The following is a 138,005-nucleotide window of genomic DNA, read 5'->3' as shown; positions in this document are numbered from 1 at the left end:
CTCCAAAGTGTTATTTTAGTGATGCCATAGAATTTATGGAAGTCTTCAAATCTGGACCTGGAATCCAGTATATTCACCTATTAATCCTAATTCTAATTCAGAAACCAATTTTTTTCAAACATTAAAAAATTTAAGCCTCAGATTTAACTATTAATTTGCTAAAAAAAAAATAAAAGTTCCATAAAATTAAAAGTTTCATCAAAAACGATCGAAAAACATTATTAGACACGACTGAAGGCACAGTGACCTCTAGTAGGCATGGTATTAGCCCAGCTAATTCCTCTGCTGATTGGTAAAAATGACACAATCAGGTTGATTTAAAGGAGAACTCCAGTAAAAATCCCTTTTAGAGGTTATTCTTGCTGGACTTTTTGGAAAAACTTAAAATATACTCTACCTACTCAATCTAAACTATTCTTTTGGTTATCATCATTTTTTCCTGTAGCCTAAAATAAAACTAGCTTGGACTCAACAAGATATAGAAAACTGTTTTTTTCCTAAATAATTGACAGTGTGTGCATTTAAATTAATAGCTGAATAAAAACACTTAGGACTGGTTTCCCAAGCAAGGATTAAGCCTAGTCGAGAATTAATGCTATATATGCAGCTCTGGGAAAAAATAAAAAATAGGAGAGCACTTTAGTTTCTGAATCAGTTTCTCTGATTTTGCTATTTATAGGTTTATATTTGAGTAAAATAAACATTGTTGTTTTATTCTATAAACTACAGACAACATTTCTCCCAAATTACAAATAAAAATATTGTTATTTAGAGCATTTATTTACAGAAAATGAGAGAAGTGGCTGAAATAACAAAAAAGATGCAGAACTTTCAGATCTCAAATAATGCAAAGAATTAAAAGTTCATATTCATAAAGTTTTAAGAGTTCAGAAATAATTAATATTTGGTGTAATAACCCTGGTGGTTTTTAATCACAGTTTTTTCTTCATGCATCTTGGCATCATGTTCTCTTTCTCCACCAGTCTTACACACTGCTTTTGGATAACTTTATGCTGCTTTACTCCTGGTGTAAAAATTCAAGCAGTTCAGTTTGGTGGTTTGATGGTTTGTGATCATCCATCTTCCTCTTGATTATATTCCAGAGGTTTTCAATTTGGTAAAATCAGAGAAACTCATCATTTTAAAAGCGGCTCTTATCCATATTTTTTCTAGAGCTGTATTAGGTCTATAATAATGGAAAAAAACAACATTGCAATAGTTCATTGTTACCAAATTTCACCAGAAATCATTGACTGATGTTGTGATATTCATAATGCATAATGCATGTGTGTATCAAACATTATATAGTAAAAAAAAAGGATTTGGGGCAGATCTTTAATGAAAAATTTAATTTTGAATGTTTCCTTTTGTTTCAAGCAGCACAATGTTGCACACGTGAAAATCTGACGTTGCACAAGACAATACTCGTCCTGCGATATTAATACTCATATATACTCATATTTTGTGCAGCTCTAATTGAAATACAGTAGATAAATATAAGTCGAGTATAATTAGTCAGTAATCCTTTATGGGGTCCTTTATTGGGGTAGTTCTTATCGTTTTCATACAAATGAGCCTCTTTCGTTATAAATTTGTAAATGGTGATTAAACGAGATTAAGGGCTCGGCGTGTTATGTGCCTTCCATTTTTCTATTTATGCCTCATTTCCTCCAATTTCCAAGTAGTTTTTTAAGTAATATTAAAGTTAAACTGTCGTTAAATGAAAAAAGTTCAAGCCAAGTGTCTGTTTAAGCCCTTTTACTGGTTGGTTGATTGGTTTTCTTTTTAATTTTTTGGTCTTTTTTTTTTCTTCGTTATTCTGAGGTAGGCCTTGACTCTACGATGTGCTCTACGAAATTTTCTTAACGTACTGACTGACACACGGTACTGTAGTGCGGCTCTATACCTCACTGGCTGTGTAAATACTGTAGAATTTTGAACTGACTTTTTTAAGGATTTCTATTTTTTAAGACAAACACTACAGAGATATAAAAAAAAAAAAAAAACGAAAATCAAGGTAAAAAAAATATATATATATATTGTCTAGCCAAAGTGTATCAAATACTGTAGAGTTCCTGTTCTACTGTTGTGAGAGTAAGGGAATGGTGAAACTGCCAAAGCAGGGAAGGAACTCTGGACGTTTAACCTGGTTAAAGCCTTTCAGTACTCTGTTCTTTATTGCGTTAGGGGTCGCCTGGACCGGGTTTTGACTGTTCGTTTATTTATTTGCTCTTCTTAGACTGTAAAATGTAAAATGTTATGACTTTTGCCAGTGTAGTTTTGGTAATAAAGACTGAACAATGATCTGATCTGTTGTGAGAGTCTTTAATTATGGTGGGGAGCAGAATCTGACGGTTCTAGAGTTGGACAAACAGGCTCAACAAGTCCAGATAGTTAGCTTTAAGATCAATGGTTTGAGCCCCATCCACTAGATCTTTCAATTAAAGAAACATTTTGGTCATTTTGATTGAGAACCTCAGAGAGTACATGGCAGAATTAGCCAGAAGACTTCGTTTGAAGGAGGAATCTGTATGTACTGTCTGTGGGAAGTCAGCAAATGAGAAAGATGAAAGTACTTTCAAGCAACACCTTATTTGCATAAAAGTGTCCAAGCCCTTAAACAGCTCATTCTGAAAGGGACTGATTGGTAAGAATAGATCTGGTGAGATCTTCTATGAGCCGTTTGGATGCTCATATGGGAGGACCCTTATTGTGATGTCACAATTAGGAAATCTGCATAGAACCACCCAGCTACAATTAACAAAGCTTTTCAACAATCAGTAATTGGAAGAATTTATATTGGAAGTCTATCCAGGATTGTGTTTTTTTTTTTTTTTTGATAGCTTTTTAGTAGGAAGTTTATCTCTTATTTGAAAATTGTTTGTGTCCAATTTATTTTATGCTTATGTCTGCTTCCTCTTCCTTACCCTGTTTTTTAAAAATCTGAAAAGCAAATAAAAAGTTGATCACAAAAAAACATGTATATTTTTTACAATCTATAGAACTATTCTTTTATTCTGACTTCTAACTTATTCTAAATTCTTTTTGTTTCATGTATTTATTTAGTTGTTTTGTTTTTTAACAAGGTTTCTAATCTGAAGATGGACACAAAACTCATGTGTTTATAGCCCATAGACCTGTTCTTTTATTCTAACTTTATTTTTATTTGCTTCTCAGATTATTTTATTCTAACTTGTGTATTAAAAAAAATAAATACTTAACTTCAAAGAGGAAAACATAAAGTGTAGTATCTTCATCAGGGTGGTGTTGTGATGTTTCCTGATGATGGAGCGTCTCTCAGCAGTGCTGGAGTTCAGTAAATGGAAGACGCTCCTCGTTTCAGCTCCCGGAACAAATCACATCATGGCACGAGTTGGGGATCTCTCCAAACTAATCCGGCTCGGATAATTGGCTGAATCGGGAAGAGCTCTAGCCATTCGGAAGGGGGTTCCGCCGCTCTGTTCTCACACTGGGACTGAAGCCCTCTCTGCAGCTTGATGTAATTCATCATTTAGCAGAGCAATGCCTCGTTCTGCTCCACACACCTTCAGCCTCCATCTGTATCCATAAACAAAACCAGGAGCCTCTCTAACCCTCGCCACATCTCTCAGAGCTGTCTATCAAAAAACACAGACAGATAGAGATGCTCTACAAAAGGGAGTCATCCCTAAAATGTATCTTTCAAAATATAAGGGATTAACTTCAGTGCTCAGCGTCAGGCCCGGGTCTGTCCACTGGAGTGAAGTTTATCTCATCACGCTGAAGATTGACGTCTTTGCTTCAAAGCCCAAAACGTGCAGCAGCTTATTTCTGCTAAGCTTAAGCCTGTGCTTCAGGGTTACACCTAGAAAAGAAAGGCCAGACAATGGAAAACTGTATTTTTCTAGGTCAGGGGTGTTGCCTGGGTTAGCACCTGAACATCCCTTTTAGACAGCTTCCTCATACATCGTCCACAGTTAATCCTGTTGGATGTGGTTGGTTCTTCTTGGTGGTATGCTGACATCACCCTGGATACCGTGGCTCTTGAATCATAGGCGTAGGAACCGGGGGGGATGGGTGGGACATGTCCCACCCAATATTAGAAACAGGTGGATTTGTCCCCCCCAAAAATGATATCAGTTCGCTCAGGTCAGCTGTACTATTAATGAGGAGACAGACCGGACCAATCACGGAGCCGGTTCAGGTATTAAGTCACGCCTCTCAGTAGAAACAGCCAAACAGCTTGCTGGTTTTGCGGCGCGCGGAGCAGAGGCAGTTTGCTGTTGGGGAAGCCCCGCCCCCTCGCTGTGAGATTTAGCAGCGGGATCGGGACGCAGCAGCTTCAGCTGATTTTAAAACAGATATGGATATACGGAGATTTTTCTAAAAGAAAGGTAACGATAGGCTAACCACGTAAACTGTGATTATATGTTTCTGATAACTGGTTAAAAATACACGTCTCTGAATCAGCACACAGTTTAAACCCACTGTGATTAATAAACTCCAGCTGTGTTAGTGTGTAAGCTTATCTTTGGAATTAGCTAGATTGGGAGTCAGGGTTAAAGGAAAAAAAATAAAATATATATGTAATGTTTCCCTGTACCTGATCAGCTAATCACTTTAATTTTCAAACTGTTTATTCATTTAGGATTACAGTACTTACTGTGAGCTATAATGAACGAAAATTGATTTAACTAACTAGTTATCTAGAAGCTGGATGTAGATGATCGCCAGAATTTCGTACAGTACTTTAAGTTGGTAGTTTAAAGCAGTTACTTAAAGAGGACATGAAACATTTCAGTTTGTACAAGTTTTCTAAGGGATTAAATATAATGGAATTTATTTGGGGGGGAATTTTTATATAAAATGTTTACACACTAAATTATAATATATTTATGTTTGTTACGTTTGAGCTAGGGCGCCGCCATGTTGCCCGTGCAGCGCTGGTGACGTCACGAGGTTGGTTGGTTTAAGATCCCAGGCATATAGCTAGAGGAAAAGCGCTTATTGTATGTGGAGATTATGGATGAAGATGAAGCTGAACTAGGCTAACATGGAGCATTTACTCAGAGATCTTTCCTGTATAAACCTGAGCAGGACTTTTCAGATGCTTTTCTGAGAGCGAAGGGTTTTGGGAGTGTTTATTCTCTCTCTACGTGGAGCCGTGCAGAACCCTGCAGCGCGACCACAGCAGGTACTACCATCCAGTTAACCAGCTATTTTATATACATTTAGCTATTTAACATGTAAAGTCCAAAGTCTATTAAGACTGAATGAAACGAACATGATTTAAGTGGATATTGAAACACCAAGGCGCTGTTTGGTTGATAAACCGTTCAGTTTAGAAGTTATAAGGCTTACTGGGTAACGTTACTTAGCTTCATCTAGTTAGTGTTGGCTAGTTAGCTAGCGTTGGCTAGCTATAATAAGATAGCTAGCTAAGTAGCTAACGCTAGCTATGTTCTCTTTAAATTGTCATTTTATCTAGACTTTCGGTAACGGTACCTCTCGCTGCTCTGCTGGGTGAGCGCGTTGTTTGGCTCGTACAGCTGCTGCTCTCATAGTAACGTTACACATTCGGAAGGTCTGTACATTCCAGCTGATCAGAGGAAAAATAAAAAACGGAGGAAAAAAGCCTCGGACTGCAGCTTATTTATCCGGCGCTAATGCTCCTGACTCAAACCCCTCTCCTTCACATAGTCCTGGTCTAGAAAGTGCTCGCCACTAACCCCTAGCATTACAGCTAACTTGAGGATTCTCACGCTTCAGCGCTGCGAGCCCCCGCTGAAGGTATGAAAGTGAAAGTGAATATTTCTCATTCCTCACCCTATTAAATTTCACTACTCCCAGTATTACTACACACAGGGACAATACAAAAGTGCCCCCCCGATCTGCATTGAGTTTTGGTTTGGATTTTATGATCTATTGAGGATCTAAATTACGGTATTCTCATAGATTATAGTAGTGAGGCGTGCGAGAACCAACCTCGTGACGTCACTTTCAGCGCTGGGACAAGATGGCGCTGCCCTTACTTAAAAAAATGACATTTAGATTGCTTATTATTTTAATTCCGCTTCACTGACAACTGTTAAACTTATACAATTTGTTAGAGTGAAAATACATCTTGTGAATTATACTAAATACTTGAAGTGTTTCATGTCCCCTTTAACCCCGATCACTGCCCTAAACTAGTGTTTTCCACCTGATCAGCTAATAAACAGTCATTTACTGAGTTTACCTGTTAAAATCCTTTAGCCCCCTATGGAGCCTAAATTAATCATGTATATCCACCAGAGGAAGCTCTAGAATATGCAGAACAGTGTTAATATGCAGTAGAATATATAAGAACTGGGTTGAGAAACACTGCTGTAACGTGACTTCTGTTCATTTGTATTTCACAGTAAGACCACATGTCCTGACGTTTATAAAAGTCTCTATGAAACGTAAAGTTACATTCTTTTACATAAAAGGACACCATCTTAAAAAGAGCTCTCAGTAGAAAAAAATAAAAGTGCAGGAGAAAATGTAAATATACAACAGAATTGACATGCCAATACATAATAATAATAATAACAATAACAATAATAATAATCTGTTATATTATTTTAAATATTAGGTGATAACTCAGACATTGCTTGCATAATTTTTCTAACAACAGTAGCTGTAATGTGGAGTAATATGTTTAGGTTGTAAAATCACCTTATAATAATAATTTACTTTTAATTAAAAGTAATTTCCACAAATGTTGTTCTAGGAAACTATTGGGTGGGCTTGGGTTCATATTGGCAAATGTGTCCCCCCCCCAATATCAAGCCCGCTCCTACGCCCTTGCTCTTGATGCATCACAAAGACTTGCTGTCTTGGTCACAGATGCTCCAGCAAGACGTGCACCAACAATTTGTCCTCTTTTGAACTCTGGTATGTCTCCCATAATGTTGTGTGCATTGCAATCAATATTTAGAGCAGAACTGTTAACTGATACCCTGCTAATTGAACCTTCACACTCGGCTCTTACTGGTGCAATGTGCAATTAATAAAGATTGGCCACCAGGCTGCTCCAATTTAGCCATGAAACCTAAAATCCCACACTAAAATGATGACAGGTGTTTCAGTTTCATTGCCCAACCCCTGTATAAACACAGTGCATTGAAAATGTATTGCAATGAACTGCTGGATTTGGATACAAAAAAAAATCCCAAGCTTTAAACATCTCAAGAAGCACTGGGCAAGCCATCATATTGAAATGGAAGGAGTATCAGACCACTGCAAATCTACCAAGACCCGGCCGTCCCTCTAAACTTTCAGCTCAATCAAGGAGAAGACTGATCAGAGATGCAGCCAAGAGGCCCATGATCACTCTGGATGAACTGCAGAGATCTACAGCTAAGGTGGGAGACTCTGTCCATAGGACAACAATCAGCTGTACACTTCTTTTCTTCAGCACAGACAGATTTGGGAAGATGGTTAAAATTGATGGGAAGATGGATGGAGCCAAATACACCTGTAAGAAAACATGTTTGAATCTGTAAAAGGCCTGAGACTGGGACGGAGATTTATCTTCCAACAAGACGATGATCCAAAAAATAAAGCTAAATCTACAATTGAATGGTTTCAGACCTGAGTTCAGATCTGAATCCAAAGGAGAATCTGTTTAAAGAGCTGTGAACTGCGGCGAATACTTTTGCAATTACATGTCTAAATAGATTAAGTTGCTGCCATGTGATTGGCTGATTTAACATTTGCGTTACACAGACACAGACAGTACACAGCAGGATTCGCCAGCAGACTTCTTCTGAGGGAGGGATCTTTATCTTCTGTCCGTTGCAGGTTGCAAGTCAGCAGATGAAGACGTAATGATGTAAGTACTTCCAAATAATACGTTTAGTGCTTCTATCAAAGTTAATTATTATTATATAATTAAACTAGCTAGTTTTGGGCGTGGCCAGCAACAGCTTATTTGCATAAAAGTGACAGAGCCCTTAAACGTCTCTTTCTGAAAGGGACTGAAACTGCTAAGAATATAGCTGGTGAGATCTCTTTATCTTTATATTAGAGTTTAATTTGGTGCAAAGATTTACATTAACATGTTTTGTATAGCCCATAGACCTATTCTTCTGTTCTCACTATCCTTTTTAAATGGCAAAAATAAACTGAAAAAATGTAGTATATGATTTTTGTGCCTTTTAAGCTTCCATTTGAGCTCCCGTACATCATAACCAGGTAGCTTTTAGGAGCGCTTAGCACTTTCAGGAGAAGTAAAATATACATTTTTATGTGTTTTACAGGTTTTATGAGTTTTATTACTGTACGAATTCTCCTGTTCAGCTGTCTGTACCTCACCGGCACAGTGAAACGAGTAACACACGCTCTCAGGTTAATGATTTTGAGAGTGGAGGCCTTTTTGGCGGAGAAGTGAAGGCTATTTCAATTGAAACGGTTTCATGTCATCTCCGCGAGCCGTATTATTTCTCGGCGAATGAGCAAATTGAAATTTAAGGCAAATTAAAGTCAGCGGCGGATGTGACAGAAACTCTTCCCACACGGATTTACCGTACTGTAGAGTAGTGTAACCCTGGGCTGCTGCGACGGCGATAAGCCGGGGAGGGTGGGGGTATGGAGGGGGGGTGGATTCCTCTCCTCTATTCTGGCGAATACGAATTTCCACCTCTCCTCATAATCCCTTCATTTTACATGAAACCCTGACCGCCTCTAAGAAGCACAAAGCTGCAGCGTTCCACTGATGCACTAGTTTACAAGATCAGCCGTCTTCTAAAGCCCCCTGAAAGTGGAGATCAGGGGAAAATGGTGGGTAAAGAAAGGTAAATCACTCGCATTGGGTGGCTCCTCTTGGCCTATTTATTCTTGGGTTGCCAGTTCATTCAGAGCCCCTGCTTTTTTGATTAGCCGGCGATGTTCTAAAAACCTGGTTTTAGATTTTAACAAAGACTTATGCCAGTTCCCCTCTATACACGGCTTTAAAAAACCCAATCTGGTTCCACTGCAGTAAATAGAATTAAAGCTTAGTTATAATAGACCCGAGACTCTTGCCCCAAATCTTCCTCAACTTCTACAACTCGGCAAAGATAGAAAGAAATAAAGAAAGGAAGAAATTGGGCCACAATTCCCTCACTAGGCTATTTTCCCTAAAGTATATTCACTATATTCTATTCTATAATTTGTACTTTAAAAACGCTGTATTGTTTGGTAATTATTAGTCTACATGTAGAAGATTGGTAGAAGAAGTGATTCACTTGTAGCCAATTTCCACCAACGTTGAACCGGCACCGTTCTGGTCCGTAAACCTAATTTTGAACCACTTTGGTGCGTTTCCACCAACAAAAGTAGGTTCTAGAACAAATTTTCAATCGGTTCACCTCGCTTTCACCAGCAAAAGTAGGTTCTGAAACTTATTTTGAATCGGTTATCCTTGTTTCCACCATCAAAATAGCTTAAAGTAAATCACTCGCATTGGGTGGCTCCTCTTGGCCTATTTCTTCTTGGGTTGCCAGTTCATTCAGAGCCCCTGCTTTTTCGATTAGCCGGCGATGTTCTAAAAACCTGGTTTTAGATTTTAACAAAGACTTACGCCAGTTCTCCTCTATACACGGCTTTAAAAAACCCAATCTGGTTCCACTGCAGTAAATAGAATGAAATCTTAGCTATAATAGACCCGAGACTCTTGCCCCAAATCTTCCTCAACTTCTACAACTCGGCAAAGATAGAAAGAAATAAAGAAAGGAAGAAATTGGGCCATAAAAAGAAAGACTACAACTCCCTCACTAGGCTATTTTCCCTGCAGGTATATCGAAGTATCACTATATTCTATTCTATAATTTGTGCTTACAGTATTTTTAAAAACATTGACTTGATTGGTAATTATTAGTCTAGAAGTAAAGATTGGTGGAAGAAGTGTATAAGTTCACTTATAGTGCATTTCCACCAACGTGGAACCGGCACCGTTCTGGTTCGTAATTTTGAACCAATTGGTGCACTAACAAAAGAAGGTTCCGGAACCAGAAACACCAGTTTTAGTGGAACTGCAATGCTAAAATCTAACTATTACAAACTGTACAGCGGCAAGACTTTCATTGTTTTTTACTTTTACCAGACATGGATATACTTTAGAGTAGTCTGAGGTGAAATGAGTTTTGCTGGGAGCCATGATGCTCCTGAATGCATCCCATCCTGAAAACAAACACTTCCCACCCACAATAATAACTGATTGGATGACTCACAGACTCTTTTAGTGACTCTATTTGCTATTAGTTTTTAGCATCCAAATTTCGCCCACTAGATCCCCACTCTTCTATCCCGCTGTTATGATTGAATTAAAAGAAAATAAATTGTAAAATTTCTTCTCAGATTCTCAGAAGTTTTCGTAAAATTTGTTTAAAACAATCTTAATATACAGTCTCCTCTAAAAGTATTGAAATTTCTACTGTTAATTGAAAACATTTGGAATTTACATAAAAAAATGAACATATGAGACAAAAGATCAACATTTCAGCTTTTATTTATAGCAACTGTATATTTACACCTGGATCTGGTACACACAGTTCAGAAATCAAATTATTATATGGTTTTCATACATTTAAAGTATTAAACAAGTGTACTGGTTAATTTAACACTTTTTTGTTTATTATTCAACTTCTATATGTGGCTTCATAGTTGTGACGTGCTCAGTATTAATCTATAATTACAACATAGAAAATAATAAAATAAAGGGAAAATCGTAAAAAATAAGCAAGGATGTGCCCAAATTGGTAGGATATACTGAAAAACATATTTTATTAGTAAGTGAAATCCTCTAAAATTGACTCTACCTATCTACTATTTCTCATTTTGAGATTATTAAAGTATCATAAGAATTACTTATTTAAAGTATCAAACAAGTGTACTGGTTAATTATGTATTTTTGTTGATTCATAGCTGTGGCGTGTTTACTATTAATCTACAACATAGAAAATCATAAAATTAAAAGAAAAAAAACATTAAATAAGAGATACTAAATAAACAGTGCACTTGCTGGAAAAAAAAAATAAAATATATATATATATATATATATTAGCAGGTAAAATTCCTTTGAATTTAGTCTAAGTATAATATCTCTCTTCCAATTTGAGATAATTAAGTATTATTATAAGAATTAATGACTTATTTCACACCTATGTTTTAAGTTATTTAATTCTATTGACACATCATTTTGATTAATTGAGGAAATTATGATAACTAAAAGTTTTCTCAAGAAATAATGCTTAAAATAAGCTAGAATATTTAAAAAACGAAGGAGAAATGTTCAGTAGATCCAATTACTTAATTAAAAATCAGTCAAATGTTTTTATAAAATCCTGAGAGCAATGTATAAAAATAAATTTCAGATACTTAAACTTAATTTAAAGAGGATTTCATGTTTGCTGTTCTCACTGCAAGAATAAGCAACACTATGGAGTGAATTTTAGCAGGGCAGTGGGAGCATGGTGCCAGAAGAGTGTAATATAATACAGTCATTTCTGTGGGTGGAGTATAGAGCAGTTCTGTGGGCTGATTCCCATAAAACGAAGTCATTAACCATGCTACGCTCCAACTTTATGCTTATTAAAGTGAAAATCATACATGCGAGTCATTTTTCACACCGGCACAGACTGACAGGTCGGGTCAGATCTACAGGCGGGCGCTTCCTGACCTCATTAAGGGTCCTCCATCAGGGGCGCGGGGGTCAGAAGCCTGAAAAATAATATATATAAAATTATATATAGCTATATACACGTACAGCTTTGGAAAAAAATAAGAGAGCACTTAAAAATGATGATTTTCTTTGATTTTACCAAATTGAAAACCTCTGGAATATAATCAAGAGGAAGATGGATGATCACAAACCATCAAACCTCAAACCAAGCTAAACTGCTTGTATTTTTGCACCAGGAGTAAAACAGCATAAAGTTATCCAAAAGCAGTGTGTAAGACTGGTGGAGGAGAACATGATGCCAAGATGCATGAAAAAAACTGTGATTAAAAACCACCAGGGTTATTTCACCGAATATTGATTATTTCTGAACTCTTAAAACTTTATGAATATGAACTTGTTTTCTTTGCATTATTTGAGGTCTGAAAGCTCTGCATCTTTTTTGCCTCATTTTCTGCAGATAAATGATCTAAATGACAATATGTTTATTTAGAATTTGGGAGAAATGTTGTCTGTAGTTTATAGAATAAAACAACAATGTTCATTTTACTCAAACATAAACCTATAAATAGCAAAATCAGAGAAACTGATTCAGCAACTGAAGTGGTCTGAAGTGTAATTTTTCCAGAGCAGTCAAATACTTGAATCAAAAGAAAGAATGGCATTTATATGGCAGCTTGGTATAGTGTATGGTTATACTTATAGTAGGCCTATATGTCAACCCAGTTTGTGTAAATTGTATAAATACAAAAGAAAATTACTTTATAGTAATTTTTTGTAATTACTTACTAAAAATTAGTTTCTAGAGTTTTCTAGACTGATAGATGATCAATGACCTTGTTTTCTCATCTGATCTGTGCTTGAATATTTTTAATTAATGTGTTCCCCCTCTTTGTCACTGTGCAGAATAAAGAGGATAAACAGTGAAAGTTAAGAGGGACACACTGGTGGCTCCTCAGGGCTTCTCCGGGGTTCTCAGTGAGTCGCAGGTTTAAAAACAGATCTCCTATATTCTGATAACTCCAGCAGCACGGCTCCGGGCACTCACCCCGGCGAGCAGATAGTCGATCTGGGCCGTGTCTCTGTACGGACTCAGGCTGTTCCACACAAAAGGATGATACGCCTTCCTGCACAAACACATCCAACCACACACTGTTTAAACCCGGAGATCAGGAGCAGCACTGAGGCAGATCACACAGATATAAAACAGTGCAGAAATACGCTGCACTATTTTAATCACACGCTTTCACACCCGGCAGATCCTCGCACGAGTCAACGCTCAGCACATCAGCTGTATTGTACAATTATAATTACACAATTAGTGATAATTACCATCGTATCGTCTGATACCTGCACTTAGAATCAGAGTCATTAATGAGAACGACAGCGGGCAATTACAATAATTCAATCACACAGACATGCCAGAATATTATGACCATCTCTTCCTTATTTATACAGTCACTGTTCATTTAATCAGCTCCACTGATCAATTAGAACACCTTCAGACTGCAGTTCTGTATCTTTCACCCTGTTCTACAATACCAGAGCCTTAGCAACCGATACCCATCACCATAGCAACACATTAGCAACCAACAGCATGAAAATAACCGATCAAAATTTTTTAGAGATCACCTGTATATATATCTTAGCAACCAACAGCTAAAAGTTGAGTCATAGCAACCAGAGCCCTAGCAACCAACACCTACGTATACTATAGCAACATCTTGGCAACCAACTGCTAAAATATAGCAATGCCGTAGAAACCACCTTGCAATCAACAGCTTAAACCCCTTAATTACACTCTTGCAATACATTAGAAACCACCTATAACGCCTTAGCAACCAACAGCTAAAAGGTAGAATCATAGCACCCAAAGCCTTAGCAACCAACACCTATACCATAGCAACAGCTTGGCAACCAACAGCTAAAATATAGCAATACCATAGAAACCACCTAGCAACATAAATCTAAAATACACAGTCACAATACATTAGAAACCACCCAAAACACCTTAGCAACTGACAGCTACAATATAGCAATACCTTAGAAACCATCTAGCAACAGCTTAGCAACCAACAGCTAAGAGGTAGAACCATAGCAACCAGAGTCTTAGCAACCAATACCTATACCATAGCAACACTTAAGCAACTGACAGCTAAAATAAAGCAATACCTTAGAAACCACCAGCTGGTAGATACAGTCGCAAAACCTCCGTAACCATTTAGATACATCTTAGCAACCAACAGCTAAAATACAGTCGCAATATCTTAGTTCCCACCTAGATACACCTTAGCAACTGACAGCTAACATATAGCTGTAATATAGAAACAACTTAGCAACCTACAGCTAAAATACACGGTTGAAACATCTTAGAAACAACCTAGATACACTTTAGCAACCAACAGCTTAAAGGTAGAATCATAGCAAACAGACCCTTATTAACATTTTAGCAAGCAACACCTATACCATAGCAACATCCTGGCAACCAACAGCTAACATATAGCAATACCTTAGAAACCGTCTAGCAACACCTAAGCAACTAACACCTAAAATACACACTCGCAATACATTAGAAAACACCTAGAACAAAAACTTAGCAACTGACAGCTAAAATATAGCAATACTTTAGAAATTACCTAGGACAACTTAGAAACCTATAGCTAAAATATAGAACCATAGCAACCAGAGCCTTAGCTAACACCTATACCATAGCAACATCTTGGCATCAAACAGCCTAAAAATAGCAATAACTTTAGCAACCAACATCTAAAAGGTAGAATCATAGCAACCAGAGCCTTTGCAACCAATACCATAGCAACATGTTGGCAACCAACAGCTAAAATATAGCAATACCTTAGGAACCAACATCTAAAATACACAGTCGCAATACGTTAGCAAGCACCTAGAGCACCTTAAAAGAACAATAGCAACCAGAACCTTAGCAACCAAGACTTATAACATAGCAACATCTTGGCAACCAACTGCTTAAAGGGAGTTTTGAGTGAATATGTTTCAATAAAAATATGATATTTGAGGCCACGATACGATACAATACGATACAATATATCAGATATCAATATACTGTCCGACCTCTGGTCCTGAACGATGAAAAACAGTGTGCAGAGAAACAGATCGTGATGATTCTATATTAGAAGTTTATGGATGATGTATGATCATGCTGGCCTACCGTTCTGGACGCAGACGCAGGTGCTGCTCTGAAAGTTTCTGCAGCTCAGCTTTGATCTGGTCCAGCTTCTTCTTAATCAGCTGAGCGCTGGTCTTATATCTGACCTGAGGTCTGCATCTGACCTCCACACTGCTGCTCTCAGACCTACTGGAGCTGATCTCCTTACAGATCTTACCTACATCAGAAGATATGAGATATATAACTTTATACTTCATACAAATCATACAGCGTCTTTAAAGTGTAACTAAACCCCCTGAATTTTAGCTGACTCGACCCTCAAATTATAAAACTGCTAAAAATGGGAGGAGAAGTTTGGGAGGGGCACTGGGTGATGTATGGGTTTAGGTGCGGGGCAGAAGGGGAGAGCTGATTGGGCTGAGCTGCAGCAAAAGCAGTGTACCTCTGATAGCAGTGAGTGATACCATGGCAACACCTTACCAACCACCCAGCAAACCCTTTTTATTAATATTATAGCAATACCTTAGCAACCATCTAGCAACATCCTACCATTGAACAGCTAAGCAACCAACCCAACACCTGAGTCACCACCTAGCAAACCCTTTTTAGCAACCACCAAGCAAAACATTAGCAACCAGCAGCTAAAATATACATTAGCAATACCGAGGAAAACAACAGTTAAAAAAAAAAATATATATATATATAATGGCAACTTATCTATATCTTATAGCAAATCAACAAGCACCACCTTAACAATTAGAGCTATACTATAGAAACTATACTATAGAAATCTAGAAACCAACTTAGCAACCAACACCTATACCATAGCAACATCTAAGCCACCAACGGATAAACTATAGCAATACCCTCTAGCAGAAACCATCTAGCATTAGCAATACCTAAGAAACCAACAGTTATCCAATATATATATATATATATATATATATATATATATATATATATATATATATATATATATATATATATAGCAACTTACCTATATTTTAGCAAATCCACTAGCTCCACCTTAACAACTAATAGCTACACTATAGCAACACCTTATCAACCACATAGCAACATCTTAGCAACCAACAGCTAAAATACAATCACAATACCTTACAAACAATTTAGAAACCAACTTAGCAACCAGCACCTATACCATAGCAACATCAAAGCCACCAACACCTAGAATATAGCAATACCTTAGAAACTACCTAGCAAACGATAATCACTGAGCAACACATTAGCAACCAACACCTATGGTTTACCAACACCTTGGCAAACAAAAAAAAGTACCAAACACCTTAGCAACCAACAGCAATACCATAGTAACACCTAAAGCAGTCACACTCACAGTTTCTATTGATAATTAGGGAAATATTAGTCAGCTGACAGTAATTACAGAAGCGTTTTAAGTTCTTTATCTCTTCTACTGTAACATCTGGTCCAAAGAGGGTCAGTTTTATAGTAGATAAATAAAAAAATCTATAAAATTATAGTGGACCTTTACCTGAAGCATATCCATCCCCAGTTCCCACTCCAGCTGGGAGAGACTCTGAGTCTTTGATAGAAGGAGAGCTTGATCTAGAAGAGTCTAAAAATAGAAGGTAGTTAAAAGTTCATGGCATCAATTTCTCCCAAACATCTATCATTTGAACCCAAAACACTGATACCTTTATCTAAAATATATACATCTCCAGTTCCCTCTCCAGAACATCCTGCTGGGAGAGACTCTGAGTCTTTGTTAGTGGGAGAGCTCGACCTAGAAAAGTCTAAAAACAGAAGATAGAAAGATGAAGTTTTGCTTTGTGTCTTGCCGATATACTGGTGGTTGATACGGTGTTTCTGTTTTACAGGTATAGGTTAGGCCTAAATCTTTAAGGACTAGCCTGCACCTATAAAAGAGCAACACCTTAGCAACTAACAGCTAACATATAGCAACACCCCAGCAACCACCTCGCAACACCTTTAGCAGCTTACCCTGTGGCATAGTATCCAGCAAACGACTGATCCAGTAGCATGGTAACCACCTAGCAACCTCTTAGCAACTGACCTAGTAGCATAGAAACCATCTAGCAACACCTTTACCTGAAGCGTATATGTCTCCAGAACATCCTGCTGGGAGAGACTCTGAGTCTTTGTTAAAGGGAGAGCTCGACCTAGAAGAGTCTAAAAACAGAAGATAGAAAAGATCAAGTTTTAATCCATTTGACAAAACCACCAAGCAACCCCATAGCAACTTTCCCAGTTGCATAGTAACCACCTAGCAACATCATAGCAACTGACAACTACATCTAGCAACATCTTAGCAATTATTAGCTAACATATAGCAATACCTTAGAAAACACCCAGTAACTATACCTTAGCAACTTACCCAGTAGCATAATAACCCCTAGCAACACTTTAGCTACTGACCCAGTAGTATAGTAACCTACTAGGTCCCCGTTAGCAACTGACCCAGAAGCCTAGTAACCACCTAGAAACCCCTTAGCAAATGATCCAGTAGCATAGTAACCACCAAGCAACACATCAGCAACTGACCCAGTAGCATAGTAACCACCTTGTAACCCCTTAGCAAAAATATCTGTACCAAAGAAAAACCTTAGCAACCAACAAATACACTTTAGCAACACCTTAGCAACCACCACCAACACCAGAGATATGTCTACAGTACATCCTGCTGGGAGAGACTCTGAGTCTTTGTTAGTGGGAGAGCTCGACCTAGAGGAGTCTAAAAACAGAAGATAGAAAAGATAAAGTTTGAATCCATTTGACAAAACCACCAAGCGACCCCATAGCAACATTCCCAGTAGCATAGTAACCACCTAGCAACATCTTAGCAACTGACAACTACATCTAGCAACATCTTAGCAATTATTAGCTAAAATATAGCAATACCTTAGAAAACACCCAGTAGCTGTACCATAGCAACATCCCTGGTACAATAGAAACCACCGAGCAACCCATTTGCAACTTACCCAATGGCATAGTAATCACCTAGCAACATCCTTAGCAACAGACCCAGAAGCATAGAAACCACATAACAACTTCTTAGCAACTTTTCCAGCAGCAGAGTAAACACCTAGAAACACAAAAGCAAATGACCCAGTAGCATAGTAACCACCTAGCAACACCTAAGCAACTGACCCAGTAGCACAGTAACCACAGCAAAACCTTAGCAACTGACACAGTAGCACAGTGACCCCTAGCAACGCCGTAGGAACTTCCCAATAACATAGTAACCACCTAGCAACCCCTTTGCAAAAGCAACTTACCATGTTGCATTGAAACCACATAGCAATACATTAACTATAATATCTGTAAGCGAACAAGCTTAGCAACCAACAGCTACACTTTTGCAACGGCTTAGCAACCACCACCAACAAGACAGAGCTCTTCAAAGAGCACTTACTCTCTTAACACCTCTAACACACTAACTACTTCTAACCTCATTTCCTTCTTCCCCTCCTTCACTCCTCTATCCTATTATTTCCCTTTGACCTCCTTTAAGCCCTATCTAAAATGTTTTACCTTTAACTTCTATTACTTTTGTACTTGACTATTGTAAGTCGCTTTGGACAAAAGCGTTTGCCAAATGTAATGTAACACCCGAGAAACCCCTTAGCAACCACCTAGCAAGTCTTTAGCAACAACAAATATCTATAATCACCGCTGCTGAGTTATAATCAATCTCTCCGATTTCTATTAATAACTATAACAATATTAGTTAAGAGCTAGTATATAATATATTCATATATATACACATATATACAAAACCCTTACATGAAGCGTATACGTCTCCAGTTCTCTTTCCAGGACATCCTGCTGGGAGAGACTCTGAGTCTTTGTTAGTGGGAGAGCTCGACCTAGAAGAGTCTAAAAACAGAAGATAGAAAAGATCAAGTTTTAATCCATTTGACAAAACTAGCAAGCGACCACATAGCAACTTACCCAATAGCATAGTAACCACCTAGCCACACCTTAGCAACCGACAACTACATCTAGATTATCAGCTAATATATAGCAATGCCTTAGAAAACACCCAGTAGCTGTACCAAAGGAACTTACCCTGTAGCATAGAAACCACCTAGCAAACTCTTAGCAACTTACTCAGTAACATAGTAACCACCTAGCAACCCCTTAACTTACCCAGTAGCATGGTAACCACCTAGCAACCACTTAGCAACTTACTCAGTAGTATAGTAACCACCTAGCAACCCCTTGGCAACTGACCCAGTAGTATTGTAACCACCAAGCAACACATTACCAACCTACTCAGTAGCATAGTAATCACCAAGCAATACATTAACAATTATATCTAATATCTAAAGATAAAGAAAAAGCTTAGCAACCAACAATTACACTTTAGCAACACCTTAGCAACCACCACCAACACAAGAGAAACCCCTTAGCAACCACCTAGCAACTTTTTAGCAACAACAAACACCTATAATCACAGCACCACTGCTGAGTTATAATCAATCTCTCCGATTCCTATGATAATTATAACACATATTAGTAATGAGCCAGTATACAGTATATTCATATATATACACATATATAAACAACACCTTTACCTGAAGCATATATGTCTCCAGTTCTCTCTTCAGAACATCCTGCTGGGAGAGACTCAGAGTCTTTGTTAGTGGGAGAGCTCGACCTAGAAGAGTCTAAAAACAGAAGATAGAAAAGATAAAGTTTGGATTAAAGAAGCTCCCATGAGCAACACAGGCTCTGTATAGCCGACAGCTCTTCTGCTGTCCTTAAGGGTTTTTTTTATCTGCTGTTTCACTAATAAACAAAGCCCAGCCTGCTTTAATTATTAACATTTTCATATTAGACAATCCACCAACTCTGAGACCCACACGCCCAGCATCAAACAGCACCAGCAGTTACCCCTCGACTCTGCTGCCCAGCGCTGAACTCAAACACGCTTAAGGCCAAATACATGTTTTTTTTTTGCTTTGTTTTATTCTTCTAAAAAAAATCACTTGCTTTTTAAATCCCTTCTTCTCTCCGTCTCCTCAGAACAGCAGCCGCTATGGCTGGAAGTGTTTCTTTCACCCGCTGATGAGGACGAGTCGCACATGCCTTCAGTAGACGGCTTTAATTAAAAGACTCGGAGTGTGCTTTTATTTTGCATGCCAGGTAAAAATGCTCCTGCACTAATGGTGTATTGCTGAGTTGTTTGCCATGGTGACAGTTGGCATGGAGCAGAGTATGAGTGCGTACGTCTAAAGTACTTCTGGAATTACAAATGGCACTGTGCTTCCAGCTGAAGCACTCAAATCCTATTACTGAGATGCATTTAAAACAGATTCAAATCCAATCGCACAAACTGTTCACTTTAGAAGATGGTCTGAGACGCATTTAAAACAGATTCAAATCCAATCGCACAAACTGTTCACTTTAGGAAATGGTCTGAGATGCATTTAAAACAGATTCAAATCCAATCGCACAAACTGTTCACTTTAGGAAATGGTCTGAGATGCATTTAAAACAGATTCAAATCCAATAGCACAAACTGTTCACTTTAGGAGATGGTCTGAGACACACTTAGAACAGATACAAACCTGATAGCACAAACTGTTCACTTTAGGAAATGGTCTGAGATGCATTTAAAACAGATTCAAATCCAATCGCACAAACTGTTCACTTTAGGAAATGGTCTGAGATGCATTTAAAACAGATTCAAATCCAATAGCACAAACTGTTCACTTTAGGAGATGGTCTGAGACGCATTTAAAACTGATTCAAATCCGATCGCACAAACTGTTCACTTTAGGAGATGGTCTGAGACGCATTTAAAACAGATTCAAATCCGATTGCACAAACTGTTCACTTCAGAAGATGGTCTGAGACACACTTAGAACAGATACAAATCTGATTACTCAAACTGTTCACTTCAGAAGATGCAAACCTGATCATTCAAATCACTTCAGGAGGTTCTAAACAAGATGATTGTTTAGTATGATTCAGAAAATGTCTGAAACAAACAAAAAACAAGCAGTGCGAATATTTCATTACTAACTCCATTCAAAATTATTCTATCAATATTTAGTGCAATGCTGTTCCTTACGTCTAACAGGTAATAATGGTTCAATTAGGATAATTCATTTGTTTTTCATAAACAAATACATGTTCAAACTTTTTAAATGTTTCACTACTTTATCACTTTTGAAACAACAATGTATACAACACAATAGCTTTCCCCTACAGTGTAAATGAATACGAAGTAAACAAACCGAAATATGTGAAGCATTTAGGTGCTCTTATCAGGAGTACTGATAACGTGCGGTTTCAGAGGCTGATTTAAAAAAAAAAAAAGAATTTATTCTGAACATTCTGAATTCTTTCCTGAGGCAGTCCTGATGAGAGCCAATTTCATCATATCATTTTTTGACAGTCTTTGCAAGTCCACATAAGGATTCTTCCAAGGTTCTTGAGGCCTAATTCCTGGTGACCCCCTCATAAATCTGAGGTACAGCTCTGAAACAAAATTAAGACCACTTCAGTTTCTGAATCAGTTTCTCTGATTTTTCTATTTATAGGTTTATGTTTGAGTAAAATGAAAATTGCTGTTTTATTCTATAAACTACAGACAACATTTCTCCCAAATTCCAAATAAAAATATTGTCAATTAGAGCATTTATTTGCAGAAAATGAGAAATGGCTGAAATAACAAAAAAGATGCGCAGCTTTCAGACTTCAAATAATACAAAGAAAACAAGTTCATATTCATAAAGTCTTAAGAGACCAGAAATCAATATTTGGTGGAATAACCCTAAGGTTTTTAATCACAGCATCTTGGCATCATGATCTCCACCAGTCTTACACACTGCTTTTGGATAACTTTATGCTGCTTTACTCCTGGTGCAAAAGTTCAAGCAGTTCAGTTTGGTTTGATGGCTTGTGATCATCCATCTTCCTCTTGATTATATTCCAGTATATATATAAATATATATCATATTTCTTTATAGTTTGTATGACTTTTTTGAGATGCACCTGTGTAGTAGCACCTGTTATTTGCCTTGGGGGTTTTGTGTTCAACAGGTAGCATGAAAAGACCAAAGTGTGTAACTATCTATTTAGCTATTCCCTATCTCAGCACCTCCACCACCACAGCCGCGGCTCGCCCTCTTTCACTCCCCCCCAGAAAAGGCTGCGTTCGCCGGGGGGTCGTTGGTCCCTTTCCCCGGTCCTCTTTCTACGTGGCAGCCCGCTATTGTACTGCCAATTCATCCGAGTGAGGGGGGAGAAAAGCGGGGCAGAGCTCTAGCACCGCTCGCTGTCCTTCGCTTTCTCTGTTTTTTTTTTCGCTAGCTACGGCTTTTTAGTGTTTTATTTAGCTGATTTTGCAGGGAACCGGTCTGCTGGGGAAGCCCGTGTGGAGCGGCTGCTTGTGCCGGTGCGTGGAGGAGCCGGAGCCGCAGCCGGAGCGGGTGGTGGTGGTGGTGGTGGTGGTGGGGTTGGAGCTGCTGGAGGAGGTGCTGGAGGTGTTGGAGGAGGTGGAGGGGGGCTCCTGGACATCCGATACCCAACTCCCCGCTCTGCTGAAGAGGGTGAGATCCGGCACCAGCCGCTAGACCGGTTATTTCAGCGAATTTGAGGGATTTAGGTTGATTTAAGAGCCAGAGAAGGGAGCGGCACGAGCGAGCGATGCGATCAGAGATTGGCTGCCACTCCGGCCGCGGCGTGGAGTAGGAAACACCGCTGCATGACAGGCCTGCGGAGCCGCGGACAACATAACACAAATAACAAAAGCTACAGTCTCGATACGCGGCGTTTTTTTACCCTCAAAACGGGCTGGAAATGTGTGGTTTTGTCCGGTTTATGTTATAATAAATGTAGGATATACTTCTAGTCTTTGTTTTAGATTAAAAACAATGGGAATATGTGTTTTAAATCAGCTGGAATTGACAGAAAGGCAGAGGCTGATATCTCTGACTGCTATTGTCTGTCAGAGATAACAGTAAAAACAATGGATATTTTGGGGTTGTTGATATAGATATGGATCTAATAAAACGTCCAGAGGAAAAGAAAAGTTAATTTTCTTGTACGATTTAGAGTTTAAAAGAGATTTACCTAAAAGTTTCTTAGCTATTTTATCAATTCACATCTACTCAGTCCCAGTCTGGGTTGAGTTTCATGCCAATTCATATGGTGGAATTGATTTTATTTTGATTTTGTCCCCATTATTATTAAAAACAAGGATTAAAGATTATTAGGATGAGGATCAGGCAGGATTAAGCCTGAAAGTGAATAACATCAGGTGCCTCCTGGTGCTGATGTTTCCTATTAATGTCCCTTTAGTCTAGGTTCAATCCCTGTTTTGGAAGACAAGGGTTTGTTTTTAAGATAAAAATAGGAAACTGTGTTTAAATCAGCTGGAATTGGCAGAAAGGCAGAGGCTGATATCTCTGACTGCTATTGTCTCTCAGAGATAACAGTAAAAACAATGGATTTTTGGGTTTTAGACATGGATATGATTTGTTTTCTACGATTTCTTGTTTAAAAGAGATTTCTTAGCTATTTTATCAATTTACATCTACTCAGTGCCAGTCTGGGTTGAGTTTCATGCCCATTCATGTGATAGAGTCTGATTAAACTGTTTTTATTTTCATTTTATGCCCATTATTATTTAAAATTAAGTTTAAAGATGATTAGTTTGAATATCAGGCAGGATTTAGCCTTAAAGTGGAGAACATCAGGTGCATCCTGGTGCTGATGTTTCCTATTAATATACCTCTAGTCTAGGCTTAATTCCTGTTTGGGAAAGACAAGGATTAAGACAAGGTTCAATATGAATATGGCTCTTTTTTTTCCAAAAAGCGATCGGCTGATATCCCCCCTTGTGAAAAAAATAATTAAATTATGTAATTAATTTGGTATTTTGGAACTACTAATTTGTACTTAATTACTACTTGTTTGTAATTAAAATGATATGAATTTGCACTAAATTTTTATTGAGTATACTAATCATATGTTATTTTCGCCACTGTTTAATACAATTTAAGTATATTTGTGTGAGCTGTCCAACTGAAAATTAAAAACATTAAAAAGTGGTTAAAGTATAGATTTAACATCACATTCTTTTTTACTAATGGGAACTTTTTTAAGTAGGTATAATTTTAACACGTAAAAGGTTCATCAGCACAGTTTTAATTGTATGAGAAAAAAACCCCCACAACATTTCACAGAAGTACACTAAGAAGAAATATAGGCTCATAAGACACATTTAGTAATATAAAGTATAGTTTTATTATAATAAGAAAAGTTAAAAAATATATACTAATTATATGTTATTAAGCATATCACCAGTATAAAATTAGCACAAAAAATAAAGTATACTTTTTCTTTTTTTTTTTCAAAAAATACAGATTAAGTTGATAAAAATGTAAGTATAGGGAGAAACAGTGTACTTTAATTATTCTGCATATAGTTTAAGTGCACTATTATTATATTTGAACATACAACTATACATATAGTTGTGCTTCTAATATATACGATCCAATTTTGGATCTAGCTGATGTTCATCATCCAGCCTCTAGATGGAGCTACAAGCTGAAGCACACCTTTAGACTCAAGCTGAGTAGCTCCACCTGCCTACAGGTGCTACTCATTAGCAAGCACTCAGCTTAGCTTGATCGGTTTGGAGCTCCTGTTTTCAGCATTTCTTCAGTTCATTTGTGTTGGATTAATGCTCTTCATGGAGGAAAAACTATGTAGATTTGAACCTTACTAACTGGATAAAACAATGCAGCTTCCAGCCCAGCTCGTACAGTGAGTAGCAGAGCTAACAAACACCACTAACCACACGCACACACACACAACACCAAACACTGCAGAGCACATTTAATACAAACCAACTGTACAGCAGCAGCAGGAGTCAGAAAGCTAAAGCAATCATGTTAAAACTGTTATTAGTGCTAAATAAGCGCTAAAATAAATTTTTTTTAGTTTCCACTTTTATTGTTGCGATTAAGGACCAATGGTGAGGTATGTGCATCACATACCTTTTAAAAGCTGTGTAAAGTTCTTTACAGCACACTGTTTTTGCTTTTGCTTTCAGCTAACACTGAACATCCTGAGAGCATCATTACAAGAAAGTGTTTGTGTTTATCTGACCTTATTTCTACAGATTATAGGAGTGCTTAGCTCCTTTTAAAAGTGCATTTTTGTTTTTTACAGCTCTTCTCCAACCATTCTAACAATTTACGCTCTTTAATTAAATGTTTTCATTCCATATAACTAGTTCTAACCTGATTTATGGAACAACATGTTAGACTACAGGTTTTAAAATTGTGATATTTGTTACATCAGGATTTTAAATGTTAAAATATTTACAGTCTTGTTCACACAATAGAAACACAAACATAAATGGTTGCTTACTGAATTTGTCATATTTATTTAATTGTTTGTTTGTTTAACATCAATATTGAGAAATTGATTTTTATTTTTTTGTTTATATTTATTTTTTAAGGGTGTGTTACTTTCATTTTATGTCTTTTCAGGAGATTAGTCTAATAAATTTAAAGAGTAGCTTCTCCAGGTTTAGCTTTAGCTTTCTAGGATTAGCTTTAGCTCTCCAGGTTTGGCTTTAATTCTCCAGGTTTAACTTTAGTTCTATAGGTTTAGCTTTAGCTCTCCAGGATTAGCTTTAGCTCTCCAGGTTTAGCTTTAGCTCTACAGGTTTAGCTTTAGCTCTCTGTTTTTAGCTTTAGCTATCCAGGTTTACCTTAGTTCTTTCTCCAGGTTTAATTTTAGTGTTAGGATTTGCTCTCCAAATTTAACTGTAGCTCACTAGTTTTAGCTTTAACTATCCAGGTTTAGCTTTAGCTCAACAACTTTTTAGTTCTCCAGTTTTTGCTTTAGATCTTTAAGTTTAGATTTAGTGTTAGATTTTGCTCTACAGGTTTATCTTTAATTCTAAAGGTTTAGCTTTAACTCTCCAGGTTTAGCTTTACCTCTGCAGGTTAAGCTTTACCTCTGCAGGTTAAGCTTTACCTCTGCAGGTTAAGCTTTACCTCTGCAGGTTAAGCTTTACCTCTGCAGGTTAAGCTTTACCTCTGCAGGTTAAGCTTTAGCTCTCCAGGTGTAACTTTAGTTTCCCAGGTTTACTTAAACAGTACCAGCCAGCAGTTTGGCTTCAGATTAATTTAGGATTTAACCAGGAAAAACTGATTATAGATAAATAGTTATAATTTGACCAGTGGTGTGTCAACTTTTACTTTCGCATATACATAGGAAACACACAAGGACAATACATACGAAACACACGAAACACACAAGGACAATTACTGCACAAACACGGTCACTTTACCCGCACTGAGACACTTTATTTTCTACTGCTCTAATTCATTTCATGCTGCTATAGCACATTTGCACTCTGGACTTGTTGTTGCAACCTGTCTACTCTTTCTATTTATTTCATTTGGGGTATTTATCTTTAACTATTTTGTATATTCTATTTTTATTGTATTCCTTTATTGTACTTTTATCTATATATCTATTTAATAACAGCTCCTGGGTGTAAACTGGATCGTGAGATCACAATTTCGTTCCACCTCATGTACCACATAAGATGCGAATGACAATAAAATCTCCTTGAATCCTTGAATCCTTGAATACATACTTAAGCTGTACAGTATATGTTTTATATATATTAAATATGTCTTTCTGTCTTCGTGTTGCAGTACCTGTGATCCAGAATGACGGCTCTGCGGCAAAGGAAGGGCAGTAAGGGTAAAGACCCCGGTCCAGACGCTCAGAGTCCGCGGTGTGACCATGCGGCCGAGGGTCCGGTGAAGACAGCTTCTGGTCAGTACCCTGTCCCCCTGTCTCTCTGTCCCCCTGTCTCCTCTGGTGTCCTGCATTAGGAGTGATTGAGGGTTATTGACTGTGTGAATTAATAACAGGCTGTAAATGCTGTGTAAAAGTGTTTAAAGTTAATACTCTGCTCTGATGATTATCATCGATCTGCTCTGCAGGGACTCTGTGGTGGACTGTACTCTGTGTGGTCACTGGGTGTACAGTGGGGGTCAGTCTGGGTCTGCTGTGCTGCATCTACGTCGCTACGCTACATGAGAATGATCTGTGGTTCTCCAATATAAAGGTACGATTTAAACACCTGATTTTTGTTTTTGCTTAATATTAAACATTGCTTTCTGGAAAGCAAAGTGTAGCAAAGTTAAAACAGAAAGCTACAGCCTGCAGATGAAACGATGCACAGCTCCCAAGGGTTTAGCTTTTGATTTCCAGGTTTAGTTGTAGTTTTTCAGGTTTAACTTTAGCTGTCCCGGTTTAGCTTTAGTTTTCCATATTTAGCTGTATATCTCTTCAGGTTTAGCTTAAATTCTGCAGGTTTAACTTTAGCTATCCAGGTTTAATTTTAGCTCACCAGGTTTAGCTGTAGTTTTTCAGGTTTAGCTGTAGCTCTTTAGGTTTAGCTGTAGCTCACTTCAGGTTTAGCTTCAGTTCTCCACGTTTAGCTTCAGTTTTCCAGGTTTAACTTTAGCTTTCCAGGTTTAATTTTAGCTCACCAGGTTTAGCTCTAGTTTTTCAGGTTTAGCTGTATCTCTCTTCAGGTTTAGCTTTAGCTCTTCAGGTTTAGTTGTAGCTCTACATGTTTAGCTTAAGCTTTTCAGTTTTAGCTTAAGCTTTTCAGTTTTAGCTTTAGCTCTCCAGGTTTAGTTATAGCTTTCCAGGTAGAATTTTAGCTAGGTTTAGCTGTAGTTTTTCAGGTTTAGCTGTAGCTCTCTTCAGGTTTAGCTTTAGCTCTTCAGGTTTAGCTGTAGCTCTACATCTTTAGCTTAAGCTTTTCAGTTTTAGCCTTATCTTTCCAGGTTTAACTTTAGCTTTCCAGGTTAAATTTTAGCTACCCAGGTTTAGCTTTAGCTCTTCAGATTTACTTTAGCTTTAGTGTTAGATTAAGCTCTCCAGGTATTTTCTTTATCTCTCCAGGATTAGCTTTAGCTCTTTAGGTTTAGCTGTAGCTCTACATCTTTAGCTTTCCTGGTTTAGCTGTAGCTCCCCAGGTTTAGCTGTAGCTCTCTTTAGGTTTAGCATTAGCTCTCCAGGTTTAGCTTTAACTCTTCAGGTTTAACATTAAAGTGCTACTTATATATTATTATATATACATATATTCTGGTTTGTTTAACACAATTTTTCTTTACTAAATAATTCTGTATGTGTTCCTGAAGAGAGCTTTAAACATTATAAATCTTTAAACATTAAAAGAAAGAAAACACTGAATGAGAAGAGGTGTATGCAAACTTTTGACTGGTACGATAAATACAAAAATAAATGTAAAAGCACTTTATTGCATTTCATTTGTCTGGAGCAGAATATCGAGGCTGTGTGAATTGGTTAATAAAAGGAGAAAGAGGTTTTAATATGTTAAGCAGCCCAGAAGATTTTAAGTAGCTGCTGTATTATGAACCATTTGCATGATTTAGTCCATTCAAACCTCGTTTTGCTAAAGTTGTACAGAATAAAATCTGAGGAAAAGTCTGTTAAAATGAGTCAGAATTCAGTGAAGGTGGCTGAGGGACATTGTTTCATTATATTTTTTACGAGAACATCCGTCGTTCTTATCTTATATTTACTTGTATACATTACTTACAAGAACTTGGTGCTACATATCATGTATTGTAATACACACCTTACAATTAAATATTTTGCATTTTTTTTTTACTGTTACAATGTAAGGTCCAAATTAATGGCCTGGAAAGAACACAATTGATGGTTTTATTATTATTTTTTTTTTCTCCCTACATAGTGAATGAATAGTGAAGTGATTCAGACTATGAAGAAACACACAGGGAATCATGTAGTAACTTAAAAGTATTCTCTGTGTAGCATTTAGGTGCTCTTTCCATCTGTAAAGCTTGCGGTTTCTAAGGCTGATATCTCCGATTAACTCTTGCGCTTCCTTTCCCTGGGTGGTCCTGATGAGTGCCAGTTTCATCATAAAGTGTTTGATGGTCTTTGTGATGACTGAGACCACTTGAGAAGTTCTTTTTGGATTAATTGACCCCTTTTTTTTTATATCTTATTGCATACAATATGATATGGCACACCCCTAATAACTTATACATTTAAAAAAAACACAAGAATTTGATCAAATTTGTAACAGAAGTCAATGATCCAGAATAGTATGATACTAATAATAATAATACTGCACTCCAAATATCTCCATATATCCATGATTAAAGTAAAATTAATGATACTGGACTGATATAATCTGTCTCTAGTAGATATATAATGGGAAATGAGAACGGTGTGATAATTAGGGGTGGGTGATATGGCACAATGTATTTCAGGGTATAATGTCGGTCAAGAAATTAAGAAATGTTGACAGTACTATTGTATATATGTACATATTCTGTATGTTTGTCTTTATATTTTGGGTGACTTTAGTATTAATCTACAATTTAAGATGCGTCCAAGCTTTTCACTGGTGCTGAACACACTCTCAAACACACTCTCAAACACACTCTCAAACACACACGCACACACTAGGGGTGTCACAATTTTGATATTTTATTTTTCTCTCAGATTAAGTTAATAATATATCTTTATTAAAAAAAAAAAAAAACTTGTCATTCTCAGGGGCCGAGTCTTATTGTTCATGTTTGACTGTTATAGTAGGATAGAGTTCAGTTTGTTAAGGTTCTAATTGTTCTATTATTTTGTGCATGACTGTTCCTGTATTTTTTTTTTATTTATTTTATGCTGCTACCAAAAAAGCCACTAGATGGCATTACATAAATATCTTAATTAAATTATTTAAATTTGACCATTAGTGCCTAATGTGGTGTATTACAGATCACATGTATCACTTTGCATCACTTATATCAAGCCCACCTTTTGAAATAAGATATTTTAAATTTGATGAATCCAACCAATGACTGACCATAGACTAATCTAAAACTGGCATAGGCCACTCTGCTGTAAAAAAAAAAAAAGAAGAAGAAAAAAGCAAATCGAGAATCGAATCGTGACTCTAAAATCGGAAATAAAATCGAATCGAGGATTTAGAGAATCGTGACTCCCCTAGCACACACACATGCACACACACTTCCTGCTGGGAAAGAATGATTCATTCTCCATATGTGGTGAAAGATTGGTTTTCTTGCGCTGTTCTGAATAATCCACATGATTATAAACAGTCAGGCAGAGTTTGGGCAGTGGATTATTCCGCCGCGTCCAAACCCGTAACCGAACAGAGCCAGAAACGCTATGTCATGTTCGGATCTCGGCGTCTCGCCTTGCCAGTGTTCTCCGGCGGTGATTAAATTAAAATCAGATCAGTGTGGAGGGGGATGAACTGGGATCTGAACTCAGGCAGGATGAAGGTTTGATAGTTTACAGTTGTTTTTTCTGGCGTGATGTATTATATTCTGTAATCTGGTTCATTCGGAAGCGTTGGTCAGTTTTTGTGTTTTATTTGAACACCTGAACGCTGAATGTCTCAGGTGTGGCTGCTTTCAGATCAGTATTATGGCGTGTTACTGGGTGATGGAGAAAGCAGAGTCATGTTCTGGATCTGATCCAGGTTCTGCTTTTCTTCTCCTGCTGTTACTAGAAGTAAATGTGATCTGTGAGGCCACGTCTAGTCGATGTTCTCATGCGTTGTAAGTAGTGCAGTCGAGTTTAAAGCAGACATGTTGTGCAAAAACTCACTTTTTGCATGCTTTTGTATTTCCACCTGGGTCTCGACTGCCCATATAAAATCTATAAACTCTATAAACCCTCCAAACACCAAAAAACAAATCCATCCATCTGTTTTCTATGAATCAGCTGAAAGAGTTTGCTGTCTGGAATCATATGAGCTTCTATGAGCCGTTTGGGTGGCTCCTCCCTTATTGTGATGTCACCCTGGCTAGTCTGGATCACTTTACCTGTCTCAAATACTTGTCCTACTAAATGCCATCTCTACTATTGTCTGAAGTAGCTGAAGCTCAGTGCTGACCTGTTCAGGAGACAATTAGCAGCTTGCACCTCATCTTGTAGTCCTTCTGGGATCCATGTATTAAATGCAATGCCGGTACACAGTAGGATTAGCCAGCAGACTTCGTCTGAGGGAGGGATCTGTACCCACTGTCTGTGGAGAGTCAGCAGATAAGGGAGATGCGAGATGAGCCAGCAACAGCTTATTTGCATAAAAGTGACGTGCCTTTAAACCTTAAAGAATAGAGCTGATAAGATCTCGTTATATAAGAGTGATTTGTGTTGTATTTAACAAGTAGATATCTTCTAAAATGTGTAAAAAAGATGTATATGTCCCTTTTTACACAGTAACTTTTAAAATAATGAAAAAAAAAAAAAACACTGAATTTAGGGTGTCCAAACTTTTGACTGGTTTCAGTGTGGATGGCTCTCTTCCATTCCGTGTCATATTACTGTACAGTATTATTTTTATTGTCTCCATTAAAAACTCAATGCACTGTTTGGAGGCACAGCCAGTGGCGAGTTATATTGTATCCATAAATATAGTCCAATAAAAATGACTTAGAATTTATTGCCGCCATATTAAAGTATATTAGAAGTTAAGAGTGTGTGTTTACTGTGTATGTACACTCCTGGGACGAATGTATTGGAACACCTGCTCATTTTTATTGTGTTTTCCAAATTCAGGGGTATTAAGTGTGCTTATCATGCTTTTGTTGAAGTAAATGTCTCTATTGTCTGGTAAAGGCTCTCTACTAGATTTTAAGGAGTATTGCAGTGAGGATTTGATTGTATTCAGCGAGGAAAAAGTAAGTTAGTGTCTCAATAGTGGCGTTAGACATGGTGCACTAGACAAGCTTTGTGTGTGCGTTTGCACATCAGTAGGAGCAATGGGTGCAGAATGACTTCATTATCCAGCGCTATTCTGGATCACTTTACCTGTCTCAAATACCCGCTCTACTCAATACCATCTCTACTAGTGGTTGTACTAAATTACCAAGCAAAGAGGTTGGGTAACCTTAGCTGAAGCTCAGTGCTGACCTGTTCAGGAGATAATTAGCAGCTTGCACCTTGTCTTGTAGTAAAATGGTAAGACTATAAAAACACAGTAAAACATGGAAAGCATTTTAAAATGAATAAAAACATGGTAAAAACATCGTACACATGGTAAAACTATAGAAACATGGTAAAAACGCAGTAAACATGTTAAAAGTGAGGAAAACTTGGAAAACATGGTAAAACTATAAAAACATGGTAAAAACACGGTAAACATGGTAAAAGTGCGGAAAATGTGGAAAACATGGTAAAACTATAGAAACATGGTAAAAACGCAGTAAATATGGTAAAAGTGTGGAAAACGTGGAAAACATGGTAAAACTATAAACATGGTAAAACTATAAAAACGTGGTAAAAACACGGTAAATATGGTAAAACTACAAACATGATAAAAACACAGTGACCCTTGTCTTGTAGTCCTTCTGGGATCCATGTATCAAGATTTTGATAGTGTTGTTGTTTTCCATACTTATCAACCTTAACCTTAAACATGTTTCCCTAATATCTGATCACATATCCGCATCATTTATATTGTTTATTACAGTAAATATACAGTAATATGTATCTGGTGCTTTAAGAGTCTGAAGCTGTGTCTGGTAGGGGTGGTAGGCGCTCTGTAATCAGTGATTACGCTGCAGGAAGAACAGCTGTGCTGGTAGGTGGAGGAGCACATGGTGGTGCACTCAGGCACTGCTGGACACGCTGGGGATCAAATCAGATCCAGGAGAAATTGTAATGGAAAGAACGACAGCAGTGTTTTAAAACTTATGATTCATCCTCTGCTTTCATCCTTTCATCCGTCCTCTCTCTCTCTCTCTCTCTCTCTCTCTCTCTCTCTCTCTCTCTCTCTCTGTAAACACGACCCTGAGCTGCTCTCTCTGCTCACAGGGATTAACTGACCACAGCTTTTTATTCTTCCTCCTGTTCTTCTGCTTCTTCCTCTCGTTCTCCAGTGGAATTATACCTCCAGGACGATGTCAGGGTTCGAGAGAGAGAGCGCCGTGTTCTTACTGTGAAATCCAGCATGCTGAAAATTCATTTCCCTCCTCTGATCCGGAGAAGAGTAGAGCAGCAGATACAGTCGGTCTAGTGTGATTCAGAAGATGATCAGAATCAACATGGTTAAACTACAAACATGGTAAAAACCTATAAAAACACGGCAAAACTGTAAAAACATAGTTAAAACACAGTAAACTGGTAAAATTATAAAAATGTGATAAAAACACAGTGAACATGGTAAAACATGATAAAACACGGTAAACATAAAAAATGGTGAAAGCACAGTAAAAACTCAGTAAACATGGTAAAACTATAAAAACATGGTACAAATGAGGTAAACATGGTAAAACTATAAAAACATGGTAAAAATGCGGTTAACATGGTAAAACTATAAAAACATGGTAAAAATGCGGTAAACATGGTAAAACTATAAAACATGGTAAATTCGGTAGTAAACATGGTACAAATGCGGTAAACATGGTAAAACTATAAAAACGTGGTAAAAATGCGGTAAACATTGTAAAACTATAAAACATGGTAAATTCGGTAGTAAACATGGTAAAACTATAAAAACATGGTACAAATGCGGTAAACATGGTAAAACTATAAAAACGTGGTAAAAATGCAGTAAACGTTGTAAAACTATAAAAACGTGGTAAATTCGGTAGTAAACATGGTAAAAATGCGGTAAACATGGTAAAACTATAAAAACATGGTAAAAATTCGGTAGTAAACATGGTAAAACTATAAAAAAAAACATGGTAAAAATGTGGTAACATGGTAAAATGCAGTAAACATGGTAAAACTATAAAAATGTGGTAAACGTGGTAAAATGTGGTAAAAGTATAAACACATGATAAAAATGTGGTAAACATGGTGAAACCACAAAAACATGGTGAAAATGTGGTTTAACATGATAAAACTAAAACATGGTAAAAATATGGTAAACATGGCCAAAACTATAAAATGCAAAAACATGGTAAAACTTTAAAAACATGGTAAAAACACAGAAAACATGATAATAACGTGGTAAACATGGTATAAGTACTGAGATGAAGCGCTATGAGAAGAGTATTTTGTATATATTTGAGTCAGTGGTCGGGCTCCTGATTAATAACAGTCTCTGGCTCTGTGTTTAGCGCGGTACCCGCGCCGCCGCTGCTGCTGCTGGATGCCAGCCGGTAATGATGTAGTGCTGATGCTATTCAGATCCAGTCAGGAGGTCTGGTTGATATCTCTCCAGGAACTCTGGAACTCTGGAACACGGTCATTGTGTGACTGCAGACAGCTGTCCAGGACAGTTATAGCGCCTAGTGGAGTTCAGAGTTCTGTAGTTTTAGTTCATATAAACGCTTTAACAAATGCTTTTCAGTATTTTCCAAACGTCCAGATGACCTTTCAGCTGTCCTTCATCTCACCAGTGAGTTTACCAAGGGGTCACCAGTGCTTCTGGACCAGGACCAGGCTCTGCTGTTCTAACTCAGTTTCTTTCATTTTTGGCTTTTTGTGTTTTTAGTTCGCCTTAGAAACTTTTAAAAACTTTAAGACTTTATAAAAAGCTCTTACGAAATTCTGATTCCGGATTGTTCTTGTTGGCCTAGCGCTTTCTCAACAAGCTCCTCCTGATCTGAAGGGCTGGATCTTCTCACGGTTGGTAAACTGGGCGGAAAAACTGAATTCTGAAGGCTGAAGTCTGAAAGCAGAAGCAGAGAGTTACTAGAACTTCTTGTGGAAATGGAGACGCGACAGAGGAGGCAGTGCGCGAGAGCGTGCGAGCGAGAGAGTGATTCACGGATCTCTGAGGACGGGGAGCTTTCAGAAAGCTTGGGAAGAAAAGAACATGTGGAGCTCTGGAGGAGGAGGAGGGGGCGGGCTGGCGACTCCCGGAACTCTCCACAGAAGGGGCTTCCTGCTTGGCACGGTTGGCAGGCTGTTGGCATGGCGGCGGGTTTGGTGGTAGCGGGGGTGACGGGGCTCTCGCACGCCTGGTATGTTTACTCCATTCACGAGAACCTGCTGTGGTTTTCACAGTTGGAGGTAAGCAGGAGAAGGTTAATTTTAATTGGGTCTGCAGTGGGAGAGGGCTGTGTGTTGCAGCAATATGCAAGAATTTGGCGATATGTATCACGATGCAGGGATCATGATTCAATATATTGCGTTCATATATCAAGCAGGGATCAAAGCAGGTATAAATATATATTGCAATTGAAAAATCTAATTTTATGGTCTGAGTGCATGTAGTCCTGTGTTGTGCAGCCGTCTGCCAATGGTGCTGGCATTATTAAAAAAATAAACAACACACACTATCATGTTTATAAACTGTATAAAGTGTAGAAAATAACACTGCTATCTAGTAGTTTACATGTAAACTATCAATACACTTTTGAAAATCCATAATTGTGGATGTGAGAGGCAACTGTAACATAACTAAAACTAGGCAGTGTGATGGGTATTTCGCCTAGTTTTATGGCGATATAGTGATATGAAGGATTTATTGCCAAGTTTTATGCCTATATCATGAGTATATTGTCTTTTTTTTGGCGATAATGAGTGTATCGCCTAGTTTTATGGCGATTTGATTGGTACATTGCCTAGTTTTATGATGATATGGCAATATAATGGGTATATCACCTAGTTTTGTGGTGATATGATTGGTGTATCGCTTAGTTTTATGGTGATATGATGGGTATATTCCAATGAACGTTGCCTCGCTTTGCCAAACATTCACACAAAGCAATCCAGACTGTTCTCATACAGAGTTCCCCAATGGTGGAACAAACTACCTTCCACTACCAGATCAGGAGAATCTCTCGCTATCTTTAATAAACTCCTGAAGACAGAGCTCTTCAAAGAGCTCTTACTCTCCTAACACCTCTAACTAACTACCTTCTACTACCAGATCAGGAGAATCTCTCACTATCTTTAATAAACTCCTGAAGACTGAGCTCTTCAAAGAGCACTTACTCTCCTAACACCTCTAACTACCTTCTACTACCAGATCAGGAGAATCTCTCGCTATCTTTAATAAACTCCTGAAGACAGAGCTCTTCAAAGAGCACTTACTCTCCTAACACCTCTAACACACTCACTACTTCTAACCTCATTTCCTTCTTCCCCTCCTTCACTCCTCTATCCTATTATTCCCCTTTGACCTCCTTTTATCCCTATCCAAAGATGTTTTACCTTTAAACTTATTTTACATTGTACTTGACTATTGTAAGTCGCTTTGGACAAAAGCGTCTGCCAAATGTAATGTAATGTAATGTAATGTATATTGCCAATTTTTATGACGATATGGCAATATTATGTGTGTTGCCTAGTTTTAAGCTAAGATTATGGGTTTATCACCTAGTTATATGACTAAATCATGGGTACATGGTTGATATAGTGATATGATGGCTGTATCACCTAGTTTTATATAATTTTTTGGTGGATTGGAAGTTGGAAGCTGAGGATGAGCTAGTGCTGGACAGGATGACCTTTTGTGTCAATTATAATGAATAAACGATTATTAAATTTAAATTCACACCAGTACAGTCAGGTCCTGTTTTAAATTCACTTTAAATGTTAAATGAGATTTATTAAAAGAGAATCAAAGTTTTTTTTTTTCTCTGAAAGTTGAAAGGAACTTTATGGGTTCTGTTTCCTCTAGAGCTCGGCCTTTTCATTTATTACTTTCCTTCATTATTTCTCAGGTGGACCCGTAATGCATTACTCTGTGTTCTGAAATGATATATATGATTTGTGCTTCATTGCATTTTAATGGAACTTGAAACTTTAAGAAGTTTGTGAAGTTTGAGACAGAAGTTGGGTTAACTCTTAGAAGCTGTATCTGGCATGCCAGATGTCATGGGACATGGGAATTCCTGGTTTCAATTAATTTGCCCCCAAAACTATGAACTTTGGTCTCATTTTGCATAATGTTTTAATGCTCCTATACATCATTTTGGTGGTATGGCTGATCTCAGCTGGAGATTTATTTCAGTATTCTGAGCTTCTGAAAGAGTTTATATGGTCAGAGTGAAAGGAGAGAGAGGTCGTCTTATAGACTCCTTTAATAAGTCAACAAAGTTACTGCGCCCATTTATCTCTGGACTTTTATTACTGCGTCTCCGGCGAGACTTTCCCATTGAAAGATTTATGCTGACTCGTGTTTGAAAATAATGCATGGCTTTATAAGTATCTCTCTCTCTCTCTCTCTCTCTCTCTCTCTCTCTTGAGTGTGTGGAGCAGATGCTGTGTGAGAAGCAGATCCAGAGTTTGGGCTGAGAGCTATGACGTAAAACAACTCGGATCTTCATAAGCTTAAGAAAAATTAGGATATATAATAATAAAAACAGGGCTGTGTGATAACTCATATTTTTATTTTTTATAGTGGTATTAGTTTTCATGATGAACATGAGCTGTTATAAAATGCAACAGAGTGAGCTGTTCAGACGGCATACTGTGATAATTTGACAGAACGAAGCTGGAGATGGAGCGAGGTTGAGTAGAGGTAGAGTGAGATAGAATGAGACAGTGAGTGTAGTAGAGTGTGGTTGAGTGATTTTGGAGTGAGGCAGAGCAATCTAGAGTGAGTTAAGGAGAGTCAGAGTGAGGCAGAATAAGGTAGAATGCGGCAAAGCAAGGTAGTGTGAGGCAGAAATGGGTAGATTGGGGCAACATATGGAGGTTTTTATGTGGCAAACTGATCATGTGACAACAAGGCTCGAGGCAGAGTGAGTGTGTAGCAGGGGTAGAGTAAGGCAAAGTTAAGTAGTGTGAGACAGATGTAGAGTGTGGTAGAGTGTGGTAGAGTGTGGTAGAGTGTGGTAGAGTGTGGTAGAGTGTGGTAGAGTGTGGTAGAGTGTGGTAGAGTGTGGTAGAGTGTGGTAGAAACGTATAGATTGGGGCAACAGATGGAGCTCATGTGACAACAAGGCTGGAGGCAGAGCGAGGAAGAGTGAGACATGGAGGTAAAGTTAGGTAGTGTGAGGCAGTGTGTGGTTGAGTGAGACAGAGTGTCGTAAAGTGAGGTAGTGGGGGCAGAAACTTATAGATTGAGGCAACAGATGCAGCTCGTGACAACAAGGCTGGAGGCAGAGCGAGGAAGAGTGAGACATGGAGGTAAAGTTAGGTAGTGTGAGGCAGAAATGGGTAGATTGGGGCAACAGATGGAGGTTTTTATGTGGCAAACTGATCATGTGACAACAAGGCTCGAGGCAGAGTAAGTGTGTAGTAGGGGTAGAGTGAGGCGAAGTTAAGTAGTGTGAGACATATTGAGAGTGTGGTAGAGTGTGGTACAGTGAGTTAATGTAAGGGTGTGTGAGGCAGAAACTGGTAAGATTGAGGCAACAGATCATGTGACAACAGGGCTGGAGGCAGAGCGAGGAAGAGTGAGACATGGAGGTAAAGTTAGGTAGTGTGAGGCAGAGTGTGGTTGAGTGAGGCAGAGTGAGTTAACATGAGGTAGTGTGAGGCAGAAACGTATAGATTGAGGCAACAGATAGAGCTTATGTGACAACAAGGCTTGAGGCAGAGCGAGGAAGAGTGAAGCAAAGTTAGGCAGTGTGAGTGTGGTTGTGTGAGGCAGAGTGAGTTAATGTGAGGTAGTGTGAGGCAGAAACTGGTAGATTGAGGCAACAGATGGAGCTCTTTGTGGCAAACTGATTATGTGACGACACGACTGGAGGCAGAGCGAGGCAGAGTCTATGGTTAAGTGAGACTGTGTAAAACAAAGTGAGGTAGTGTGAGGCAGAAAATGTGTAGATTGAGGCAACGGATGGAGCTCTTTATGTGGCAAGGCTGAAGCCAGAGCAAGGTAGAGTGAGATAGTGTGAGGCAGTGTGAGGCAGAAACGGGTAGTTTGAGGCAACATATGGCGCTCTGTGTGTGATCATGTGACAACAAGGCTGGAGGCAGAGTGAGGTAGAGTGAGAGTGCAATAGAGGTTGAGTGAGGCAAAGTGAGGTAGGATGCGGTAGAGTGTTACACTGGTAGTAGATATATACATTATGAGATGTTTTGTATTTTCTGTATTCATTTTTTAATAAATCCTAATTTCTGATATATTTCCCAGTTCTATCCAGGTGCTGGATTATTTCTCTGTTGATGACACTGTTCTTATCTTGTCCTGCAGGAAGTGGAGCGGGAGATCTCGTTTCGGACCGAGTGCGGACTCTACTACTCCTACTACAAACAGATGCTCAGAGCTCCATCTATACAGGAAGGTAGGGAAACTAAAAACAAACACTAAAAAAAGCTCTATATTCTGGCAGTGAAGTTATTTTATTACTCAGTCTGCTTAACATAGATTTTTTAAAAATTAAACTCTGGTCCAGTTATTGTAAAAAAACACGGCAGATATGATTTTTCACATTTATTATACAGCATTCATATTTTTTTTTTTTTTATACTTTTTTAAAATATTACCAAAAAAAAAAAAAATAGTACCCTATTCCCATTCAAACTTATAATATGTCCCTGTTACTGCACAAATTAGTAACCACCTGGGATACCATGGCAACAGGCTAGCAACAGCTCAGCACCATGGCTACCACCTAGCAATACCTTAGAAACCACCTTATCTGACTGTCTGTCTTTGTCTGCTTTTTTGTCAGTATATTGTATCTTTCTATTTCTCTGTCTGTCTACCTTTTTATTTTATCAATATTTCTGTCTATTTGTTGTCTTCGTCTACTTTTATACCTATATATCTTTCTGTTTTCTGTCTGTCTGCCTTTCTGTCTGTCTCTGTCTAAATTTGTCTATTTTTCTATATACTTTCTATCTGCCTGTCTGACGGTCTCTTTCTATTATTGTCAATCTCTCTATCTATTTTTTTGTCTGTCTACCTTTCTGTGTGTGTCTGTCTGTCATTCCATCGATCTTTATATTTTCTGTCTGTCTACTTTCTTTCTCTTACTTGGTCTATCTTTCTATTTATTTTCTATCTGTCTGGCTGTATGTCTACTTTATGTCTACATTGTCTGCCTGCCTTCCTAACTATCTGTCTTTCTATTTTCTGTCTCTCTGTCTACATTTGTCTACATCTGCCTTTCTGTCACTTCATATCTTTGTCAATCTGTCTATCTGTTTTCAGTTTGTCTACTTTCTCCTTTGTCTTTTTATATCGTTCTATTAATCTTTCTATCTGTCTGTCTGCCTTTCTGTTTTCTGTTTTATTTTCTATATATCTTTCTATCAATCTTTCTATTTTCTGTCTTACAACCTTTCTACATCTTTCTAATTTGTCTGTCTACCTACCTAACTTTCTAACTGTCTCTCCCCCTTTCTACATATTTCTGTCTCTCTCTGTCTGTCTCCCACCTTTCTACATCTGTCTGTCTCTCTGTCTGTCTGTCTGCCCATCTTTCTACATCTTTCTAATTTGTCTGTCTACCTACCTAACTTTCTAACTGTCTCTCCCCCTTTCTACATATTTCTGTCTCTCTCTGTCTGTCTCCCACCTTTCTACATCTGTCTGTCTCTCTGTCTGTCTGTCTGCCCATCTTTCTACATCTTTGTAATTTCTGTCTGTCTACCTACCTACCGTTCTGTCTGTCTCTCACCCTTTCTACATCTTTCTGTCTGTCTGCCCACCTTTCTAGATCTTTCTAATTTGTCTGTCTACTTACCTACCTTTCTGTCGGTCTCACCCTTTCTACATCTTTCTGTCTGTCTGCCCACCTTTCTAGATCTTTCTATTTTCTGTCTGTCTACCTACCTACCGTTCTATGTTTTTCTCACCCTTTCTACATCTTTCTGTCTCTCTGTCTGTCTGTCTGTCTGCCCACCTTTCTCTCTCTCACTTTGCACTTTAGTTGAAGATGTAGATTTCATCCATTCTGTACATCTCTAAACTCTGGTGATAAATACACTATTAAATAAGCCGATAGAAACGTCTTGACTGTTGTGATGCTGACGTATTCGTGACCTTTATATTATTAACGATGTTTCCTGTTTTTAATAATGTTTTAATCAGTGTCTGGGTTTGTGCGGCGCGTCTCAGAAGCTTCCTGTGTTAATTGTGTTCAGTCTTTGTTGTTTCTGTTGCTCTGAGTTCAGTGAACGAATGAGTGAATGGAGAAATGAATGGAGAAATGAATGAAATATGAATGGAGAAACGAGGCGAGCAGCTCTGGTCTGTGTCCACTCTTCTCTTTTCCGTTATCATTTATGTAATACGAGGGATGAGGAGGAGGAGGGGGGGGTGTGTTTATTATGTAACTGTGGGGAGTGTGTTGGTTCTATTAAACTGAAGGGAAAGGAAAGGCAGATGGAGGAATAGGATCTGAACGGTCGTATTGGGAACGACGGGGAATATGTGTGGGAATAATGTGTTTCCATTGAGTTTCTACTAGTCTCGTCTGAGTGTGTGTGTGTGTTGTGTGACAGGGTAGTGGTATTGAGCTTAACGGACCAAAAATAATATAAAATAAAATAAACAAAATAAAACCATCTTAACTTCTCTTATTTTGATTCCCAGCTGCTCTGGAGGCTTGTTGTACTGTTTTTTTTAATTATTTTTTTTATTTTTTAATTTATATAGGCTGTGTCTCAGTTGAGTACCACACACTTTTATATGTAATATATAAGGTGACATAATAACAGTATCGATATACAGTGCTGTCCACATTATTAACACATTGCAGAGCTTGGTGATGTATTATTTGATGAGATAAAAACACAGTATTGCTGTTGTAGAATTTTAAGAGGTTAATAGGCTATTTTTTCATTTACGCTGAAATATGGATTACATCTAGGCCTGTCACGATAAGAATCTTTTGTGGACGATATATTGTCCCAGAAATTATTGCGATACACGATACTTTTGTAATTTTAAGACTATTAAATGCCACTGACCTAATAATAACAGAATAGCATTAAAAAGTAAATATACACTTTTTAAAGACAGCTAAATTATAGTTAGTTTGAGAATTGTCCACATCTGGCTAAAAATACTGTTCACTATTATATATGTGAATAAACATACAAATAAACACAATAGACCATATTAGGATTATCAAAAAGGATTGAGGTCCTGTTCATTTATCGAACGATACATCGATATTGCAATTATTGTGACAGGCCTATTTACAATTACATAAAGGAGAATACGCACTTAAAGTGAGTCCAACATGAACTAGTTCATATGAAGCAACTGAGCAAACTCAGAGTTTATAAATATCTGATCAGTTTTATACTGAAATATGTAGTTTTGTCCTCAATACACAGAACTATATCAAATGTTTCAGCACTGCAGACATCATTTCTTATTGTTTTTTTAACCAACCAATCGGCTCCGAGCAGCAGTAATGCTATTGCTTTAGAGTGTAAATCCTTTTTTTTTTTTTTTTTGTAGATAAACTACTATATATAGGCACACTTTTTTTTGTTTAATTAATTAATTAATTTATTTATTGTTATATTAAGTATTGTACTTTCTACAATTACTTTTGTAGAAAAAACTCAGAACAAGTAGTTCATTATTATTTTTAATTTAAAGTTTTTATCTTTTAGATATGTTCACCCCATTCGTAGAGGACTCACTCGCTGGCTCCCTCTAGAGTTTAACAGTCATTTACTGGTGTAACAGGGGCACAGAAAGTGGTCAAATGCACGGGGTGCGTTTTGAACCCATGGTTCTCTCTCTTCTCTGTAATTCAGTTGGCAGTATGTAGCTGCTACTTCTGACTCCCGGTCACTGACTGGGTCAGATATCTAGCATGCTAATACTATTTGCCAGTCGTCTGGGACTAGTTGGCGATCCACTAGAAAAAATTGGGCTAAAATCGTGTAGTGTGAATTAGGGGTGGGCAATATTATATCGTATACAATATATTGTGACAGAAATATTGTGATATTAAAAATCCATATCGTGATACTAGGGCTGTTCTGTCTTAAAAGTAGTCTATTATTTACTATGAAGCTTTAGGTGTATTTATTGTATAATTGTTTTAGTTTGCAGTTTATATGCCTGCACTAAATATTCTGCAATATTTTTTGCTGCATTATATTATTTTATGCCATATTATTTATTTTGCCACATTATGATTATACTGTTATACTATTATACTATATTCCTGAAATTAATTAATTATTTTAGTTTTCCTATATCGCCAAGTATATCGTTATCGCGAAAATACCCTGAAATATCGTGATATTATTTTAGAGCCATATCGCCCACCCCTAGTGTAAATCTTGCATTAAATCTAGTCATTAAATCAGTCCTACAAAAACAGTACTTGACGATTTGAAGCTATAGCTGAAGGAGATCTGTATAGCTCACTGGGTTTGTGTGTGTTTCTTGTTTCGTTGTAGGTCTGTATGAGCTGGTAAATGACAACACTACAGAGTCTAAAAGGACCATTAATATTCTGCAGAGGATGAACATCTACCAGGAGGTGTTGCTTAGCATCCTCTACAGGATCCTGCCCATTCAGGTATGCTGGTATTTTACTATATGATCAAATGCAAGATTCTCATAAAATAAATACTGTAGTTGCTCCTAGAAAGAAGTGTGGGACTGCAGTACTGTTGGAAATCTAGGAGAAATAATAAACCATGATACATTTAGACTGATATGGGTGATATTTATTGATCTACACATACAGAAGGAGTGTGTAATGCATGTTTAACGCTTCAACATGCCAGATAACTTAGCATTTAGAGAGTTGTAGAGGTTCCTAATGTTTCCCCCTGTGATAAAACATCCCATAATAACTATTATTCAATATTCTCCATACACAGTTCCTGCAGATTGTGCGGTAGAGGTATAGGAGTGTTGTTGATAAGCGTCCAATAGAAATACATCCCACACATTTTTTATAATCAGGGATTATAGATCTGGAGATACAGCAGCTTTTTTTCCTGCATACAGCTGTTAGCTTCTTTTTTTGTTTCTGAGGCTGGTAACTCATGCTCTTTCTTTCCTGGCGTGGTCCTGATGAGTGCCAGTTCCATCATTATACCGTTTTTGATGCGATTTTTTTGCAACTGCACTTAAGGATACTTTCAAAAATCTCCAAATTCTTCTTTTTAGATTGACTGACCATTATTTTTTCTTTATTTAGTTGAGTAGTTCTTGCTTCTCATAATCTGTATTAGAACATTACTCAAATATTCACTATTCACTGTATACCTGTAACTCTACCTCTTCACTACTTTACTTTAACTGATGCTCTCAAACACTTTATTAAGAGACAAGAAATTCAAGTAATTAACTCTTGATGAGTTCAGCACAGCTGTTAACTGAAAGCCTGAATTCCAGGTGACTCTACCTCATAAAGCTGACAACTAGGGTTGTGAATCTTTGGGAATCCCATAATTCGATTCAGAATCGATTCTTGGGGTCACGATTAGATTTTTTTTAGATTCTTTCAAATCGGTTGGATTTCTCTTTCTTCATCCTCCATACTTTAGCGGCGCGACAACAAACACCGGAACACGACACTACACACCCCTCTTTAGCCTAATAGTGAGAGGCAGTAAGAGCAAAAACTTTCCCTTTTCTTTTGCTGCTGTCTCGCGACACTCGCCTACTGTTGCGCAGAGCTCTTTAAACTGTCGTGCGGAGCTCTTTAAACGCAGGACAGTAGCTAAGCGCCGCGCGACAGCTAAAAAGCAGCGGCGCGCGACAGCTAAAAAGCAGCGGCGCGCGACAGCTAAAAAGCAGCGGCGCGCGACAGCTAAAAAGCAGCGGCGCGCGACAGCTAAAAAGCAGCGGCGCGCGACAGCTAAAAAGCAGCGGCGCGCGACAGCTAAAAAGCAGCGGCGCGCGACAGCTAAAAAGCAGCGGCGCGCGACAGCTAAAAAGCAGCGGCGCGCGACAGCTAAAAAGCAGCGGCGCGCGACAGCTAAAAAGCAGCGGCGCGCGACAGCTAAAAAGCAGCGGCGCGCGACAGCTAAAAAGCAGCGGCGCGCGACAGCTAAAAAGCAGCGGCGCGCGACAGCTAAAAAGCAGCGGCGCGCGACAGCTAAAAAGCAGCGGCGCGCGACAGCTAAAAAGCAGCGGCGCGCGACAGCTAAAAAGCAGCGCCCACAAAAAAAAGGTTCTGAATCGTTCAATGTTAGAATTGTGATTCGAGCTCGAATAAATTATTTTCATGCACCTCTACTGAGACGCAAAGCAAGATATACTAAAAATCACTAAATTCCATGTTTTCTTTAATAGTTTGGATGAATTTAGTATTAATCTACAATGTAGAACATTTTAAAATAATAGTCACTGAATTTAATGTGAATTAAATATATTGTTTCTGTTTCTCTGTGTGTGTATTTGCAGAACTACCTGGAGCCGGTTTATTTCTACATTTACACCGTATTTGCTCTGCAAGTTGTTTATGTTCTCGGGCTCTTCTTCACCAGCTGGATGCTGAGCGACTCATGGCTGGCTGGTGCGCTCACTGGAGTCTGGTACATCCTCAACAGGTAACACACACACACACACACACACGCAGGCAATTAAAATTCCTTTAGTAACCGGTGCGCTCATTGTTATTCTGAGGGGATTTGAAGACGGCGCTCTGAGCTTTGTGAAGAATTCCTCTGTGCTGAACAGTAAGACTGACACCAGACTGCAAATCAAACGCTTATGTCATGAATTAATCATTTATTCTGCTCAGTTTATCCACCTTCTTCTGAGTGATGACAAGGAGCGAGCCGCGTTTGTATACTTTGTGTTAGATCTTAGAAACACAGTGATTATAAACATACAGAATGAGTAATAAAATATACTCAGGAATTCCATTTAGCTTACTGTATATCCACAACCTTCCACAGAAGGGGAGCTGAAGTTGCATCTGTGGTTGAAAAATCTAAATATAACACTCAATTCAACCAATCACTCGTACATCTGCACTTACCCTTTTATAGATTTATAGGTTTATTTATACAAAAAAAAAAAAAAAAAAAAAGCTGTTTTGGAAAATTAAGTGTAATGGGATGGAGTGCTACAGCAGACTAGTAGTTCTCCAGCCCAGAGGGTTGTTGAACCCAATTGCAGAACAGCTGATCTCAAAGCAGGTAAACCCAAGAAGAAAGAAAGAAAAAAACAAAAAAAAAAACACACCACTCCTCACGCGGGATTGAACCCATGTTGTCAGGGTCGCGTCCCAATACACTACCGCTCCCCCAGCTAGTGAATAGGGACACAGCCAAAAAAAAAACGGCCTTGTATGGATATAGGGAGCCCAAGATCGGGTGGAAAAACTAGTAGATCAGGGGAGGAATGTAAACAAAAGCCCGCCAGAGAAACCGTTTATTTATTCATTTATTTTCATTATCTTTCACTATAGTTTATAGTCCAATTATTATTCATAACTTGTTGACTGTGTGTGTGTGTGTGTGTAGGATAGACACTACGCGGGTGGAGTTCACAATCTCTCTGAGAGAGAACTGGTCTCTGCCGTTCTTCGCCCTGCAGGTCGCTGCCATCACCTGTTACCTGAGACCCCACCTCAGACCCGCCCACCAGGTAAGAGCAGTTCTTTAGTGATGCTGTAGAAGAACATATTTTACTTCTTATGGTCTGGAGAGGTGTCGAGCAATGGAAAAATAAGACCTTTTTACACTAAAAAGTCTTTGCAATGTCGTGTGCTGCTTTACATGTGTAATAATGCGCTGCCAAGTGCAGTTCAGCCACTGATCTAGTCTTAGAGTCTCTGTAAAACATCAAATCCACTGGAGATCCTATTTAAACCTATAGTTTCTTACACACAGACGTGGGTAGTCCAGGTCCAGAAAGTAAAAGTCCCAGCAAAGCCGCCCCAGGCAGTTGGAACAATAGACAAATTCTAACCTTTCGTTTCTTTGCACAAATAACACTGGAATGAACTGCCATGCTGTTACTAGCGCTGTTAGCTCCTATTTGACGAGACAAATATCGCTGCCTGGCTTCAGCTCTGCCTGTGGGCGGTCCTGAGCCGAAGTGGGCGGGGCCATGAATACTAATTGAAGAATTTCTGAATATTTTCTTTTACTAGCTACTAGCTGCTGCAGTAGTCGTTGAAGCCCTATTATGAGCCTGAACCCAATTTAAACCCCACATTTTTTTGTTAAAAACGAAATCTTTTAAGAATGATGCTATTTAAGAACAATGTATATTAAGAACAGCTACACACAGCGCTGCAAGTCAAGTGCGTAATGCGAACAATGCACGTTAGAAAATAACTTGTGCTTTTTAAAAGACAGTTTGATTTGTTACTTTGCTATATTTTGATTATAAGGTCATAGCTTTCTATAAAATAAAATTAGCATTAAAAAACAGACTCCTACCTCACAGATAATGTTCTTGAGCCCGACCTGAAGAAAGTGTCTCGGGCTCAGGGAGAGAATCTAAACAGTGGGAGTAAAGAATGCAGAGTTTCTGTAGTTTGATCTGGAGGGTGTTGAGTGTTTATACTCTGGTGGACGGGTTGGTTCTGGTTGTGGAGGTGATCGCAGGCTGTTCGGACCTGCGGACAGATGGAGCTTCTGTGGATGGAAACACCTGCTCATCTGGGCTCGAGACAGGAAGCTGCTGTGTATGTTTGGGTGTCTACTGGACTGTTGGAGTGTAATATATTGTAATAGTGTGTGTGTGTGTGTGTTCGTTCTCTGCGCAGAGGGTGGTGCTGTGGCTGGTGTTTGTCTGCACGCTGTGCTTCTGTCTGACGTGGCAGTTTAATCAGTTCATCCTGCTGGTGCAGGCCCTCCTCATCTTCACCCTCGATGCCCTGGACTTCCTGACAGCCAAACAGGTAACACACAGATATACACACACATACAAATATATACACACATACCCACACATACAGGATTGGACAACGAAACTGAAACACCTGGTTTTAGAGCACAATAATTGATTGTGGTGACGGACAGTTCTGGTGGAAACAGGAGAGTTGAGGTGCACATTGAATTCTGCGTGATTTGATCAGCCGTGGTTTTATGTTTTTTTTTTTTATACAATCTGTGTTAGCACCCGAACATCCCTTTCAGACAGCTTCCTCTTACAGCGTCCACAGTTAATCCTGTTGGATGTGGTTGGTTCTTCTTGGTGGTATGCTGACATTACCCTGGATACCGTGGCTCTTGATGCATCACAAAGACTTGCTGTCTTGGTCACAGATGCTCCAGCAAGACGTGCACCAACAATTTGTCCTCTTTTGAACTCTGGTATGTCCCCCATAATGTTGTGTGCATTGCAATATTTAGAGCAGAACTGTGCTCTTACCCTGCTAATTGAACCTTCACACTCTGCTCTTACTGGTGCAATGTGCAATTAATGAAGATTGGACACCAGGCTGCTCCAATTTAACCATGAAACCTAAAATCCCACACTAAAATGATGACAGGTGTTTCAGTTTCATTGTCCAACTCCTGTATATACACAAATACAACTCTGGAAAAAAAAGAGAGCACTTCAGTTTCTGAATCAGTTTCTCTGATTTTGCTATTTATAGGTTTATGTTTGAGTAAAATGAACATTGTTGTTTTATTCTATAAACTACAGACAACATTTCTCCCAAATTCCACCTAAAAATATTGTCTTTTTTTTGCAGAAAATGAGAAATGTCTAAAATAAAAAAAAGATGCAGAGCTTTCAGACCTCAAATAATGCAAAGAAAACAAGTTCATATTCATAAAGTTTTAAGAGTTCAGAAATAATCAATATTTGGTGGAATAAACCTGGTTGTTTTTTAATGTTTTTTATGCATCTTGGCATCTTGTTCTTCTCCTCCACCAGTCTTACACACTGCTTTTGGATAACTTTATGCTGCTTTATTCCTGGTGTAAAAATTCAAGCAGTTCAGTTTGGTGGTTTGATGGTTTGTGATCATCCATCTTCCTCTTGATTATATTCCAGAGGTTTTCAATTTAGTGCAACCTCATGGCAAATAACTCTCTGAGGGTGTGAGAAACTAAATTTCCTTTGTGATCAATAAAGCATCCATCCCTTCCGCTGTCCGTCCGTTCGTCCATCCGTCCCTCCCACCCTCAGTCCCTCCCTCTGTCTATCCATCCTGATCATTGAAGAACTAAGTAGTTAAGTAGGAGGATAATTAATAAATTATGGGGATTAAAGTTAATAGTGTGGGAATCAACCAAAAGCATGTCAGTAAGGCTGTTTTTCTATGTGTTTTTTTTTGTCTGCAGGTGACGTCTCTGTACCTGGTTCAGGTGGTGAGTCTGCTGAGTGTGTGGCTTCTTCAGTTCTGTAACTCTATGATTCTGGGATCTCTGGTGCTCAGCTTCATCGTGTCCGTGCTCTTCATCAAACACTTCCAGGTACGAGACTGACCTTCGCCCACCCCTTCACACCATTACCTGAGAAAGTCAGTGTTGGGAGTGTTAGAGTAGTTATTTAGCAAATTACAAGTTGTTTAATATAATGCATATTTTGTATCATTCTACTTGATTAGTCTGCTATTTTTTTTTTTTATTATTTTTGTTCCTGAGTACCTCAGGAATAGCCTGCAGATTTTGTTTGAAGGAGGGATCTGTATCTATATCTGTACTACTGTCTGTGACAAGCCATTTTGGACAAGAAAACACTATCGTGTGATAATATATATATATATATATATATATATATATATATATATATATATATATATATATATATATATATATATATATATATATATATATATATGTGTCACTATCCAATGAAGATCAAGTATCTCAATTTTTGTTTGAGCAGACAAACTGTCTCTTAAACTGTGCCAAAAACATTTGACGAATGGACCGATAGATATACGTAAAAATTACCTGAAATAAACTATGTTTACATTGACTTCCATTGAAGGTTTAGAAGGTTTTTTTCTCTCTCCTATAAAGTTGCTGTTTTGGAGATTTACACTGCGAAAAAGTAAATTTTAACAAGTGAAATATTATAATTTTTAGCCAGTAAATCTTATTGTAAGTAGTGTCTTACTAAGCATTGTGTAAGTGTAAGATTATTTTAGGAATCTAATTTCGAAAAAAATTATATTTTGAAATTATATTTAAGTTTGTCCAAATTTTTATTTATTTATTTTTTTTCCATTGGACAGACAAACAGATAGACCTATAGACAGACAGACAGTCAGGGATAAATAGACTGGGATCTATAGGCTGGGACAGACAGACAGAGATAGTAAAGATGGGTAGTATATTACAGATAGTATAGTATAAATAGTATATATAGTGCTGGTCAACGAATTAGAATAATTTGAAATAGTGCAATCATGAAATTCTTTGAATGCATTTTTTGTGCAGAAAGCAAATCAGGTGTTCACCGCACCTGTCCTACTGGTTAGACTAATCACAGAACTCGTTACCTGGAAAAAATTTGCTCAGCTGAGCTTTCCAAAAGGCCCATTTAGGCCATTTAACTGTGCCACTGTTGTTTTATTGAATTAGGATAATGGAGAAAACCGTTTCATTGAATTAGAATAATTTTTATTATAATTACAATCATCACTTTCTCAGTATTTTGTGGCTGCCCCCTTGGCTTGTATGACTGCCTGAAGTCTCCGCGGCATCGATTTGACCAGCTTGTCGCAAGTTTCCGCACTCACAGCTTCCCAGGCAGTGGCGATGTTCTGCTTCAGTTGGTCCAGCGTAGTAGGCTTTCTGTCGCGAATTTTCCGCTTGACGATGGCCCAAAGGTTTTCAATGACATTGAGGTCAGGCGAGTTGGCCGGCCATGCCAAAACTTCAAGCTGTTTTTTAGTGAACCAATCTTTGGTCGACTTTGCCGCATGAGCCGGTGCAAGATCCTGTTGAAATATGAAGTCTTCTTCGCCGAACTGTTCCTCAACAGTCGGAATCAGGAACGTTTCCAGAACATCTTGATATACGGCAGCATTGACAGTCTTCTTGAGGAAGCAGAGTTTCCCTACACCTCGAGCGGACATGCATCCCCAGACCATAACGCTCTGGGGAAACTTGACGGATCTTTTCACGCACTCGTGGTTGTAGGTTTCGCCACCACGACGCCAGACACGAGGACCTTGGTCACCGAAGGAGATGCAGAAGCGTGATTCATCACTGAAGACCACTTTCTGCCAGTCTTCAGCAGTCCACTCGCCGTGTTCTTTGGCCCACTTCAGCCGTTTCTCCATTTGTTTCTTGTTCAGCATCGGTTTTACTGCTGGAACGCGAGATTTGAAGCCGAGTTCGCGCAGACGACGGTAAGTGGTTGATCTGGAGACGTCAGCGCCGGTCTGCTTGTTCCACAAGTCGGTGAGCTCGGAAATGGACTTGAACCGGTTGCTGACTGCGATCTTTCTCAGCTGCTTGTTGTCGCGAGCAGAAGTTTTTCGGACGCCGGAACAGTTGGTGCGCTTGCTGCAGTTTTTCTTGAGAGCTTTGCAGACGGAAGACTGGCTGATGCCGAGCTGCTCAGCAATTTTAGTTTGGGTCAAGCCTTGTTGGCGAAGGGCTTGAATTTGAGCCACTATTCCGGTTGAGAGGTCGCGCTGCTTACCCATGATTGATTTTACAACTTAGAAATTCTACTCAACCCTGACTTTATACTGCACAGTGAACACTCTTCACAGAAAACAAAAATTCGAGCATTTATTCTAATTCAATGAAACGGTTTCTCCATTATTCTAATTCAATAAAACAACAGTGTCACAGTTAAATGGCCTAAATGGGCCTTTTGGAAAGCTCAGCTGAGCAATTTTTTTTCCAGGTAACGAGTTGTTGACAGTGATTAGTCTAACAAGTAGGACAGGTGCAGTGATCACCTGATTTGCTTTCTGCACAAAAAATGCATTCAAAGAATTTCATGATTGCACTATTTCAAATTATTCTAATTCGTTGACCAGCACCTGTATACAACCCCTGGCAAAAAGTATGGAATCACCAGTCTTGGATGAGCACTCCTTCAGACATTTCATTCTGTAAAACAAACTCTGATCAAAAACATGATACAATAATAAGGTCATTCCAAAGTGCAACTTGTTGGCTTTCAGGAACACTCAAAGAAATGAAGAAAAAACATTGTGGAAGTCAGTGAATGTTACTTTTATTGACCAACCACGGGGAAAAAAATATGGAATCACTCAATTCTGAGGAAAAAAAGTATGGAATCATGAAAAACAGATAAACAAAAGATGATTCAAAATACATCACTAGTATTTAGTTGCACCACCTTTGGCTTTTATAACGGCTTTCAGTCTCTGAGGCATGGACTTGATGAGTGACAAACAGTATTCTGCATCAATTTGGTGCCAACTCTCTTTGATAGCAGTTGCCAGATCAGCTTTGCAGGTCGGAGCCTTCTTGTGGACCATTTTTTTCAATTTCCACCACAGGTTTTCAATTGGGTTGAGATCTGGACTATTTGCAGGCCATGACATCGACTGAATGTGTCTTTCTCCAAGGAATGCCTTCACTGTTTTTGCCCTATGGCACAATGCATTGTCATCTTGGAAAGTTATTTCATTATCTCCAAACATCTGATCAATTGAAGGGATGAGAAAACTGTCCAAAATGTCAATGTAAACTTGTGCATTGATAGAAGAATTAACCACAGTCATCTCCCCAGTGCCTTTGCCTGACATGCAGCCCCATATCATCAAGGACTGTGGAAATTTGGTTGTTTTCTTCAGGCAGGCCTCTTCATAAATCTCACTGGAACGGCACCAAACAAAAGTTCCAGCATCATCACCTTGTCCAATGCAGATTCTTGACTCATCACTGAAGATAACTTTCATCCAGTCATCCACAGTCCATGATTGCCTCTCCTTAGCCCACTGCAGTCTTGTTCTTTTATGTTTAGGTGTCAATGATGGTTTTCTTTTAGCTTTCCTGTATTGAAATCCCATTTCCTTTAGGCGATTTCTTACGGTTCGGTCACATACATTGGCTCCAGCTTCTTCCCATTTATGCTTCATCTGTTTATTTGTACTTTTTCGGTTTTCAAGACAAATGGCCTTAAGTTGCTTGTCTTGACGCTTTGATGTCTTTCTCAGTCTACCAGTACGCTTGGCTTTAACAACCATTCCATGCTGTTTGTATTTGGTCCATATCTTGGATACAGCTGACTGTGAACAGCCCACATCTTTAGCAACCATGCGTGAAGAGTTACCTTCTTCAAGAAGTTTCACAATCCTCTCTTTTGTTTCAAGAGACATTTCTCTTGTTGGAGCCATGGTTCTTGCCACTCTAATTCGTCCAGCAGCCCTCCAAGGTGTCATGACTGCAGGTGTTTTTAACTGCAGACTAACGAGCAGATCTAATCTGAGGCAGGTGTCCATTTAGGGAAAGGAAATTGACTGGGTGTGTCCTTATTTTCTACCTTCAATTTGAGTGATTCCATACTTTTTTCCTCAGAATTGAGTGATTCCATATTTTTTTCCCTGTGGTTGGTCAATAAAAGTAACATTCACTGACTTCCACAATGTTTTTTCTTCATTTCTTTGAGTGTTCCTGAAAGCCAACAAGTTGCACTTTGGAATGACCTTATTATTGTATCATGTTTTTGATCAGAGTTTGTTTTACAGAATGAAATGTCTGAAGGAGTGCTCATCCAAGACTGGTGGTTCCATACTTTTTGCCAGGGGTTGTATATGTGTGTATATATATATATATATATATATATATATATATATATATATATATATATATATATATATATATATATATATATATATATAATAGATAGATAGATAGATAGATAGATAGATAGTATAATGTATAATGAAATGTTTGTTCTAGCCAAGGCTGCGTGTCATTCACTTCATTTATAAGTTTAGCTCCGCCTCATTACTTTATAGCAAAATGAAGTTATAAACTGATTTCTGGGGAAAGTAAAACAGAATGTGGAGATATTATCTCAGCCTGGATTTAAACACTGGTGATGGAAAGACGTTTTACGTTTTTCACTTCTGAGGGACGTTGTGATGTCCCTGCTTTTCTACATTCATTACTTTCATCCCGGATATTTGGACAGTTGGTTAGAAGTGTGCATATTTGATGAGTGTTGGCGCACAGATTGAAGAGTCAGAGAATTTATTAAGTTTGAGGAAATTGATTCAGCTGACAGTTCCTAATTATAATTGGTGAAATTCCTCTGAGCTGATCTGCTCAGACTTTACAGGTGTCTGAAAAGCAAATACACTCATCATCAGAAGAAAATAGCTGCATGAAGGAATTAAACCTGGTGGGTAGGTTTGATATTGTAAAGCATGCACATGATTCGACGATGGATCGTCTGACATGCAATAAGTTATGGGTCCTGCTGTTCTGATTGAATAAGAATTTATAAAGATGAGTGTTGTTTTTATAATGCCAGCACCATTGGCAGACGGCTGCACAACACAGAACTACAGGACAATAACTGTCCTTAACACCATTCAGCATCACTAAGACCACAATAGTGTTATGTTGAATAGTGATTAAGTGATTAAGAAGAAGAGATTGATTATTGATTGATTGATTTGCTGTTGCTATGTTGGATAAGGACACGTTAAATGTATCACAGTGGTTCTGAATGAGCTGTATTTTTAGTTTTTTATTGAACAGAATGAAAATGTTGTAGAAGGATTGACTGAAATCTCTATTTCCTGTCTCTCTCTCTCTCTCTCTCTCTCAGACAGGGCTAAAGACGGGAGGGTTCGTTGTTCGGGTGGGGAAGTTGGTTCTCCACGTGTTTCTGGTCCTCACATTAACTTTCATCATCAATTATTCAGCCAAGGTGAGCGCTGGGACATGTTCTACATCCTCCACCCTGTAACCTGCAGGGGAACAGCATTCCTACCCACTTATAACTGCCACCCAGGGACTACTGCAGCTCTTCTGTCATTTCTCTCTCTCTCTCCCTCTCTCTTTCTCAGTTTTTCTCCCCATTTTTCTTTCTCTGCTTTCTGCATCATCTCTTTCTTTAGAGCTCAGTGCCTTACGTTGTGCAGTGATTATTATATTCATTTTGGGGCAAACACTAAAGGGTCACTTTCCCAGTCAGACATTAAGCCAATTAATAGGCTGTATTTTCCTTTAAATGCAAAATACTACGCTCAACCCCTTTGTGTTCAAACCTCCCATCCATGTCAAAATATTTAACAGAAAATGACTGCCTATACCTTGTGAAAAGGAAATATACTTTAAATCATTTAAATGTATGTTCAAATTGGGTAAAGCTGCTGAATACATTACAGATGCTATTTTCCTGATCATAGTGCATAGTGATCGGCGCTTTCAATACTAAAAGTGCATTTTCTATTTCATATACCTTATTAAAAAAAAAACATTATATATACTTTCTCTGTATTTCCATAAAATGTACTTTTATGAAATATGTTTTTTTTTATATTGTATTATATTAATATGCAACTTTGCAAGTTCTTCCACTTAGAAATCATGGAGGGGTCTGAAATTTTCATCTTAGGTGCATGTCCACTGTGAGAGACATAATCTGAGTAAAAGCACAATGTATGATTTTTTTTATTTTTATATATATATATATATATATATATATATATATATATATATATATATATATATATATATATATATATATATATAATTTATTTGTGTTCCACCTCCACTCCACTTATTATTCTAAATTTGAAGCACCTGTTTGAGGTTATTACCTGCATAAAGACACCTGTCCTCCCCACTCAACTACTAACATGGCTGAGACCGAAGAGCCGTCCAAAGACACTTATTTTCCTCACTCTACGTTTAATCATTTAAAGAGAAAGTGCAGCAGCAAATTTCCACAGAAATCTCCACAGAATCTTCTCACTATATTTACTTTCTTGCTCTCGTGCCAGACAGTTCTGACCAATCAGAGGAAACGATGTGCTTGTGTGGTTTATTGTTGCGCATTTTGGTGCGTTTAGGTTTATGCCTGTGTGAAAACAAACCAGACAGAGGGAGAAACACTCCAAGTAAACAAACTCAGCTGATCTGGATCATAGAAACTTTAACAATTACAGGTGGTTAAAATGCCCTAACTTTTAATAAAAAGCCTTTGTGGGACATTAGAGACTGTTTGAGTAGAGTTATTCTAACAGAAGCATTCTAAATTCTTTTTTTTATTATTTTATTGAGTGTCCCAATGCTTTTAAGCCACTTCTATCACTTACTCCCTTACTGCTGTGTGAATATTATTAATCCTCCTTCTTTTATTATCGATGTTTGTTAGAAAATCCTGCAGCTGAGGTCGGACGAGCACATCTTCAAGTTCATAAAGGCGAAGTTTGGCTTGGGGGCGACGAGGTGAGTTCCACCCTGGAGTTCCCCTCCTCTATAGACTTACACCTTTATCATTAATCAGAGCCATTAGTGTGATATCTTATTCAGGATCCTGCTCTACAACGGGACCAGACTGAGACATTAATCCCCTGTGATTTAAAAAGGTCTCGCTCCTGTGAAAAATGGCATCTGGAACGCAGTGTAATCTTCTCTTTCACTCAGTATTACAGCTATTTCAGATTACAGTGTGCCCTCAGGAACACAGCACTGTACCAACTGTTTCACACCTCTACAGCGTGATATATGGAGCTTTTTTATTCCTCCTACTCTCGCTCTCTCTCTCTTTTAGAGATTTCGATGCCAGCCTGTATCTCTGTGAGGAGGCCTTTGGCTTGTTGCCTATGGATACGTTTGAGCGCTTGGCCGGCACTCTGCTGATTTACCCGTACCTCTGCACCCTCTCAGTCCTGCTCATCGTGCTGGCACTCGCCGCCATGTTCAATCTCAGGTATTTGTTTAAAAACACACATATAAACATACAAACAATCCAACATAGCAAACAACACTCTTTCAATTAAAACTAATGAGGCAATTATGGCTTAATCATCGCAAAATACATTTTCACCATACATTAACACGTCGAAAGAGCTGCAGTAACGCTCTGGATAACAGCAAACTATACTGCAGTACCTGTGTTCAGCAACAGAGGGAGCTCTTCACACTGCAGACTTTGCTCATGTGATATAAGCTGCTGGTAGAGGAAGAAAGACTGAGGTAGTGGTAGGGAGGGCGAGGCACAGTGAGGTAGAAGGAGGGTAGAACAAGGTAGAATGTCAGGTAGACTGTGAGGTAGAGCGAGGCAGAGGAATGCAGGGTGAGGCACGATGAGATAGAATGAGGTAGAAGAAGGGTAGAGAAAGAGAGACTGTGAGGTAGAGATGAGGGAGGACGAGGCACAGTGAGGTAGAAGGAGGGTAGAACAAGGTAGAATGTCAGGTAGACTGAAATAGAGCGAGGCAGAGCAAGGCAGGGTGGGGCACGATGAGAGAATGAGGTAGAGTATGAGGTACAAGGGTAGAGCAAGGTAGAGGCAGGAAGACTGAGTAAGAACGAGGTAGAGTTTCAAACAGACCGAGGTAGACTTTGAGGTAGAGCATGGTAGAGGAAGGGAGAGTGAGGCACAGTGAGGAGGAGTGAGGTAGAATGATGTAGTGTGTGAGGTATAACAAGGTAAGAAGTAAAAAGAGGTAGATTGAGGTAGAGTGAGGCATTGCGAGGAAGAGTTAGTTAGATTGAGGTGGTGTGAGGTACAAGAAGGTAGGAAGTAAAAAGAGGTAGAGTATGAGGTAGAAGGAGGGTAAAGCATGGTGGCGGGAGGAAGACTGACAATAACAAGGTAGATTGTCCGGTAGACTGTGAGGTAGAGTGAGGCAAAGGAAGGCAGGGTGAGGCACTATGAGATAGAATGAAGTAGAAGAAGGAAAGAGCAAGAGAGACTGTGAGGTAGAGTGAGGCAAATGAAGGGAGAGCAAGGCAAAGTGAGGTACAATGAGGTAAAAGAAGGTAGAGTGTGAGGTAGAACAAGGTAGAGGGAGGAAGACTGAGTAAGAACTAGGTAAAGGGTCAGGTAGAGTGAGGTAGATTCTGAGGTATAGAGTGGTAGAGAAAGACAGGGAGAAGTAGAGGTAGGGAGGGAGGTTGAGTGAGGTACAACAAGGTAGAGTGTAAGGTAGAAGGAGGTAGAGCGAGGCACATTGAGGAAGAGTTGCGTATAATGAGATGAGTGTGAGGTAGAACAAGGTAGAAAGTAAAGAGTTAAGAGTATGAGGTAGAGTGTAAGGTAGAATGAGGTAGGGAAAGGTAGAGTGAGTAGAATGTCAAGTAGAGTCCGAGGTAAAGTGAGGCACAGTAAGGAGACGTTGGGTAGAATGAGGTAGTATGAGGTAGAACAGGGTAGGAAGTTATTAGAGGTAGAGTTTGAGGTAGAGTGGTGTAGAACAGGGTAGAAAGAGGAACATCCAAACCTGTATAATTTGTGATGAAATTGGCTCTCATCAGGACCGCCCCAGAAACGGTGTTACCAGCCTCCCCAGATAAAAGCACCTAAATGCTTCACAGAGTATTTTGTTAAGAGTATTTTTAAGTTACTACATAATTCCTTGTGTTCCTTCATAGTCTGAATTACTTCACTAACCTCTGTATATATCAGTAGCAAGTCAGTGTATATCACATTGTATTGTTGTATTATAACACGTGCATTGTGGTGTGACAGATCATATCGCCAGGTTCTTACCAACACAAGGCCTTTATTAATAGTCATGATTTCTGCTGGGGTGGTTGATCAGGTATACATCATGAAAAATAACCAATATCTGCTTTTTCCAGCCTGCAGTATAAATCGCTGCACTGTAGGCCTGTCCTTTCTCGACAATCTCTCCTCTGTTCTCGCCCTGTTTCTCATTTCCGTGTGTCTGTACCCTACACAGACACTCGCACACTCTCTCTCTCTCTCTCTCTCTCTCTCTCGCTCTCTCTCGCGCACACAGCTTCATTTCAGATAAGCAGGTTAACCTTTCTCCACTTCTAAAAAGACGACTGAGGAATAATCAGCTTTCTAATGCCACTGAATTCGTTCTTTTTCTTCTGGTCATGTTTAATTCATCCACCTTTCCTTCCTCACCTGGTTACAGAGAGGACGGTGCTGTCCGAGCGTCTGGAGACGGAGACGGATTTAGGGACTATGACGGAGACGAGTCGACTTTCAGCATGAGGCCAGACATCGCCTACAATCTCCTACACACAGTCTTCTTCGGCCTGCTGGCTTTCTCCACCATGAGGTTAGTGGAAGCAGATACACTGAACTTTCCTTCTCTCGATTCTTGTTGGGCTGGAGGGGTAGGTTAGGGGACGGGATGGGGCTTATTAGGTCTTTATACAGAGATTTTTAGAGGCACACTTCAAACTGAGGGCTGTGAGAATCACTGGTAAGATGGCTCTGGCACAAGCGACCAAAGAAACCCACTAATGTATGTATTTTCCTTGTTAAAAGTTCAGGATTCGTACGGGTGTTTGAAATCCTAGAAAATGCTTGAATTTTAACGTTCTGTTTTCCAGGCCTGGAAAGTGCTGAAATTTTGGAGAAAGTGCTTGAAAATGCTTGAAATTATAACTACATTTACTTTAAATAAATAAACTAAATGACTAAATACATTTGCTTAAAGAAAAAATTGCAGAGCTTAAAATATCAAAAACCCTTTAGTTTCTTTATCTTCTACTATTCCCAAACACAATTCTGGTTATTTTGAGTATATTTAAAAAGTTTTGCGATATATTGATTATCGCTGAATGGCCACAGCTGAAAGGTGCTGGAAAAACTTGAAAATGGGTCTTGAAAGTGCTTAAATATTGCTTAAATTTTACCTTATAAAGGGTGTATGAACCCTGAAAGTTACGATTATCTCTATATTACCATACTACATGTGTAGTTTCAATGTTTTATGGCCAAATTCTTCACAACAAGCATAAAGATCGCTAGTAGTCTCAGTAGCCTAGCTAGCTAGCTAGCGAATTTTCCCGTTCCACCTTAAGTGGTGCAAGATATACAGCTGGGACTGCAGCATTTAATGTGGAACGGAAAAATAAAATAAAGTAAAAGCAAATCAAAGCTAATTTGAGCTCCACAGCTCCCCATCATAGAGGAATTAAGGAATGCACAATAATAATTAATTTCTGCACCATCTCCCCCTGATCTGACGACAAATGATTGCGTAAAGGTAACTAGTTTTTAATAACCAGCAGCTAGGTTATTGAAATTTAGCGCTTATGACGTATCGGGTGCTTGTTTCAAGGGATATCCCAATGTCCCAAGGTTACACTCGAAAACAAGGGGGAGGGGTAAGGCCATGAGGTGAAATGGTATTGGGCCAATATATCATATATATCGAAAGTATATACTTTGATACTTGCAGTTGTGTAACTGAAGAGGCTCATAAATAATACTCATAAATAAGCAAATACCAGGATTTATGAATTTATTGGTGTCTGTTTCACATAATTTCACAACCAGTGTTCCTCACCGCAGGATCAGCCTATTCATTTGAATGTAGCACCACTACCTGGACTAAAAAGTCCATAAGTGTAAACTGCAAAATCAAACTTATGGAGTCTTATGGAGTGTTTCACTATAAATAATCCATGTTTGACGCCACATATCGATACAATATGTCATGATATCAGCATCTTTTTCATCCCTATACATTACTGTAATAATTCATAGGCTATCCTTCATATATTTTACTTCAAATAAGAAAAAGTATGTGAACCCTTTGGGATTATACTTGGATTTCTGCATAAATTGGTCATTAAATGTGTTCTGATCTTCATCTAAGGAACAACAATAGACAAACACAGTTTGCTTAAACTAATACCACACAAAAATATATATGTTTGCATGGTTTTATTGAACACAACATGTTAACATTCACAGTGAGGGTATGTGAATCTTTGGATTTAATAACTGGTTGATACTTTTTTGGCAGCAAAAACTTCAACCAATGGTTTCCTGTAGCTGCAGATCAGACCTGCAGAACGGTCAGGAGGAATTCTGGATCATTCCTCTTCACTAAACTGTTTCAGTTCAGCTGTAATATTCTTGGGATATCTGGTGTGAATCGCTCTCTTGAGGTCATGATGTCACAGCATTCGGTTGTTGATATACTTCTGTTTTGGGTCGTTGTCCTGTTGCATCATCCATCCTCTGTTGAGCTTCAGTTTGAGGACAGATGGTCTTTAGTTTTCCTGCAAAATGTCTTTGGTAAACTTGGGAATTCATTTTTCCGTTGATGACTGCAATCCGTCCAGGCCCTGAGGCGGCAAAGCAGCCCCAAACCATGATGCCCCTCCACCATGTTTCACAGTTGGGATGAGGTTTTGATGATGGTGTGCTGTGCCTTTTTTCTCCACACATAGCTTAGTTGTGTGTTCCTTCCAAACATGTTATGCTTTGTGTTTTGCAGTATTCTGCACTCCTCATGTTCATTTTGGTTCAGCAGCAGCAAAGTTCACACACAGTAAACTTCTAATAATAAAGTTTTGAATATTTTAATATTTTTTTCTTTCGCTTTCAATTCCCTCATGTTAACATCCCTTCCTTTCTTCAGTTATTATTATTATTATTATTATTATGATTTCCCAGGCCCTGCCTACCCTCTTCTTTCTCTTTCTCATGCTGAAATTCGATCTTTTTTATCTTATCAGTTTTTCTTGCCGTCGCTCAGACCAGTTCTAATCTTTAATCTCCATCTTATTAGAGAAAGCCCCGAGCTGCAGGCCTTTTCTGCGTCTTCTGAAGGAACGATAATGCTGAGTGAATTATTTTTCTGGGAAAGAGTGCAATATATCACTGATTTTTATTTTTTTTTTTTTTTTTAGGAATTGTGTCTTCTGAATACTAACTGGGTGTGCAGTGGAGTCTCATCAATAGATAATGTGTTCTGTGTGTCTATAAAATCAGTTTTAGTTTTGTTTTTTCTTCAGTATCACACTAGATTTTTTTTTAGGTTTTTAACAGTTATTTATTTATTTTTTTTAACTTATTTTTGTATTTTTTCCAATTTATCTAGTCCAATTCAACCACCCTTTCTGCTGCTACTCAGCTGTATGCCCTTCATCATTAGTGATGCTCCAACACCAGCAGGGTAAAGACTAGCTGAGTAGCATCACAGTGCTAACACTCGGAGCAAAGCGCAGCGACTCGGTTCTGATACATCAGCTCACAGATGCAGCCTCATGCTGATCCACATCACCCTAGGAGTGATAAGAGGAAAGAGAGAGCACCATCTACTATTGTACTGTACCCACCCAGAGAGAGAGCAAGACCAACTGTGCTCTTTCAGGGCTCTGGCAGCTGATGGCAAGCTGCATGACCGGGATTCTAATTAACAGTTCCTTTTAAGAAAATTACATTTAATTAAGCAGAAATTGGAGCAAATGCAATTGAACAATACCAGTCAAAAGTTTTATTTTCCGTATTATAGATTAATATTAAAGATATAAAAAACAGTTAAGGGACACAAATATAATTACGTAATGAACAGTAAAACAAAAAGTGTTCGTCCTTAACAATCCCTTTAACCTAAACCTGATTAACTGAGATGCTATACAAGCTGTTGTACATTAACTACTTTACATTATATTAAAGTGTCATATCTTCAGTTTGGTCCAAAATAAACTATAAAATAAAATATTGTCAAAAATGTGAGGAGTGAACTCACTTTTAGGAGATACTGTACATCTAAATTTTACTTTTATTCCTCAATTCTGTGCTTCTCGGCGTTCTAGAAATCATAAGGTCCTACTGTCGCTGTTATTTTATGGTGAAGAAGCTGCAAAAAAAAAAAAACAGCAAGGTTGTTTTTTTTTTTTTTTTTTTTTTTTTTCTGTTTCCTCAGGATGAAGTACCTGTGGACCGGTCATATGTGCGCTTTCGCCGCCTTCGGGGTTTGTGGCAAGGAGGTGTGGGCACTGTGTCTCCGAGTGATCCACTGCAACACTAAGGCTAAGGTTAGAACACACACTGACACACACACACACACACACTGATGTAGTATTTGCTGTGGACTGTATCAAAACTACCAACAACCAATAGATTCATCAATAACTATACTGTTTGTTGAGCTGTCTGGGTTAAATTTAGGTTTTATAGGCCAATTAACCCTTTCACAAAAGAAAAATCAGTAAAAAGATCAAATAATTTACACCAAACAGTGTCCCGTTTATTTATAATTAATTATATTCAAGTGTTTTCTCTTAGAAACATAAGGATTTTTAAGCAGTGTTGGCAGCGGGCCAAGAAACTGCAAGTTTAAGTTCATTTTTACACTCTACTCCCACAACTTAAACAAAATAAATCATTTTGCGTTACTTACCATGTCTGGTATCATTTTTACATGGGGTAGCTGATCTAACTTAGCCTTAGCAGTTTTTGCTTTTTTAATAAAAAATAAATAAATAAATAAATAAAAATACTGCTGCCTTTTTTATGTGAATTTTGCTTGGTAGATTTTAGGCCAAACTTCTTTTGTAGCCAAAACTGTGGAATAATTTTACCCATTTGCCGCAAAAAAACCCCAAAAAAAACATATACAAATATGTTTCAAAAAATCATTTGATTAATGTATTTAGATTTTTTTTGTATACACATTTGCTGTTTTTTTTTTTTTTGTCTTATAAAGTTGGAATTCTAAAAATTAAAACATATACCAACTCTACCTCTTCAAAACAGAACTGATGCTCTCCAACACTTTATTAAGAGGCAAGAAATTTTAAGTAATTAACTCTTGACTAGTTTTAGCACAGCTGTTAACTGAAAGCCTCACAAAGTTGATTAAGAAAATGCAGAGAATATAAAACATGTTTTGGTTTGTTAAATACTTTTTTTTTTTTTCTGTTCACTAATTAATTCCATATGTTTTTCTCTTCACAGATTGGATGATTTAACATTAATATACAATTCAAAACTTTTTAAAATAATGAAAAACTCTAAATTTAATGTGTATCCAAACTTTTGACAGTATAAATATATTGTTATTCGCTCACATTTGCATGAAAGAACCCAGTTCTGGTCTGACCCGTTACACGCCACGACCGGTGGTGTTGCCAGATATGATCAAATCACAACACAAGCATGTAAAATGAACAGTAGTGGCCGTGTAATAGTGGATGTTTACAGAATAAGTGTACAGATATTATCTCAGGCTGAGGGTGGAGATCTATCTCAGCTCCTGAGATACGAGAACTGCAGTGAATTCCTCAGATCAGCGTGCACTTACCCTTCCCTCCACTGGGTGGCAGTGTAGTAATGATCTAAAGCTGAGAAGCTGAAAATAATCCTGAAATAAATAAATAAATCTAGATATAAATGTGTGTGTGTGTGTGTGTTTAGCTGTGTGTTAACGTGATGTTCCTGTGTGTTCTCTCAGCTCAGGCTGGTCAGGTACTCTGTTCCTGTGGTGGTTCTGGTGTTCCTCTATTATAAGGTGAGATTTTTATAACAGGATGATCATTTTATCATTTTACTGATAGAAAACTGAGATAACCTGAGCAATGCGCAAAGTTTAGATACTAAAAACAACATCTCTACCTCTCACACACTCTCTCTCTTTCTACCTCTTACTTTCTCTCTACATTCCTCTTTCTCTTTTTCCATATTTTTCTTGCTACTGCTCTCACTCTTTCTCTTTACATCTCTCTCTCATCTCTCTAAATCTCTCTCATCTGTTTCTCTCTACATCTCTCTCCTTTCTCTACATCTTTCTTTCTCTCTACTCCCTCTCTCGCATTCTCTCACTCTAACATGCTTATCTATCTATCTATCTATCTATCTATCTATCTATCTATCTATCTATCTATCTATCTATCTATACCCCATCTCTCTACCTCTCTCACTCTCCACATCTTTTTCTTTCTCTCTACATCTCTCTCACTCTCTACATCTCTCTACATTTCTCTCTCTCTCTCACTACGTCTCTCTCTCTCTCTCTCTCTCTCTCTCTCTCTCTCTCTCTCTCTCTCTCTCTCTCTCTCTCTCTCTCTACATCTCTCATCTATCCACTGTCTCACACACACACACTTTCTCTCACTCGCATTCTCTCACTCTCTCTCTCTCTCTCTACATCTCTCTCTACATTTCTCTCTCTCTCTCACTACGTCTCTCTCTCTCTCTCTCTCTCTCTCTCTACATCTCTCTCTACATCTCTCTCTACATTTCTCTCTCTCTCTCTCTCTCTCTCTCTCTCTCTCTACATCTCTCTCTACATCTCTCTCTACATTTCTCTCTCTCTCTCACTACGTCTCTCTCTCTCTCTCTCTCTCTCTACATCTCTCATCTATCCACTGTCTCACACACACACACTTTCTCTCACTCGCATTCTCTCACTCTCACACGCTTATCTATCTCTATCTATCTATCTATCTATCTATCTATCTATCTATCTATCTATCTATACCCCCTCCCTCACTTTCCACATCTTTCTTTCTCTCTACATCTCTCGCTCGCTCTCTACATCTCTCTCTACATTTCTCTCTCTCTCGCTCTCTCTCTACATCTCTCTCTACTGCTCACTCTCTCTATCTGTAGATCTATCTATCCACTCTCTCACTCACACACACTTTCTCTCACTCACTCTCACTATCTCTATCCCCTCTCGCGTTCTATCTCTCCTTTACTGTACCTCTGTCTCTATCTCACTCTCACACACTTTCTCATGCTCTCATTCTTTCTTTCACTCTCAGTCTTTTGCTCTGTCTTTCCTTCCCTCTGCCCTTCTCTTTCACGGACTCACGCTCTCTATCTATCTGTCTGTCTATCTCTTTTTCTCTCTATCTGTAGATCTTTTTCTATCCACTGTCTCACACATTTTTTCTCACACTCTTTCTCTCACCCACACTATATCTATCTCGCCCTTTCTGTGTCTCTCTCCCCTCTCTCTCTGTACCTCACTCCCATCTCCCTTTCTCTTTCACTCTACCTTTATCTCTGTCTGTCACACTCTCTCATTCAGTCTCACACACTTTCTGTCTCTCTCTCTCTCTCTCTCACTCTCTCTCACAGTTCCTCAGGTCGTTATATACGTTCAGTTCTACTGATATAATAACTGTTATTTTACTGTAGGTTTAACTCTCTGCATTTGATCTATAACTCTCACTCTTATTTTCTCTCTCTCTCTCTCTCCCTCTCTCTCTCTCTCTCTCTCTCTTTCTGTTTCTGTGTGTGTGTGTGTCTGTCTGTGTGCGGTGCTGCAGTTTTGGCCCAGGTTATCAGAGGAAGTGTCTGAGCTGAGGGAGTTTTATGATCCGGATACGGTGGAGCTGATGAACTGGATCAGGTAAGATATAAAATACACTGTATAAATGTGTAATATATTTATCACACTTTATTACAACACAATCATTTTAGATAATAAAGAACACTGAGCAGCTTCTTCTACCGTTACTGCACCTCTCTAGTGCTACAGTGTGCAAGTCTTCCAAACTATGAAGGACAATATATGGAATTATTTAGTTTTGAACATCTCTGCTGTATTTTCTCAGTCAACTTTATAAGGTAGGATTTCAGTTAACAGCTGTGCTGAACTCAAGAGTTAATTACTTGAATTTCTTGTCTCTTAATAAAGTGTTTGAGAGTATCAGTTAAAGAAAAGTAGTGAAGAGGTAGAGTTACAGGTATACAGTGAATAGTGAATATTTGAGTAATGTTCGAATCCAGATTATGAGAAGAAACAACTACTCAAAAAAGTAAAGAAAAAAAATGACTGTACCACTTTAAAATACTTTAAAATACTACTTTTATAAAGGGTTTTTAAATGGTTTACAATTAGTTTATTAACGGTTACTAATTAGGTTGTAACTGCCTTAAAAATCCTTAATAATCAGTTATAACACATACCTAGAAAGGGCAACAATGACCTGTTGTTTGCCAAATAGTGAACCCACAGCCATCTATACTGTTGCCCTTTCTACGTATGTGTTATAACTGATTATTAATGATTTATAAGGCATTTACAACCTAATTAGTAACCAATAATAAACTAGTTGTAAACCATTCATAAAACCCGACTAAGAGGAAATAAAGGTGAGTTAATCCAAAAAGAAGCATTTCCAGTCATCACAAAGACGGTCAGAAACATTATCACTTCATTTACAATAAAAAAAAAAAAAAAAAAAAGTGATTTGTTTTTAGGCCAGGTTTTGTGTTTCAGAGACACACACACGCAACACACACACACACACACGCTCGCTCATGCACACACTCATGGACCCGTTCTTAAACACCCAGCCAGTTTGGACCTGTGCCTCCACAGAACAAAAGCAGAGATGATTGGCTGTTTCCGGCGGTTTCCGGCGGTACCTGTGTTTTGTATGGGCTGTTTTTAGACGCTCTGCATGAATAAGACATTAAGTCCTGGGGAGAGCCCAGCGGCGGGCAGCCTGCCGGACTGTGTTTCATCACCGCCATCAGAAAAAACATATATTTACCCCCACTGTCCTGCTCACACTGTACTCACAAATATATTCACTCCCCCACCCAAATCACTGAACTCCGCTTCTTAATAAAATCAGCAGCTAGGCATGCTGGGATTGCTTCTACAAACATTAGTAGTGAAAGAATGGGTCTCAGGCTCTCAGGAGCTCAGTGAACTCCAGCACTGTGGTACCGTGATTGGATGCAGCACCTGTCCAGCAACAAGAACACTACTAAGCAATATTCCACAGCCAACTGTCAGTGATATTATAACACAGTGGGAGAGACTGGGAACGACAGCGACTCTGTGCTCCGTCAGTGTAAAATAACAGAGCGGGGTCAGCGGATGGCATTTATTTACAGTAAGCTTATATTTTCAGATAGTAGCTAGCGGTTCGTCCCACTTAGCTTGTTTTAACACGTTAAACAGGAAGGCCACAGTTCAATAATACTCTCCTCTAAGTGGCGAAAGAACCAATTAGCGATTAGCGGGTAATGCTAATGCTGCTCCAGCAGTGCTAGCCTGGGTTAGAATCAGTCCAGTATACTCACCTCTGAACAGCAAAAGTGCTAGCGTGCTTAGAGTGGTTAGCAGCTAATGCTAATACTGCTCCAGTCTTGAGTTTCGGCGCTGGAGAGCTAAACTGAAACTGAAAGAGCAGCTTTACTGCTCCTTAATACCTGACTGGTAGAATTCATACATAAGGAACACCAGATTATAAGACGCACCGACCGTTTTTGGGATTATTAAAGGATTTTAAGTGCACCTAATAGTGCAAAAAATACAGTATTAATTTAGAATCATTATTGCAATGAGCACATGCGTCAGGAATTGCTTTCTTTGCTGCTTCTTTTAAAGAGATATCATGCAGTACCAGTCAAACGTTTTGGCACACCTCTTCTCATTTAATGTGTTTTCTCTCTTTTTATGATTTTTTTACATTGTAAATATCTAATTAATAACTATATATAAGACATACAGGAACACTTACTGAATTATTCTGTAAATAAAGTGTTAAACAAACCAGAATCTATTTTCTACTTTAGATTCTTCTAAATAAGTATCAGATTTATATTTGAGGACAGATCTGCAGACTCTCGATGAAATTTTAATCTGTGTCTTCATGAGGGAGAGTCACCTGGAATAGTTTTCTCAGCGCATTGAAGGAAGGAGTTCCTGGAGGTGCTGAACAATAGCTGCTGCTTTTCTTTCCTTCACGCTGTGAAGCTCCAGCTCATCTCAATTAAATCACCTCAAATCACCATCTCAGTTCTCAGGTTTAGATCAGGGGATTAATGTGGAGGAAAAACACTTTTTTTATATACTGTTTACTACATAATTCTATATGTGTCCCTTAATCGTTTGCATGTCTTTAATATTAATCTACAATGTAGAAAATACAATCAATGAAGAAATAAAGAGGAAAAACATTGAATGAAGAGATGCGGCCAAACTTTTTTTTGACTGGCAAAATCTGGTGACAGTCCCTGTATTGTTGTTTTTTTTTTCCCTCACATTAAAAGTGGTTGCTGTGGTACCTTCATGAGTTTGGTAGATTTGACATTTGAAGGGTGCTAGAACTTCATTGTACCCCATTCATTCCTATCGAAAATCACTAAAACAGTCTAAAAAGCTGTATTAAAACCTGACTAACAAAATCTGTCTTGGCCATCTGGAAATGGAATTGTGTTATCTTGAAAATGATGAGAATGTTATTACATTTAGACAGTAAATCATAATAGGCATAAAAACAAGGAATGGATTATAATGTTATTTTCGATTGGCGTCAGATTGGGAGGTGTTGAGAGTCTCTGTGTTGTAGGTTTAACATCATTCAGCACAGGTTCTCTCTCTCCTAAGTAAATCTAATTTGAGTTGGAGATTAGAGCGTGAGTTGGGCCGGGCGCTGCAGCCGCTGTAGCATTAAGCCTCTTCTCCACGCTAATTACCCCACCAATGAAAGAGTCAAGCATTCATCTCCTTCTCCAGATCTCAGCACTGCCAGAACACACCCCAACACACACTCCTCCTCCACCCCAACACACACTCCTCCACCCAGGCTCAGTGGAGCGCTGAAAACACCGGACCGGACTGGACTGGGTGGGTGGGCTGATGAACGGGTTGTAGAACGTCTGGCAGAAGAGTTCAGAGGGAGCGCTCATGAAACAGAATACACTGCGTATAATGAACCATTCATGGAGTTCCCGGCAGGTCTTTGACTCCTGTTCTCCACAGCCTTAACTCTTTCTCCTGCAGCCGGTCGGAGGTGAACGTACTCCTGTGCTTTGGCTCATTATCTTGCTGCGTAACCCGGCACTGCGCTTGAGTGTCAGATCACGGGCGGACGGCCCGACATTCTCCTGTAGGATTTTTATTTTATTTTATTTTATTTTTTTACTGTTAAAGAGCAAGAATTCATGCTTCTCTGGTCTCTGAGTGGTTCAGTGAGGCTAAGAGAGCGTGTTCACGCCAGCCTTTGAGAGAAGTGTTTGATAGGTGTGCTGTTTTATATGTTAGGGGTGTTTTGAAATTCATAATTCAGTGCTTTTTTCGTCATTTTTCCCTTTTTAAAGTTCAGTAAATGTGTACCTGGGCATGGTTAGCTTTCACACCTGGCGTGGTCCTCACCCAAAAAACCACTTAGAGCGTTTTCATCTGATAAAATCTGATAAAAATAAAAAGTTAAAAAATCTTGTATATTTTTAATATCTCAGTGTATGCAATAATATAATTTAATTTTAATTTTGTTGCAGTAGTATATTCTTGAAATATATTTATTCCAATTTTTGTTTAATGTTTTTTCATATGGCCATGAGCATCGTTTTCGCAAAAATACCATAAAAAAAAATCAGTGTGTCACTTGCTCATTATTTCCTTAAGAGTGTTTTCAAATCTGATGATAAAAAATAATTAAAAAAAAAAATCTAGTATTTTTGAAAATATCTCAGTTAGGGCTGTGCAATATCATCAGAATGTATGCAATAATATAGTATAGTAGTGTATTCTTAAATGTTTTTTCATATCGCCAAAAGCATCGTTTTCGCAAAAACACTATGAAAAAAATATGATATTACTTAAAAAACCTTTCGCCCACACCTTCTACAGGCGAGCTGTCAACTGTGCAGCTTGAATTAGGGCGTCAGCGTGTCTTTGCTATCGTAATGATGGGAAAAGTACACATTGCATGACTTAAATGTAGGCATGTACTAAATCTCTTAATTTCTTATGGGTGTATTTTGGACAAAAAAACAAAACAAAAACAAACTTGAAATAATGTCACTTGCTCATCATTTCCTTTAGTAGCCAGGTGAGCTCTCTCAGTTAGGGCTGTGCAATATCATCATAATGTATGCAATAATATAATTTAATTTTAATTTTGTTGCAGTAGTGTATTCTTGAAATATATTTATTCCATTTTTTTAAATGGAATAAATTTTTTTCATATGGCCAAGAGCATCATTTTTGCAAAAATACCTTTAAAAAAATCTTGGTATTAGGGTGTCTTTGCTATCGTAATGATGGGAAAAGTACACCTTGCTCGACTTTAATGTACGCATTAATTTTGGACAAAAAAAAAATGCGAAAGAAACCAATGAGAGTGTCACTTACTCATCATTTCCTTTAAGAGCCAGGTGAGCTCTGACTTTGGCAGATTGCTGTTTTAACGGTGCAACTTCCTGGACGTGCCCACCGCAGCTCAGAGTCTGTATTTTTTACATTTATTATTTTATTTACATTTAAATATTCACTATAAAAAGTTTTTTCATTATTTTACCCTCTTTAAAGTTCAGTGGATGTGTGTTCCCGGGCATGGTTAGCTTCCATACCTGGCGTGGACACCACCAGAATCCACTTAAAGCATTTTCACACCTGTAGTAGTAAAATTTCTATGATCTGGATCAGTTGATGAGTGGATCAAAGTCAAAGTCAAAGTGGTTTTTATTGTCATTTCAGCTATATACAGAGTACACAGTGAAACGAAACAACGTTCCTCCAGGGACCATGGTGCACATAAACACAGTGTAGACACAACAATAGTGCAGACAGACAATACAACACAATACAGACAAAGAATAAAAAATAACAAGACAGTGTGCAAATTTTGCGGTGTGCAAAAAAGACCAGGTGAGGTAGTAATTACCTCTATTACACAGTGTGCAATAGAGTCCAGTGAGGTAGTAGGGTTTTTAGTGCTTTCCATTTTCTGGGGTAAGTGGGGTAAGAGTGTGTGTGCATGTACAGAAAAACCATCAGTTCAGTCTCTGCAGTTGAGGAGTCTGATGGCTTGGGGGTAGAAGCTGTTGCAGAATCTGGTCGTGCTGGACCGGATGCTGCGGTACCTTCTTCCCGAAGGCAGGAGGGAGAACAGTTCGTGTGAGGGTTGGGTGGGGTCATTCACAATGCTGGTTGCTTTGCGGATGCTGCGGGTGGTGTAAATGTCCGTGATGGAGGGGAGAGAGACGCCGATGATCCTCTCAGCTGTCCTCACAATACGCTGGAGGGTCTTGCGGTCAGAGACGGTGCAGGTCCCAAACCAGGCAGTGATGCAGCTGCTCAGGATGCTCTCAATGGTCCCTCTATAGAAGAGTGTGAGGATGGGTGGAGGGAGACGGGCCTTTCTCAGCTTCCGGAGGAAGTAGAGACGCTGCTGGGCTTTCTTGGCTGTAGAGCTGGTGTTCAGGGTCCAGGTGAGGTTATCTGCTAAGTGGACACCAAGGAACTTGGTGCTCTTAACAATCTCCACAGAGGACCCGTCGATGTTGAGTGGAGAGTGGGTGTGTTGTGCTCTCCTGAAGTCAACAACCATTTCCTTTGTCTTGTCCACATTCAGGTGAAGGTTGTTGACTGTACACCAGTCTGTCAGCCGCTGCACCTCCTCTCTGTATGCTGACTCATCGCCTTTGGTGATGAGACCCAGCACGGTTGTATCATCGGCGAACTTTATAAAGCTGTTAGAACTGTGTTTTGCAGCACAGTCATGAGTCAGCAGGGTGAACAGCAGAGGACTCAGGACACTGCCCTGGGGGGCCCCAGTGTTCAGTGTGATGGTGCTGGAGGTGCTGCCCCCGAACCGGACTGACTGGGGTCTCCCCGTCAGAAAGTCCAGGATCCAGTTGCAGAGGGGGGTGTTGAGGCCGAGCGAGCTTAGCTTCCTGATGAGGTTCTGTGGGATGATTGTGTTGAATGCTGAACTGAAGTCTATAAACAGCATTCTGACGTAAGTGTCCTTCTTCTCCAGGTGGGTGAGGGAGAGATGAAGGGTGGTGGTGATGGCATCGTCCGTGGAGCGATTGGGACGATACGCAAACTGCAGGGGGTCCAGTGAAGAGGGCAGTTGTGTCTTGATGTTCCTCATGAATAGCCTCTCGAAGCACTTCATGATGATGGGTGTAAGTGCAACGGGACGGTAGTCATTGAGGCAGGACACTGTGGACTTCTTCGGCACGGGAACGATGGTGGTGGACTTGAGGCACGTTGGGACAGTGGCGCTGCACAGGGAGATGTTGAAGATGTCCGTGAGAACATCTGTCAGCTGGTCTGCGCACTCCCTGAGCACTCTGCCGGGGATGTGGTCTGGGCCTGCAGCTTTTCATGGGTTGACTCTGTGCAGAGTGTTCATAAACCATGCATAAAAGTTGTTCAGGGCATCAGGGAGGGAGGCATCACGTTCACAGGACGGTGGCATTGTCCTGTAGTTGGTGATTGCCTGGATGCCCTGCCACTTGCGCCACGCGTCACCCGTGTCCTTGAAGTGGCTGTGGATTCTCTGGGCGTGTGCGCGCTTTGCCACTCTGATAGCTCTTGACAGGTCGGCTCTCGCTTTCCTCAGGGCCACCTTGTCACCCACTCTGAAGGCGGAGTCGCGGGTCCTCAGCAGCGCACGTACCTCAGCAGTCATCCAAGGCTTCTGGTTTGGGCGTGTAGTGATGGTCTTGGAGACAGTGACATCATCAATACACTTGCTGATGTAGCCAGTGACTGATGCTGCATACTCCTCCAAATCAACAGAATCAGTACGCGCTGGGGATGTTTGTGTAAACAAGATCCAGCGCGCTCGCTCCTCTCGTTGCACAGTCCACATGTTGATGGAATTTAGGGAGCACTGACTTGAGATTTGCGTGGTTGAAATCTCCGGCGATAATAAACAGTCCGTCTGGGTGTTTGTTCTGCAGATCGATGATAGTCCGATAGAGTTCACACAGAGCCTCTTTAGCATTAGCACCAATGCTAGCGCTGGGTGGGATGTAGACAGCAGCTATTAGAACGGCGAAGAACTCCCGTACTAAATAAAAAGGTCTGCACTTGACTATCAGGAACTCCACCAGCGGAGAGCAGTGTTTGGCGACAGTCACAGCGTTGTTACACCATTCCGTGTTGATGTAAACACACACGCCTCCACCGCGGGTCTTCCCGGATAGAGCCGCGCTCCTATCCGCTCTGAACGCGGTTAGCCCGGCTAGCTGAATGGCGCTGTCCGGAATGTTGTCGTTCAGCCACGATTCCACAAAAACCAAAGCACAGCAGTCTCTGAACTCACGCTGGGTTGTTCGCTGGAGTCGGATGTAGTCCAGTTTATTGTCAAGGGAACAGACGTTTGCCAGAAAGAGCGATGGTATAGCCGGCCGGCTAGGACTAGCCTTTAGCCTCGCGCGGATCCCGGCTCTCTTTCCGCGCTTCCGCTTACGCTCGCATCGCTTGCGATGGCACTTCCGCTGGGCTCCGGCGTCAGGAAACACCGCGGGCTGGCGGCCTGGGTCTCTTAGCAGGCTAAGCTCAAGTAGCGTCTGCAGAACCTCGTCCGGTAGCGTGTTTTCTGGCTGATTTCTCCACTGTAGCAGGGTCTGGCGGTGGTAGAACATGTGCACGGGTGTTCCGATGCACATATTTGCAGGAAATAAACGGAAAAAACGACAAATGGTAACACAAAAGCACCGTTTAACGGACCCGGAGCGGCCGCTGTGTGTTAACGCGCCGCCATCTTGGGTGGGTACCAATCGTTTATTTGGAGCGTTTCTCTGGAGCCTCCGTTTGATTTAGTTTGGTTTCACACAGGCATAAAAGCCTAAACACACCAAAAAACCACGCAGGCACATCACCCAGACTTGATTCTGAATCGAATTGTGGGATTCCCAAAGATTCACAGCCCTAGTTGCCATTTACTTGTGGTGTAGTGTTGTATGAAATGCTTTGTTGGCTTTACTCCAGATGCATTATAGAATAATATATAAACAAGACCCCTGTAAAATCATCACAGAGTGCATGAGAACATGTTGTTTTAATTGGTGAGGTCTGGATTGGTTCATTAGATGTTGACTGTTTGAGGCCAGCAGTTTGCTCTCAGGCTTCATTAAGCATTATCAGTATCTGGAGCTGCTCTCGCTGGAGCTCAGAGCAGGGCTGAAACAGGATTGGATGGTTCCCCTTTCTGGCACAAGTGGAGCAGCAGGGTCTGTGTGCAGAGAGCTGAGTCAGGGTTCGACTCCAGGAGATTACTCATTGTCATGCAACTAGGCCCCGAGCTTTTTCATTCCTAATAAACGAGTAGAAACGGCATTATAGAACTTCCTTCTCCAACTCTTTTCCATTACTGGAGCTGCAACACTGGCCATCTATAGTCATATCCGAGCATTATGACCACCTCTTCCCTGTTTCTACGTTTATTGTTTATTATTAGAAATGGGACCGATCCGATAAAATATTGATATCGGGCCGATATTGACAAAATTTAACATATCAGATATCAGGGTGACCACGGCCGATACACTTACCGATCCATATTCCAGTCCACAGCTTGAGCTGGACAATAAATCCGCTGTAACGTAACAAGAAGCTCATCACTGATCCGGATTCCAGTTCCACGGTTTACCCTGAACCCCCAGCAGCTTCAGTCTGAGGCTGACTGAGTAAAATGTAGCTGTTTAGCTACAAAGAAAAAGTAGATAAACAGCTACAGACTGGAGTAAACTATAGTCGTAATCCACATATCCTATAAAACAACAGCATCTACAAACACTAACCAGCACAAACACACCCATCTGTTGGTAAAAACAGTGATTAACTTGGTTGGGAAATACAGTTAGCATCGCCAGTTAGCCGTTAGCATCTTCATTGAGATCTGCAGTCTGTTAGCCTAGCTAGCATTGGGCCAACAGCTGCATTCTGGCATTGTGAATGTAATAAGTAAAGGGCTGTGTGGTCAATTTCAGCCTCATTATGTAACCTTAATCATAGTACTAATAATAAACTAAAAGTATCGCAATTTGTATTTGTATCGGTATCGGCAATTTTATATCAGTTTTATATCGAAAAAAGTGGATCGTCCCATCACTAATTTCAAACTAATTAATAACTTAATGCTTCCAAACTTTCATTTTTCAGCAGGATTTGGCACACTGCCCACACTGCCATAAGTACCCTTATATAATATTCTAATTTTATAAAACACTGATTGCTTGGCCATAATAAACAATAAAATCTATGAGTTTCACATTTTAAACTGAAATAAAGTAACTTTTCAATGATATTCTAATTTTATAAAAGATGCACTAGTACAGTATATTACGTATTTGCATTGTTTGGGAAAGAATCTGTTAGTTTAAGCCGTCCTCTGACTTGGAAACGCCCATATGTAAAATATTTAACTCCTGTTAATAGTGTTAGGTAATACATGGAGCAACGTTACACTTCTAACACTCTCCTCACTCTTGTTTACCACAGTGTGCAGCAGCTGAGGAATGCAGATGAGCGCGAGTGCTGGGAGCACTGCTGTCTACTGCTTTGTCCACTCGCTGTAGATTAAGTGTAATTTGAATTAAGTCGTGTGAATAGAGAGCTCTGCAGGAGCATTAAGACGTGTCGGTCTGCAGAGCTCTCCCTCGAGCTTACCCAATGTGGTGCTGAACCTTCAGTAACTGCTGGAGTGTGTGTGTGTGTGTGTGTGTGTGTGTGTGTGTGTGTGTGTGTGTGTGTGTGTGTGTGTGTGTGTGTGTGTGTTTGTGTGTGTGTGTGTGTGTTTGTGTGTGTGTGTGTGTTTGTGTGTGTGTGTGTGTGTGTGTGTGTGTGTGTGTGTGTGTGTGTGTGTGTACTATAAACTCATTTGATCATATATATATGACATTTTATAGTTGTATAATAATTACAGACTGTATTCCTGTATCTGTTTCTCTAGATACTTTTCATTATTCTTCTTTCACCCTTTTCCTTAAAGTACCGGTACTAAATAAATGTGGTATTGTACTCTTTTTAATGACGCGTGGCTCTACCTTTTCTGAATACACCTCCGATGCGCTATTTCAACAGGACAATGTTTCTCCACACACTGCTGGATGATCAGCATCTCCTCTATGTTTAGTGGAGCTGAGAATTTGGGATTATTGGTGTGAATCGGTTCACAAATAGAATCAATGATTCAAAACTAGGCCTGTCCCGATGAGAATATTTTGTGGACGATATATCGTCCCAGAGATTATTGCGATATACAATATTTTTGTAATTTTAAGACTATTAAATCCCACTGATGTAATGATGACAGAATAGCATAAAAAAGCAATTAAACACTTTTTAAAGACAACTAAATTTTAGTTATTAATTTTTTTTTTTTATAAATTGTTCAGGATTTATATACTTATTTCTTCATCTACTTTAGTGCACACTGTGTGTGTGTTATGGGCTGGTGTACATTTTTTGAGTTATTAAGCTAAGGCTTGGTGCTGATTGGGTTAAAGTACCCTTCTCTTAAATACCTAAAAACTACGTAAGACAAATCGCTGGCGAAGCCACTGTCGCGTGGAGCTCAGCTACTGTCCGGTGAAACTTTTTAACTGTTAAAAAGCTCTGCAGGACAGTATGAGAATAGATGCTCCGCGGTACAGTTAAAAAGCTCAGCGCGACAGTAGATGAGCTAAAGAGCTAAAAGTACAGTAGGTGAGCTCCGCGCGACAGTAGGTGAGCTCCGCGCGACAGTAGGTGAGCTCCGCGCGACAGTAGGTGAGCTCCGCGCGACAGTAGTAATTTGTTTAAATTATCCTTCCATCTTTTTATCTTCTCACATAATTTAAACAAAATTTATAGGCCATTTAAATTGAAAAATCGCTTCTGAATCAAATCGAATCGTGACCCCAAAAATCGGAATCGAATCAAATCACCAGACACTGAGAGATTTGCACCCCTAATCTGGTGAGCCTTATAGTGTGAAAAATATGATAAATGGTGTTCTGTACTGTTTTTAATGACTGAATACACAATCCGATGCACTATTCCAGGGCTGTCGCGAGGTATTTTAGAAATAGAATGAAAGTTGGCCCGCTGTTAAGCAGGTTTTTATAATGTGAGATTCAAAGTTTGAACGCTAGGTGTCAGAAACGGGCCAAAAAGTCTAAAAGCGGAGAGAGTGCGCATTTGTAGCGCAGAAAAACGGGACAAAGAGTCTAAAAGTGGAGAGAGTGCACATTTCTAGCGCAGAAAAATGGGACAAAGAGTCTAAAAGTTGCCGTAATTAAGGAGTTTAATATTAAGAGACATCATGAAATTAAACATCTTAAAAACATCTGAAAAATCTTAGTTTACACAACACTGTCAAAGATAGATAAAGAGAGTAAGTCAAGTAAAATGGTGTGTAAATGAAAGTAATCAGGAAAATGTATTATTTAAAGTGGTATATTTCTTTATTTGTTTTATGACAGAGTCTGTGGCCCCTGACTTCAAATATATTTCTCCTTTTAGCCCCCAACAAAAAAAGTTTGGACACCCCTGATCTATTCCAGCAGGACAATATTGGTCCACACACTGCTGAGATTTGTGAATAATTGGTGTAAAATCACCATTACTTTATTGGTGAATGTATTTGTCCCTCCTCAGTGTGACTGATCCTTGGCATTTCCCGCCGCCTCTCTCCGTCCCACAGATCCCGACTCGCTCTTTGTCGTCGTTGTGACACTCTGTCATCATCGTCAGTCTTATCACTCGGCTCGTCTGCCTGCCGTATAATTAATTTCCTCTCTATTGTTTTGCGATTTTTATACCGCACATCCTCTTTGTTAGAGGGGAGAGAAACGGTTATTTCCGTTATTCCGTTTTCGGTTATTTCCGAATGCTGCCTTGTTTTGGAATAATGAAGACAAATTAGCCTTTTGTTTTCTCCGGAGGAAGAAACTTTCGCGGCCCCTCGGAGCATGGGTAATTTATGTTCCTCGAATGAACAAAGATGCTTTTCATTTTTTTTTTCCCTTTTTTTTTTTGCTGCTGCAGATTCTCTGTTTTCTTTTTACTTTTCTCCCCCGGATTCCGCGTTTCCTCCCTCCTCGCATCCCTTCGATTTTCACTCCCGCACTGATTGTTGCTCTCGCACTTTATTTTCTCCTTTTTTTTTTTTTTTTTTTTTTTTGCTTTTTAATTTGCGCAAATTAACACATTTTTTTCTGAAGCTGCCTTGGGAGAACCTTCACTAACACAACAAAAAGCTTAAGCGACTGGCTGTGGCCTGACTTCTTACCTCTAACATCACTTTTACACCTTTTACTCCCACTAACACCCATGCAGTTACTTGTATATTAATTACAGACTGTAGTTCTGTATCTGTTTTTCTCCATACATTATTATCCTCCTTTCCCCTTGTTCTGTAAAGTAACTGTACTAAATAAATGGGGTATTGTTCTGTTTTTAATGATGAAGTATTGATATTATATCAATACATCCCTACTAGTGGCTCTATGTTTTTTGAGTACACACTTCAGTGCGTTATTCAAAAGGACAATGTTCTTCCACACACTTTTGGATGAACAACATCTCCTATATGATCACAATCTGAGAGGGATTTTTGGTGTGAATCGGTTCACAAATCAAGTGCAGATTGGAATCAATGATTCAAAACTTAGTTTTTCGAGCACATGCATTGATATCAGGTTCTGAGCTACTGTAAATTCTTGAGTTATGAAGCTAAGGCTTATTGCTCATTGGGTTGAGTTGGTTATTGTACTGTCTTTAATGGCCTGTCCCTCTCTTTTGTGAAAACACACTCTAATGTGCTATTTCAGCAAGACAATGTTCGTCCACATACTGCTGGGCTGTACGAATACAGTGTCCTTTATGATCAGTGAAGCTCTGATTTTTGGAATATTGGTGTGATTCGGTTCACAAATGGAATGCAGATTGGAATCAATGATTCAATACTTTGTTTTATGAGCCTATGCATTGATATCAGGCTCAGGACTATTGTACATTCGTTGAGTTATTAAGCTGTGGCTTGGTGCTGATTGGGTTAAAGTACCCCAGTCCCAAGTACCACTGGCTGTGGCCTGACTTTTTACCTCTTAACATCATTTTTAACACCTTTTACTCTCACTCACGCCCATGCAGTTATTTCCCCCTCGTTTTGCTGTGACTAATGAGCTCATATCCTGCATTTTTGTGTTAAACTTTTTTGTTCTGGATCTCCAAAACATCTCCCACAATCAGCCTGGTATACGCATGCTTCTCATGTCAAAACTTTACTAAAGTTCAGTCACACCTTCTCATTCAGTGTTTTTTTACTTAATTTATTTTCTACATTGTACATTTAATATTAAATACATTAAAACAGAAATCCCATAATCCAAACCCAGCCGTAGCTCTCCAGGTTTAGTTTTAATTCTCCAGGTTTAGTTTTAATTCTCCAGGTTTAGTTTTAGTTCTAGGTTTAGCTTAAATGTTTTAGGTTTAGCTTAAATGTTTTAGGTTTAGCTTTAGTTCTCCAGATTCAATTTTAGCTTTACAAGTTTATCTTTTAGTTTTCCAGATTTAGCTTTATCTCTCCAGGTTTAACTTTAGCTCTCCAGGTTAAGTTTAGGTCTCCAGGTTTTGCTTTAACTCTCCAGGTTTAGCTTTAACTCTCCAGGTTTAGCTTTAACTCTTTAGGTTTAACTTTATCTCTCCAGGTTTTGCTTTAGTTCTCCAGGTTTAGCTTTAGTTCTCCAGGTTTAGCTTTAACTCTTTAGGTTTAGCTTTAGCTCTCCAGGTTTAGCTTTAGTTCTCCAGGTTTAACTTTAGCTCTCCAGGCCAAAAGTTTGGACACATCTTCTCATTCAATGTTTTTCTTTATTTAATGTATTTTATACATTGTAGATTACTATTACTAGATTACTTTAGGTTTAGCTTTAGGTCTCCAGGTTTAGCTTTAACTCTCCAGGTTTAGCTTTAGCTCTCCAGGTTAAGCTTTATCTCTACAGGTTTACCCTTAGCTCTGCAGCTTTGTGGAAGAGACTCAAAATTAAACAACATTTCAGAAAACAAGTGTTTCTGGAGAAGTTTGAGAAGTTCTACCGTTTCGTCTTTGTTTTTTCACATCCAGGACACGTCCCCTATAATATACCCTCCTGGTTTGTAATGCTGTGAGCGTAAGTGCAATAAGATTGGGTGTTGATTGTGAGTTTGAGTTAATTGCAGTGGGATTGAGTGTTGATTGTGCGTTTGAGTTAATTGCAGTGTGACGGAACCCATTTCCTGCGAGAGACTCGGCCGCTCTCTCGCGCTCGACGCTCTATTTGCAGCTTCCAAATTGCTCACTTTAGCCTGTAGCTGCCTCTCCAGAAACACTCGGATTGAAATTTCATTTAACTCCGAGTCACTTCCTCTCATCTGCAGATCAATCACATGGCATTTCGGTGGCTGCTCTCGCCGGATCAATCGGATCATGACTCTATCTGAACTCTTAATCGATATCCGCCTCTCCGCCTGTCTTGTCCTGTCCATCTCCTCGGCTTTCTCCTCTTCCCTGTCCGTCACTATTCTGGTCTGACTGCCAACCCATCTATCTCTCTATCTCTTTCTCTCTATCACTTTGTCTTGGGCGTCTGCCAGCTCACATACTCAGTATTGAGTGATCAGCACTCTCCTCCAAGCGTGTTGAGCTGCCCTTTAACGTTACATCAGCTGCATTCAGAATAGACACAATACCTGGCTTTCAACCTGCCAGATAAAGGTTAGGGCTCACTTTTCTCTGCTAGAGTTTCCACTAAGGGATGATGTTGATGGTGCAAAATGTTAATTTGAGGCCACTAGATAAAGCACTAAGGCCAGGAGGTGATACATTTATGCCACAAGATACTGTAGTGACACTAAGCGATAATATGCTGAGAGCACATGGTGATAAACTAACTTATTAACGCCAGATGATAATATCTAGGTCCAAATCTAATTTTTGAGGTGACAAAGTAAATAAATACATAAATAATGCATTTATGTATTATGTATATGTACTGCGATCATGAGGTAATTTCCTGTGGCCACAAGTTAATAAATTAAGGTCTCAAAATACTATTCTAAAGCCACTATTTTTTTTTATATAAAGGATTAAGATAATACTTTGAGGTGACAAGAAAGTAAATAAATACATATATAATGCATTGACACATTATGTATATGTACTGCAACCATGAGGTAATTTCCTGAGGCCACAAGTTAATTAATTAAGGTCTGAAGATAGTATCCTAAAGACACTATTTTATATATAAAGGCCATAAGATAATATTTTTGAGGTCACAAGATAATACACTGAGACTTTAAGGAAATATGCTGTAGCTATGGTATAATGCATTGAGACATGAGACAAATTGCTACTTTTGGCAGTGTGCCAAGTCCTGCTGGAAAAAGAAATCCACATCTCAGTAAAAGTTGATAGCAGAGAGAAGCGTTCTGCTGACAACTTATGGAGATGCTGATTTCATTTTCCAGCAGGACTTGGCACACTGCCAAAAGTAACAACAGGTCTTAATATTTAAATTTTCTGAATTTTCTGGGTTTTCATTGGCTGTAATCAACATGAAAGAAATAAATGCTAAAATAGATCACTCTGTGTGCGCTTTCTTGGGGCTCCAGCAGCTGATGACAAGCTACATGACCGGGATTCGAACCAGTTGCTTCTACATTACCCATGATGATACGCTGCTTACAGGGGGCCAAGCGCTGTTTAACAAGGTGGATGAGTTCATATAGCAAACCAGCTCTCAGTGCTCTTTATTCATTTTTTTTTTTTTTATAAATTTGCCTTGCATTATATTTCATTATGAATGTATCAATTTCATGTAGCTTGCCATCAGCTACCGGAGCCCTGAGAGAGCACAGTTGAGCACAGATTAGAATATCATTTATCATTTAATGATTATAACTGAATCATTTATTTCAGTTATTAAGATGTATTACACATGGAGTGATCTTTTTATTTATTTTTTTAGGAGCTCGATCTGTCTCTCTTACTGTCTCTTTCTCTCTCTCTTTGTCTCTCTCTTTCTCCTGGCATATTAAACAATTAGTAAAAAGGATATAGTCTGCCAGAGCTAAGCCACACTACTCTATTATTACTGTCCTTCCTCAATAATACTGAAAGAAAAAGGTTAATTTCATAGTTATTATAATATTATGTTATAATTTCGTTAGTGCCAAATTAGTGGTCTAAAAATGCCCATAATATTGTTCATCATATTAATATTTTGCAAACAATATTTTGTCCCAGAAATTATTGTGACGGGTAGTTTTGGGCGATATGGGGATAATCCTATATATATATATATATATATCAAATGAAAACAGATGAGGTGGATGCAGGAGCTAATTTTTTTTAATTATACAGGTGTTTAAATTGAGTTATCAAAATAAACTCAATTAACATTTTTTTAAAGTGTCCGTCAAATAATGTAAAGCAGCGTCATTATATGCTTTTTTCGTGAAGACTACTTTATCACTTATATAAACCGACTTTATGCAAAGTGGCTATACACTTTTCTATCGTCCCCACGATATTTATAGTCATATCGCACAGCACTAGTGACGGGCCTACCAATAGCATCAGGTCTGTGGGCGACAGCACCTTGCTAATGCTAACGGGGTCAGTAGAAAGAAGTCTAGAAGTCTCTAGCTTTGTTCTAATTCACAGAAGGATCAAAAATTCACAAATAACAGATGTTTACAATAGCCGCGTGTTACAGGGCATCTCTGAACGGCCGACTCCGAGCAACCCTGCGGCAGATTTTCATCAGCAGTGAGAGAAAAAAGCCCTGTGGTCTGGAAAATGAGATCATAGTGGGCATGTGAACTCCAGACCGGCCGATTGAAGCCGAGACCAGCGTTGCCTGGTCTGTCGGATCTGGATTTCTGCTCCTGTGTGCAGATGGTTGGGTCAGAATTTGGCATAAACAGCAGGAGCTCATGGATCCATCCAGCCTGGTATGAATGGAACAGGCTGGGGGGTTGGTTAGGGTTGACGTGGCCCATATTTAAGCCTTTCTGATAAAGCAGAGACTGTATTAATGAGCGTTTTATTGAGAGTTTTAAACGGTGCATTGCACAAACCAAGCTGTGATGTTGGCCGGGTCTGCTGTGAAGTTGGTTGCCCGTTTTTCCTCTTGGTGTGAAAAACTGTGTTAAAAATATTTAGTAAAAAGTCTACTCCAGTAGAGTTGCGTCAGCAGATCTTCTTTAATAATTAATTACAATAGAACTACTATTTTTTTTTAGGCAGTAGTGCTGCAGCACATACCAAACAAAATCCAATTAAATACTGTATGTCCAAAAAAAAAGTCTCCTCAGATTAATAAAAGAAACAAAACGTAAAAGAGCTCTTCAAGGTTGCAAATGTCTAATTCCATTGCCCAGGCAAGATTACTATGCATTCAGTTGAGTCTGGGATTTGAACCTACAAACTATTGATTGTTGGCATCTCTTGCCAAAAGCCTAAGCTCTCCATTACAGTCATTTCTGGCATTTGAACCCACAATCTCCTGGTTGTTAGCATTTAATACCGGTAGGCTGGTAACCACTCCATTATGAGTTCTTTAGCTCCGTTTCTGGGATTTGAACCAACAATCCATTGGTGGTTGGCTTGTTTCCATATATTTATAGGTCTTCATTACAGACAGCAGTCCACCTCATCCCAAAAATGTTGGTTGGAACCCTAGAGAAAAAAGTTTGCAGTCAGTTCTGGGATTTTAACCCCACAATTTCCTGGTTGTTGGCATCTTTTATCAATAAACTGGCAACGACTTCATTATGGGTTCTCTGTCACAGACAACTCTTTACTGTCTCCCAAAAATGTTGGATGGAACTCCAGAGAATTAGGTTTGCAATTTGCAGTTTAGGGATTGGAACCCACAATCTATTAGTTGTTGGCATCTCTTACTAGTAGGTTGCTAGACCATTCATTATAAATGCTGATGTCTCTACAACAGACAACACTCTAAAGAATTGGATGGAACCCCAGAGAATGTATTTTACTGTTATTTCTGGGATATAAACAAACTATATCCTGGTTTGTTATGATTTCTGAGTTTAAGTCACATATGACACTTTAACTCATTCCATTGTAGCTGGGTGGAACTCAAAGAATGATTTTCACAGTTTACAGTCAGTTTGTGGGATTTGAACCAACAATCTCCGGATCGTTGCTTTTTATTTTTGTTGGTTGTTTTTAGTTTTTATTCACAAACAACACTCCAACTCATCCCATATATTTTGTACAGAGCTCCAAAAATACATTTAACAGTTTGCAGTTAATTTTTTGGGGGGGATTTTAACACACAATCTATTGGTTGTTGCGTCACTTACCAGTAGGCTGTAAGACCATTTAGTATGAATGCTGATTTCTCTACTACAGACGACACTACAACTCATCCCTAAGTTGCAGTGTGGAACTCTAGAGAATGAATTTCACAGTTAGCATTCAGTTTGTGGGATTTGAACCAACAATCTCCTTATTTTTGTTGGTTGTTATGAATTATGAGTTCTTAGTGACATAAAAACACTACAACTTATCCCTAAGTTGCTGGATGGAACTCCAGAGAATGAAATTTGCAGTTATTTCTGGGATATGATCCAACAAAATCCTGGATGGTTGTTTCTGTGATTTCTGATTCTTTCTGAGTTTTCAGTCACATATGACACTTCAACTCATTTCATAGTTGCAGGGTGGAACTCCTTAAAATGAATTACACAGTTTACAGTCTGTTTGTGGGATTTGAACCAACAATCTCCTGGTTGTTGCTTGTTATTTTTGTTGGTTGTTTTGAATTCTGAGTTTTCAGTCACAAACAGCACTCCAACTCATTTTATAGTAGGTGGGTGTAACTCAGTGAAGAATTCATTTTACAGTTTACGGTCAGTTTGTGGGATTTGAACCAACAATCCTTTGGTTGTTGGCATCTCTTACCAGTAGGCTGCGAGACCTTTCATTATGAATGCTGATTTCTCTACAACAGACAACACTACAACTAACCCCAGAGGTGTTGGATGGAACTCCAGAGAATGAAGTTTGCCATTATTTCTGGGATATAAACCAACTATATTCTGGTTGTTTGTTCTCTGATTTCTGATGATTTTTGAGTTTTCAGTCTTGTATGACACCTCAACTCATTCCATAGTAGCTGCTGGAACTCCTAAGAATGAATTTCACAGTTTACAGTCAGTTTGTGGGATTTGAACCAATAATTTCCTAAATTCTGAGTTCTTAGTCACAGAAAACACTTCAAATCATCCCAGAGGTGTTGAACGGAGCTCCAGAGAATGGAGTTTGACTGCTCCACAGTGTAGAGCCAATCTACTATCTAATAAATAGGCTGAGTGTTTATTGTATTAAACATGATTAATCTTCGCCACTTTTCTACTGAAGTGGTCTCGCTGGATCCCGCCTGAGCTGGGAGTGTTATTTGCGCCCGCTGTGCATGTCTGGCTGTGGGGTTCATTTTCTTTCTACTTCAGTGAAAGAGAGTGTGTGTGTGTGTGTGTGTGTGTGTGTGTGTGTGTGTGTTCTGAACTCAAATAGTACAGCTCTATTTCAGACATGTTTCCAGACAGAAACTAACAGAACAGCCGGATAAACCTGTCCACATGTCCGATGCCTTCTCTGGGATCACTCCCCGGAATAAACAGCTTCTACTGTGAATTTTTCGGAACAGACTTCGTACAGCTTAGTTCTAATTAGGTTTCAATACTGAAGGTTTTATTTTCTTCCTGTTCTGCTGCTCTGTATTTCTTTTGCATGCAAAAATATGTTTTAATGTTATGTTTAAAGTCACCATTATGAGTTCTCTATAAGTTCTGTATCACAGACAACACTCAAACTCATCCCAAAAGTTTTAGCCAAAACTTCAAGAATGAAATGTGCAGCCATTTATGGGATTTGAACCCACAATGTCCATTTTGAGTTCTCTATCACCGGTGACACTTCAACTCAGCCCAAATATTTTGGATGGAACTCCAGATAATAAAGCTTGTTTAGCTCGTCCCAAAGATGTTGAGTTTGCAGTCTGTTTTTGGGGATTTGATCCAACAGTCTTCTGGTTGTTACTGTTGTTGGTTATAATGAATTCTGAGTTCTTGGTTACAGGAGACACTCCAACTCATCCCACAAGAAACACTCCAAAAAAAAATATTTTACACAAGTTACAGTGAGTATTTTTGGGGGATTTTAACCCACAACCCATTGGTGGTTGGCTTGTTCCCATATCTTTCCAGTAGGCTTTCAGCCACTATATTATATATTTGTAGGTCTTCATCACAGACAACAGTCCACCTCATCCCAAAGATGTTGGGTGGAACCCCCAGAGAAAAAAAAAATAATTGCAGTCAGTTGTGGGATTTAAACCTACAATCTTCTGGTTGTTATTTTCTGACTTCTCAGTAATAGATCCTCAACCCATCATCCCTTATGATGTTGGACAGAACCTCTCCAGAGAATGAAGTTTGTAGTTTAGATTTAACTCTGGGATTCGAGCCTACAGTCTCCAGCGTTCTGTTAACTGTTTTTCTGAACAGTTCTCACAGTTTAGCCTTAATTAAGTTTGAATTCTTATCCTTCTTTTTCTTTAAATTTCTTCTGTTTCAGCTGATTTCTCTCTCCGTTGCTTGCACTTCTTTTAGCGTAAATTCTTCTGGCCTGCCTCCTCCACCTAACTCACAGCCCGATGGATTTTCTGCTCGCTTTCTGCTGACTAACTAGCAGAGTGATTGACCGATGATGGGCGTTCGGTCCGGTCTGCCCCGACTCCGCTCATCCGTTTGGCCTGAATCGACAGCGCGTTCTGACGGCGGACGTTTTTTCCGGGGCTCTGCGTCGTCAGGTTGACGCGGCGTTGATGTTCAACTTTGATCCTGTCTTTCTTTGACGCTGTACTCGGTTCGTTTATGAAGGATCGCTTTGCTGATCGAAGCTTTTCAGCGCTTGAACATCTGCTGATATGTCAGGAGAAGATGGAGCGAGCTACACTTAGCTGACTTGCTGAAAGTTGAGCCGTCCCAATCGCCCACCGCTGAAGAGGATTGGATAGCCGGGCCCAGATCGCGAGCTTGGCGGCTGGCTGGTTGTTAGCGTTTGCTGATGAACCGACTGTCGTTTGGAGGTCGTTAATTTAGTTTCGGCAGGTGCTGCGGGCAGTGTATCATCCAAAAGCTAACACACCTGCATCGCCCTGCGTGACCGCGACCGTAGGACGAGCCACCGGCGCCGCGACCGTCCCGCTAGCTTCAATATTAATGTTGTTAATCAATTTTTATAATGTCAAAGGGGTGCGAGGCTAATGCGAGCTGACATTTACGCAAGAGAATATAATTCGGAAATGAAATGCAAATCAGCCCGGGGGCCGGAGGAATCCCTCGTCAATATGGAGTAATTAAACTGGAACAACCCCCCCACCACCCGTAACCAGTACTACCACCACCACTAATACCATATACCTCACCTTTCCTGGAACTGGAAGTCTGGAAGTGAGCCTTAAGAGGAGAGAATGGTCTTTTTTTATATGGCTCTTATTGGCTATTAGCTCCTTTTCAGACGATTCAGAGTGATGAATTCTTTTTTAAATTTCCAAATCTTAACTTAATTTCAAAAGATTTAACATGGGAGCAAGTGCATATCGTCGCTGTCCGATTAAAAACGATTTTTAGTTTACTACATAATTTGAACAGACAAACTGTCCCTTACACTGTGCCAAACCAATAGAAACTCTTCAAAATGATCTGAAATAGACTTCCATTGAAAGCTTGAAAGGTTTTTTTCTCTCTCCTGTAAAGTTGCTGTTTTGGAGATAAGTGTTTTTCATTGGACAGCGACGATATACAGCTCTGGACAAAGTTAAGAGACCAAAAAAAAATAAATAAATAATAAAAGAGTTTCTTAGATTTTGCTGAAGAGGAGCTGAGATGATCACAAGCCATCAAACCAAATTGAGCTGCTTAAATTTTTGTACCAGGAGTAAAGCAGCATAAAGTTATCCAAAAGCAGTGTGTAAGACTGGTGGAGGAGAACATGATGCCAGGATGCATGAAAACTAATTAAAAACCACCAGGGTTATTCCACCAAATATTGGATTTCTAAACTCTTAAAAAAAGCTTTCTTGATGATGATTGAACTGGCACTCATCAGGACCACCCCAGGAAAGGAAGATCACCAGTTCATCAGCCTTAGCTTCCCAGATAATGATTCTTCACAGAGTATTTTGGTTTGTTTAACACTTTTAATTTACTACATGATTCCTTATGTGTACTTTCACAGTCTGATAGATCACTATACTATTCATTTACTATGTAGGAAAAAAAAAACTAAATAAAATATAAAACATTGAATGAAAAGATATTTCAAATGTTTGGCGGCTTACTGTATAATTCGTTTATAGGCACAGGATGCTGTTGATGGACTATACGGTGTTTAAGAACTCCAGCAGCACTGCTGTGTCTAATCTATTCATTACCATCTTTGGTTGTTCTGGTTGGATTATGGGCGTAGAAACCAAAAATAGGTCGTAATGTTTTGCTGGATCTGTGTGTAACGGCTCTCTCTGGCTAATGGCTCCTCCTCCTCCTGAGGCGAAAGAGTGATGGATCCTTCCAGATCTCCGATTCCACTTCATTTCGGGAAGATTTGGCATGGGAACAGGCGCGAGTTGTCGGAAGCGAGAGAGCAGAATGGCTGTTGTGAAAGAGGCTGACGGCTGCTGTCTGGAAACGTCGCTGCATAATCAGATTGTGTTCCTTTTTAATATCGATAATACGATGACTGGGCCAGGAGGGAGCACTCAGGCTGGAGCAGGGGTTTGTGGGACTTAATCTGCCTGGTTCAGGGTGTGTGTGTGTGTGCGCGCGCGAGAGAGAGAGACACGAGAGTGTATTGGTGTGAAAGCATGTGTGCATTTGTACGGGACATAAAAGATGAATTTGTGTGTGTGTGTGTGTGTGTACTCATGAGGATGCACATTTGCTATCTTGCAGCTTAATCTCGCCTCCCAAAGGCCTCAAAAGTGTGTGTGTGTGTGTGTTTGTGAGTGTTTTTGTGTGTGTGTGTGTGTGTGTGTGTGTGTGTGTGTGTGTGTACAAGATTGTGTTGTGATGCAAATCTTCTATGCTAAATCCCACCCCTTACAGGCACAACTGTAGAGATGAGTGTTGATTTGCTTACTTTTGTACTTTTGCAGGGCAACATATCAATATTATAAATAAAAAAAAAAAAAAAAATATATATATATATATATATATATATATATATATATATATATATATATATATATATATATGTATATGTAAATTAAACCACTTAAAAATAAGTTTCTTTGATTTTACCAAATTAAAAACCTCTGGAATATAATCAAGAGGAAACTGAACTGCTTGAATTTTTGCACCAGGAGTAAAGCAGCATAAAGTTATCCAAAAGCAGTGTGTAAGACTGGTGGAGGAGAACATGATGCCAAGATACATGAAACAAAAATGTGATTAAAAACCAACCAGGGTATTCCACCAACTATTGATTATTTCTAAACTCTTAAAAATTAAGAATATGAACTTGTTTTCTTTAGATAATTTGAGGTTTAAAAGCCCTTTTCTCTCTCGTTATCTTTCGCTCTCTCAATTCCCATTTTATCTTTCTCTTTACTTTCTTTCCATTCTTCCCTTTCTGCAGAAATGCTTTTTAAAAGTGGAAACATGATCAATAAGAGTTTAATCGCTAATTAAGCTCTAATCCAGTATACTACACTAATGTTTGCACACTACACTCTCAAGTGCACAGTTTCTCACCAGGAGGAACACACCACTGACGTCTGGCGGCTCTCCTCTATTCCTCTTTTCTTTATTCTTTTGTCTCTTTCTCTCTCTCTCATTCTCTCTCTTTCTCCCACACTTTTTGGCTTTATCCCTCTCTCCACTCTCTCTTTCTGTCTCTCTCTCTCTCTCTCTCTCTCTCTCTCTTTCTTTCTTTCTTCCTCAATATTTCCCTCTATCCCTCTTTCCTCCTTATTCTCTCTCTCTATCCTTCTCTCCTGCCATTCCCTCTCTCTCTCTCTCTCTTTCTCTCTCTCTCACACTTTCTCGTTTTATCTTGTCATCAGGTTCTTTCATATGATCGTTTAATTACTTGCGCATTTTTACAATTTTTCCGTTTGTTTTATGTCTATTTTTTGTGTTATTTTAAATTGGGTTAAATTAGGTAAATTAGGTATTTTAAAAGTGCTTTATGAATTTAAATGACTTGACTAAACGAATCTTTAAGTGATAAACGAGTGATACAGATTTTTTTATGCACTAAATTCAGGGGTCTTACAGTCATGAAAACCTGGAAAAATCATGGAATTTGAAAATGGCCATTTTCATGCCTGAATAAGTTTTGGGAAAATAAAAATACCCAGAATGTTTTGGAAAAGTCCTGGAAATTTGGTTGGAGAAATCTGTTTTAAGCTAATAAATAAATTAAATTAGAGTTAATTCAGTAATTTAGCCCTATACAATGTGTAAACATGTTTCCCGATTTATTTTAGTCCTACTGTAATCAATTTTGATTATAGTTTTAGTTGATTTTTGGTTTCATTTTTCATGTCTGCACTGATGTTTTAAAAATTGTGTTGTCAAGAAAATATGTCTTAAAGGCCAGAATAAGTCATAAAAAAATCATGGAAATGTATTGGTTAAAACGTGCATGAATCCTGTAAGTAGCAATAAAGAAAACACAGAAGAAAAAGAAAAGAATATGGATGAGAAACTGGATAAAGACTAGTGTGTATAACTCCACCCTCGGCTGGAGGGGGTGTATGTAGTGGATGTGGCTTTCTGTAACTGTACATTGTGGGTCTCTCTCTTTTTCTCTTTCTCTCTCTCTCTCTTTTCAAAGTCTTCCCTCAGGACTCTGATACCACCTCATTTTCTTCTCACATTAGCCGCTGCCAGCGGACACTCCGCCATGCCACCCGCTGACAAATGGCAACCCCTCTAGTCTATTACAGCTCCAACGTTCACCCTCATCCCTCTCTTTCTCTCTTTCCCTCTCTCTCTCTCTTTATTCTTCTATAATTACTCTTTCCCCTCTCTCTCTCTCTGTTTTCTTCCCTACTCTTTCTTTCATTCTGTTTCATTCTTTGACTCCTTCTTTGTTTCAAACGTCATCCCTCTTATTTGTTCCTTTATTTTCCTCTATATTTCCTTTTTCTTCACTTTTTCCTCTTCTTCTCCATCTTCATCTCTCCTCTATCATTCTACTGTTTCCTGAAAATGAAAAGAAGCCTATGATGAAAAGAACACCTACAGAACCTACAGTCAAATATGTTAATCTGAAGATTTCCAAAGGATTTTGGGTCGCAATGTCAGAAAGCTGGCTTTGTGCTCTAGGTCATGGGCCTTGCAACAGGACAATGACCCCAAACATACTTCAAAATGCATTCACAGAGATGGATGGAGTTAAAGGTTCCTATAATTTTGTGTTTTTTTGCAATGAATGACCAATACCCAAACAAAGTTGATCCTTCCATCTCATTTCTTCTGTAATCACTCTTCTCCTTCTCTCTCTCTCTTTCTCTCATTCATTCTTTCTTGCTCTCTCTCTAAAACCTTTTCTCTATCACATGATTTCTCTCTCTCCTTCTCTCCCTCCCATTTTCCTCTATCTCTCTCTCCCTCCTATCCTCTTTTTATCCTTCTTTCTCTCTCTCCCTTCTTCTCTCCCTTTTTCTCTATTCATCCCACTCTTCCTCAATTCTCTATATCCCTCTCTTTCTATTATCCTTTTTTATATCTCTCTTTTTCTCTCTACCTCTTCCCCTCTCTTCCTTTCTCCATGTTTTTCTCTCTTTTTCTCTCTACCTCTGTCCCTCCCTTTTTTTTTCTTCCATCCTCTTTCTCTCTGTTATTCTTCTGTTTCTCTCTCTCCCTCTCTTTTTCTATCTACCTCTATTACTCTCTACCCTTTATTCCTCTCTTCCTCCCATCCTCTCCATCTCCCTCCCTCTCTATCCCTCTCTTCATCCTATCCTTTCTCTCTACCTCTCTCTTTTCCTTTATCCCTCTCTCCCTCCTATCCTCTTTTTATCCTTCTTTCTCTCTCTCTCCCTTCTTCTCTCCCTTTTTCTCTATTCATCCCACTCTTCCTCCAATTCTCTATATCCCTCTCTTTCTATTATCCTTTTTTTATATCCCTCTCTTTTTCTTTTTACCTCTTACCCTCTTCCTTTCTCCATGTTTTTCTCTTTGTTCCTCTCTCTACACCTCCCATCCTTCCACCCTCTTTCTCTGTCCCACTCCTCCCTTTCCTCTCTCTCTCAATCCCTCTCTCCCCATCCTCTTTTTCTTTATCCCTCTCTTTCTTTCCTCCTATCTCTCTCAATCCCACTCTTCCTCCGATCCTTTCTGCCTGTTACACTTCTTTTTCTCTCTACCTCTGTCCCTCCCTTTTTTTCTTCCATCCTCTTTCTCTCTGTTATTCTTCTGTTTCTCTCTCTCTCTCTCTCTCCCTCTCTTTTTCAATCTACCTCTATTCCTCTTTATCCTTCTTTCTCTCTCTCTCTCCCTTCTTCTCTCCCTTTTTCTCTATTCATCCCACTCTTCCTCCAATTCTCTATATCCCTCTCTTTCTCTATTATCCTCTTTATATCCCTCTCTTTTTCTCTCTGCCTCTTCCCCTCTCTTCCTTTCTCCATGTTTTTCTCTTCGTTCCTCTCTCTATACCTCCTTTCCTTCCACCCTCTTTCTCTCTATCCCACTCCTCCCTTTCCTCTCTCTCTCAATCCTTCTCTCCCTCCCATCCTCTTTTTCTCTATCCCTCTCTTCTTTTCCTCCTATCTCTCTCAATCCCACTCTTCCTCCCATCCTTTCTCGCTCTGTTACACTTCTTTTTCTCTCTACCTCTGTCCCTCCCTTTTTTTCTTCCATCCTCTTTCTCTCTGTTATTCTTCTGTTTCTCTCTCTCCCTCTCTCTTTCAATCTACCTCTATTCCTCTCTACCCTTTATCCCTCTCTTCCTACCTTCCTCTCCATCTCCCTCCCTCTCTATCCCTCTCTTCATCCTATCCTTTCTCTCTACTTCTCTATGTTCCTCTATCCCTCTCTCCCACCTATTCTCTTTTAATTCCTCTTTCTCTCTCTTCCTTCTTCTCTCCCTCTTTCTCTATTCATCCCACTATTCCTCATATCCTCTATATCCCTCTCTTTCTCCTATTATCTTCTTTATATCCCTTTCTTTCTCTCTACCTCTTTCTCTATTCATCCCACTCTTCCTCCAATCCTCTATATCCCTCTCCTCCTCCCATTATCCTCTTTATACTCCCCTCTCTTTACCTCTTTCTCTCGTCCTTTCTCCGTCTTTTTCTCTTTGTTCTTCTCTCCTTTCACCCTCTTTCTCTCTATCCCTCTCCTCCCTTCTTCCTATCTCTCTCTCATGCCCTCTTTTCCTCCCATCCTTTTTCTTTCTACCTCTGTCCCTCTGTCCCTTTTTTCTTCCATCCTCTCCCTCTGTTATTCTTCTGTTTCTCTCTCCATCTCTTTTCTATCTACCTCTATTCTTCTCTACCCTTTATCCCTCTTTTCCTCCTATCCTCTGTGTTCTTTTCTTTCTCTGTCCCTCTCTCTATCAATCCCTTTGCATCCTGATATCCCCTCTCTCTCTCTCTCTCTCTCTCTCTCTCTCTCTCTCCCCGTGTGTGTGTGTGTGTGTGTGTGGAGGGCAGGCTGGGTGCTGAGAGACAGCCCTCTGTAATTGTGGCCATTTTTCTCCCTGTTCAACTTTGCCAGTGTGTTAGACACTCTCAAATTGAATGCTCCTGTAGTTACCGCGCATGTGTGTGTGTGTGTGTGTGTGTGCGCGTGTGTGTGGAAGATCTGGTCTTAGAGGAATAAGGTGTGTGGGGTGCAGAGGGAGAGTAAGTGTGAGAGACAGAGCGAGAGTGTGTGTGTGGGGTGTATGTGTGTTTGACTCTCACATCCTGGTACTGTGGGTTATTGACCTGTCTCCCATTGGGGGCGGAGTCGTCCTCTGGAGCCGGGTGAGGGGCGGGGCTCTCGGTGAGCAATATTCCTCCACTGTAATGAAACATTCCTCCGGACCGAGCCGGTCCTAATGAAACATTCCTGCTGCAAACACTCGCCGTAATGAAACCGGACCACCGCACTCGTGGTCCGCTCCATCCTCCGCCTCACCTCCGAGACAGACACCACCAAACACCTCCACTTTACTGCTGTCCCGTGAGATACGGCCGTCTGTCGTCAAGGAAACGCTGTCTGTAGGACGATTCTTTGAGATTGGCCTTGAAGTGGTTTGGACACATTGTTGACTGTCTTCTTGTCTCTCCTTATTTCTACACCTGTTCCACCCATTATACGTAGCTCCTCCACCTTGTAGATACAGGAAAGTAAACTCTGAGACATTGCCGGCTATGGTGATGATATCACAATACTGTGATTCTGCGATACTCAACATATGTCAATATATGTTAATTTTCTACGATTCTTTTAGTGCACCTTTCTGTTCCAACATCCTGATAGATAACTCCCTCGTTTCATATTTTGCAGACTGCAGGAATCACTAACCTGCCTGCTTTGGCTACTACAGGGTTCGTGCAGTCATGAAAAAGCTGGAAAAGTCATGTAATTTCAAAATATCACAAATTTCCAGGCCTGGATACGTTTTGGAAAAGTCATGGAATCTTTTTTAAGGTAACAAATACATCAATATAGCCCTACACAATGGAGCTCTCAAGATCTGACACATTTTAATATTGGAGATTGTGCGTCAACATTGCTTGAATAAACCTTTTTTTTTATTTTATCAAATTAATTTTAGGCCTACTGTAATCAGTTTTGATTTTAGTTTTAGGTGATTTTTAGTTTTGTTGTCAGTGTCTATACTAATGTTTGATCATGACTTTATGGTCATTAAAATTTGCCTTGAAGACATGGAAAAGTCATAAAAAAGCCATGAAAATTTCTTTGTTAAAAACTGTATGAACCCTGCTGAATCAGCACCTAGTGGGAGGAGCCTCTTTAAAAGGGATTCTTATACCAGTGGTGTTGACCAAACACAGTTTGTCTTTGCCTTATTGTTGTCTGGGAGCCCCAAGTCAGTTCTGGGCCCTAGACAATTGATTGGTTTGCTTGCCTTGTTGCAATGGGCCCTTACACAACTATTAATGTCCAAACCGCTGGCAAAAAATATGAATACACCTCTAAGAGCAAATGGACAAAAATCTGTGATGGCATCTCAGAGCTGGGGGATTTTAGAGACTTTACGCTTCTTCACCATCCATTTGAGGATGCCCCACAGATGCCCAATTGAGTTTAGATGGGTTTAGGGTTTAGACCTGCTTGGCCAGTCCATCACCTTTACCTTCAGCTTCCTCTACAAGACCGTTGTCCTCTTGGCCTTCTTGGAAAATTGCTACATGACCTTGACCATCATGCTAATATCTTATGTATCTCAAAAGAATTTAGCCAGGAGCTCTGAGTGGTTCAGAAGTCTATAGCTCTACCACTATGTTTGGGCGATCACTGGTTTGAATCCCAGTCATGCAGCTTGCCATCAGCTGCCGGAGACCTGAGAGAGCACAATTGGTCTTGCTCTCTCTCTCTCTCTGGGTGGGTACAGTAAATGGTGCTCTTTCCCCTCATCACTCCAAGGGTGATGTGGAGCAGCACAAGGCTGCATCTGTGAGCTGATGTATCAGAACCGAGTCGCTGGGCTTTTCTCCGAGCGTTAGCGCTGTGATGCTACTAAGCAATGAAAAAAGAGGCGGTGATGACGGATATAGATAATATGTATAATGTATAGCAAAGTAACCAAATATATTTAAAATTCTGTATTTGATTATATTTGTTTCTGTTTAAAATTTGCAAGTTACACTTTTTCCTTTTGATTCTTAAGAATTTGATTGCGGATTCACTCTAGATTGAACATGGTGAGACTGGTGAAATGCTGTTTGGCCTCCTTATAAATATATTTAGAAAAATCCTAGAGTATTGTATCGTAACGCCTGTATTGTGATTGTGATCTGTGTGTAAACTCTCTCGTTTTGATCTCCATCGAGACAGACTGAGAGTCCCTGATGCCCAATTACCAGCTAATCGGATTCTTGGAGAGTTACATTTCAGATTAAAGCGTAAATGAGAATTTGTCTTTTTTTTTTTTTGGCTTTATGTTTAAAAAATGACTTTTTTTAAATCCAGTGTTCAGCACTCAGATGGCACTTATCATAATGGCTCTGTAAGTCTCTAAAGCAGCAGAATGAGCCTTAAAAGTGATGATCGCGTTCCAAATGTCTCCCATTCCGGCGTTTTGCTCTTGAGTAATGGAAGTGTACACATGGCTGCGTGCACTCCTGCCGAGCCAGTTAACATTCCTCCCTCTGTTCCAAATTAATGTCAGCAGCTCTCGCGCTGTTACAGTGCGCCTACACACTCGCAACACACACACATACACTCGCGTATATTCACACAAACACTTCTAAACCTCCTTACTCGCTCGTATACACACACACACACAAATACACACTTAAACACACTTTAATGACACATGGAAAGTGACAAGTAAGAAAAAACTGAGTGCTACTATTTCCCTTTTTTCCTGTTTTTTAATGTAATTAAATGTTATTTTTGCTTTTTTCCTCACAGCTCCAAGACTTCTAAGCGGGCGGTGTTCGCCGGGAGCATGCAGCTGCTGGCCGGGATCAAGCTGTGCACGGGTCGGGTCCTGACCAACCACCCCCACTACGAGGATCAGGCACTGCGCGAGAGGACCCGGCAGGTAAGAAAGGGCTTTTTTTTATTTTATTTTATTTTTTTTTTTGGCTTCACACTTACAAATTCAGTATCAAATAAGAAAAAGTGTTCTGTCACAAATAATAAAAGTTTTTTGTAAGATTTATTGTCCCAGCAACAACGGTATTAATGTCAATTTTAGACCATTTAATAAATCATCATAATCATTAATCATAAATTTGAGATGCTTCAATACTAATATACCCAAGATGGTGTGATGGTCAGTCAAAAACATAGCGTGAGAGTGAGTCAGAGAGATGGTGAGAGGGGGAGAGTGAGTCAGAGATGCTGTGAGAGGGAGAGTGAGTGAGTCAAAGAGAGTCAGAGACAGTGAGTGAATGAGTCAGAGAGATGGTGTGAGAGCGAGAGTGAGTCAGAGGGAGAGTCAGAGAGATGGTGGTGTGAGTGCGAGAGTGATTCAGAGGGAGAGTCAGAGAGATGGTGTGAGAGCGAGAGTGAGTCAGAGAGATGGTGTGAGAGCGAGAGTGAGTCAGAGGGAGAGTCAGAGAGATGGTGTGAGAGCGAGAGTGAGTCAGAGAGATGGTGTGAGAGTGAGAGTGAGTCAGAGGGAGAGTCAGAGAGATGGTGTGAGAGCGAGAGTGAGTCAGAGAGATGGTGTGAGAGCGAGAGTGATTCAGAGGGAGAGTCAGAGAGATGGTGTGAGAGCGAGAGTGAGTCAGAGGGAGAGTCAGAGAGATGGTGTGAGAGCGAGAGTGATTCAGAGGGAGAGTCAGAGAGATGGTGTGAGAGCGAGAGTAAGTCAGAGGGAGAGTCAGAGAGATGGTGTCAGAGGGAGAGTGAGTCAGAGAGATGGTGTGAGAGCGAGAGTGATTCAGAGGGAGAGTCAGAGAGATGGTGTGAGAGCGAGAGTGAGTCAGAGGGAGAGTCAGAGAGATGGTGTGAGAGCGAGAGTGATTCAGAGGGAGAGTCAGAGAGATGGTGTGAGAGCGAGAGTGAGTCAGAGGGAGAGTCAGAGAGATGGTGTGAGAGCGAGAGTGAGTCAGAGGGAGAGTCAGAGAGATGGTGTGAGAGCGAGAGTGATTCAGAGGGAGAGTCAGAGAGATGGTGTGAGAGCGAGAGTGAGTCAGAGGGAGAGTCAGAGAGATGGTGGTGTGAGGTGCGAGAGTGATTCAGAGGGAGAGTCAGAGAGATGGTGTCAGAGGGAGAGTCAGAGAGATGGTGTGAGAGCGAGAGTGAGTCAGAGGGAGAGTCAGAGAGATGGTGTGAGAGGAAAAGTGAGAGTGAATGTATGAGTAAGTTAGAGTGAATCAGGGAGATGGTGTGAGTCAGAGAGAGTCAGAGATGGTGTGAGAGGAAAAGTGAGAGTGAGTGGATTTGTGAGTTAGAGAGAGTCAGAGAGATGACAGCGTGAGTCAATAAGGGAGTCAGAGATGGTGTGAGAGTGATTCAGAAGGAGAGTCAGAGAGATGGCATGTGAGAGGAAGAGTGAGAGTGAGAGAGAAATGCTGTTCTTTCAATCGGTGCCTTTTATAAAATAAAACCTATAAAAATGGAAAACTATTAATGTCAGGATTTAAAGTCACTTCAGTGAGTCGACTCTTCTCTCTTCTTCCTCTGAACATTCAGAAATCACACAGATCTGTTACAGAAGTTGTACTGATGCATCCCTATTTATAATAATTAGTTATAAAATAGTTATAATAAATAACTATTTACAGGATAAATTAGAGCGTGATGAAGTATATTATATTATTGTCATTTTAAAAGCGTTTAATACCAACTGACACATAAACGATGATCTAATCGGCTACTAATATTTCTTTTTATTTTAGCTTTAATTTATTTAATTTCTATATTTTGTTGGCTCCTCGCTCGCTCACTCCAGCCCATTCAGACATTCAGTACAAAGAGGCTGAGAGAGGACCGGAGATACGACGGCTTTTTAATTAAGGATATAATGAGCTGGCTCATTTTGGCTGATGCTGCTGGGTGAAGTGAAGCATTCACACGCTCTCGCGCAGCCCACGGAGGTCATGATAGCGAATGCTTAATGAGCCAGAGACCAGATCCTGCCGAGATGCACTCCGACGCGAGAGCTCGGAAACCCCGGCCGGCCGCGGCGGCCTGTCGAACGGCAGAGCGCCGGTGTTTTGATGGATGGTCAGATCAGATCAGTTGAACGGTCAAGAACGGTCATTAGTGAGAGTTAAAACACACCAAACACACCAGTGCATCGTAATTCACCGCTATAACCGCAGCACTTTAAATACATCGATTTCGGGATGTTTGAAACTGTTATAATCACTGTTGTGCGATCAGTTATTATAACTAGGGCTGTCACGATAACTGCTTTTGGTAGAAAGGCACAAAATAAAACTCATAAATAGCATATGCTTTTTATTAAAACAGAAACTTTCAGTTGGGCATTTTTAGTTTAGCAGAACAGAACATTTTTGTAGTGATGGAATTGGCACTAATTTGTAATCTTGATTAGCATAGTGTGCCATTTAAGCCATCGAAGAAGACTAATCGTTACTTTGTAACAGTAAAGTATTACACAAAGTGCTGGGGACAAAGGCGTGGGAGATGGGTAATCAATTTAGTTTGTGTCTCTGATTGCAGAAATAATTTTTGACTAAGCGACTGATCGAAAAAATAATCGTCGGATTAGTCGACTACCAAAAAAATCATTAGTTGCGGCCCTACCCTAAATCACACTAAATTAATTGCGGTGGAAAAAGTACTGAAAAATTGTAATTAAGTAAAAGTACTTTTATTTTTAAAATTTAAATTCTTCTCAAGTAAAAGTAAAAGTACCCATCTAAAAATCTACTCGAGTAAAAGTAAAAAAGTACTTTGAGTAAAAGTTACATAGTTACTTTTATTTATTTGATGTAAAAAAAAGTACAAATCATAAATTAAATAATTATTAAATTAAATAATTTGGACCTTTCAGGCAGTATTTGTTCAGACCACCCCATAAAACATTTTCAAGAACAAGAGGCATAGGTTTCTATGTTTAAATTTTTTTCTTTACTGTTAAAAAGTTAAAAGGTTATGGTCATATAGGCGACTATAAACTGTATTTTTATAGTTTTACAGTTCATTATTATTTTTTTTAACTTGCCATTGCTATGCTTTAACTGCTATTTACATGTTTTTTTAACATTCAAGCAGATTGTTTAATGTTCCCAATAAAAAGCTTAAGGAATTATTATTAAAAACATTAAAACATACAAAAAAACTGTTGGTGGGCGCATGCGCAGTGCCGTAAAGAAGCACATATTGATGGGTAGCATAACTGGACAGAACACCGGTTCCCCCGAGCCGCACACACAGACCCCAGGCTACACAGCTGATTTACACAGCGTCTTTCTCGCTAACCGTAATAATAAACACTGCTGGGAAAAGTTCAGCTGCGCTGCCATGGAGAACAAAACTTTTTTTTTTTTTTTTTAATTCAAACAATTAGTTTTTTTTTCCCCAGCATTTTATTACTTTTACTTTTTATTACTTTATTTTGTTACTCAGTAACAGGAAGTTTTCCAAAGTAGTGAAGTAAATTACGATACCACTTTAAAATAAGACTACCTTTATGAAGGGTTTATAAATGGTTTACAATTAGTTTATTAATGGTTACTAATTAAGTTGTAAATGCCTTAAAAATGATTAGTAATCAGTTATAACACATATGTTTGCCAAACAGTGAACCCACAGGCATTTATATTGTTGTCCTTTCTAATTGTGTTATAACTGATTATTAATGATTTTTAAGGCATTTACAACCTAATTAGTAACCATTAATAAACTTATTGTAAAGCATTTATAAACCCTTTATAAAGGTAGTCTTATTTTAAAGTGGTACCTAAATTACTTGTGTTAAAATGAACTTGAGTAAAAGTAAAATTACCCAATTTAAAAACTACTTTAAAAATGACAAATTAAAATCATAAAATCTACTCAATTACAGTAACGTGAGTAAATGTAATTAGTTACTTTCCACCTCTGACTAATTAGCCTAACTCTTTTTTTTTTTTTTTTTTTTTTTTTTTTTTTTTTTTTTTTTTTTTTTAATATGCTCACTCTCTTTATCTTTATCGTTACCTGAGAAGCTGGGGATGTTGTTCATCAGGCTGAGGGGGAAGGCTCCAGAAAGGTTTTGGGTTGTTGGTGGGTGGTGGTGCTACATCACACCGGGAGGCGAGCATGGTGTGGAGGCATGGCTAATGAGCGCAGTGTGTGTTATAGAGGAAGAGCAGATGAAGACCTCCACGGCGGCAGCGGTGGAGCCTGACCTTCACCTGGCTGAAATACCAGCGCTGATAAATTAACACCTGCAGCACAGGAAGGTCTCGACTGATCAGTTGACACCTGCGCTGGAGACACAGCCAATGGGGGGCTGCTGTGATTACCATCATTATTTATGATCAGTGTGTCAGATATAAGAGCGCATATCACATAATTTGGGCATGAAGCTGCATGAAGCTGTGCATCTACGCTCTTATGTTAAAGCTAGGAACGATTCAGCCAATAGATCACATTTACACACTTTAACTCTTAAGCCCTATCTGGAAGGGATTAGTTTCTCAGGGAGTTCTGGGGTAATTTTTTTTCTGTTATTTTATTCCCGTCCAGAATGTCCTCTGAGAAAATTACAGGCTGAGTTATATACTGTTTTTCTCTGAACTCTGTGGTCCTCCAGTGATTTTAGTCTCGTCCGGACGCTCATCACTGAGTTTTGTCTCCTCGCGTTTAATAAAATAGCAATTTGTTCACTGCCGCACACCGTAATTACACTTTGGGCGCTTTTCCACGGAGATCCATGTTAAAAACACAACAGTGAGTGGAAATGGAGGAGCTACTGAACTCTATTGATGCAATGTGATCGAGAAAAAAACTAAAAACTCACTGGTCCTTCTGTTTTTTCATTTGCAGTCCAGATTTAAACAGAGTTAAAACTGAGCTTTTTAAAATCATTTTGAGGCCTGTTTGAATAAGCGAAATCTTTTCAGAATGACGTTTATTAACATTGCAACACTGAAGAAGCACAGACCTGTTATTTAAGAAAAATGTCTTAAGAAAAACCTAAGAATATCAGACTCTATGTTTAAAGCATATAGCCTTAGTGCAAAAACACACTTTTTTTTTTTTTTTTAAACAGTTTTATTTGTTACTTTGCTATGTTGAGATTATCACGCCATACCTTTTAAATAAAATAAAAATAGCATTAAAAACAACAACTAAATTACCAGAGAATTAAAAGGCCAGATAATCTAAACTCTACTCTCACTCTCTTCTAGGTGTATCAGGTCTACGCCCGTCAGTCGGCGGAGGAGGTCCACAGGTTGCTGCGGTCTGTCGGGGCGGACTACGTGGTGTTGGAGGACAGTATCTGTTTCGAGCGTCGACACAGTCGCGGCTGCAGGCTGAGGGACCTCCTCGACCTCGCCAACGGTCACGTAAGTCTTTACCACTTTCACAGTGTGCTTTATTACACTACTAGTGCATCTCAAAGAATTAGATCATCATTAAAAAAAATATTTATATTAGTACCGTATTTTTCGGACTATAAGGCGCACTTAAAAACTTTTAATTTTCACAAAAATTGACAGTGCGTCTTATAATACGGTGCGCCTTTTGTATGGATTTTACTCGTCAGGTTGTAAGGAGCAGTAAACACACACTCCGTGCAGCGTTATAGAGAGTTTCAGTGCTATACAGAGTCCAGAGCCGTGCAGCTCCGAGGCTGAGCAGCAATAGCATTAGCTAGATGCTAACCGCTAAGCTAGCTAGCTTATTCACTGAGATCAGTATTATCTAAATTTTACTCGTCAGGTTGTAAGGAGCAGTAAACACACACTCCGTGCAGCGTTATACAGAGTTTCAGTGCTATACAGAGTCCAGAGCCGTGCAGCTCCGAGGCTGGAGCAGCAAATAGCATTAGCTAGCTTATTCACTGTTCAGAGATCAGTATTATCTAAATTTTACCCGTCAGGTTGTAAGGAGCAGTAAACACACACTCTGTGCAGAGCAGCAATAGCATTAACTAGATGCTAACCGCTTAGCTAGCTAGCTTTTTCACTGTTCAGAGATCAGTATTTTCTAAATTTAGCACTTTTAATACTGCTGGAGCAGTATTATTAGAGTTAGATGCTAATCGCTAAGCGTTCACCGTTCAGAGGTGAGTTATCGGCCTGTAAGTCTGTGCTGCTTTGCCTGGCTAGCATTAGCTAGATGCTAAGCGCTAACTCTCTCAGAGGTGAGTTTTATCAGCCTGTAATCTGCTTGTTTACCGTGTTAAAACAAGCTACGGGGGACGAATCGCTAGCTAATATCTCACTGTCTTACCAGAACACGCAGGATTACTCAGTGTAACGCTGTCGTTTAAGTTTGGGTTAACTTTACTAGTTTAGGTGACTAGCTAGCGTGCTAGCGGATAGCTATGCTAACGCTGGTGCAGCAAGCCTTAGTGGACATCTGGAAATCTAAGCTTACTGTAAATAAACTGAAGCACGTTACTCACCCAAATAAACAGTTTTCAGGAGAGGAATCTGTGTAGATTAATATCCAGCACTCGTTTGACTTTGAAAGAGCTAGATTTATATATACTGAGACGCTCCACCGGCAAGCGACCACCCCCGGTGGGGGAAGGGAAACATGGCGCCACCCCTGTTCACTTTGATATAGGCACCCTTTCTAGTGTCACTTAACGCGCCTTATAATGCGATGCGCCCTATGTATGGAAAAATAGCAGAAAATAGGCGTTCTTTGATAGTGCGTCTTATAATACGGTGCGCCTTATAGTCCGAAAAATACGGTAATTGAGTTAAAAATGTGAAAAAATATATATATTATATTATATTATATTATATTATATTTTTATTTATTTTTTTGTTGATGATTATGAAGCTTACAGCCGATGAAAAACAGACAAAAATCAGCGTCTCAGAATATTATAATATTACATAAAGAGCAATTGGTGCTTTTGGCAGTGTGGGCAGTGTGCCAAGTCCTGCTGGAAAATGAAATCCGCATCTCCAAACCATCACTGATTGGTGGAATCTTCACACTAGACCTCAAGCAGTTTGGACTGTGTGTCTTTACTGATGATCAGTGATGGTTTGGAGAGTCATGTCTGTCATCTGCTGGTGTTGATCCACTGTGTTTTATTATCAAGTCTAAAGTCAGTGCAGTTTTGTTTTCCCACAAAATCTTACAGCGCTTCATATCTTACAGCTTCCCTCTGCTGAAAACAACTTTTATGGAGATGTGGATTTCATTTTCCAGCAGGACTTGGCGCACTGCCCACACTGCCAAAAGTACCAACTGGTTTTATATTATTTTATAATTTTCTGAGACACTAATTTGTAGGGCTGGCCCGAATAGCGTTTTTTGAGCTCCGGATATTCGGCACTGATTCGAAGCGAATATTCGAATATTTGTTTTTAAAAAAAGAGGTAAAAAAAATAAATAAAAAAAAAGCAAATCACGGCCCCTTTAATCCACTGAAAAATGTTCAATTTGCTCTGACCGACGAGACATATTCACCCCGGATTTTTGGTGTTTTTATCCCCCATATTTTTTCTGTGTTTTTAGCTCAGATTTCTTTGTGTTTTCATCCCGGAATTTCTGCTGCCCTACACCGCGGCTTATCCGCTGCGTAAGCAGGCTAGGAGGCTGCTGCACGGTTTCTCCGCTGCGCAAGCCAGCCCAGTAAATTGCTGTTTGTGTTTTCACACTTAGGCTATTTGCTTAAAAAAACAAACAAAAAAAAACGTTTGTTCAGGAAGTATTTTATATTCTTAAACATTGGTAATTATATTAGAGGACAGTCATTGTAAACTGTACTTGGTCTATTTCGGTTAAAGGATTGTGCAGGGCATATTACTGATTTTGTATTTTTGCACTTGGGCTATAAGCTCAATATTAAATATTTCGTTTGTTTAGAAATTATTTTATATTTTAAACCATGTTAAATTATATTAGAGTAGAGGAAAGTCATTGTTAATGACGTTATTGTACTTGGTCTATTTCGGTTTAAGCATTGTGCAGGGCATAGCCGTATTACTGATTTTGTATTTTTGCACTTGGGCTATAAGCTCAATATTAAATATTTTGTTTGCTTAGAAATTATTTTATATTTTTAAACCATTTTAAATTATATTAGATAAGAGGAAATTCGTTCAGACATCATTTTTGTAGGCCAGGCTTTTGTAACCGATTTAGCCCCTACTGTTGCCACATTACCCCTTACGTTTTATTATATAAATCAGTTTCGAAGAGCCTGCATTTTTTTTATCATGTATAATAGAGGTCTGCGCGAGACTGATTTTTAAACCCACTCTTCCACGCTCCCGCGTTTCTGTCTCGTTACCGCTCCGCAAAAAACTTGCTTCTTTTAATCCCGCGCCCGCCCGCCACATAGTGCGGTCCCGTTCCTTACCCCAGTCCAAACACCATCGGTGTGTGCGTGTGTGTGTCGGTCCATCCTGCGCGTTGAGAGTTTTCTTTAGGTTTTTTTTTTTTTACAATTATTACAGTTTTCTTAACTATTTATTAATTTGCTCCCGCATCGTCTGGATTAAACTCCCGCTCCAGCCAATAACAGTTCAGTTCTGTCCCGCGCGCAAGATATTCTGACGGGACCCGCGAGAACAGAAGTGGTTAGAGTGAGGTGGAACTCTGGAAAGGAGAAAAAAAACGAATATCCGAATACCAAAATTAAAAACCGAATACCTACTCAACGAACGAATATCCGAATACCCGAATATTCGGGTCCAGCCCTACTAATTTGTGGGTTTTTTCATTGACTATAAGCCAAAATCATCAACGATAAAATAAATAAACGCTTTTAATAGATCACTCTGTGTTTAATACATCTATATTATATTATGTGTGTCACATTTTGAACTGAATTACTAAAATAAAGTAACTTTTCAATGATATACTAATTTTGAGATGCAGTAGAACTCTCACTCCAGTCCTATCACAGTGTGCTTTATTAGGATATACTGATGTTGTACGGGGTGTGACGTACGGCGAATCATTATAACACAAAATGAACCAGTCACGCGACCGCTCTAGCAGCACCTGGATCGGATAGCTTCCACACCTGCTGCTTCTCTGGACTAAAAGCACTTTTTTTTCCATTTGAACAAACTATACCATACTTAATACAACACACCATGCCTGTTCTGCTTCAGAAAAGTTAAAAGTTCTATAATATGTAAACAATGGATTAAAACAATGCTTTAAAAAAAGTGTATCATCTTCACACGTCTTGCGGTTTCTGGCCCCGTGTTGATTATTACGAGCTTCCAGACGTGTTATTTCCTGCGTATCGAGAAATCGCACAAGCAGAAGCATCCGTTTGCTTTAATTAAGACACGTTTTGCATGTTTTTTCATTATTATTTTTTTTAATGTCCTCATCGTTAGCGATCTGGTGAAGAACAGTCATAGAGCAGTACTGCAGCTCTGCACACTGTGCATGACGGTGTAAATATAAAACTAAATGGGGTGAGAGCAAATTAACGCAAGAAAAAAACCTCTGAAACTCTCGCTCACATGGTGCAAACAGCGTTTGTTTGTGTCTGTGTAAAATTGCACATTAGCAGCCGTCGCTACTCCAGCATGCGCCGTAATCGATTTCCTGGTAACATTTATTTTTTTTATTTTATTTCTTTATTTTTATTTTTTTATTTCCCTCCGGGATCTGTTGCTGTTTTTCTTCACTTTTTTTTTTTTTTTTTTTTTTTTTTTTTGCTAAATACTTCTAGTTAGCTGGGGATGTTTCACACAGAATAATAATATAATGTACTCAGTTACTGTAGTTACAGGGTGTTACATTAATTAAAATAAAAGTCTATTTTAGGGGTTTTGAGGAGTTCAGTTTAATTTATATCCACCACCATCTATAGAAAATTAGCTATATCTAAGCTTTTTGAAGTTTACAACCCTTAAAGTTTGAATTCCATCATTTTTTCATTCATTTTAAAATGTCTAGTTGTGTCTCTAGTATGAATGAATGCCATGTAAGCTGTTTTTTGTGAAAAAAAAAAAAAAAACATTGCTTTAGAGGAGTTGCTCTCCATTGTAGAGGAGTGGAGTGGACGGGGAGAAATGATAGGATTTTGACTCTTGCTCATGAATATTCATACACACAAACATATCACCTCTGATTGGCTAACAGCAATGCGACACCAGGAGGCTACGAGATGACAACAGTTAGAAACGTTTTAAAAAATTAAAGACGTTTTTACACTAATAACAGTCTTTGCAATGTCATATGTTACTTTACATGTGTAATACAACATGCCCTGCTAAGTGCAGTTCAGCCACTGACCTAGTCTTAGAGTCTCTGTAAAACACCAAATCCACCGGAGATCCTATTTAAACCTATAGTTACTTACACACAGAGGTGTGTAGTCCAGATCCAGAAAGTAAAAATCCACCCTAAACTAACGTAAAAAAAGAACTGTTCTAAGCGTACACTTATCTATCAATCTCAATTGTACTTGGCTGATGGTGTTTTTCCTCCATAGACTAATTCTAACCATTTGTTTCTTAGCTCTGAATTACTGGGTAAAGTATATAAACACTGATGTGTTATTCGCACAAATAACACAGGAATGAACTGCATGCTGTTCCTAGCGCTGTTAGCTCCTCCTATCTAACGAGACGGCGTCACTGCCCAGGTTCCGCTCTGCTGTTTGTGGACAGTCCCGAACCGAGGTGGGCGGGGCCATGAATACTAATTCATGGGTTGATGTAGACACGGTGCTTTTCCTGATCGACTCGTTTGTTTTTCTAATTATTTTCTTTTACTAACTGCTGCAGAACAATGGAGGTTGAATAGTTTTATCAGTAGTGCAGCATCATATACAACTCAGAGACCTACTGTATTTTACAAACAACAAGAAAAAAAGTGGATTTTAGCAGAAGGAGAGCTTTAAATACAAGTTTGCAGAAGAAGAGTGGTCTAAAATTCCAGTTGTAAGAGTTGTAAGAAGCTTGTCGATGGATGATGGTTATAGGAAGTGATTGATTTCAGTGCAAACTTTTATTAAGTTGATCCAGACTTCCCAAAAATGACTGAAATAAAGATGTTAAGAAGTGGTAAACATCTCTCCAGCCGGACGCGTCTCGCCAAACATCCTGCAGATGCCTCCCGCAGCCGAGACTGCTTTGAAAACGCTGGATTACGGACGTGACGGAGGCTCTGATGGAGGCTCTGCCACTCCTCACCACCCCTCATGATCACGGCCTGCAGTCCTCCACCGTCTGATCCAGACAGGAGATCAATCACGCCCACTTCAGATCCCTCCAGGCTGTCTTCAGAAACCCTGTCTGATCCCATGCCCCGGTGATGCTTGCTTATGTTCCTCTGTGTGTGCGTTGTTTCTAATTCAGCTCCATCTCAGACTACGCAGAAAAGGGAGGGGGGGAAATAAGGAAAGAAATGACAAAAAAAGTCAAAAATTAAGAGTATTAAGAGTCTTTGTTAGGGGTGTGATGAGATCTCGTGAGATTAAAACGTGACAATATTTCTCGTCAAGCTTAAACCTGTCTCACGGGGAAAAAAAACAGTTTAGTGTGGACTTTTTAAGAGGGATCTGGCAACCCAGTAGCGACAACAGTGAGTGTGGTGGCTGAGCAGTGAGAGCAGCTCTCAGCAGAAGAGGAAAATTCAGGTATTTGTATAGAAGATGCTTCTGCTACTTTTAAGTTGTACGTGTAGGATTTACTTACAGTATTTATATATGTGGGAACAATAAACGGAACAGAGTGACCAACAAGACACAAACCATATATAAATACTGTAAGTAAATCCTACACCTGACTGTTTCATAGACAGCTGTACTAATCCCTTAGCTCTGTACTGTATTTAAAAACATGTTCTGTCTCTGTTTGCACTTTAAGCATAGTCTTAATATGATAGATAGATAGATAGATAGATAGATAGATAGATAGATAGATAGATAGATAGATAGATAGATAGATAGATAGATAGATAGATACTCACTCACTTACTTACTCACTTACTTACTTACTTACTCACTTTATTGATCCCCGACATTTTGGAAATTTGTTTGTGGTTATGCATAATTAAATTACAAAAGATTTGGGAGAAATAAACACGATAGATTACTTACTCACTCACTCACTTACTCACTTTCTTACTCACTCACTCACTTACTTTCTTACTCACTCACTCACTTACTTACTTACTCACTTACTCACTTACTTTCTTACTTACTCACTCACTTACTCACTTACTTGCTTACTCACTTACTTTCTTACTTACTCACTCACTTACTTACTCACTCACTTACTTACTCACTCACTTACTCCGTTACTTACTCACTCACTTACTTACTTACTCACTTACTCACTTTCTTACTCACTCACTCACTTACCTTCTTACTCACTCACTCACTTACTTACTTACTCACTTACTCACTTACTTTCTTACTTACTCACTCACTTACTCACTTACTTGCTTACTCACTTACTTTCTTACTTACTCACTCACTTACTTACTCACTCACTTACTCACTTACTCACTCACTTACTCACTTACTCACTCACTTACTCACTTACTCCGTTACTTACTCACTTACTTACTCACTCACTTACTTACTCACTCACTTACTTACTCACTCACTTACTTACTCACTCACTCTGTTACTTACTCACTCACTCACTTACTTACTCACTTACTTTCTTACTTACTCACTTACTCACTCACTTACTCACTCACTTACTCCGTCACTCACTCACTCACTCACTCACTCACTTACTCACTCACTTACTCACTCACTCACTCACTCACTCACTCACTTACTCACTCACTCACTCACTCACTCACTTACTCACTTACTTACTCACTTTATTGATCCCCAAGGGGGAATTTTGGAAATTTGGTTGTGGTTATGCATAGTTAAATTACAAGAGATTTAGGAGAAAAAACACAATAGATAGATTACTTACTCACTCACTCACTTCCTCATTTATTTACTTACTCACTTATTTACTCACTCACTTATTTTGTCAAATAAAACATTTTCAAAACAAAAGTTTTCAAACCATTTTTCATTTTTACATTTTCTTTAAAATGTAATTTTTAAATCTCGTCTCGTTCTCGTAAACCCAGTATCGTGTCTCGTCTCGTTCTCGTGATATTAGTGTCTCGTCACAGCCCTAGTCTTGAAGGATCTCCAGCATGCTGGAGTCTGAACTGGAAACCTGTTGGATGCAGAGAGCGTTCAGAATTCAAAGCGGCGCCTCCGGTGTTTCCGATACCGGTGGGCGGTTTGGGATCCGGCTTCTTTGATAATTCTTCTCAAAGCTCCATTCCAAAGACTCAAATTAATTTGGGAATATTTACAAAGTGAATGTTTAAACACTTCAGGGCAGACGTCTTTGATTCCGTTCAAAGATCTTTAATTCTGGGATTTTACCTCTGTTTGATGAAATGGATCGAGACAGGACGTATTTAAGACGATATCATTATTCAGAGGAAGATACAGGGCTGTGTTTTAGGATGATCTGGGTGATATGATGTGTATCTGCTTCAGTGGAGCAGCTGCTATTATTATTAATACTATTTGATTGGTGGGTAATTCTCAGCGTATCAGAAGCTCTGGATCTGTTGCTGCACAGTTTGTTTTGTGTTGTGTTGGAGATCTGAGGTCTTTTCATTTGTGCTGTATATAATAATCACTACTTTAAATACCTAAAATACTCATTTATAATGTTACTCTAGATCAGTTTATTGTGATACTGTATGCAAGAAGATGTGTTGCGTTATGATGTTTGAAGGATATAGGCTACCAGGATAAGGAGTAGCATTTTAATAAGTTGATTCTGGAGATTTAACTCCACCTGAATTTAGCAAAAACTTATTAACTATTTTAGTAATTCAGTTGAAAAATTATATATATAGATGTATTACACACAGTGATCTATTTTAAGTGTTTATTTCTTTTATTGTTGATGATTATGAAGCTTACAGCCAATGAAAACCCAAAAATCTGTGTCTCAGAAAATTAGAATATTCTATAAGACCAGTTGGTACTTTTGGCAGTGTGCCAAGTCCTGCTGGAAAATGAAATCAGCATCTCCATAAAAGTTGTCAGTAGCAGAGGTTCAGCATTAAGTGCTGTAAGATTTTGTGGGAAAACACTGTCAATGTTAATGCATTAGCGCATGTATATAATAATCACGGTTAATCTCTATACTGTTGTTTTAATCCAATTTATTTTTTTATCAATATACACCAACTTTAAAGAGTTTAATTTTTTTATCTTCCTTCCAATTTAGCTAGGCCAATCATCCCACCCATTTAGCTTCTCACTGACCCCCTATGCAAGGTGTGTCGTGATGCTCACTGCTATCTTACACCCTGCCAACTGTCTACTTTTACTCCTTCTTCCTGCATTGTTTATACAGCAACAGGGCTTCTGAATATATGTACACTGATAAGCATGGTGGTTTTAATTTTTTTGGGTGCATTGCTATCTTGGCAAGCGACACACTGATTGATTTATTTCACATTATGCCCAAAACACACCACGCATGAATTAAGATAATTAGTACATGCTTTTGCTCGTTTTAAGCAACGCAAAGTGTACTTTTCCTGTTACGATAGCAAAGACCCACTGACACTCCCTAAATCAAGCTGCATGGTGCACAGTTAATGGCACAGTTAATAACCTTGGTTTTTAATCACAGTTTTCATGCATCTTGGCATCATGTTCTCCTCCACCAGTCTTACACACTGCTTTTGGATAACGTTATGCTGCTTTACTCCTGGTGCAAAAATTTAAGCAGTTCAATTTGGTGGTTTTATGGCTTGTGATCATCCATCTTCCTCTTGATTTTATTCCAGAGGTTTTTAATTTGCTAAAATCAAAGAAACTCATCATTTTTATAAGTGGTCTCTTTTTTTTTTCTAGAGCTGTATATAATTTTATTTTTGCACTTTTTAGGATTCACTAAAAATTGTTTTGATAGATTACATTACATTACATTTGGCAGACGCTTTTGTCCAAAGCGACTTACAAGAGTAAAGTACAAAAATATAGAAGGTCAAAGGGAATAATAAGTAAAGGAGGGGAAGAAGGAAATGAGGTTAGTAGTAGTTAGTTAGAGGTGTTAGGAGAGTAAGTGCTCTTTGAAGAGCTCTGTCTTCAGGAGTTTATTAAAGATAGTGAGAGATTCTCCTGATCTGGTAGTAGAAGGTAGTTAGTTAGAGGTGTTAGGAGAGTAAGAGCTCTTTGAAGAGCTCTGTCTTCAGGAGTTTATTAAAGATAGTGAGAGATTCTCCTGATCTGGTAGTAGAAGGTAGTTAGTTAGAGGTGTTAGGAGAGTAAGAGCTCTTTGAAGAGCTCTGTCTTCAGGAGTTTATTAAAGATAGTGAGAGATTCTCCTGATCTGGTAGTAGAAGGTAGTTAGTTGGAGGTGTTAGGAGAGTAAGTGCTCTTTGAAGAGCTCTGTCTTCAGGAGTTTATTAAAGATAGTGAGAGATTCTCCTGATCTGGTAGTAGAAGGTAGTTAGTTAGAGGTGTTAGGAGAGTAAGTGCTCTTTGAAGAGCTCTATCTTCAGGAGTTTCATACTAGATAGTATCATACTTACTGCATGATTATTACGCATGTTTGTCCTAATTTTATAGTATTATTAAGTAAATTAACAGTACAATATTGGCTCTGTATTTAAAATGCTGAGTTTCTGATCACAGAGTTGTTGGTTCGATTCCAACTTTTGCTTCCTTCTATGAACCCTCTCTACTCTAAAGGAACTGTATCTGACCCCCTGTCCCTAATCCCATCTTATAAAGCTTGCATATTCAGAATAGACACCTTTACTGTACTGTGTCTAAATATGATGACTGTAGAAGTGTTTAACTAGGTTCAAATCAGATGTTCTTCCAAAGATGTCTTTTTAACGGTCGAGCGAGCATCACACTGAACACACTCTTTCTTTCTCTTAACCAGTGAAGATGATTTTAACACTGAAATGCTTTTGGGAAAGTATTAAAAAGCTTTCTTTCTTTGTTCAGTTCTGAATAATTCACTGTCAAGGAAATATAAGAAGGACAGGCCTGGCGATAACGACCTGGACCTGGTGCCGGCGTCTCACCTGCCGTTCTGCCAGGCCATCAAAACCCAAAAATCAGTCTCTCCGAAAATTAGAATATTATATAAGACCAATTATGGAGCACAAACACTCCAGACAGTTCTGAGACAACAGTGCGGAGCAGCTTTGAATTCAGCATTTTCAAATGTGTAGTGACAGCACTATTATAAAAACCTAAAAAAAAAAATTAAACAAGACTAAAACAGAGACTGTAAAAAAAGATGGACGCCGTGTCTCCGTTCCCATTCATTCAGTGAAAATGAAGCCAAAATCTTCCTCCATGCTGGCGATCCTGACACCCGAGTCTGTAGAGCGCAGTAGAGACCAGAGGAGGGAGAAAGACTGTGGAGAGACAGCCTACTCATTTAAATAACCCCGCCCCTGAGGGCTGCCTCGAGGTCACAGGCTGCAGAGCGGGGTGGAGCGGAGCTGACGGTCTGTTATTGGTCCCGCCCATAAGCAGCCCTTTTACAATAACCACACCTATTTTGAATAGAGCTGAATAACGTTTTAAAAACCGAATTCTGTGGGGATATAAAAATTTGACAATATAAGCTTACACTATAAGGTTACACTATCTGTTACATTTAAATAATGGAGGTAGAGTTACAGTTTATTAGAAAAAAACGTGATTGAGAGTTGCCTGTTTTGCCATTGAAACCTATGGGGATGGGTGGAGTTACACAGCTTTCTGAAACCGAACAGCAGGGGGCGCCCGACCTGTGGTGACTTCACTTTTGAGAGACGATGCTCTGTCCAGCTATACACAGTCTATGGACTAAAACATTATAAAAACAGAAAAAAAAATTATAATTTTAACACCAAAATGCTTTTGGGAACGTATTTTAAAGCTTTCTTTCTTTGCCCAGTTCTAAATAATTCACACAAAGATAGATAAGAAGTGTCTCTCTCTCTCTCTGTGTGTGTTTTTATTCTTTAGATCATGGACGGGCCCGGAGATAACGACCCGGACCTGGTGCCGGCGTCTCACCCGCGGTTCTGCCAGGCCATCAAAACCGGAGAGCCGCCGTACTCCACGCTCTTCACCCGCGTCTTCCAGAACAAGACCTTCCACCTGTACAAGCTGAAGAAGACCAAGAAGAAAAGCAAAGCGGAGAGTGGGGTGTAGTGGAGGGCTAGTGATGGCCTACAAAGTCTCAAACCACGCCCACGAACTCATAAACCACGCCCACGAACTCATAAACTCCCAAACTCCGCCCACAGAACCACATGAAAACCTTAAAACCTCCTCGTCCACATCAACCCATTAAAAAAAAAACCCAGGCCTGAACCTGCCTGCTCAAAAAAAGGAATGTACCGTGATTTTCTGAGCGCACTAAACAAGGCGGAGTCTGCCTATACTTCACACTGATTGGTTGGTAGAATGTTGTCAGTTTAGCGAGATGCTACGGTGGCTGAGAAGGAAAACGACTTAACATTTCGAGAGATTTGAGAATTGAGCGAAGCATCTTTCACAGTGAACGTGGAGAAAAAAAAAAAAAAAAAATATATATATATATATATATATATATATATATATATATATATATATATATAATGTTTTTTAGTGGGATGCACAGCAGACGCGTAGAGTCATACAATATAAAATTTAAATTATTTCAACTTTTGTGTTCTTTTTTTTAAAACTCATCAAAAACCTCTCGCAGGAAAACCAAAAGCGTGCCTACTGGTTCTGATTTTTTGTTTTATTTTATTTATTTTTTTGTCTGAAATGTTAATTAGTTTGGCCTTCTCTGCCTTTCAAGGTGTTGCGCCAAATTCTGCATCCAGTAAGAATGCCAGAATTTGGCTTCCTTCGAGTGCAGAACACCACCTCTCTTTGCTTTTCTGTTGTTTAATGGGTGATTATAGCTTGACTCTGAACCTTCTAGAGTGTTTTTCATGGTCCTGTAGATCCAGACCAAGACCACCTCTCTTACCTGGACCAAATTTTAGTCCTTTAGGTCCAGACAGAGATTTTTTCAGCACTTTTAACACTTGCTATTTTGGGTTTGAACAGAAACGTCCAAAGCAAAGTAGTTGTGAAAGTACTCTATTTAGAAAGTCTATTTGCCCCCCTACAGTTTTTTTGTTTTTGCTGTTTATTCATACTTATATTTTTCAGATTAACAAACACATTAATATATCAGACAAATAAAACCTGACTAAATATAAAAAGTTTTTTAAGGGAAAAAAATACAGCTCTGGAAAAAAAAATAAGCGACCACTTAAAAATGATGAGTTTCTTTGATTTTTTCAAATTGAAATCCTCTGGAATATAATCAAGAGGAAGATGGATGATCACAAGTCACAAGCCATTCGAGCTGAACTGCTTGAACTTTTGACAAAGTTATCCAAAAGCAGTGTGTAAGACTGGTGGAGGACAACATGATGCCAAGATGCGTCACTGATCTTAACTGAGGCGAGTGAGACCTGCAGTTGTTTTCTGACCTCCTGGATGAGTTGTCCATGCCCTTTTGGGCAACTCATAATTTCAGTAGGACGGTCACTCCTTTGATTTCTTTTGATCTGGATTTAAAGTGTTGCTTTTGAGATCTTTTATCTGCTTAATGTTGTTAGACAGGTTCTATTTAAGTGATATGTTAATTCTACAGATCTGGCAGTAATAAGGCCTGGTTGTGTTTAGTATAAGCTTAAACAGCTTTTTCTAATATATATATATATATATAATCTGAAAGATTTATTTGACAAAAATCAAAAACAAAAGATATCTGCATGTGTGAGTGTGTGTGTGTGTGTGTGTGTGTGTGTGTGTGTGTGTGTGTGTGTGTGTGTGTGTGTGTAATTTAGACAGATGCCTGATTAGGCCAGCATGGTATGGGCAGATGATGGTGGTGATGGTGATGTTGGATGTGCTGGGTTGAGCCTCCAGCTTCAAGCGAGCCAGGTGGCCTAAAGCAACAGGAGATCCGGTTTAAACGAGGAACAGATGTGTGAAGCGCGAGAGCGCTGGTGCACAAGAGAATGAAAGGAAGGAAGCGCGGGAAGCGAGAGCACGAGAGCAAGGGTGGGTGAGATGAAAAGTTGTTTGAAGTCCTGTTTGGATTTCTGTATCTTTTGTACTCTCTCTTTCTTTCTCTTGCTCACTTTCGCTCTTGCTCTCTCTTTTTTTTTTTTTTTTTTTTTTTGCTCTCGCGCTTGATATGCGCTGGACCATGTGGAACTGTGATGTTTACACAAACGCTCGTCGTATACATTTATATATATATGTATATATTTAAGCAGGCTCTCTCTTTCTCGTTTCTCGCTTTATATCTTTTGTCTCGCTCTCAGCTTTCTTGCGCTTTTTTTTATATCCCTTCCTTTCGCGCCCCCTCGCCCCTCCTCTCGCGCACATGACTAGAGATAGGGATATGTGGAAAACTAATGCGCCAAGAAAAACAAGGAATCCAAACAAATGCCTTTGATAGTCAGAGATGGGATTGTGTTTGAACTCTCGGGATGATTATTGCCGAGGCTGGTGTTGTCTTTACATCAGCCGACCCCGGCGAGCTGCCGGCCCGCGCCGCGATTCTCTCTCGTCTCCGGTGTTCAGTCCCAGAATCACAGCTCTCTGTCAGGCTTTTAAATTTAATGAGCGCTCCATTTTTTTATTCATATGCACATCCGCGAGCAAAGGTCCGGCGCTCTCTCTACGTCTCTATAATGGTGACTAATAAGAGCCGGTCTTGGTCGCACCTAATGGTTACGGTGTGCTGAATTCAGCACCCCCGCCAGGAAAAGCACCCTCTCTCAGGAGCACATATGTCAATCTTCTAGTCTTGAACTTTTTCAGGGTACTTGTGGGCCCTTAAATAAAGTCTTTAAATGTCTTAAAATAAAATCCTAGTAATTAAAGGAGAATTCCAGTGTAAAATAGACTTTTGGTGTAGTAAAACGTGATAAATCTGACTTTAAGCGTGAAGATCAGCCTAAAATTATTTATTTATTATAGTCTTAGTCAAGGTTTATTTAGACCTTCCAGTTAGCTAGCTAGCCCCGTAACATTTATATGTTAGCTAGTTCTCCCCTAACTTTAGTTCTCTCCCTGGTTGAGTTAGCTAGCTCGCCGCTAATGTTAGTTTTTCCCCCGGATTAGATGTTCACGGTGAGCCACTGTGTTCTCCCACTGAGCTAGCGGTGGCAAGTTAGCCAACATACTAACTTTAGCTGCAAGTTAGGTAACACACTAACCAGTTTTAAAGATGTGGTCAAATTTTAGGGTCTTAATTATATTTATCAAGGTCTTAAAAAGGTCTTTAAAAAAAAAGCATTAAATTCGACTTTTAAAATGGTGCAAGAACCATTTATTTATTTATTTATTTTTTAAAGAAAATTTAAATACCCAAGACACTCTACTAAGCTACACTGACTTCAAAGAAATAATGAAAAATAGTCAAATAGTCAATGTCACTTGCAGCCTCTACTGAGAGGTGGTGCTTTTCCTGGTGGGGTTGCTGAATTCAGCACCATAGTAGTGCCGAAATCTGCACCCCCGCCAGGAAAAGCACCACCTCTCAGCAGCCCGTACGCACCGTCTTCTTGATAAAAGTGCTTTAACTTTATTTAGAAATGCTGCACTCCGAGAGGGGGTGCTTCACACCAGCACTGTGAATATCATTGCGTATTTTTCTGTTTTAATTAGTGCTACAGTGTAATTCAGCGCTTGGCACGTAGCCTTGAGTGACAAAGGGAATGGCGATGAATGTGCTTTTTTCGCTCTGCAAAATCAATTGCAAACTTTTAATTTTTTTTTTTATACATTTCCATCGTTTACAAGGACACTGCTCCCGTATTTAACCCTAATAAGAACATGTTTAGTACAGTCGATTGTGTAAAAAAAAAAAAAAAAAAAAAAAAAGGACTTCTCACCTTATCTCTTTTCGTCTCTACTCTCGGGCTGATGTAATATATATTCAGTATTCTCTAGGGAAAGTTTCCGTCGTTGTTAAGAAGTGTTATTTCTCTCTTTTTCTCTCAGTCCTCTGCGTTCTGTTAAGAAGATCTGTATGAATGAAATGTGTGCAAGTGCCTTCTTGCCATTTTCCTAATCGCCCAGTTCAGTTTAGCTTGATTTTTGTTTTTATTTCACCTTTAGGACGATGAACATGGCTTGTAACGGTGCAATAGTGATGCTTATTCCACAGTTTGCATCGAGTTTAACATTTACAAGTGTTCAGATGATGATGAAGAATCCTGGTGAACATCGCTTGTTGAGACTAACACAGGTGTAGTGATGCTGGGAGAGGTGCAGTTGCGATGCTAACACATTGCTAATATTGCGGTAATGATGTTAAGTGGAACAAGGGATGGCGGTTAGTGCGCTTTTCAGCAGGGAAGCAGTGCTAACAGAGTGGTATTGATGCTAGGGACAGTGACGTGGTTCAATATTTATCTCTAATAATAATATAATAATGCAGTCGATGTAGATGACTGCTGGAAAAAGAATTCTCGACTAAATGCTAACAGCATGGCAGTTAGGTTCAGGATGTTGTAGTGATGCTAACAGCACAGTAGGGAGGTAGTTAGGACAGTAGTGATGCAGACGGCATGGTAGTGATGCTATTAGCCTGGTAGTGATGCAGAGGGCATGGCAGTGATGCTAACAGCACAGTAGGGATGCTAGTGGTTCAGAAATGATGCTAATGATGTGGTAGTTAGCCCAGAAGTGATGCAAACGGCATGGTAGTGATGCTATTAGCCCGGTAGTGATGCTAACAGCATGATAGGGATGCTAGTGTTGCAGAAATAATACTATTAATGCGGTAGTGATGCTATCAGCTCGGAAGTGATGCTAACGGTTTGATGATAAAGCTAGTACCCTAGTTATGATGCTAACAGCATGGTCATGATGCTAACAGTGCAGAAGTGATGCGGTAGTGATGCTAAAGGCATAATAGTAAGGTCAACGGTTTGATGATGATGCTAGTACCCGAATTAGTGATGCTAACAGCGCAGAAGTGATGCTAAGAGCACAGTAGTGATGCCAACAATTTGATAATAATTCTACTACCCTAGGTCATGCAGAGGTGATGCGGTAGTGATGCTAAGGGAATAATAGTGAGGTAAACGGTTTGATGATGATGCTTGTACCCTAGTTAAAGATGCTAGGAGCATGGTCGTAATGCTAGTGGTGCAGAGATGATGCAGTAGTGATGCTAAGGGCATAATAGTGATGCCAACAGTTTAATGATAATGTTAGTACACTAGTTAGTGATGCTAACAGCACGGTCGTGATGACAACGGTTTAATGATAGTTTTAATACCCAATTTAGTGATGCTAATGGTGCAGAGATGATGAGTTGGTGATGCCAAGGGGTTGATTATAATCCTATTACCCTAGGTAGTGCAGAGGTGATGCGGTAGTGATGCTAAGGGCACAATAGTGATGTCAAAGGTTTGTTGATAATGCTAGTACCATAGTTAGTGATGCTAACAGCACAGTCATGATGCTAATGGTGCAGAGATGATGGTAGTGATGTTAACAGCACAATAGTGATGCCAATGGTTTGATGAAGATGCTAGTACACCAGTTAGTGTTTTAATTGCACGGTAGTGATGCTAACAGTACAGTACTGATGCTAGTGGTGCAGAGATGATGCAGTAGTGATGCTAACAGCACAGTAGTGAGGCCAGTGGTTTGATGATAATGTTAGTACCCTAGTTAGTGATGCTAACAGCACGGTCATGATGCTAACGGTGCAGAGATGATGGTAGTGATGTTTACAGCATAATAGTGATGCCAATGGTTTGATGAAGCTATTGATGCTAGTACACCAGTTAGTGTTTTAATTGCACGGTAGTGATGCTAAAAGCTCGGTATTGATGCTAACAGTACAGTAGTGATGCTAGTGGTGCCAATAGTTTGATGATAGTGCTTATACCCTTATGCTAATGGCACGATAGTGATGCTAGTGGTGCAGAAATTATGTGATAATGATGATAAGGGCGTGGTAGTGATGCTGCCAAAGGTTTGATGATGATGATGATGATAGCATCACTAAATAGGGTACTAGCGTTATGATACCAACGCTAATGGAAAGATGCAAGGACAGTGTTTAGAAGGAACGTGACCTGCTCCGATAATTAACCCAAATAAATATATGTATTAATGCAGTCGATTAGAAGTAGAAGAGGGAAAATGAAACTAATTTTTTTTTTTTTTTTTTTTTTAACTCATCTTGTCTCGTTTCCACTTGGCTTTACTCTTACTGGGCTGATGTAATATATATTCAGTATTCTGTGGGGAAAGCGTCTATCTTCGTTGTTAAGAAGTGTTATTTCTCTATTTCTCTTTTTCTCTGTTAAGAAGATCTGTATGAATGAAATGTGTGCAAGTGCCTTCTTGCCATTTTCCTAATCGCCCAGTTGAGTTATTATTATTATTTATCTTTTATTTTTTTTTCTGAAACTCAGAGCAACACCTTTGGGATAATCTGATTTTTATATTACTTCTCACTCAGGCTGCTTCAGGCCCACAGCACTACTGAAATGTATTTTTTATGGATTGAACTTATCATGCCCTAAATCCATTCTTTGATGTTCTCCACAGTGTCTGCAACAATAATCCTTAAAAGACTTCCAGTGGGAAATGTGTGTATATAAGTCTTCTCGGTCATTTTGAAAAAGGGAACCTCACTTTGAGCTTTACTGAACGTGTCGGTGTTCGTTAAATGTTGTAAATATCAGTACGGTACACTTGAAATGCACTTCAGGCCAGTTTCATTTGCAGTACGAGGGACCTGTATGATGTACGGTTTGTTTTTTATTTTTATTTTTAGTGGTGTATGTAAGGTTGGTCGGTATTACATAAATACCAAGATAACTGGGTTATAAACCCTTTGATGTGCAACATATGCACAACCCTAAAATGCGCGTTTATTGAGTGTTTCAATGATATATCTTAGCAATAAATTAATTCAGTCATTCAGTATTGAAGGTATTCCTCATTGAACTTGATTTTTATTATAATACATCCTTAACCTGCTTTTTGAATAAAAGCCCTTTTTGTATCACTAACCCTCTAAATGTGCAACATGGGTCAAAAATGACCTGCATTAATTTTCTGTTGCACAAATCTTCATTTTTATTTTACTTTATTACTTGATTTTATATTTCTACACTTATAATTTCAACATATGCAAGTAGTGATACAAAACGGGCTTTTATTCAAAAAGTAGGTAAGGTAAACATTAAATAAGGATATGTGATATTATGCATAAATTAATTCAGCCATTCAGTATTGAAGATATTCCTCATTGAACTTGTTTTTTATTATTATTAAAGCCCTTTTTGTATCACTACCCCTCTAATGTGCAACATGGGTCATATGGTTGCATATGTTAAAATGGTAAATGTGGGTCGTGTCTGACCCGTGTGTGAAAACCTAATGTAGAAATATAAAATCTACTTCTTTATAAAGTATTAAATAAGAATAAAAATGAAGATTTGTGCTGAAGAAACCCTCAGCCATACATGACTTAACATAGAAAATTAATGCAGGTCTTTTTTGACCCATGTTGCACATTAGAGGGGTAATGATACAAACTGATACAAAAAGGGCTTTTATTCAAAAAGTAGATATGGTAAAAATTAAATAAGGATGTATTATAATTAAAAAATAAGTTCAGTGAGGAATACCTTAATTAGTGAATGGCTGAATTAATTTATTTCTAAGATGTGTCATAGAAACACTCAGCCATACATGACGTTACATAGAAAAACATACAAAAAAAATGACCCTTGTTGCGCATTAGAGGGTTAGTGATACAAAAAGGGCTTTTTATTTAAAAAAATAATAAAATAAGGATATACTATAATCAAAAACAAGTTGAGAAATTGATGAATACCTTAAATACTGAATGATTAAATCAAATTATTGCAAAGATATAGAAAAATAAAAAATAAATAAAATCCGGGTTACTTTTGATTTAAACCATGTTGTGCATCAAAGGTATTAAACAAACTCGAGCCTTGTTCTTCTAAGAGGGTTTAAGATAAGGTAGACCATGATATGCATAATTTCTAGTGTTCAGATGTGAAGGACCCTGATGAAGAATATTGCTATGGCTGGAATATGTCTTGTGAGTAATGTTGAATTAACTATTCACATTTATACTAATTATATTCTAATCCTAATGTTTTTTTTTTTGTTTTTTTACATGTGTAATATACTGTACAATATATTGCCAAAAGTAATCGCTCGATTTTTTTCTTTTTTTTTTTTTCTTTGCAGGCTTAGGAAGTTTACATAATGAATCTCATCCTATTCTTATTCCATAGGGTTTTGTTATGATGTTGATCCACCCTTTGCAGCTTTAAGAGCTCCAAATCTTCCGGGAAGGCTTTCCACAAGGTTTAGGAGTGTGTTTATGCCCATTCTTGACCATTCTTCCGAAGGTTGAGGTTAGTGAAGTACATCCACACCAAACTCACTCTCTCAATTATCCTTAATTATGTCTTTATGGAGCTTGGGAATATGAAATTGCTAAAGCATTAAGGCTTATTTTTACTGGAGCTAATGATCCCCCCTCGTCCAAACTTTACGCTCAACCCGCTTTCAGTCTTTTGACTTGATTTGTTGCTTCAATTTTGTTAAAATATCATTATAGACAGTTAGCTGTGAATTCTCTGTGTATTTAGTAGTGATTTAAGGAGAAATTTCACAACTGGACTTGGTTGCCATGGTTGCACAGGTGGCATTGCATTATGGTTTGCATGCCTAGATGCTTGGAAGTGATTATAACTTGAGTTCAGTGACTTGAATCAATAGAGAGCGAATACTTTTGGCAATATATAGTGAACACACTGTCCAATTCTAGGTACATGTGGATTGTTATCACTATTATTGATTGTTGTGAACTTTCTTATGCTTGTTTTACATTATTTCCATTGAAAAGAAAGTTAAAAGGTGTGTAAGTGAATTGTACGAATCCTCAGGCGGTGTTAATAATGTGGTCTACGGGGAGAAAAGTGTGCCAAATTGCACTGGATTGCGGTTGTACTATATCATTATCACCTGAAAAGCTTCTTTTCAGTTTTGCGACTGCCTGTGTCGTCGTCTGTGTTTGGTGTTTTGCAGTTTTGTAATAAAAGCAGGATTCGTACAGTGCATATTTATTTTTTATTATTTCGCGATCTGTATTCACGACACAGCGGCAACTCCTCGGATGCATAGATCAAAGATTCGCTAATACAAAAAAGTGAATTTTGCTAGCGTCTCATTCGCCCGCAAGCTAAATGCTATTCTTTTCAGCCGGTTCTCTATTACAGACTAATTACTGCTCAGATTCAGCATCACAATACGTTCTCGTTATCGCCCAAGTGCCACTCGAATTTAGAAAGCAAGCTTTTAAACGTAAAAGTGTTTCGTTCTTCCGTGCGAGCGAATGCACCAATCAACAAAAGGCGAAACACCAACAACAGTAGTAGTAAATAACTTTTATTCATTGAGAAAGAAAATAAGCAAACATGTCAAATGATGCAAATACAAAACAGCAAGATATTTTCACCTAGCGAAAGAAAGATGTGACAAACGAAAAAAATTAAAATAAAGGAAAGAAAGAAAGAAAAAGGGGGTGGGGGTTAAAAGCTCACGTTCAACAGTGGAAGCAGACGAGTCTTTTTGCTCTTCGCTCTTTTTTGCGATATCTCTCACTCATATCGTAGTTATGAGTTCTCAAAAAAAAAAAAGGAAAAAAATTAAATAAAAACAGGAACGGATATTTCTTTAAAAAGCAATAATTATTATAATAACTCCTGTCCGGTATGTACAAATGAGGTAAAAACAATATATATCACAATATGCAGTTACTATATACTCTTTTTTTCACACAAATCAAAAGTGAACTTTTGAATTTTTTTATTTTATTAAATTTTTTATTTTGATTCTTTAAATCACCAGGCTGCACTGGTCTCAGATCAATCCTGGCAATTCATCACAGACCCTTTGTTGTCCTTCATTGACCATTATTATTATTTTCCCCTCAGAAGCTCTTATTTCTAAGAGTTCATCCTCTTCAATCGCGTTACCGGAGATGAATCGGTAAAAAAAAAATCACAATCCTTTATCCTGTGGGTTCCTTTATCTTGTGCATGAAATAGTGAGCACAGCGAGCACAGCGCTAGCAGTACCGATTCCTAGCCTCGACTTTGAAAAAGCTTATTTTTTGTACTCGTGTCGCTGCCTTTGGAAAAATTGGCACTTTTGAGATCGGTAATAAGAGTGACGACTCTTCTGTCGACTTCTCCAACTCCCATGATCCTTTGGTTCACAGCATGACAGCGAGCAATCAGTTCACATTAGGATTAGCTCTCTGATGTCTTTTAGCTCACTCCTACTCTCCACAGCTGGACTGTCACGCTCCACAAACAGCGCCGTGCTACAGAAAAAAAAAACTGAAGCGATGAAGAAGAACGAGGAAGGTGCACAAACAAAACACTACCTCTGAATGGAATACTAAATGGGAGGACGCATGACTGTTTTTTCTGATTTTCATTTGAGGCATTGGAGAAGAGGGAATGAACTTAAGGAAAAAGATGCGAGAACCACATCTTTATTGGCCATGTGTTAGACATGGACATATTGGGAAGCTTTAGCATCAAGGGCAATGCAACAGGGACCTGGGCGTTCACTTCTACTTCTGGAGGAAGTAGACTGACTTCTTCCGCAAGTTCTGGCCTGGATTCAACTCACCGCCGAGGTTCATCAGGTTTCTCGGCAGGGGCATGTAATACGATTGTAGGGGGAAATGCTTGCTTTCAAATTCCTGCTTCCCTCTTTTTTTGGCAGGAGAAGAGATGCCGTGACGCTCTGCGGTAGGGTAAGCGGGTTTTGTTAAGGACATAATGCTCTCTAAAGGGAGCCAAATAGAGTGGAACCTCTTCACTAAAGCTCCTACTGCAGAGTTCAGCTCCTAGACCGAAGCCACCGCTTACCACTGCTCAATAACCTGGTGATAGGATCTCTATGGGAACCTGATGGGATGTCGACGGGATCCCGCATGCACAGACAAAGGTGTTCTTTCTTATTTGTGACGCTGATTTCAATGGGTACCGAACCCATAACTTTGTTTGGCCACCACTGGCCTACAACTGCAGTACTCAAGTCTGAGACTCTTCGTAAACTTTCTGACCTTAGTTTAAGGGTGTTTTAAGGGTCTTGAACTCATGCCGTCATTCAACGTCGATTTCAGAAGCTCAAAAGTTCTGCGACGAGCCTCTCCACGATGCTCCGTTGCAGAAAGCAAACCTCTATATAGCATTAGAGTCCTTCAAATTGCTCCACCTTGGCCTTCTGCCTCGTGTGTCCCAGACACATTTGTATTCCAACAGGTCTGTCTCCTTTTTTTGGCTGGAAAGTGTGGGGGGAGAAAGGGACACGATTTGTATTCCCAAGGAAGGTCTCAGAAAGGGCTGAACAATAAGGCCGCTCTCTGCCTCGTTTTCTTTTAGTGCTTCTTACACGTCCTCCTTCTTTTTTCACCGTCTCTCCTTCGTCCGTGTGAAGGGAGGGGAGAATTTATGAGGGAATTGGTGTGAATAAAAAAGAAAGAAAATCAGCTGATGATGAACACACTGGGCCACTGGGAACAGAACAGGTATAGCAAAGGTAAGAGACTAAGAAAAGCAAACCAGCGAAGGGCAACGAATAATCCTGCCCTTTCCATAAAAAAAAAAAAAAACACATCCAGAGGTTCTACCTCCTCTTACAGACAGAATACAGACATACCAGAAAAGCATATCATCAGGAAAGGTCCTCCCGCAATGTTGTAATTCAACAAGCTAATAAAAGTAGTCTTCCATTCCCATCACTGCCATCCATAATAAGTGCTGCGAATCACTGCTGTGAATCTGCTTCTGCTTTTTTATTCCCCCCCCTCACAGGATCCAGAACAAGTGTCGTCGTCGTGTACATATGCTCTCGTTTCCTTTTGACCGCCACGTCAAAATGTACCATTTGCAGCTCATTTGATAGTCGCCGGTCATGCCAGCTCGTCTCTGTATCCTTCAGTCCTTGAGGAAAAACATTTTGTAAAGATTCACAATCCCAGACAAGGACAAGAAAGCAAAGCAAAGCAGACCTCGTTCAGTTTCTTTAAAAGTCCCTTTAGACTCCAGGTCCATCCTTGACATTGAAGTTTTTGAAGTATTCCTTCAAGGATTCGTCCATCTGTTCTGCTGTGGAGAGGCAGCTGCCCCTCCCTTCCTTTAGAGGTCGCTAGCCTCGGCCCTCTCGTAAAGTGCTTTTAGCTTCTCGAAACGTGGCCCCCACTCTTTCAGGCAGTCATGGCTGCTTGTGGTGGTGCTGTCCTCGAGGCCGGACGAGCTGAAGGAGCTCAGCGAGCCGGCGAGCGACCCTCCACCTTCCGTGGAGAAAACCTGCAAGGAATCGAAGGGCGCCGTCTCCGGGTGCTGGTCGGCGTCTCGGATGATCTCGCACAGGTACCGTGCGAGATCTTGGCTGGAGAAGGACAGGCTCTTGCGGGAAAGCTGGGAAGCCCGACCTGCAGTACCAGTACTACCGGCGCACTGACCCTGTGCTGGGGTCCGTGTCGGGGGGACGTCTCGGCGAAGGGTAGTGGTAGTCGTAGTGTTCGAGGACATGGAAGAAGTGCTGGTGGCAGTCAGAGCCCGAGACGGAGGGTCGGACTGGTGTAGATGATGATGGTGGTGCTGCTGTTGCTGCTGCTGGGTTGGAGGGTGGTGGTGGAGGGCTCGCGATCGGCCGTACTGCACGGACTGTGCTGGGCTGGGCTGAAGGGACTTCTGGAGTTCTGCCATGTCGTAAGCGTTCTGGATAAGAAATTGGGGGGAAAAAAAGAGAGAGATTTATGACTCAAGACAGGAGTAAAGATTAAATCTGAATTTGAGTTACTTAAAAAGCTCATTCATATTAAATGTGATAGTTTTAAAGGTAATACAGCCAAGAAAAGGAACAGATAGAAAGTGTACAGTCTATAAATTGTAATCCAGATGAAGACAACCACAGTTACTATTCGTGTTGGATGCAAAATAGGACACAAAAAAGGTTAAAGCCTTGCTCAAGGGTCCAGCAGTGAGTGGCACCATGGCAAAATGGGTATCAAACTCACAACCCTGTCATCAGTAACCCACTGTTCTAATTACTGGGTCAACTCCGACACATCATTTTCACATTTTCCAGGTGAGTAGTTGTGTTATTGGAGAGTCTTTTGTGACCTGGTTTCAGCACCCAGTACTCAATCCTGACCAGTTTCTCAGATGTGTCTGGGTTTGTATATCTTTTAGATAAGAGTTTATAGATTCACAGCATGCCGCAAAATGTCAGATCAACATAAAAGACACTGTTTTGGGATTATAAAAGACCTTGACATGGTTTCAGGTCGGCATTTGATGACTTACAAAAGCAGCATCTATAAAGCTAGTCTACACAGTATATGCATCTATGACTATGACTAGTTAATAGTGCAAAGAGTCACAAAGGCAAACTTCAGGCATACCATGTCTAGGAAGATCAACTACTACATATGGGGTAAGTCCTTGTTACCTGGTTTCCACTTGACAGTGTTTAAAAACCTTTAAAAAAAAGCCAATGCCATGCTTTCAGGTAAGTGTTTGATGTTCAAAGGTCTAAAAAGAATCACATTCATTACTCTGTACATAGAAGTATAGACACTAGTGTTTAAAATACTTCTGTAAAAGTTGAAGAATCAATGCAAACTTTTATACTTTTTAAGTAAAAGATTAAAAGTACTGGTTTCAAAACGACCTAAACTATAAAAGTAATATAAGGGGAACAAATAAATCCATTAAGAACAAAAACTTAGTGTCCTATAGTGCACATAGTCTTATAGTGTTAGCAACGTTTACTCACCAGTTTCTTTGTTTATTTGACAAATGATCAGTGATTCTGGCATTATTACAAGTGTTTTATTAGTATTATATAAGTATTGTTTTGTTAAGTCAGGGACTAAAGTGAAGGGAAGTTTAGAGAGAGATTATAAAACAATGTCAGTGACCTCAACATTATTACCGTGCAAATATATTCAAAATATTGATTTTTCTTTAGCCTAATAAAACAGATGTTTAAGTCCATTGAAGATATTGTCTTTATCAAATTAAGAGATGATAAATATGAATCACGAAACTAATGTCAACCATTTTTTCAGAGGCTTTAAACAATGAATAGGGTCAAATTGACCTATAAGAAAATGTAAGGAGTAGAAGTAAAAAGTCGTCTGGAAAAAGAAACTTCCTTCAGCTCTAAATACGTCTTTCCTGATTGACTACACTTGAGGTAGGCGATTGCGTAAATTGAGAAAATGAGATTGTTCTCCAGGCTTCCATTTTAAGAGCTAATACGGCAAATCGTTTTTACAACATTTCTTCTCGTATGGTAATATGAAATGAGTGTGCGGTGTTGTAGCAGAACGAGTGCGTGACACTTGATCCATGGCCTAATAACAGCAAAATAGCGAGCGCTGATAACGTAAGCGGCTCGGTTTGTCTTCATTACAGAATTGGTTCTTCTGCTAACGGTTAATGGCATAAATCCTGATTAGTTTCTGTGAGTGCACCTTCCTCTTTCTCTTTCTCTCTTTTTCTCCACCTGATAGAGGCGAAGAAGGGAAGACGACAGCTCTCCGGGGACTCTGCGTTGGACGGCGGAGTGAGCAGACTGCTAAGTTGACACAGTGAAACATGACGGCTCTGCAGCAGCCCTCTCTCGCTTTTACGTAATCGTTTCTGCATTAATCCAATTCAGCCGAATCCGATTCCACTCGTTACTGAGACGACGCTTTTTCCGCCGGAGAGAAAAGAAACATAAGCCTCGGGAGGATAAGATGGGGGAGGAGTGGAGCGAGGGAGCGTGGAGTGCAGCGCTGAGTGGTACAGGTGTGGGCGTGCTCAGTAATTGATTACCTGATGTGTGAAGACTCATCTGATGAACTGTAGAGGATCAGAGTGCTACTGCCGATGTGATAAGCATATGACAGAAATTTGCATACGGCGGATACGAGTGCGACAGTGGTGAAAACATGCGACACAAGTGAACACTTCAGTTCTTCAAAAACAACGGGCTATTCAGCACCCTGTACTTTACTCATAATTACTCTACATCACCTATTGGACTATTCCCTCACTTCCCCACACACATACATACTCGAGATCTACATAACATCTATATAACTATATCTATAGTGGAAGTTATTGTGTGTATATATTGTGCATATTCCATTTTATTTTATTGTTCTATGTGGACTAGTGCGAACAAACCTGCACCCAAGATGTTACACTCATGTACACCTGTACTCCTTGAAGAGGCAATGAAAAAAATCATACATATAAACACCACGGCAACCACCTACCTAAAACAGTAAACAAGAACACAACAACCCCCTGAAATGTATCTATCTACCACCGTTGCAATCACCTAGCAACTACTGTACTTATCACCACCACCACAGCGACCACCTGGGATTCCATAGCAACTGCCTGAAATAATGTTCCTCTGTTGCAAAGTACTTGGTAAAGTATTTGCTTGGTGATTGCAACAGTGGTACATTATTTTAAGCAGTTGCTATAACCTAGCAAATTACGTACTTACCACCACCACAGCAACCACCTGGGATACCATAGCAACTGCCTAGCAAACACTAAACAAGAACATACTAACCGCCTCTATTCCTCAACCTACAACATTTTTCCTCTACATCTCTACCTCTATTCACCTCTATCTGTCTCTCTCTCTCTCTCTCCCACAATACCTCTACAACCCTCAATCACCCCACCTGTCTTTCTCTCTCTACCAATACCTCTCTTCATCTCTCTTTATCTACCTCTAACCCTTCTCTACCTCCCCACCTGTTGAACTCTCTACCAATATATCTACCTCTCTTTCTACCTCTAACCCTTCTCCATTTACCTCGCTACGTCTTACTCTCTACCCATACATCACTTTACCTCTTCACCAGTCTCTCTCTCTACCTCTCTATCTACCTTCCCACTTTTCTGTCTGTCTCTCTCTCTCTCTCTCTCAATACTTCTACCTCCCTCTACCAATACCGTTCTTCACCTCTCTCTATCCGAAAATACACTTTTTGAATTTGCGACACCATCAAACACGGTTAGTTTCGTCACTACAAAGAGCGCTGAAATTTCCTAAACTACCTCCTGCTGGTACAGCTTCCTGTTTTTCTTCTCCAGAAATTGCCACCACCCTATTCCCTTATTCCCTTCTTCCTCCCACCTTTGGAAGCAGCAGATGAGAAACTTCCTTCCCCAGAGGTTTTCCTTTCTGTGAAATGTCAGGGGCAAAATGTCAAGCTGTCACAATCGTCTCGAAAATGTCTCCCAGTTTCTCGTTTGTTAGGAAAATGGGAGATGGTGGGCTGCTGATGTTAAAGGTTGCTGTGGAGACAGGACCCTCGTCTGAAGAGCGGTTACGGTGACCACAGCTGGACGTTGGTGGTGGGCTTGTATAAGGACACCGGTGCCCTTCCTAAGTGTTGCTAACACCTGGTGGCATGCTATTCTTAAAAAAATCACTAGTGCTCAGGTAGAGTCACCACCTTTAAGAAGACCACCACGGACTGGACTCTTGTGGTTGTAGTGAAACATGATAAAGAGTACAAACTCTTGTTGAATAGCCCACTTTAGTTCACCACAAGTATTCCTAAATATAGAGCTTTTTAGTGGTTTTAATGGTACCCTGTGCATAAACTGTGTTTTAAACTACCTGAAGATACCATTTGTGTGTGAAAACAGTGTTTTTAGTAAACTACGTAAAAACTACATGGTGTATAAACAGTGTTGTTAATAAACTTTTAAAGCTCTCAGTTTCTTGTTTTACATCTCAGGGACCTCAAAATTCTACCGATGAAGTGTAAAGCTAATTTGAGTTTGTTAATGGTGTAAAAAAAAAAAAAAAAAAACATTTCTCTGCATGGGTAACTCTATGCCCCTATCACAGGCATTGTCAGGCATCACCTGAAGGTGCTGTATCTTGGAAACACTGAGTGAGAATAAGGGATACTTCACAAAAATTCATACTTATCATGATGTTTCATTATAACCCAAGTACATTTCACACCAGATTTCTGCTTTAATGTTTGTAATTCTTCATAATAAAGTGTGTTCATTGGTAATAAAGTGTAGTTTGGAGTGCACAACAATAAACTTTTACAGTATAAACGAAATAAATTGAGAACTTAAGATACATTAACTATCGGGACTCTCTTCGAACCCTGGGGAAAAACCCTTGTAAACTTTACTCTGCTTATTCAATAATCACGATCATTGAACAATATATATATATATATATATATATATATATATATATATATATATATATACAGTTGCAAGAAAAAGTATGGGAACCCTTTGGGATTATACTTGGATTTCTGCAAAAAATTGGTCATTAAATGTAGGTTTTTTTAAGCACAACATGTTAACATTCACAGTGAGGGGGGAAAGTATGTGAACTTTTGGATTTAATAACTAGTTGACTAGTCTTTAGCTGACACTCTAGGATTCTTCCTCACCTTATAAATAATTCTGCACTGCTGTGCTCTTACAGTCATCTTTACAGGACTTTACCACGCCTAGAGAGAGTAGCTGAACAGTGCTGAACTTTCTTAATTTGTAGAGCGTCTGTCTTACTGTGGAAACATGAACATCAAGGCTTTTAGAGATACTTTTGTAACCCTTTTAAGCTTCATGCAATTCAACAATTCATGCTTGGCATGATTCACATCAAGCAGTGCTTCTTAAGAACAGCAAACACAAAACTCCAATCTCATCACATCCTGGCTCCAATTAGCTCCTAGAAAAGTCATTAGCCAAGAGGTTCACATACTTTTTTTCCACCTCACTGTGAAAGTTAACATATTATATTTTTTTGTGGTTTTAGTTTAGGCAGACTGTGTTTGTCTATTGTTGTGATTTAGATGAAGATCAGAACACATTTAATGACCAATTTATGCAGAAATCCAAGTATAATCCCAAAGGGGTCACATACTTTTTCTTGCAAATGTACAATACAGAATAAACGTTAAACTGTTTAACGTTCAGTGCGTTTTGTTCTTTAAATGGCTACATATATATGTTATAATTTTTTAATTGGCTAATACTACTGTGCATTAATTAAAGGACAATGCATTTGACTTTAAAAAACTAAAAACTAAACATCCTAAACAAACTACCCCAGTAAAAACTAAATATTAAAATATGCTATGGCCTGTGCACTGACATTTTCTGGCAAAAGCACAACCAGATATTTAATCTACCAGATATTAAATATTAAATCAAACATAACGCCACAAACCGTGTCAGGAGATGATTGGCGTATGAGGAACTCTGACTCTGATGCTTGGTATTGATGTGTGAATTGGAAAATTATGGAAATATTAATTGGTTCAATACAGAAACCAACAATTAATTGCCAAATAAAGACCAATTTCTTATTTTACAGGACTGATTGCAACTATATGCTAAATCTGTGTCCAAATGTCTCACCTGGTCCTCCTCTCCACCTCCTTCTTCGTCGTAGTTGAGGACGTTCTCTCGGATGTCCTCCCAGCCGTCGTGGTGAGCAGATACGTGGTAAACCCCTTCCTTCAGCCCCTTGTAGCTCCGCCAGCGGGTGTACAGGAAGATCCCCAACAGCAGGACTGCAGAAAAATCACAACAAGGAAAAACACATGATGGTTAGCAAAATAATGTGCATACTCTGTGTATATATCACAGTATAGGTGCATTCAGCCATGATTTGATAAGAAATACTTCACCAGAAGATTTGTGTCCTCATGGTTAAATAATATCACTAAAGTTCCCTGTAGAGTGGTAAAAATGAGAAAAACTGCCCTTCTAGCTGCCCTGTGTACAAGATAAAATGACACAGTGCCCTCTAGAGTGCCCTTTCTTATAATAAATTATGATGATGTGCCTTCAAGAGCAGAGAAAATCGATAAAGTGTCTTCAAGTGTGCTTGACTGTGTCCCAAAGGGTGTCCGGTCCAGTTTAGGGGACGTTTTCTAATAGATGCCACTTCTTCCAGTGGAGAACATGTGAATTTAGAGAGTTTAACAGCCTATAAATATATTTATAATGGTATAAAACTGTTCCTACATAGGCAGTGTGTAGCTATTAAGGGAGTGGAAGAAACTGTATTGTTGGGGGGCATCAGAAATAGGTGGATTTGTCCTCCCCCCACAAAAAATAATATATCGCAGAGAAAGCATAAACTGTTTTAAAATAAACTTTTATCTTGAAAGTGCACCGAAATCTGCACCCCCACCATGAAAAGCACCCCCTCTCGGGATTAAAGTTAATTGAAGTTAGCTAAAAAGCAATCATCTCCGCTTTTACCAAGAGAGGGGGTGCTTTTCATGGCGGGGGTTCAGATTTAGGCACTATAATATAGGGCTGAATTCAGTGCCCCCGCCAGGAAAAGCACCTCCTCTCAGGAGAGGAGCTGCAGGTGACCTGTCTCTTTTTCCTTATTTCTAACGAATCAGCGTAGCTTAGAACAGTATCTTGGGTATTTCCATTTTCTAAGTAAAGTTTAAGTCAAGAAGACATAAGTGCACTACACCCGAGAGGTGGTGCTTTTCCTAGCGGGGGTGCTGAATTCAGCACAACACCAGCTTTATACGCGAGGTCAGTGATGAGAGCAATGAATCACAAATATTCATAACAATATACTGCAATAAAAACAGTCTTGTTCTACAAACAGACTGGGAGGGTTTGGGTTATCTAACGTTTATATTAACTGCTGCTAAAAATGTTTATAAAACTTAGTTACATTCTTTTTAACAAAAAAAAAAAAAAAACACCATCAAGAAGTGCTTTCAGTGGACCCAACACTACTGAGTTTTTTTTTTTTTTTAAGAATGTAAATATACAACAGAATTGACATGCCAATACATGATGATAATAATCAAATTTGTTATATTATTTTAAATATAATGTGGAGTAACATGTTTGGGTTGTAAAGTCACCTTAGGTTGGATTTAACAAATAATAAACAGATGTACAGATTTTTTTTTTTTTTTTTTTTGTGAATAACTGTAATTTTGCAAATGTTGTTCTAAGTCACTATAAGGTGGGCTTTGATTAGTTTTATCAAATGTGTGTGTGTGTGTGTATATATATATATATATATATATATATATAAATATATATAAAATTAATCACAATGTTGATGACAATTCCTAATTACTATTGATAAACTGCAAAGATTAGAGGATTTTTCTCTCATTTATAGGCTTCAGCTGCACTGATATAACAAGTTTTTATACAGTTTGTATATTAATCTATTCTTCTGTCTTCTGAGTGAATTTATCTTATTGCGCTGTTGCTACTGGATGCCTCTCATCTATTTAATCAAGATCAATCAAGATATGCTGTAAATAGTAAGGAAAAAAGACATAAAATGCCATAAAGTCAACTTTAGTGGAGAAAACAACATAATACACAGAAAAAAAAACTGAATATAGAACCTTTAACTTCCTTTTTGAAGCTCTCGTTTGTTCTCTTATCTTTTTGCGCTGTTTTTATTGGATGCCTAGGTATCTATCAATTTAATCTAGATCAATAAAGATATGTTACAAATGGAAATGTAACAATTTGAGAACATTAGATAAAATAGAACATAGAACCTTTATCTTCCTTCTTGAAGCTCCAGTGTGTTCTCTTAGTATATATTTATATATATATATATATAATTATCTATGCCTGAATTTATTAAATAAAGATATCTTGTACATTTGTACAATACTTTGTATTGTTTGTATTTATATATTTGTGTATATAGTCTTTGACCACTGTAGTAGGTGAGACACCTATCTTAAGGTTACAGCATTATTTTTATTTATATACTATCCTATTTAAATACTTCAACACCTTAGCAACCACCACAGACACCATAACAACCACTTAGCAACACTTCAGCAACCACCACAGACACCATAACAACCACTTAGCAACACTTCAGCAACCACCACAGACACCATAGCAACCACCACGGACACCATAGCAACCACCACGGACACCATAGCAACGCTTTAACAACCACCTAGCAAACAACACCACCATAGAAATCACCATGGATGTCATAGCAACACCTTAGCAGCCACAATGTATCTATGTAGGAAGTTCATTATGACATAAAAAGACTGAAGTAAAATTTTGTGGATAAAAAATATATAAAAGAAACAGAAAAAAAATATATATAAAACCTTTACCTTTGTTCTTAAAGCCCCAGGGTGTTCTTTTAGTATATTGATCTCATAGTGTTGTTGCTACTGAATGTCTGCATAATATATTTAATTATGTTGCAATTATATGTAAAGATTTATTATACAAATTATAGTATTACTTTCATACTTTGTATAGTTTTGTATTGTGTGTATTTATATATTCTTGTATATATTCTTTGACCTCTGTAGTAGGTGAGAGACATCCATCCACTTATCTATCCATTCATATACATGTATATCCATCTGTTTACTTATCTATCCATCCATCCATCTATCCTCTTACCTATCCATTCATGTACATATATATTCATCCATCCATTCATCTATGTATCTATCCATCTATCTACTTATCTATTCATTTATCTATGCATGTATCCATCTATCCACTTATCAAGTCATCCATCCATAACTCCATCTATCTATCTATCTATCTATCTATCTATCTATCTATCTATCTATCTATCTATCTATCTATCTATCTATCTATCTATCTATCTATCTATCTATATCAATTCATCCACTTATCTATCTACATTTCGATTCATTTTTCTGTCTATCTTTCAATTCATCCATCCACCCACTTATCTATCTAACACTAATCTATATCTATCCATCCATGTAACCACTTATCTATCTAACACTTATCTATATATATCCATCCATGTAACCACTTATCTATCTATGAAGTTAATTATGACATATAAAGGTGTTAAAGTGAACTTCAGTGTAGAAACAGTATAATGAACAGGAAAAAAGCTGAATTTAGAAGCTTTAACTCCGTTTTAAAGCCCATTAGACGGGGTGTTTGATCAGCTGTGCAGCAGGTAAAGCCGGATCAGCGGCGAGGTCAGCCTCCGCTCTGCGTCTCGAGCGCACCAGATAACGCTCGAGCTTCATCTCAGACAGCAACTCAATACTAACCGAGCACCAAGAGCTTCTGGCTGAATCAATCCTCACTGGCTCAGGATTGACCTTTAGAGTATATAATACACAGCTCTCCAAACCTTCGTCTTTCTGCAGCCTGGCCTTCCTCCAGTCCTCCCTCTCTCTCTCTCTTTCTATTCCCCCACTCTCTCTCTCGTTCTGCTGTTTGTTTTTCCTCTCTTTCAATGCCTTTTCTCCTCCTTTTCCTCTGTGTAGTCCCATTTGCCGCAGACTGGCTCTATTTTTCATTCTGTTTCCTCTTCTCTCGCTCCGCCGGGGCTTCCTCTGTGCTGCTCCCTCTCTCCCTCATGCTGTTTCTCACTTGCCTTCTACATTTATTGCTTTTTCTTGGTCAGTATGAGCTCCAGGCCTTATATCTACTCTATTCCCCATGTTGACTTACCGCGTCTACAAGGCCAAATACTGTAGACCAGCTTCTGCTTCTCATACAGGAAACTACAAGTAATGTTAATAATTCTTTAATAAAGTTATTAAAGTTATAGTTCACATGTTTTCAGCCAGATCCCTGATGTTTTACACGTCTGTATCGTATCGTAAATCAGTACAGAAAGAGAAACTGGCACATTTCTTTGTGTTTAGTTAAAAATGAGAGAAATTCCTGGACAGCCCAATTACAATCCTATTCATAGACAGAGGCTCGGTGTCAGCGGCCATAGACAAACATTTAAAAATGATCCAAATCAGTAAATGAGTTTGTTGGCTTTTCCAGTTGGGTTTGGTTGGGTTGAGATTGCTTAGTTTAGTTTGGATTGATTAGACTGGGTTGGATTGGTTTGTTTTTGATTGTTTTGAGTTGGAGTGCAGGGTTATGTTGGATTGGTTGGGATTTAGGTTGGTTTCATTTACATTGAATTGATTTGGATTGTTTTTTTGTTAGGTTTGGGTTTGATTAAATTGGGGGTGGATTATAGTTGCTTGGTTTAGTTCAGATTGGATTTACTGGGTCTTGTTTTGACTGAATTGGTTTGTGATTGGTTTAAGAAGGGTTGGATTGGACTGAGTTGGTTTAATTTAGTTTGATTTAGGTTTGAGTTGATTTGGTTTTGTTTGGTTTTGTTTTGACTGGAATTGTTTGTAATTGGTTTAAGTAGGGTAGGGTTGGATTGGTTAGGTTTGGTTTTGATTGGGTTGGTTTGGATTGAGATTGCTTTGTTTAGTTTGAATTGGATTGAGTTGGTCTGGTTTTGATTGGATTTGTTTGTGATTGTTTTAAATAGGGTAGGGTTGGATTGGATTGGTTTAGTTTGGGTCTGATTGACTTGGTTTGGTTTTGGTTGGACTGGTTTGCCTTAGAAAGGGTTGAGTTGGATTTGGTTTGGATGAGTTTAGTCTGATTTGGATTGGGTTGGGTTTTGACTGGTTTCAGTTGGTTTGTGTTGGCTTAGCTTGGTTCTGATTGGATTGAGTTAGGTTGGATTAGTTCAGAATGGCTTGCTTTGGATTGGATAAGATTTGGTTTGAATGGGTTTAATCTGATTTGGATTGGGTTGGATTGTGACTGACTTCAGTTGGTTTGGATTGGTTTAGCTTGGTTCTGACTGGATTGAGTTAGGTTGGTTTAATTCAGATTGACTTGATTTGGATCTGATTGGATTGAGTTAGGTTGGTTTAGTTTAGACTGGCTTGGTTTGGATTGGATAAGATTTGGTTTGAATAGGTTTAGTCTGATTCAGATTGGGCTTGATTTGGATTTTATTGGTTTGGATTGG

At 39.1% G+C, this 138,005-nt stretch overlaps 2 protein-coding genes and 1 long non-coding RNA gene across 6 annotated transcripts in view; 1 reads left to right on the top strand and 2 right to left on the bottom strand.

Moving 5' to 3' along the window:
- The first annotated feature begins 22,262 nt into the window (after nt 1–22,262).
- On the top strand, nt 22,263–114,628 carry dpy19l3 (dpy-19 like C-mannosyltransferase 3). 4 transcript variants are annotated; one of them, XM_022665288.2, is made up of 19 exons: nt 22,263–22,369; nt 26,504–26,627; nt 26,798–26,922; nt 38,935–39,025; nt 43,119–43,240; nt 45,082–45,227; nt 46,149–46,272; nt 47,402–47,536; nt 48,933–49,064; nt 54,367–54,468; nt 55,921–55,994; nt 56,320–56,478; nt 58,661–58,807; nt 62,420–62,531; nt 63,950–64,006; nt 65,772–65,854; nt 96,863–96,995; nt 102,271–102,429; nt 114,051–114,628. In XM_022665288.2, the coding sequence occupies exons 2-19, from the start codon at nt 26,519–26,521 to the stop codon at nt 114,237–114,239; spliced, it is 2,199 nt and encodes a 732-aa protein (XP_022521009.2). In that variant the 5' UTR covers nt 22,263–22,369; nt 26,504–26,518; the 3' UTR covers nt 114,240–114,628. The 4 variants fall into 4 exon arrangements, with proteins under 4 accessions (XP_022521009.2, XP_022521011.2, XP_022521010.2 ...); XM_022665290.2 differs by lacking the exon at nt 22,263–22,369 and adding an exon at nt 24,124–24,585; XM_022665289.2 differs by lacking the exon at nt 22,263–22,369 and adding an exon at nt 24,124–24,590.
- Nucleotides 114,629–123,535: 8,907 nt separating this feature from the next.
- Nucleotides 123,536–138,005, bottom strand: part of si:ch211-186j3.6 (neural-cadherin) — a 488,562-nt gene continuing 474,092 nt past the window's right edge. The window contains exons 32-33 of the mRNA XM_049470897.1: nt 132,608–132,762; nt 123,536–126,904 (exon numbers count right to left, since the gene is read on the bottom strand). Coding sequence (XP_049326854.1) covers nt 126,320–126,904; nt 132,608–132,762 — 740 coding nt within the window. The 3' untranslated portion in view covers nt 123,536–126,319. The remainder of the gene's footprint in view (nt 126,905–132,607; nt 132,763–138,005) is intronic.
- LOC125787156 (uncharacterized) lies at nt 129,352–130,176 on the bottom strand. The gene is made up of 3 exons (XR_007429095.1): nt 130,079–130,176; nt 129,717–129,983; nt 129,352–129,565 (listed from the first exon to the last, which is right to left on the bottom strand). It is a non-coding gene; the product is annotated as an uncharacterized LOC125787156 (long non-coding RNA).

The sequence above is a fragment of the Astyanax mexicanus genome, chromosome 23, assembly GCF_023375975.1.
Source record: "Astyanax mexicanus isolate ESR-SI-001 chromosome 23, AstMex3_surface, whole genome shotgun sequence".
Lineage (NCBI taxonomy): Eukaryota > Metazoa > Chordata > Actinopteri > Characiformes > Acestrorhamphidae > Astyanax > Astyanax mexicanus.
This window is presented reverse-complemented; position numbering and strand designations above follow the sequence as displayed.

What these genes read in the sequence shown, in the direction of transcription:
- dpy19l3 (XM_022665287.2), top strand. Translation starts at nt 34,551, where the DNA reads ATGGAGACGCGACAGAGGAGGCAGTGCGCGAGAGCGTGCGAGCGAGAG. An exon ending in ACTTCCTGACAGCCAAACAG is followed by an intron (nt 47,537 to 48,932) that starts GTAACACACAGA and finishes TTTTGTCTGCAG; the next exon opens with GTGACGTCTCTGTACCTGGT. An exon ending in GAGCTGATGAACTGGATCAG is followed by an intron (nt 65,855 to 96,862) that starts GTAAGATATAAA and finishes TTTTCCTCACAG; the next exon opens with CTCCAAGACTTCTAAGCGGG.